At 32.0% G+C, this 122,037-nt stretch overlaps 17 protein-coding genes, 1 long non-coding RNA gene, 2 other non-coding genes and 1 pseudogene across 24 annotated transcripts; 7 read left to right on the forward strand and 14 right to left on the reverse strand.

Annotated features, from left to right (window-relative positions):
- Positions 1–3,687: 3,687 nt before the first annotated feature.
- Positions 3,688–4,282, reverse strand: LOC126664414 (calcium-binding protein CML38-like). The gene has a single exon (XM_050356787.2). It carries the CDS (start codon positions 4,176–4,178, stop codon positions 3,903–3,905), a length of 276 nt encoding a protein of 91 aa, XP_050212744.1. The 5' UTR covers positions 4,179–4,282; the 3' UTR covers positions 3,688–3,902.
- Positions 4,283–6,126: 1,844 nt separating this feature from the next.
- Positions 6,127–9,673, forward strand: LOC126656222 (probable disease resistance protein At1g58602). Its single transcript, XM_056104378.1, has 2 exons — positions 6,127–9,272; positions 9,376–9,673. Exons 1-2 carry the CDS (start codon positions 6,303–6,305, stop codon positions 9,382–9,384), a joined length of 2,979 nt encoding a protein of 992 aa, XP_055960353.1. The 5' UTR covers positions 6,127–6,302; the 3' UTR covers positions 9,385–9,673.
- Positions 8,251–14,327, reverse strand: LOC126656239 (uncharacterized). Its single transcript, XR_007633184.2, has 3 exons — positions 13,919–14,327; positions 10,625–10,865; positions 8,251–9,296 (listed from the first exon to the last, which is right to left on the reverse strand). It is a non-coding gene; the product is annotated as an uncharacterized LOC126656239 (long non-coding RNA).
- A 6,154-nt stretch (positions 14,328–20,481) lies between these two features.
- LOC126665357 (protein TIC 22, chloroplastic) lies at positions 20,482–24,233 on the forward strand. 3 transcript variants are annotated; one of them, XM_050358133.2, is made up of 10 exons: positions 20,485–20,932; positions 21,030–21,092; positions 21,416–21,490; positions 22,397–22,447; positions 22,606–22,665; positions 22,774–22,845; positions 23,363–23,398; positions 23,485–23,665; positions 23,755–23,847; positions 24,055–24,189. In XM_050358133.2, the coding sequence occupies exons 1-8, from the start codon at positions 20,543–20,545 to the stop codon at positions 23,575–23,577; spliced, it is 840 nt and encodes a 279-aa protein (XP_050214090.1). In that variant the 5' UTR covers positions 20,485–20,542; the 3' UTR covers positions 23,578–23,665; positions 23,755–23,847; positions 24,055–24,189. The 3 variants fall into 3 exon arrangements, with proteins under 3 accessions (XP_050214091.1, XP_050214090.1, XP_050214089.1); XM_050358132.2 differs by having other exon boundaries at positions 23,755–24,189; XM_050358134.2 differs by lacking the exon at positions 21,416–21,490 and having other exon boundaries at positions 20,482–20,932; positions 23,755–24,233.
- Positions 24,234–26,521: 2,288 nt separating this feature from the next.
- Positions 26,522–29,816, forward strand: LOC126665046 (UDP-glucuronate:xylan alpha-glucuronosyltransferase 2). Of its 2 annotated transcripts, none has more exons than XM_050357727.2 (3): positions 26,522–26,845; positions 27,158–27,800; positions 28,724–29,816. In XM_050357727.2, the coding sequence occupies exons 1-3, from the start codon at positions 26,648–26,650 to the stop codon at positions 29,665–29,667; spliced, it is 1,785 nt and encodes a 594-aa protein (XP_050213684.1). In that variant the 5' UTR covers positions 26,522–26,647; the 3' UTR covers positions 29,668–29,816. The 2 variants fall into 2 exon arrangements, with proteins under 2 accessions (XP_050213684.1, XP_050213692.1); XM_050357735.2 differs by having other exon boundaries at positions 26,760–26,850.
- TRNAR-CCU (transfer RNA arginine (anticodon CCU)) lies at positions 27,996–28,068 on the reverse strand. The gene has a single exon. It is a non-coding gene; the product is annotated as a tRNA-Arg (tRNA).
- Positions 29,817–31,239: 1,423 nt separating the features above from the next.
- LOC126675724 (extensin-like) lies at positions 31,240–32,986 on the reverse strand. The gene is made up of 3 exons (XM_050370231.2): positions 32,562–32,986; positions 32,104–32,487; positions 31,240–32,012 (listed from the first exon to the last, which is right to left on the reverse strand). The coding sequence occupies exons 1-3, from the start codon at positions 32,907–32,909 to the stop codon at positions 31,344–31,346; spliced, it is 1,401 nt and encodes a 466-aa protein (XP_050226188.2). The 5' UTR covers positions 32,910–32,986; the 3' UTR covers positions 31,240–31,343.
- A 206-nt stretch (positions 32,987–33,192) lies between these two features.
- LOC130015248 (uncharacterized) lies at positions 33,193–34,380 on the reverse strand. The gene has a single exon (XM_056105016.1). The coding sequence runs from the start codon at positions 34,378–34,380 to the stop codon at positions 33,193–33,195; it is 1,188 nt and encodes a 395-aa protein (XP_055960991.1).
- Positions 34,381–47,977: 13,597 nt separating this feature from the next.
- On the forward strand, positions 47,978–52,832 carry LOC126655008 (protein WEAK CHLOROPLAST MOVEMENT UNDER BLUE LIGHT 1-like). Its single transcript, XM_050349017.2, has 3 exons — positions 47,978–48,169; positions 49,031–49,767; positions 50,686–52,832. The coding sequence occupies exons 2-3, from the start codon at positions 49,069–49,071 to the stop codon at positions 52,555–52,557; spliced, it is 2,571 nt and encodes an 856-aa protein (XP_050204974.1). The 5' UTR covers positions 47,978–48,169; positions 49,031–49,068; the 3' UTR covers positions 52,558–52,832.
- Positions 52,833–53,194: 362 nt separating this feature from the next.
- On the forward strand, positions 53,195–53,278 carry TRNAY-GUA (transfer RNA tyrosine (anticodon GUA)). The gene is given in 2 exon segments: positions 53,195–53,231; positions 53,243–53,278. It is a non-coding gene; the product is annotated as a tRNA-Tyr (tRNA).
- Positions 53,279–56,367: 3,089 nt separating this feature from the next.
- LOC126659790 (photosystem I chlorophyll a/b-binding protein 5, chloroplastic) lies at positions 56,368–57,825 on the reverse strand. Its single transcript, XM_050353123.1, has 6 exons — positions 57,503–57,825; positions 57,272–57,404; positions 57,049–57,161; positions 56,826–56,930; positions 56,661–56,749; positions 56,368–56,580 (listed from the first exon to the last, which is right to left on the reverse strand). The coding sequence occupies exons 1-6, from the start codon at positions 57,718–57,720 to the stop codon at positions 56,447–56,449; spliced, it is 792 nt and encodes a 263-aa protein (XP_050209080.1). The 5' UTR covers positions 57,721–57,825; the 3' UTR covers positions 56,368–56,446.
- Positions 57,826–58,266: 441 nt separating this feature from the next.
- On the reverse strand, positions 58,267–62,090 carry LOC126659780 (protein CYPRO4). Its single transcript, XM_050353117.2, has 2 exons — positions 60,235–62,090; positions 58,267–58,793 (listed from the first exon to the last, which is right to left on the reverse strand). The coding sequence occupies exons 1-2, from the start codon at positions 61,903–61,905 to the stop codon at positions 58,512–58,514; spliced, it is 1,953 nt and encodes a 650-aa protein (XP_050209074.1). The 5' UTR covers positions 61,906–62,090; the 3' UTR covers positions 58,267–58,511.
- Positions 62,091–63,290: 1,200 nt separating this feature from the next.
- LOC126675740 (pentatricopeptide repeat-containing protein At2g04860-like) lies at positions 63,291–64,458 on the reverse strand (annotated as a pseudogene).
- Positions 64,392–66,519, reverse strand: LOC126661684 (alpha-amylase). Of its 2 annotated transcripts, none has more exons than XM_050355551.2 (4): positions 65,962–66,519; positions 65,741–65,873; positions 64,855–65,660; positions 64,392–64,775 (listed from the first exon to the last, which is right to left on the reverse strand). In XM_050355551.2, the coding sequence occupies exons 1-4, from the start codon at positions 66,031–66,033 to the stop codon at positions 64,518–64,520; spliced, it is 1,269 nt and encodes a 422-aa protein (XP_050211508.1). In that variant the 5' UTR covers positions 66,034–66,519; the 3' UTR covers positions 64,392–64,517. The 2 variants fall into 2 exon arrangements, with proteins under 2 accessions (XP_050211508.1, XP_050211502.1); XM_050355545.2 differs by having other exon boundaries at positions 65,741–65,882.
- A 126-nt stretch (positions 66,520–66,645) lies between these two features.
- On the reverse strand, positions 66,646–67,798 carry LOC126661693 (sterol carrier protein 2). Its single transcript, XM_050355556.2, has 4 exons — positions 67,494–67,798; positions 67,342–67,402; positions 67,013–67,112; positions 66,646–66,930 (listed from the first exon to the last, which is right to left on the reverse strand). The coding sequence occupies exons 1-4, from the start codon at positions 67,614–67,616 to the stop codon at positions 66,849–66,851; spliced, it is 366 nt and encodes a 121-aa protein (XP_050211513.1). The 5' UTR covers positions 67,617–67,798; the 3' UTR covers positions 66,646–66,848.
- Positions 67,799–71,270: 3,472 nt separating this feature from the next.
- LOC126666146 (thioredoxin-like 4, chloroplastic) lies at positions 71,271–73,039 on the forward strand. The gene is given in 5 exon segments (XM_050359137.2): positions 71,271–71,405; positions 71,595–71,749; positions 71,751–72,192; positions 72,326–72,379; positions 72,748–73,039. Coding segments are annotated over 4 exon segments (651 nt in total). The 5' UTR covers positions 71,271–71,405; positions 71,595–71,717; the 3' UTR covers positions 72,871–73,039.
- Positions 73,040–74,832: 1,793 nt separating this feature from the next.
- Positions 74,833–78,514, reverse strand: LOC126676805 (abscisic acid 8'-hydroxylase CYP707A1-like). Its single transcript, XM_050371099.2, has 9 exons — positions 78,212–78,514; positions 77,688–78,009; positions 77,426–77,575; positions 77,078–77,326; positions 76,661–76,750; positions 76,436–76,514; positions 75,576–75,682; positions 75,355–75,473; positions 74,833–75,199 (listed from the first exon to the last, which is right to left on the reverse strand). The coding sequence occupies exons 1-9, from the start codon at positions 78,412–78,414 to the stop codon at positions 75,061–75,063; spliced, it is 1,458 nt and encodes a 485-aa protein (XP_050227056.1). The 5' UTR covers positions 78,415–78,514; the 3' UTR covers positions 74,833–75,060.
- A 17,188-nt stretch (positions 78,515–95,702) lies between these two features.
- Positions 95,703–98,356, reverse strand: LOC126666157 (uncharacterized). Its single transcript, XM_050359147.2, has 5 exons — positions 98,143–98,356; positions 97,700–98,052; positions 97,411–97,606; positions 96,815–96,946; positions 95,703–96,074 (listed from the first exon to the last, which is right to left on the reverse strand). Exons 2-5 carry the CDS (start codon positions 98,020–98,022, stop codon positions 95,952–95,954), a joined length of 774 nt encoding a protein of 257 aa, XP_050215104.1. The 5' UTR covers positions 98,023–98,052; positions 98,143–98,356; the 3' UTR covers positions 95,703–95,951.
- Positions 98,357–99,455: 1,099 nt separating this feature from the next.
- On the reverse strand, positions 99,456–102,340 carry LOC126666052 (cold-regulated protein 27). The gene is made up of 5 exons (XM_050359009.2): positions 102,175–102,340; positions 101,210–101,395; positions 100,832–101,105; positions 100,015–100,127; positions 99,456–99,928 (listed from the first exon to the last, which is right to left on the reverse strand). The coding sequence occupies exons 1-5, from the start codon at positions 102,241–102,243 to the stop codon at positions 99,857–99,859; spliced, it is 714 nt and encodes a 237-aa protein (XP_050214966.1). The 5' UTR covers positions 102,244–102,340; the 3' UTR covers positions 99,456–99,856.
- Positions 102,341–106,651: 4,311 nt separating this feature from the next.
- LOC126663262 (uncharacterized) lies at positions 106,652–111,211 on the reverse strand. The gene is made up of 12 exons (XM_050356411.2): positions 110,828–111,211; positions 110,385–110,559; positions 110,196–110,279; positions 109,427–109,668; positions 108,776–109,004; positions 108,412–108,576; positions 108,194–108,325; positions 107,974–108,087; positions 107,800–107,847; positions 107,334–107,409; positions 107,143–107,199; positions 106,652–107,058 (listed from the first exon to the last, which is right to left on the reverse strand). The coding sequence occupies exons 1-12, from the start codon at positions 111,013–111,015 to the stop codon at positions 107,000–107,002; spliced, it is 1,569 nt and encodes a 522-aa protein (XP_050212368.1). The 5' UTR covers positions 111,016–111,211; the 3' UTR covers positions 106,652–106,999.
- Positions 111,212–114,258: 3,047 nt separating this feature from the next.
- LOC126666068 (protein DCL homolog, chloroplastic) lies at positions 114,259–117,137 on the forward strand. The gene is made up of 3 exons (XM_050359024.1): positions 114,259–114,849; positions 114,945–115,059; positions 116,736–117,137. The coding sequence occupies exons 1-3, from the start codon at positions 114,467–114,469 to the stop codon at positions 116,907–116,909; spliced, it is 672 nt and encodes a 223-aa protein (XP_050214981.1). The 5' UTR covers positions 114,259–114,466; the 3' UTR covers positions 116,910–117,137.
- Positions 117,138–122,037: the final 4,900 nt, after the last annotated feature.

The raw sequence follows: 122,037 nt of genomic DNA on the forward strand, positions 1-122,037 counted from the left end.
GCACATGTAGACAATACAAAATTGCGTCATATCAGCTCAAAACGAGTTATTGGTATGTTGGACCAAACAGTTAAGATTTAAAGATCGTGATATATTTGGCAAAATACTAAAATTGTGGGTATATAAGTTCATTTTTCCTAATTTCAATAACTAAAAAGAAACAAAATAAAATACATTGTTCATTTTGTAATTAAGTATAAATTCAAATTCAATTTACTATGAGGCTCTCCACATATGTTATAATTCACACTTTTGTTTTTTCTCTTTCAAAATCAAATAATATAGTCCCTCATTTTTGTTTCCATCAACGATTTAGTCCTTCTCACAGTCAACCGAGTCAAAGGATTAAATTAAAAAAATTCAAAAAGAATATGATCATTTTTATTTCTGTAAACGATTTTGTCCGTCATGTTTAAAAATGAATTTACTCCTAGGTCTTTTAACCCAGTTGACTAACAATAAAAATAGATAGAAAGATTAGACTACTAAATGAAATAAAAGTGACGAAGTATATCGTTTAATTTTTAAATAAGAGATATTAAAGTATGAATTATGACGGGTGATTCAAATCAATTTGCTCAAAAGTTAATAATTTATTTTATAACAAACTCGGGTATTACATATTTAACTCTAAAAGTAACGATTAGGCAACTTCCACATTGGAATGAAAATATACATTATGTTATATACAACATGAACTAAGATTCGTGTATATCTACTTCAACAATATATATTGATAATACCATATCCTATAAAAAGAAAAATAAAAAGCATCTAATAAAGTAAAGGAAAAAAAAGAAGAGGAGAACATGCATGTTGATTCTTAATACCTTTCCTTTTTTCCCCAAAAAAACAGAAAAGAATCTAATTCTAAACATGAGGACGTGTTGAAAAATATAAAAAGAGCTTCAACTAGGTAATAAAAATGGCAGTCACAACCTATCAATCATGTTCAAGAATCTTAAGTGTGTAACTACTATTCAATGGACCTGTTATTACGGCTTTATTTGTTTTTTCTAACCACATTTGTATATTATAAAAAAGCTTAATCATTAAAAATATTCTATTTTATCGACTTTTTTTGTTTATTATTTAAACTTTTAAATTTTTATTCAATTTTTAATTTCAATTATAGTCATTTTTCTAAATTAGAATGGAAAAAAATTTAAATATACCCTCACATTGTTTGATGTTTGAAAATTTTTATGGTACAAAAATAAATTGGAATAATATAAAACAATATGAACTATGAAGAGTATGTTTGAGACTTTTCACTCCAATTTGAATAAAAAGACTATAATTGAAACTGAAAACTAAAAATATATTAAAATGACGATTTTAAAAGTTTAGGTTAAACTTTATATTTACTTAAATTTCATTATCATATTAGTAAAACAAAAAAGAGAAAATAATTGTATATATTCATATGTTTGACTAAAATAAAATAAAATATTTTTAATAAAATCTATGATAATCTAATCCGTCAATTTTATAATTTGCAGCAATTATGCTTACACTTTCAATTTATACCTATTCTTGAAAGATGATTTAGTCTTTGATTTAATAAAAAGTTATATACAATTGATGTTTTATTTCACGTTATGAAGAGTTATGGAGTTTTGATGGGTTTAAATTGAGTGTCACGTGTCTAAAAATAGATTTAGATTAAAGGTTATATATTTAATAGTTATAAATCACAAAATCGATTGATTTGTTACGAATACTTTTAAATATATTTTTTATTTTGATCAAAAATATAAATATATAAAATTATTTTGTTTAAAATTGATGATAATTTGTGCAATTGATAAAATTATCTTAGTAAAATTAAAATGTCAAATTATAAAAGCATATTAAAATTTACTTTTTGGCTCTATTAATAATCCGTTGATGGAAAAAAATGATTAAAAACATTTATTTTGATATATTTCTAGAAGTTGAAATACTAATTAAAAAAAAAAGATCAAACATTAAAATAACATATTTATTAAAGTTGAGACAACATTGTATAGGTCCATGTTAAATGACTAGTTTCGCATACACACGGGACTGGTAACGTGACTTGTCAATTTACATATTAATTAAATTTATTTATTTTACTTAAAACAATAATAAATTAGTTAGAATTTTCATTTGAAACATATATAATGCTTCTATTTATTAATTTTTAAAATTAATTTACCTCAATAATATTTATTTATAACTTATTATAATTATACCAATGTATACTTTATGTTTAATTAATGTTAAATTAGTAAGAATTTTATTATATTATTTAGGCCTAATTATGTAAAAACCACTCACCTTGTAACTTTTTTTCATTTATACCACGACCTAGGAAAATTTTCAATTGTACCCTATTTTCGATTTTTATATTTCGTTTGTACCCCAAGAGTATTTTTTTTTATAATTTAATTAATTTAAAGATGAAAATATTAAAAACAAGATACATAAATGATTAACATTAACGTTTTATTAGAATATAGGTTAAAAATGAAGGACTAATTGAAACTTTTTTCACAAGAAAATAGGTCAATTCAACTCATCAGGGTAGAGATAAAACATAAAAATCAAAAATAGGGTACAATTGAAAATTTTCCTAGGTCATGGTATAAATGAAAAAAAGTTACAAGGTTGGTGGTTTTTAAGTAATTAAGCCTATTATTTATTATAAAACTAAAAAGTAATATCAAAATAAACTTTTTTATTTATTTTTACACGTAGCTCGTAATTTGATTCATTAATGTGTATTTTACTAATTTATTGTTTATTACAAAAATAAAAATAAAAGTAATATCAAAATAAACTTTATTTTAATTAATTATTTGGAGTCGAGAAATAAGGAAACGCACGAGCATGAATGATACTACCGCTTAAATAAAATAGTAATGCCAATAATATTTTGAATTGTCATTGATTTATAAAATTAAGAAAGTAATTGTTTTTTAATTAATATTTAAAAAATCAAATTTCAATTCCATCTAAATGCATTTTATCTGTTTATCAAGATCCTATTAATTTTAAAGATGTGGAATCACAAGCCGATTTCATAAATGAAATATTCTTAATTTATATTTTTAATTTAATGATATATATATATATATATATATAATATCCTTTTATTTTAAATTTGGGCCTCCCTGGAAAAAAAGTTTGCATCCGTCGCTAGATATGAACCTAGATGAAAGTTTTGAATGGTGTTCGTGCTAGAGGAGACGGCAATGCTAGGACATAGAGGTGGCAGTGGCACTGGAAGGTGAAGGTAGGAGGCGACGGCGGCGCTGAGCTATAGGGTTCTTTTTGTTATGAAGAAAAAGAAGATGACGTGGCAAACTGACGTAGAAAATTTTAAAAGAGAAAAATGACATGGCAAATAAGGAATGGAGTGAGTACCTTCCAGTCCACGTAGGATTATTTTAGTTGGAATTCATTTATAGACCACCGGAAGTTCATTAATTATAAGTACATAACCATTTTGTAACGTTTTAAAATTGAGTGACCATTTTGCAACTTGAGCAAAGTTGGGTGATTCCCAAAATCTATTAGACAGAGAAGAAAATAACTTGATCAAGTTGACATGCAGGCACAGCATTTACTACAAAATATGCATCTCTTCATTAAACTCATATCAGATCCTCGAAGCAAAACACAGATCTTCAAGAACTAGCTAATATATTGTACTCAATCTCAGTAAATTAGCTGATGCTATTTCCATGTATTTATAGGATCAAACGGCCAGAGTAGGATATTCATATTTAATCAAAAGAAGCTTGTATAGCTTACAGGCTGAACAAAGCACACACGTACATATAAATTAAAACTGATAGAAAGAGCAATTACAGATTTACAGTACAAGTACTTACTCCTTTTTTTTTAAGCATAGATAATCAAGAATCAGATAACTAGGCAAGAGTATATCCCAGTTTACCAGCATACTTAACAAGCTCACTCAACTCCTGCATACTGATATTACCATCACCATCCGCATCAGCGCGGCGAAGCGCGCGTTTAACTCTCCAGTCGGGGAGGCGAGAACCGAGCAGTTGAAACGTTTTCTTTACCTCTTCTTTGCTAAGGAGACCGTCTCCGTTGGAATCGTTATCTTTGAACATAGCTTTGAGCTGTTCTTCTGTTAGACAGAAGCTTCCTTTTGCAGACTTGGGCACAGAAAGTGGCATCGTGTGTGAGCTTGCTATGTGATCAATGCAAGTGCGAGATTTGTGTTTGCCTAATTCTTTGCTTATATAGAGTACTGGAGATGCTCTTTAGTTCTCTTAATGAAATAAAACTAGTAGCATCATTTCTCTTCAATTCTTTTAGATTACTCATTTATTTATTCTCTTGTTTAGATTCTGATCAATTTCCACTAAACACCATGCTGCGGGCTAACTGCTAAGGCTTCATGAAATGGGCTTTCTAAAGGCTTCTCTAGAGTTACATCATTTCTAATCAATCTCCATTTTAAAGTAATTTTAGTTTTTGTCCAAACATAGATTTTATTTTTATTTTTTTAAAATATTATCACCATACTACTTTTTCGACTTCTATTATTAATACTAAATTATTTTAATAATTAATACTCAACTTTTTTTTACATATTTATCCAAGAATTAAAATAACTAATGTTTATTAGTACTAAAATAATAATTTAAATAAATGTATTTTACTATATAACAATGTAAAGTAACTAACTTTTTCTTATTCAAATCAAATAAATATTATTTGTAATAAATAAAAAATAAATATTTAAATAAATACACATATTAAAAGAATATTACATGAAAAGAGTGAAAAATCTAAATAAATGATAAAGTGAATTATCGTTATTTGTCTAATTTAAATTAGTATTATTATCATTGTTATTTATAATATTTAATATTACTAGTGAATTAATTTATTAAAGTACTATTGTTTGTCTAATATTCAGTGTTAATAATTTATAATATATGTGAATTCCGTATTTTGTATTATCTAATATTATTATAAATCATATTTAAAAAATTTAATAATAAACTTTAAAATTATAAATTAGTAACATTTATATATATATATATATATATTCTATTGAAGCTTGTAATTGTATACGTTAATGTTAACAAGTTAAATAAGTATTATAAAACCAACACATTATAAAATAATTTTTATACATATGTGAATAGTGAAACTTTACATGTAGAGTAAAAATTTCAAAATTGTTTTTATATCTAGATTTTTGTTTTTTGTTTTTTAAAAATTAATACTTAATATTTCTAGAATATTAAATAAATAATTATATCTATATTCGATTAGTGTAAGCATGTGAACAATCCAACATGTGGTGATAATAAATGTAATAACCATGAATATTATATTAATTGATATCCATTAATTGAATATTACAATTATTATCGTCTCATATCATATAGTAAGTGGATGGTTCACGATTAGTGAATTAGATTCATATAAATATTTTTTTACATACCAGGTATTAGGAAAAAATGAATAGAGCCACTCAAAATATGTTAATGACCTCAGTTCTGATTATCAAAATATATATTGAAATTTTCATTTTAATTTTTCTAAAAGAATTACTATACAGAAATTCTAAAAAATGAAATAAATTCATGGAATGCAACTGGTGGTGATACAATTTATAACAAATGATTGAATAATGAAATGTGTAGTATATAACATTAAGTTAGCTTTTAATTGAAGTGAAATTTAAATTAAAAGATAATATTTTATCTAAATAAATTTTAGATAGTTTGTAGAGTTCAGCCTAAATAAATATTAGATGTATTAAGATTTCGAATTTATTTTAAAAGAAATTTGTATATTCAGTAAAGACAAAATCTTTAATAAATTCATTAAAAAATTGAAAATAATTCTTAAATAAAATTCAACTAAATATTATATAAATAAATATTTATGACTTCTAAATTTCACTTTATTACGGTAATATTATATTGAATTTCACTAGGCCATAAAAAAAAAAGTTAAAAGTGTTCAGTTGTACATTTTTGAAAGATACTAAAGGTGCTAAAATTCCTAACCTGGAAACAAGATGGAAGTATAAATATGCACAATGAGCAGAAGATTAAGCATCTTGTACCCATTTGAATCTGAAGCAAACCCTTTTAAGTTGCTATTGTCATAAGAAAAGTATAAGATTATACCTTAATTTCCAAAGAAACTACATTATTATGTACAGACACGAAAATTTTCTTTCTTGATGTTACACTTGTCTGAAAACAATGCCAAAACCTTGAGCATGTTGTGAAATTGTCATTTTTGACAAAAACAAGAAAAAGTAGCAGAGATTGATGGCATTGGCAGGAGCAGTGTTAGTTTTGATAAATAAGATACAAGTCATTCTTGATGATAAAGAACTCAACAATCCGAGCTTGAGGAAACAAATTGTAAGTGCTAAGGAGAAACTAATACATGTCAGTACTCTCTTAGCAGAAGCAGAGGCAAAGCAAACCGCTAAACCGGCAATCAATGCTGACAAATTGGAGACTATGCTTCTTCCATGTGTTTACTCATCGGATGACATCATTGATTCTTTTCGTATCAAAACGCAACTGCGGAGAAGGAAGTTCTATTCTCGAGTTCGCCCTTTCACCCAGTTTCTGCTGCTGCAGAGTCAATCTTTTAATCGCTTTATGAAGGATTTTGTACAAGAGATTGATACCGCATGTGCTCAATGTGAAAAATCGAGCGAAGGATCTATTGGAGATGTCAGGGATGGAGATTTTGATCAATCAAAGATAAATGGTGGTGAGCTAGATTTGGTTGACTTGAGCATTCCAAAGGAAGATACTAGGCAAGCTGCTGCAGATGAACATCGAATCGATCCTCATGTTGAGCCACCTGCAAAAGCTACTGAATCGAACTCGGAGCAACCTGAGGGTGCACCAGGCTTAAAACAACCTGCAACTGAACCGAGCACACAACAACCTATAGCTGAGCCTGCTGCTGAACTAAGCGCTGCAGAACAACAAGCACCGGAACAGTTGCCATCAATTTCAGATCGTTTAGATGATGATTTAGACTTCATTGGTCGAAAGGTTCAAGCAGATGAGTTAGCTCAAGCAGTCTGTAACCGTCACAGACTACGTTTTCTTATCTCAGTGGTGGGTGCTGCTGGCTCTGGAAAGACAACTTTTGTCAGGAATATTTACAACAAAACAGATGTTATGCAGCATTTTCAATTACGAGTTTGGGTAAATGTTTCTGAAGAGTTTCCGGAAATGGTTAACCCTGAGGATATTGAGCAGAAAACCAAAAATCTTTTAATTGATATATTGAGAGCAGTTACAACAATCAAAGACGAGGAAAAGCTGACTCTAAACAAATTGGAAGAGAAGGTTCGCGATTTCTTTATTAGCAAGCGGTTTCTACTAGTATTAGACGACGCCAAAACTTCTGCTATGTTCGAAAGCATCAAGCGGAGCTTTCCGAATTCGTTAAATGGCAGCAGAATTGTTCTCATCTCTCGTGATGACGAATTAGCTCTGGAGATGAACGATCAAGGGTTACTTTCGTTTCATCTGCAGAATCTAGACACTAATGAAAGTTGGGCATTGTTCTTAAAGAAAGTAGGCCAAACAGAAGGAGACGGAATCAACGATGAGTCATTGAAACAGTTAATCTATGACAAATGCAAAGGTCTACCTCTTGCAATTGTTGTGCTAGGAGGTCTCCTATCCACCAAAGAGCCAAGCAGTTGGTTGAAAATGGTAGAGCGTTTAAGCTTCGGTGATGATCCTTCCAAATCAATCTTAGCTTTAGCCTATCAGGATCTTGCATCTGAGTTAAAGCCTTGTCTTCTATATTTAGGCCTTTTCCCAAAAGATTATGAGATTCCCGTACGGAGGTTATTTCGATTATGGGCTGCAGAAGGATTGGCTAATCCAACATTAGAAGGCGAAACCCCTGAAGTTCTCGTTGAGAAATATCTGCAGAATTTGATCAGAAGGAACATGATAGATGTTTCAAAGTGGAGACCAGATGGAAGCCCCAAAAGATGTCGAGTGCCTGGTGTTCTATACGACAATGTCTTTCCAAATGCCGCAGAGATCGGATTCTTTCACGTGATTCGTAGGCCACATTATGATCAGAATCGATACATCAGAAGAGTTGCTGCATATTTCGATATCAGCAATCCTGTTTTCGATCACTATGTTGATAATTTACGTTCTTATATATCTTTCAATACACGGAAAGGAGATACACCTGCATATGAAATCGATCTGTTTATCAACAAGATCACAGGAAAACGAGGGTTTGGATTGCTCACTGTGCTTGATCTAGAAAATGTGTACAAACCAGTCTTATCAGAGACTATTGGGAAGCTGATCCACCTAAGTTACCTAGGGTTAAGATGGACATTTCTTGATTCAATCCCAAATTCTGTAGGTGACTTGCCTAACTTAGAAACTCTAGATGTGAAGCACACAAATATCACTTCCTTGCCAATATCCATTTGGAGCTCAAAGAAGCTCAGACATCTTTATATGAATGAGATTTATTTAGATGTGTCTCTGCAGAAGCCGTTAGCCGGCAGATCTCTGGCAAATCTTCTGACACTATGGGGATTAGTAATTGGAAAAAAAGGCCTCGGCGAAGATTGGTTCAAGAGGCTGATTCGTCTGACGAAACTCGGACTCACATGCCATTTTGAATCACTTGACCAGGTAACTAACTGGATTTCTGAGTCAACGAATCTTCGAGCTCTCAAGTTAAGATCCATCGACGAATTTAGTCGACCTGCAGATTTAAAATTGTGTTCCATGAAGAAGCACAGCGTTCTATCAGAATTGTATTTGTTAGGAAAAGTTTCACATCCTGTCGATGAGTTGCAGCTTCCATTAAGCCTCAAGATGGTTACTTTATCGGTGTCACAGCTAGAGAACGATCCGATGAAGTACTTAGGAGAACTGCCACGACTGAAAATTCTGAGACTTTTTGGTCGTTCTTACTTGGGGAAAGAGATGACTTGTCATGCAAAAGGGTTTCCAGAACTTCGAGTTTTGAAACTGTGGACGCTTGAGAAACTTGAGAATTGGAGTGTTGAACAAGGTTCTATGCCTTTGCTTAAGGAATTGGAGATTAGACGCTGTGAGAATATGAAGATCACTACAGGCTTGCAGAAACTCACCAACTTGAAGGAACTCACTCTCACAAATATGCCAAACGATGTCGTGGCAGAGATTGACAAAATCATGACGGCAACTCCAGGGAAGAAAGTGGCAGTAATTGTCAATAATTTCCAGTTTGCTCCTTTGCCAGTGAGTTCTTTTCTTTCTCCATACCTTAAACAAAAAACTGAAACTGTGTCATAATTTTGGTAATGCACCACTTATTTGCAATCTCAATTTTGGTTTAATGCAGAAGAACTAGTAGTGCTTGAGGCAGCTGTGTAGAGCCCAAAATGGCTGGAGAAACTATAGTTGATGGGAATGGACTCTTTCTTTAAGATAATCAATCATACATAAGCTTATGCAATGTAAACATAATATATTGTGCTACTGTGTTTCATTGTTTCTTGTTTTCTCCATCTCTTTAGGCACCCAAAGGAAAATAAGATAAAATATAATGGGTAATTTTCTTCCACATTCTGTCAACTCTCATCTCTTTTCCACTAAAATCATTTCGTTTCAATTTATAACCGTAAAATTCTTCACTCTTATATAGTATAATATTCTTTTCATTCATTTTGCAGCTTCTTTGTCAAAAAAATGTTAACTTGAATGCTTAAAGCAGCTGATCTGGCAAATAGAAGCTATAAATATTAAAAAAATGCACAACGCATCAACGATATACATCAAGATTATTTGTAATTATCGCTTGCATGATGCTAAGTTGCACCTTTTCTCATTTACCAGAAGAGCTATATTGTAGATGTCAATGGAAGACAATAACATTTTCTTGTTAAAGGAGTATATCATTTAAAAATCAAGGATTTTACGGTTACAAATTGAAATAAAAGAATTTTGGTGGAAAAATATACAAAAATGCAAGGATTATGAGTGAAAATTACCCCTTTTGGTATGAAACAAATTTACAAGTACAAAATATGATATTATTAGTAAAATAACATATTTGTGTAAAACATGGAGAATGAACAAGTGCAACACAATGTTTCAAGCATAAAAGATGAATAAACTCTTTGAGCTGATGGTGTAAAAATCCGAGTTAAACAAAATTCTCTTTGTACTCTACTTGAATAGATGATATAAGGAGTTCATGAATAAACCAGTACTTACTCCAGAATACACAAAATAAATACAACGGTCATCCTTGGATGAATTTGATCTAAATAGTTAGAAGGATGGTTTTGATCTAAAAAGTTAGGATAAGTTTTACCCCCGTTTTTGAATTTTCAGTTTCTTTCCTGCCAAAGTCACTTTATTTCAGTTTCTAATGACAGAATCCTTAATTTTTAAATGATATAACGAAAAAACCACTATCATCCATTTTGCCACTACTTTATAAAAAATATTGATATGAACATCTACAATAAAACTCATACTGTAAATGAAAGCCACAAATATAAAAAATGTGCACATCAACATAACGTTAACATCAGGTTAACAAAATTTACTAATAAGATTCTTATGATGCAGCTGGGTATTCGAACCTGTTAGCAGCCATTCAGGGTCTTCTGAAGCAAGATTGGGAGGTTATTATATCTCATGTCTATAGAGAGGCTAATACAGCGGCTGACCATCTGGCTGCTCTGCTGCCCGATGACGTTCAGGGGATCTCCTGGCATGACTCTCCTCCAACCAGCCTTATCCCTTGGCTAAATCACGACCTGCATGGTGTTTCTTCTGATCGTAGTGTTCTTCGTTATGTTTTTTTTGGGCTTATGCCTCCTCCTTTGTACCCAAAAAAAAATATACAAATAAGATTCTTTTTTATCAAATATTATTTACATGTGTAATTGTTTTATATTTGAAGTTTTCATTTGCAAGACCAGCTGCTTTATAGGCTTTTAATTTTTTTAAAAGAAAAGCTGTAAAATGTACGGTAAGAATTATGCACCATTTAAAAGTCGGGAATTTTATGGTTACAAATTGAAACAAATGACCTGTGTCAAAAAAACGGAAGTTTAAGAACAGTAAATGAAAATTACCCATTTAAATGATATGCTAAAAGGTACATATTACTGTTGCCTCTTCTATGCACACTCTTCTTTTAGCAATAAATATGAACTGATTCACTTGTGCACTTTTCACAAAACATTCAGACATGAAGATTTATCTTTCAAATAAAAAACTTGGATACCTTGCTTTTATTTTCAGACATCTCCATGGCTCCAGCTGGTATGCAGTCTCGTCTCTTTAGTTTGTGGGTTTCAAATTTCAATTGATCAAGCGTATAACAATTTGTATGTTAATTACATCAACTCAAGAAAGCCATGGAGATATTTTCTCCGACAATGAGGAAACTATGGAAGGACTGGGAGCTACGTATCCTGATCCTGCTTAGCCTTGCGTTACAGATTATATTAATATTTTTCGGAAAGCGCAGGAAGTATACGAGCCATGTCCGGGTTCGATTTCTTTTATGGTCTGCCTATTTGATCGCAGACTGGGTAGCAACAGTTGCCCTTGGTGTTCTTCTAAATAACATGGGAGACATCTACGAAAATGGCAGTAAAGCTGCCAATCTTGATGCCGGCACTCAGCTTACTGCATTTTGGGCGCCATTTCTGCTATTGCACCTGGGCGGTCCTGATACCATCACCGCGTATTCTCTAGAGGACAATGAGCTCTGGTTGAGACACTTTCTTGGGCTAGGAGTTCAAACCGGAGTGGCGGTCTACATCTTCCTTCTGGCTTGGACCGCTTCTCGCTTCTCCATTCTGACAGTGCCAATGCTTTTGGCCGGAATTGTTAAATACGGAGAGAGAACATGGGCCCTCAGATCAGCAAGCAACGAGGAATTGAGAGATTCCATGCTCACTGCTCCTGATGCTGGCCCTAATTATTCCAAGTTCATGGAGGAATTCACTTTGAAACAGCAGGAAGGATTTTACACAGTGGCAGAAGAAGTGCTCGAGTCACAAGGGCAGCTAATGGATGTTTCTTCGATGGAAAACGATAATATAAAAGGTGCGCCAGAACTGCGTAAAGCTCATTACTTATTTAAGACTTTCAACCGTCTTTTTGTCGATCTCATCCTCAGCTTTCAAGATCGCGACGATAGCCAAATGTTGTTCAAGGATATCACCTCTGAAAATGCTTTTAGAGTGATTGAAATTGAACTCGGGTTCATGTATGACATGCTGTACACCAAGGGAAAAGTAATCTACTCACGAACCGGCTGTTATCTCCGATCAATCAGTCTCGCAAGCACCTGCATTGTGTTGGTCTTCTTCTCGTTATACAAAACACACGGTTGCCCTAAGGTAGATATAGCCATAACCTTGTCGTTGCTGGTTATAGCCATATTCCTCGAGCTCTATGCACTACTCCTGGTGCTCTCCTCAGATTGGACAGATCTTTATCTGTCTACGCACAAAGGAGTTCTCCGCCGAGTCATTACTCATCTACAGCTGCCTAAACGTCCAAGATGGTCAAAATCATTGGCGCAGTACAGCTTATTGAGCTATAGCATCAAAAGTAAGCCAGTGGTCAACAGCAAAATCCAAAAGCTATTTAGTATAGACAATATACTAGAACACCTGCACAGGAGATTTGTAAAAGTTGATGACGATCTGCAAAATTTCATATTCAATCATCTCAAAAAGAAATTTGAAGAGCTCAAGGCTCAACCAGATGACCTCTACACGAAAGAGCTTAAAGATCTATGCATGTGCAGGGGAGCTCGTACAATTAAAGGAACTACTTTTGAAGAGGAATTACGTTGGAGTGTAGAAGTAGAGTTCGATCAGAGCATTCTTATCTGGCACATTGCTACAGATCTCTGCTACCACTCTGATCCTGAAGTGGAAAAGGATAAAAATAGTATAATAAGCAACTCGATATCAAAATACATGCTGTATCTCCTTGTTATGCGTGCTGCCATGTTGCCTATGGGAATTGGAAAGATCAGATATCAAGATACTTGTGCTGAGGTCGAGAAATTCTTTCAGAAGCATGATTCCTTATCAGGTACTGTCCCGAGCTCACAAAATCTCTGCATTTGGGTAATGAATTTATTCAAAAAGGGAAGCTCTGAGCTAGAAGAAACACAAAGAGCCTGTGATGTGTTGCTTAAGGTAAACACTGTAGTTCCGCCGGTTAAAGTAAAAGGGGATAGAAGCAAGTCAGTGTTATTCGACGCTTGCAGGCTAGCGTCGCAACTACAAAACGTATCAAACAAGTGGGAAGTTATGAGCAATGTCTGGGTGGAAATGCTAGCTTATGGTGCTAGCCATTGTAGAGGAACTTATCATGCTCAGCAATTGGGGCGAGGTGGAGAACTTTTGACTCATGTCTGGCTCCTGATGGCCCATTTTGGGTTAACAGAGCAGTTCCAGATATCCCATGGTCATGCAAGAGCCAAGCTCACTGTTCAATAACATGTTCTTCTTCCCTGTGGATTTTCATAGTTAAAAAGTTCAAATTTATTTTTATCTGATTAATTGAATGTTTTCACAGAAATGTAATAATAATTCTAGACTGTGTTCTTCCTTTCTGCTTAATTCTTCTCAGATGACAGTATTGTGGCTAATGCTAACAAACAAAAAGAGAAAATTTCCCTTCTTTGTCTCTACTAAACTTTAATCTCTAGGCTTTTCTTAACTGTGGGTAAACTAATCAACTAACTCCTGCTAGACAATTCTACAAACAGCTTATAGGCATCCCGAAAACGACCCGAGGATAACAGCTCTAGATAAGTTTCATGTCTCAAACGACGCGAATAACATGACAATTTGTATGATAAAGTAATGCTCGAAAGGAAAAAAAAAAAGGAAACATACCAGGATGCGGATGCTTTATGAGAGTTAGATACTGATAGGGGAATTTATTTTCTGCTTATTATTCCATGGTTAGTGGAGTTGGAAGTTCCACAAATTTGGGCAAAGTATAGGTATCTACCGAAAGAATTGCGCCAACGAGCAAACTGGACTACACATTACCGACGGGCTTCCAAAATATTCGATTAGTATTACTGTCTTGGTAAATTTAGACTACAGCACTAAGGGGTGTAAACGAACCGAGCCGTTCGCGAGCAGCTCGGTGTTCGGCTCGATAAGAGCTCGGTTCATGTTCGTTCGTGTTTTAAACGAAGCGAGTTCGAGCTTGATTTTATGTTCGTTAATATAAACGAGCCGAACATGAACATAGTGGTGTTCGGCTCGTTTGCGTTCACAAGCTCGTGAACAAGCTCGATTAAGAGTTCGTGAACACGTATATAGTTCACGAACAAACTCGTTTAGAAACTCGATTAGGTGTTTGCATATTTAAATTAATTTATATAATTATGTTTCTAATTTATTTAACTCATATTCGTGAACGACCTCGATTAGATTGTTTTTAATTTATTCAGCTCATATTCGTGTTTGTTCGTTTAACAACTCGTGTTCGTTTGTTTATTCGCTAAACGAGCGGGCTCGCAAACGAGCTCGTTTAGTACTTATCGAGCTCGCTCGCGAGCTTGTTCATGAACGAGCTCGTTTAGTACTTATCGAACTTGTTCGTGAGCTCGTTCGCGAGCTTGTTCGTTTAGCGGCTAAACGAACGAATACGAGCTGAACATAAACAGAACATGAACACTATAAAATCTAAACGAACCGAACATGAACACCGTTCAAAACTTGATTGAACATGAACCAAACATGAACACCTTGTTCGCTAAACGAGCCGAACATAAACACTCCAAATCTCGGCTCGGCTCGGTTCATTTACACCCCTATACAGCAGCATCACTCAAAAAAGAAAAATAAAGGTGGAATATATATCATCTCAATCTCAATCCATATATGGTATATATGCATGTCTAGCTTTATCTTGGTCATTTAAATACCGATTATTGAGAAATGATTAATTGGCTTTTCATCCATGTTAAGGGTTGAGGGTTCAATAGGAAATTTAATGAAATTGAACCGTAATTTAAAATAATATACATTCTGAATGTAAATTACTCCCTCCGTTACATTTTAAAAATCTCATATTTCATTTTGAGATGTCTCATTTTAACAGTTATATATCTATTTTTATAAAAAACTTTTACATGAAATTTTTATTTTTATCCTTTTTAAAATCACATTGGAAGAACTAATATAAAAAATGCCACTATCATTAATAAAAACAACACACACAAAAATATGAAAAGACAAAGATGATAAATATTCTGTTAATTTTTGTGTAAAAACAAATGAGACGGAGTATAGTATTAACAATATTTTTAAAAACTCACCACTTTATAAAGTATTAAATTACTGTGCTAAATAATTTTTTATGGTTGATTTTTATTAGCTAATAGATTGAAAAATATCGACTTTCTATTTTTTTTCAATAGCACCATAACTTTATAATTTCATCACTTTTACCCTATTTTATATTTTTAACTTTTAATAGCGCCTAAATTTGAAAAAGTAGACAATTTTATTAATATAAGGATAAAAATATTCAAAATAACTAAAGGGTTATATCATATTTTCTCCTACTTGGACAAATTCAAATAGGTCTTTTATCTTTAAAAAATTCAAATAAATCCTAAATAAATATTTAGTTAGATATATAATTAAATATTTTTTTAAGTTTTATTAAAAATTAAATAAATTAAAAACTGACATGTGTCAACACCTCCGACTCCGAATCCATCACCTTCTTCGTTGGACCCGCCACACCCGCCGCCGCTCGTCCTCCCATGGAAGAGGACTAGAACTTGACGAGCGGACTTTGCTCGTCCTCCCATAGAGGACGGCGGCAGGTCCGAGGGCAGGCCGACAGTGGTCGAGGGAGACAGTAACGGAGTTGGAAATATTTTTAATTAATTTATATTAAATAATTGAAAGTTTTATTATTTTTTTAAAATTGTGGAGAAGATGGTTTATTTGTGGTATATCATTAAATGTTTTTTTAGAATATATGCTGAATATGAAGGATTTATTTTAAATGCTATCCAAGTGAAAATAGTTCAATTTGATGATTTAGGGTGCAATTGAAAGTCAAAAATACGAAATATAAATTGATCGTTTTTAATGTTAAAGTGCTATTGAAAAAAAGTAGTCAATAATTTTTTAATCTATTAACCTTTTTATTATTGTCGCCTTTTATCTTTCAAATTTGAAAGAGAATTATATTTAAAACTATTATTTGCACCATTAAGATCCATTTCTTGAAAAGGAGAAGACATTAATGTTAAAAGTAAAACTGTTGCTTTCAGCCTTTCACCCATAAAAATTCTAGGATATTGATATACAAAATTATTCATTTCCAAAAAAAAATAACATCCTCGTCCCTTGAATAATGTTTCCTTCCATCATTTTAGGCAAAATCGGTTAAACACTTAAACCTGTATATTTGGACTACATTGGAATCAAGCACTTTCAGTTTAGATATTCATATCCTATGAACTAGAAAATATTCATGTTGTGTAATACATATGTGATTAAAGAATAAGTAAAAGAGAGTCATCAAAATGCTAAAAGCCTAAAAGGGATTATTTTCCTCAGATTCATTTACAAGAAGTAGCTATATAAACATCTATATATATAGTATATACTATCAGGCCCGGCCTTAGGCCTAGGCCACTAAGGCCTAGGCGTAGGGCCTCAGAATTTTGATAGTACGAAGTTATTTATACTATTACTGCATATAAATATTTAATAGTACGAAGTCAAAGATATTATAACAATTCTTAATTCTTAAATATACACAACGGTAATTATATCACTTAAATCAGTTTGGTTAGCTATTATCTTAAACTTTATTAAATCTGTGCAACGACATTATTTAAAAACTCAAATAAAAATTACCTTAACAACTTTCAAATATTTTCTATTAATTTTATTTATTTTATTTATTCCCAATGCTTCTCTTGAAAACTTTAAAATCTCATAATTTTTATTTAGTTTCATTTTTTTTCCAAACCAATATTTCTAATTAATCATTATGTTTTTCCTTTTTAATTATTCATTCAGCTTATTTTGTTATTTTTGTTTATTTTAAAGAGTTTTAATTTTCTATTATTATAATTATGTTTTGAAATTTTTATATATTAATCTTAATGTTTGAAAAAATTTAATATTTAATGTGTATATATTTTACCGCCTAGGGCCTCATCCTGTTTAAGGCCGGCCCTGAATACTATGAATGCTAAGAAGAAGAAAAAGCCAAAATATATACACGATGTCCTATGAACGTAAAACTTATAACTTATAATGTTTAATCATTCAAGAATATTATTTTTATGGCTATTTCGTTTATGGCCTACATTTTTAAATTTGTCAATTTTAAGCGATTTTTCAATTTTTAATTTCAATTATAATAATTTGTTTATATTGAAGTGGAAAAAAATTCAAATTAACCTTCATATTGTTCAAATTTGTTTTTTTATCACTACAAAGTACAAATTTCAAACATAAAGCAAAATGAATGGAATATAAACATTTTTTCACTCTAACTGTAACGAATAGTTATAACTGAAACTGAAAATTGAAAAATGGACTAAAATTAAACCATAAACTAAAACAGTTAAAAAAATAGAATATTTTTGAACGATTAAGCCAACTTATAATCACATTTGTTCAAAATATACCTAACAATGTCAGAATACTCTTCCCGGCTTATATAACCATCTCCGTTTGCATCAGCATGATGAAGTGATCGCCAGACTCGCCAGCCTGAAAAACGAGAGCCAAGCTTGTTGAATAGGTCCTTGAGCTCTTGCTTGCTGAGACGGCCATCGTGGTTAGTGTCGTGGTTCGTAAACATATTCAGTAATTGATCTTCTTTGTAAGGCACACCGAAACCTTTGTTCTTCTGTGTAAAAGCCCTAGGGCACTCTTTACTTATTCCTCTGTGTGGTACTGGTAACAAATCCATGTCTTTTGATTTTGATTCTCTGGTGCTTCTAATGTAGTGTTTGCTAGAGAAGGTTTTTATAGACCTTCTTCGTTTTAACCTAATTTCTTTGACCATGCGATTAGATTATTGAGAATTCTTTTGTTTTTTTTAGAGAAAATGATTTTATATATCTATAATTTTAACTTTTTTTTTGACAAATATGTTCCTAAAAAATCTTGGACAGTTTGATTCGTTAATAGACGAATTGAAACTGTTATATCTAAACTCTAATTTAGTCAAAATTGTGGAGTTTTTTTTTTTCACAACTTGACTAATCAAGTAAATTTACATAAGCAAATAAAGTCAGATATTTTCATTTTTATTTACAAAATTAACTGATTAAATTGTCATTTTTTAATGAATTTATATGTCAAGACGGTTAAAGTTGTAAATATATATAAAATTATTTTGACCTTTTTAACGGCTTAGTGGGTAAAAGAAGTCAAATATTTATAATTTTTTAGAAATTTTTCCAATTCAATTTTATAAATCTATCCAATTTTTGTTTCAAATCAATTTAATCATCCCTATTAGTGGGGGTCTCCCATTTTTATTCTTCATTCACGTGGATAAGAAGGGGATGGAGAATATAGTTCATTCACGTGGATAAGAAGGGGATGGAGAATATAGTCTCCATATCATGGGGATCCCCATTTATGTTTTTATGAAGACTCGATGTATATACATCTAACAAATGATAGTTAAATGACTTAATATCTAAAATATCCTCACCTTTTCGATTTTATTTATTTATATTTGCAGCTTTTAAAAATCGTCTATTTTATACTATATTTTCATATTGGAGTTTTTCTACTTGAAAAAGAATTCAAATGTTCTTCACGTCATTTTTCCAATTAATGCGTTTGCAATATTAAAATATCTAATGATAAAAAATAATTACAAATCTCAAACATTCGTTTACTTGTTATTTACTTGTTGTAAAATAAAATGGCCTAACTATGCGTTAGTTTGTTTTAGATTTTACATTTGAGTTATTTGAAAATATGAAAAATTTATTATCAAGATCCGATTCATAGTGATCACTCTCATATGAGTGAACTCCGCAATCTAAAAACACTAAAATATAAAAGCCAGTTATTGCCTATTGAGAGGCCCAAAATTAAATATTTGTATGGTACGATTCATGATTTATTATATTTGATAACCTATTTTTTTTACCTTTCCAACAATAGAAGGGCACCCGATCAAATTCGGCCAATAATCACCTTGTGGCCGATGATCGGATAATGTGGTAAAATTGGATATCCAGTAATCTGTCGACTATATAAATTATTGTTGTCCGGAATTAATTGGATTACTTCATAGTGAGAAAAACAAAAGTTCGATTATAAAAATGCAACAAACGGAATGTTGGTAATTATTTTATGAAAAATATATAATTCATGAGCCGTAAAAACTATTTAACCAAAGAAGTCCATTTTCATCGCTGCGTTAGTTCTCTTCCTTCTCTCGACTTTCTTGACCTCTCTTCTTGTTATCTCTCAGCTACTTCTCTTTTCTAATTCTTGATGTTTCATTCATGGTTAAGGTGACCCACAACACAACAAGTAACTTAACAAATAAATTGGCATTTTATTTGGAAGAATACGTGTGGAGAAGTTTTCAAGTAATTATGGACCAGACATATGTTTCTTTAGTAGAGTAGAATAAAGTAGTAACATAAGAAAAAGTAAAGCTAATCTGTCCCCATTTGTTAACTGCCATTCATTTGCTTCTACTGACTTTTCTTGTTTGATGCTAATTATCAAGAACTATAAGAGATTATGAGCAGTTTAAGTTTGTTTTAGGATTGCTTCAAAGAGAAGCTATATTGATTTGCTTGAGCTGCAGATTCAAATTCATGGTGCTACATGCATGCTCACTGATACTCTGCCTAATATTCACCAAACCACTAATTCAAGTCATTTAAGTTTAATCCAAAAGTAGTATATATACCAATTCATGCTCTTTCATAGAAAAGTAGAATTTTTCGTTACTTCAAAAATTCATATATGTATATATGTATACACATATATTTCTAAATATAATATAATTGTACGTGCAGTACTCATGCGACGATTCAATAAATAGATTAAAATTTTATGCACAATACAAGATAAAATGCAATAACCTACTCTTCTAATTCATCATGCTATCATTTTGTTTATTAAGACCAACATCCAAGATAAAACTTAAAAACATCAGTCTTCAAATTCAAACACTTCACAATTTTAAGAGTTCTGGAAAATCTTATGTTGAACACTACAAATAGCAGATAGTGGATCATTTCATCGTCTACCAGCATTTTTATGGGCTCAAACTGAATAGAGGCCCGGCCCATATATAACTTAAGCTACTAGAGAGTTACAGTCACGCGTTTTGTTTTCAATTAGATTAGCACGCTCTAACTTATTGGATGTTACTAATTTATCCTCACTAGCCAGTATTATTATCATTTCTCAACACGCGCATAAATCGAACTCTCCGTCCGGTTCGATTCTAATCTCTTTTCTTTCTCAAAACTCAAAACCATGGAACCGTCTAAACCCACAAACCCTCTCTTATCTCTTTCCACATTTATTCACCAGAATTGTCTCCGGCTCGGCGCCGATTTTTCTACTCGGCTCGATGAGACCACTCGAGCCATAGCCAGCAATCTTTCGCCGGTTCTAGGAGCCAGAAGGCTTCATGCAACGCCGTTTTTTGCTTCTGTTTCACAGCAGCCGAAACAAGGCGCTGCTGCAGCAGCTGCAGCTGCAACTCTGAGCTCAGAGCACGTGGCGAAAACGCTGTCCGGTACTTGTGTTTATACGGTGAGCAATTCGAATAACGAGTTCGTGCTAATTTCTGATCCTGATGGAGCCAAGTCTATTAGCTTGCTCTGCTTTCGCCATGAAGACGCCGAAGCTTTTCTCGCTCAAGTTAGTTATAATATACATTGCTATTTTTTTTCTCCTTCAGATTAGTTTATTGTGATAATTAGTTTTGCTTGTTACTGTTTTTGTAACTGAGTAATAGGTTCGGTTGAGAAGAAGGGAATTGCGGAGTCAGGCTAAGATTGTGCCTATTACTCTTGATCAGGTAACTAATTTCAGCTTGATTTTTATTAAAACAATTATTCTTATAGTTTTTTTTTTATGTTTATTATTTTTCAAATTTAAGCTATAGAAAGATTTCATTTTATAAGGCATTGGCTTCTAATTTTTCTATATACATGATTTTCTTTAAAAAATTTAATCAGGTACTGTGCAAAATTATTCTTTGTTTTTGTAGTTTAGAAGAGCTTGTTCTATGCTCTTCAATTCGTGCAAAATTAATCTATTCCGTTCGTATTTTCTTGAGTTGTTTTAGTATTAATGTGTGACCTTAATTCTTGTATTTAGACTCAGTTTTTCTTTTCCTAGGTGTATATGTTGAAGGTTGAGGGAATTGCATTTCGGTTTCTACCTGATCCAGTTCAAATAAAGAATGCCTTAGAGGTCAGTTGTCACGCCTCAGTCAGATATGCGTTAAGTTTAAGACATTCCTCATTGTATAAAGTGGTTATAGTAGGTACCTGTACAAGTTTCGATTTAAGTTTCTTACTTAGTTGCTTCCTCATCCTATAACGGTCTTGATTTTCTAGGCCTTGTTTGGAACGAATCCTATGCACTGATTTTAGCAAAATGGTATCAAGACGGGCATACTTTCATTTCTTTTAATATTCCTTGCTTTTTATAAGCTAAACAAATTGAAATTTAGCAGCTAAGAACTTTTGAGACATGATTTTCATTTCATCTGAATTCATGCATTTTATACTTTTCTAAAAAGCTAGAGTTTGTCAATTATAGGTGTCCCTTATAAATTTTGATGGATTCTTAAACATTCACTGCCCTAAGAGTTCTTATATCCATATAATTTGCACAACAAATGGACACAATTAGGACTTAGGAGGGTATTTGTTATGTAGGAATAAGATAATACCTCATAAGGTTTGCTTGTCATTTGCATTGTGGTAGGAAGAACCTCTAACGTAAATATAGCTATGCCGTTCTGCTAGGATTTATTAAATGGTGCTACTAAAGCAATTCATTTATGTTCATATTGTTCACGCCGTGTCCCTTAAAACTTTGCATTGTGTTATGTGTACAACTTATGGACACAAATCGGAGGATATTGATGAAGGAACAAGATAATACCTCATGAGGTTTGCATGTCATTTGCATTATTATAGGAAGAACCTCTGACCAAAAGATACTAATGTCTTTCTGCTAGAATTTATTAAATTGTTCTAGTAAGCAATTCATTTATGTTGATTTTTTGCATGAAATATTCGCATTTGTTTTTTTGTTTTTTACTCTGAACTGAAATAGAGCAATTTTATGATTCTATTTCATGTTTATCAGCTGAAAGCTACTGCCACTAAGGGTGGGTTTGATGGAGTTCCTGTATTTCAGGTATGATTTGCAACCAAGTAATGACCTTATTGTTAGAGTTGGATCAGATTCCTCGTGTATATGCTCATTCATAGAAATTTGTACAAGGACATTCATAATGTAGTTTGAAACTAATGTTGTGCCAAATTAATTGTGTAACATGTACTCTCTGCCGGCAGTCAGACCTGCTAGTTGTGAAGAAGAAAAACAAGCGTTACTGCCCAATATATTTCCAGAAGGTGTGTTTTAGTCATCAAGCTTCTGTTGATGCTACTGTGTATTCTCAAGGCACATAAGTATTAACTATGAATATATTAATTACTGGCTGTCTGCTTTGTGCTACACAGGAAGATATAGAAAAGGAACTGTCAAAAGTTTCAAAGGCATCAAGAGGGCCTGGTGTTTCCCAACATATAATGGTATTACATGGCTTCAGGGTTACACTGACATAAATACATGCTTGCCCACATAAATGTACACTCACAAATAGCTGCATGTTAGCTTGCATGATGTTTTTGCATCTCATGCATGATATTGAAAATTTAGCTGCGGTTTCCTGTTCTTGGGAAGTGAATGAGAAACAAAAACGAAAAGAATTTCTATTCAAGCACCGATGAACTAAAAAAAAAAACAGAAAACCGTATTCTGGAATTGATGGCCAACAATTCAGTTTGAGTATTTTTTTGTTTTTCGAGCTGAACTTTCCTCCTTAAATTGAAAGAGTTTTTTTTTTCCTGTATGCCTCGTTGGGCTCGAATAACTTGCCTGCTCATTTCTTGCATTTCTAAGAGAGCAATCGACAAAATAAAGAGATATTTTAGCTTGATGTAAAGCCCATTATGTTGATAGCCCATCCATGTTATCGTAAAATGTGTCTTCAAGAATTAGTCTATGAATTTGCAGAAATACGCCTTTTAATTCAGTTTATTTGATCAGGTGGGAAGTTTGGAGGATGTTCTGAGGAAAATGGAGGTAATAATCTATTTAGACCCTCTATTGTCCATTAGTAAAATGATAATAAAACTGAAAATTGATTTTGCTTTTCCCCATTGATGTAGATCAGTGAGAAGAACTCAGGATGGGAAGATATGATATTCATTCCACCAGGCAAAAGCCACTCGCAGCACATTCAAGAGGTGGCTAATGTATAATTATTGCCAGCGTTACTCCAGCATACTCAAATCAAACGATCATAGAGCAGAAACGTTACATGCTTCCAGACTCATAAATTAAGCACAGGTTTGTCGTTATAACTAAACTAATTGCTTGTTTTTCCATTGTTATTTTCTGTGTGCATATAAAAATATCACAGTTAGAAATTATTTCAGGATGTAGTTTGGAGTAGCCCGGAGATATAAAGAAGAGATTCAACGTCAATTTGGAATAAGAGAATGGACTGGCATGCAATTCAGTTAAAAGAGGTATTGACTTGCAGGCATTAAATGCTAGGCTTATAGAAGCTTAGTGCACTGCTTGCACAGTGTCTGACTTTTGATGCTATGAATTTTAAAAATGCTATGATGGTTGTCTCACTTAGTTTTGTCACTTAATGAAATGGCAATGTAATTTTTACTTCCAAACTGAAAAAAAGGGGGGAAATTAACATATGGTGATCCATCTAATGGCAGCTTCAATACCACCCTGATTTATGTCACCTATTCGGGCTGTTCAAATTCAGTTGGTGATGGATTACTACTTTGAACAAGGATGGTCGTTTGAGTTTCATATCGGAAGAATATTGATAACTTGAACTTTTTGTTGTACGTTGGACCATTAAGTATTACGTCGTTAAAATTTTATAATCCAACTCAAACTGAATTTGAATTTGAGTAGTCCTAAAATTATAGATTCGAGCATAACATTATCTTGGATTTTAATAAATATTAGAAATAAAAAAGATGATTGTTTCATTTATCTAATCGATTCTACAAATGTAAATTACATAACATCAGAGTATAGTTTCAGACAGATCCAAAGATAAATCTTAACGGTATGATATGGTTGGTTGATAATTGGGGATCATACAACACCTTCCGTCTGTCAACGGGGTTAGCAATGTCAATGATTTAATGTGCAATCAAACTTGAGAAACCATTGCCTAGTTCTGTTGTTCATGTTAATGTAAATCCAAAATTTACATAATGAATTCCATATTCTCAGAATAGAAGCAGATTACCTCATTTTCACGAATATGGACATGATACTTCAAAGTCCTTTTCCGTTACACTAATATGATCAGTTAAGTATTTATGATTCTGGCAATGTGTCTATCGACGTGTATAATGCTTGCTTTGTGGTCATTTTTACAGTCACTGCATAGTGAAGCCTATTTTCAGAAATACTTATATGAACTCAATTCACCATTATGAGAATCATTCATTTATTATTTGTATATGATGATGTAATTAACTCGTCAATAAATATCATATCGATTAATGATATATTAATTAATTTGAATATTTTTTATTAATTGATTATTATATTTAATAATATTATGTGTCGTTTTATTAATGAAAGCAACAATATGATTATGGGTACAGAGAACTGTAATTTTTTTAAAAAAAATAGGACGTGGGTATGATGGAGACACATCAATTTTTTAAAAAATATATTTATTTACTCGTATGAAAGTGAATAAAACTTTTAATTTTGAATTATAGTATACAAATAGAAGAACTAGAAGAAATGAGTAAACAAATGATGATTTGAAGAGTTTATAGACTGCTACTGTGTTGTAGCATGTTTGATTGTTACCACTGATTTGTATTGTAGGCATGTTTTTTTATTCTAATTAGAATTAGGGTTGCTATAGTCTATTGTCTTATTGGGTACCGGTCTTGAGCCTATTTACATGCGGTTCTTATAAAAAAATATATACTGAAAATAGATTTCAAATTAACAAAAATAAGTCTGAAGTGTCCATTCTCTTTGAAGAGTCAAAAGTGTCGGGACATGGAATTTTCTATACCGGGTGTGTACCCCGGAGTTTCCCCCTAGATACAGACACGGGATTTACCGAGTCGGTGTGTCATAGAAAATTCATAATTTTACTTGATAAATTAGGTTCATATTAGATTTTCTCTCATTTCTCTCATCATCAATAAAATTTGATATGTTTGGAAACATTATGATAGTTTACCATACTAAAGACTTTGAGTCGTGTAAAACATGATTAAAAATCATTTTTAATGAGTTGTGAAATACTGATACCTGACCTAAACCCCTTTTTTTAACATCATCAGTCCAGATTCTTTTAGGGCTAAAAAACTGTATCAGATTATGATTAAAAATTAGAAATAAGAAAAATAATTTCCAAACGGACAAAAGGGACATTTTATTGCATGTAAGAAGTTGATGGCCCAACCAAATAGTTGTTGGCTGGCCTGCTTGGCTGCTAATTCTAAAGATTCTTAGCGTACATACCAAAGCTTGCTTCATCAAATACTGTAATTACATCTCTGTCCTTAATACTTTATTTATTTGTTTTTCTTTTAGGCACCCATAAAAATGCTTATTAATTTTCTTTCTACTACCACTCTCAATTTTTGTCAAATTTATAGCAATCTATGAACCAATCTCAAACACCTAGCTTGGTTTAAAATAGCCCTAATCTGTCTTAATAGGAATGAAGTAATTTAGCAAATTAACATGTAGGTTGAGATGTTGATGATACATTAATCCATGTTTTAATTATTTTTACCTATAGACAGTAATCCTTTTTAGGTTTAAAGTTAAGAAGTCAAAAGTTAGGAACCACATTTTTATTAGTGGGGCATATTTTTTAGATCAACCAAAACTAAACTACATATAATTAAGTGGTCCAATTAAATTTTAATCTCTAAAAAAGGAACTTAAAGAAGGGTAGATTAGGAATTTTGAATAGATAATCTAGAATTATTTTGCACCAACATGATGGCAAAGAAGCAAAGCTTTATTTCTTCTGGCCCTTTTGTGTTCAATGCAAGTAAATCAAAAAACCACTATATGAATGCCACATGGAACTTGCTAAATGGTCTCAAATCATTTGAAAATTGAAATTCACTCTAATTTTTTTTTTTTGCTCTCTTAATCCTCTAACCACTATATATGTATACTCCTAATCCCTTGAAAAATAGTCTAATCTTCATGATTAATTACTACAATTAAATTAAAAATCAAAGGAAGTGGTTAATATATATATGTAAAGCAAAGTCCCTTTTTAAGGTATCATTATTTCAAAATATGGGTGAAGGACTCATGAGTCTTCAAAAGATAGTAAAAAACCCTCCTTCAAAAGCATTAGTCATTAGAATCAATTTGGTTTTTCTTGCTTTTTTTCTTGTTGTCTATGCTTCTCTTCTTCTCCGGCCATCTTCTTCAGTATATTTTGATAATGCAGCCTCACTTGTTCGGTGCTCATTGCGCGAGTGCCATCACAAGGTAAGGTGAGCCTCATCACATTTTTTTCAGAAAATAAATCATTTATAGCTTAAATGCAACTAAAATGATTATAAATTATAGCTATTTTGTTAGTTTTACAATTCGAGACATGAACTTTTTTTTTTGCAATTAGAATCATGTGCATTGAAACACTGATCAATAAGGTGAGTTTTGACGTTCACGTAAATACAAATTGATCGGATTTTCAATTGTGATTTGAATTATAGAAAATGAAAGTTTGTGTTTCTAATTTTAAAAATTTTAAATTTTGCTTTTGTTGACTATCCATTTGGTTAATCTTGAATTTTGTAGATGGAAAATGGTGTTAAGATGAAAGCAGTATTGGAAGAGACTCCATCCCACACACTAAAGCCAAGAGGATTAAACATTACCAAGATTGAAGTACCAAGTTTCGTAAATGAAATAATAGGCAAAGGAATCAGAATGAAGAAGATTGGAATGATCAATATGGAAGAAAATGATGTGAGTGATTGGAGAAATATCAAAGGACAGACAATTATACCAATTCATTTTGAAAAAGTATCAGAAAATTTCAAATGGGAAGATTTATTTCCTGAATGGATTGATGAAGAAGAAGAACTTGAAGGTACATCTTGTCCTGAAATACCAATGCCAGATTTTAGGGTTTATGATGATATGGACATAATAGTGGCTAACTTGCCATGCAAGTATCCTCAAAAATTGTGGAACAGAGAGGTGTTTAGGCTTCAAGTTCATCTTGCAGCAGCAAATTTGGCGGTGAAAAGAGGGAGGAAGAATATTAAATTAGTGTTTTGGAGTAAATGCAGGCCAATGCTTGAGCTATTTAGATGTGATGACTTGAAAAAACAAGAAGGTGATTGGTGGTTCTATGAGCCAGAAATGTCAAGGCTTCAACAAAAACTTTCATTGCCTGTTGGTTCTTGCAAGCTTTCTTTGCCTTTATGGGCACAAGGTATGTCTTACCGTTGGTTATTATTAGTACCAATTTATAATTTATATATACACATAATCAATTTATATTTTGATTTTGGTGATGAAAAATCATTATTTCTAAAATAAATTATTATTTAGTAGTCAAAATCAAATAATTTAAACTACGAAAATGAAATAAATAGACCTAAAAAAACTATGTTCCAAAAATGAGAAGCGCGCCAGGTAGGGGTCGAACCTACGACTTTCTGCTTAGGAAACAGACGCTCTATCCACTGAGCTACAGGCGCTTTTGTGTCAATCGGATGACTATGTAATAAGATATAATAAATAGGGAAAAAATGAGAAAGATGGGACAACTAACTTTTGAGAGTAGGTGATAGAGCTATGTGGACTCATCAACAACTTGAAGAAAATTGTTTGCTTGATATTGAAGGGATGTGGTAGTTTTACCTTTTAATTTTTTATGGCTGTCTTTTCTAAATGTTTATAATTAAAATGATGATATCCTTATGTACTTTTTTAAGTTGCAATTAGCAATTGCTATATAGTATTTTAAAAATCAAATCGGTCTGATCTTCACCATTTAACTAGTTCGATCATTTAAGAACAAAAATATATTTAAAATTGGATACATATATAAAATTTCAACTTAGAGATTAAATGAAAGTTGAAAAATTAATCACATTGTAACTAGTAAATAAAGAAACAAACTATTTTTACAGTTTAATTTGCTCAATAACTTTTTATTTTTGCAGATTATTTTTATTCAAAGAAATAGAACCGTATTTCTACTTTTAGTGATGAATTGAACTGAAAATTAAGGTCGAACCGGCTAGTCCAGTTCGATTCTTAAAATACTGATTTAGACAGTAGTGTACTAAATCACTAATTACATTCTTGGTATGCGTTAATTAAATCCTTACATTTATCATTGATTTACAGGAATTGACAAAATCTTTGATGTGTCAAAGATTCAATCTACAACAAAGACAACCAAACGACAAGCTTATGTCACCGTCTTACATTCCTCAGAATCGTACGTTTGCGGAGCCATAGGTCTGGCCCAAAGTCTTCGTCAAACAGACACTAAACGCGACCTAATCATTCTACTAGACAGCTCAATCTCCGAACACAAACAGCAAGCTCTCGCTCAAGCCGGATGGCAAATTCGAATCATCAAGCGAATCCGAAACCCTAGAGCCGAAAAAGATTCATATAACGAATATAACTACAGCAAATTCAGACTATGGCAGCTCACAGATTACGACAAACTCATATTCATCGATTCCGACATTATAGTTTTACGTAATCTCGACATATTATTTCACTTTCCTCAAATGTCCGCCACAGGAAATGATATATGGATCTTCAATTCGGGTATTATGGTAATCGAGCCGTCAAAATGTACATTTAAATATTTAATGGACCGTCGTAAAGATATTATTTCTTATAACGGAGGTGATCAAGGTTTTCTTAATGAAGTATTCGTATGGTGGCATAGACTACCAAGAAGAGTGAATTTTTTGAAGAATTTTTGGTCTAATACGACGCTCGAGGCTAGCGTGAAGAACGAGCTATTCGGAGCGGACCCGCCGAAGGTGTATTCAATACATTACTTGGGGTTGAAGCCATGGAATTGCTACAGAGATTATGATTGTAATTGGAATATTGGGGATCAAAGGGTTTATGCGAGTGACGTGGCACATAAAAGGTGGTGGAAATTTCATGATGGGATGGATGAGAAGTTGCAGAAATTTTGTGGGTTAAATGAGCAGAGGAAAATAGAATTGGATTGGGATAGAAGAATGGCTAGATTGGCTGGTTTTGGTGATGAACATTGGAAGATTAATATTACAGATCCTAGACGAAAACATTTGATTCACTAGAAGAATGTTGTTTCAGATTACTTAATTAGAATTTGTTTTTGTATCTATCTTTTGTGTTTCTGTAGAAAGTTATATGGAATGCTTCTCCATATAAGTTATTTTAAGTAATGGTATTTTTATGAGAGCTACATGATTTTTTTTCTTCCCAATTTCAATGTTCTTGAGAAATAATGAAATCTACTATTTTGTAAGGGGCCAAAGTTAAATTGTTCATCATTTTAAAGAGGAAGAATTACATCATTGGTGTCTGAATTTTTCATAATATGTTATTTTCGAGTCTAAATCTTTATTTTATAAAAATTATAATTTTTAAATTTGATGATATTACTTGTCGTTTTAATTTTATATATACAACTTACAAGCGTATCATCAATGACCGAGGGAGGGGTGGCATGGGATGACCATGGCCCCTCCAACATTCTAAATATTGCAAAAGCAGTCCTTAATTTCTTTTAATTTACAATTTGGCCCCTCTATTTTAAACTGTCTCCTTCATATAATATATATTGTAATTTGGCCTCAGTGATTCTCATTTTATTCATTGAAGTGATCAGTGTTGGAATAATTCTCCTATGTCCTGCCCCAAGCTTAATTTTGAAGAACATCAAAAAGGATTAAAAGTTAGAGAAGACTAAAAGTTATTTTTTGAAGACAAAGTACTATAGAAAGGTGAAATATCACAAGTAGTTTACCACTAAAGAGAACTTATCTATTAGTTATGATTCTATTCTTTTGGAAACTTGGTACCAACAAAAAAAAATGATAAGATAATTGCTACAACTTTGAAATTAAGCTATGGAGCTATGTGTATATATATATGTGAACTATAATGTAAATTGAGCATTAAGAAAATGAAATCATCCCTTCATTTACAAAATTTCTACAAAAATTATGCTTTAGCCAATGCCTAATTTAAGCTACACTTTTTATTTAACATAGAGTTCAAGGCAGCAAATAGCCAAATTATGCAAAAATTGCTGACTTTAATTTAATTATCTCTTGAATAATGAGCATCATAGCTTAATATTTCTGATGTTTGGTCGGGTTTTTGATATTTGGGTGCCTCAAAGGCACCCAAAAATCCAGTATAGTGCCTCTTCTGGAATTAATTCCAGAAGAGTGCCTGGGACCACCGGTTCCGCATTCTAGGAATGCGGAACAGGTGGTGTTCCGCATTCCTAGAATGCGGAACGCTTTAATCAGCTGATTAATTAATAATCAGCTGATTAAAGCGTGTTCCGCATTCTAGGAATGCGGAACACGCTTCCCCAATGATTGGGGAGACAGTTTTGTCTCCCCAATCATTGGGGCAGCAATGATTGGGCACTAAAATGCCCAATCATTGCTGATTATTAAATTTTTAAAAATAAAAAATTGTTTAAATAATTATAAACTAAAAATTAATATAAAATAATTTTATTTTATTTAACTAATGATTTTAACACAGACGATATTAACTAATGATTTTAACAGACGATACTGAATTTAACAAACGCTTATAAATAAACGACAAAATTTAACAGACGATATAAATATTTATTTTATTTAACTAATGATTATAACAGACACTGATAACAAAATAACAATTATAACACACGAATATAATATACATAATATAGTAAACATACAACATATACTAAAATACAAAAATCGATAAATAAAGAAAAATATGAAATCTAATCCTCATATCTACGAGTCCTCGGTCTCTGTACCCTCAAACCGTGAGTCTCTTGTCGGTGCCGCGAGCTGTCTGTGATCGAGTGAAACTGTCTGGGTACCGGAGGGCTCTCGCCGCTGTCGGAGGCGTCCTCGTCCTGAGCTGAATGCTGAACGTCTGCTGCTGGTGGTGCAGTACCGGTCTCCTCCTGTGTGGGCGGTAGAAGTCTAAAAGATGGAGGTGTGAGATCCGGTCGTGATAAAAGCTCCTCGTACGCCTCTGAACCGATCTCCGGACCGAATAACCATGACTCTGATAGTGTAAAATGTAGCTGTGATGGATCCTGGGCCTGGTGAGAAGAAGATGGCCGCGAATGTGACGTCGACGGCTGATCATCCGAAGGCATCGTGGGACGGTAACACTGATCGAAAGACGTGAACGGTTGAGCATCTGTATATGGCGCTGGACGGTAATACTGATCTGATGCAGCAAACGGCGGTGGTGTGGTCTGCTGAAACGGAGACGCCGGTGGTGTGGTCTGCCGGAACTGAGACGCCGGTGGTGTGGCCTGCTGGAACTGAGACGCCGGTGGTGTGCCCAGAGAAGTGGTATATGCTGTCTGTCCGTACGACGGCTCAAAAAACGGCATCGACGAAGGCGGGACCTGATACGATGATACCTGGGGTCCCTGAAATACAAAGTTAAAAACACAACATTTAAAATATATATTTAACTACGAGTTAAAAAAGCAATAAATTAAATTAGAAATGACATGAAACCTGTGGGAAATAGGTCTGATGCCACGGAGGCTGTGATGCTGAAGTGGAACCGTAGTACTGAGTCGGGCCATAGTACTCCCCCCGTCTGTCTGTAGTGGCTGTAGGATCGAAGTGGAAGTAGACCGGTGGGGGGATAGGGTCTGCCGGGCGCTCGCGAGGCGGGGCGGCTCTAGGCTGCCGTCTACGCGCTCCCCTGATGTGAGCCAGATCGATGGTCAGGGGAGGAAGAGGAGGTAGTACGTAAGCCGGAACTGCTGGCTCTGGTGGGGGCAGTGTGACGTCACGGCGCTCCTCTCCGTAAGCTAATTGAGAACTGCGTGCAGCAGTCCCAATCCTAGACGCACGCGCCTCTCTCTGAAGGGCGATCATCTCGAAAGTGTCGCGCTGTTTACATCAAAGAAACAAATTGTCAGTGTATACAATAATAAGAGAAATTTAATAATAAAATAAATACGTACACTCTGTCCGGCCGCTGCGCCCTCATGGGTAATCCAACGCCGGCTGCGGCTCCGAAACCACTCCATATACGCTGAATGGTAGTGAGGTGGACGCTGGAGCTGGTAACCCTGAACAACGTAAGCCGCTCTGTTGTTCCAAATCTGAATGTAATCTGAGAGCAGTTCATCAAAGTTGTAGCTCCCCTGATACTGGATGTTATGAAGGCGCCGATCTTGCATAGCAGGCAGGGGAATGGGCTGCTGTAAGCCGAACTGCTGCAGAACCCTATCCGGCTGGTGCCACTCCACGATGTGATAGTAGATCATTGGCACTCGGGCACGCCAAATATGTCGCCCTGTCAGGTACATCTGTGGGATGGACTGGAGAACGTCGTCGGAGTATGGCTGCCAAACGATCTGCGCACGTAAATTAAAAATTTAGTTAACATTTGTCAGGACGTTAGTTAAATTCAAAAAAAAAATTAAAACTTACATCGTTGTAACGCAGCCCGTCCAATAACAGTCTGAAGTGAGAAACTGAGTGTCTGGGAACTCGTGGTGTCCCCCGCTCCCGCTGTCTGGGACCCCCCCATCTGCACAAATTATTAAATTATATTTTAAGCGTACTGAAACACGTACAATTAAGATAACTTTATACGAAAAATGTACCTATCACCCAAAGGCAATCCCCCGGTGACGGTAAAGTCGGCCAAACGGGGTCGCAATGGCCTAAGTCGCTCGTAAGCCCAGAGCTGTAGAATCCAGGGTTGACATGCATCATCTCGTTCATGAACTTGTGAACCATACCAAATGATTCATACCAGCCACCGTAAACATCAGCTATTGCCTTTTCCTTTGCATTCCAGGTTCGTTTATACGGAGGCCTAACTCCAAGTTGTTGCCAAATTCCAGCTCTGAGGGTATCGATCCGTATATCACGTTGCAGCTTTACTTGACCCTTGATATAGTCTGCGATTGCAACAGACCCAAAATTCCGATGGTTTGGATCAGGTAACAGCTGATTGCACGTGTGCGGGCCAATATATTTTGTCAACGTCCACGTCTGAGTTGCTTGCAGAAGTGTAGCGCGCAGCCACCATTTACATACAGGGTTCTGCCTGCAAGCCAACACTATTGTCGAGTTGGTAGTCCGGCGACCCTTGAACTCTCTTCCCACCCCGACCGAATAAGTAGTCGCACAAGCTCGGACGGCATCGCGATTTGGGAATACCATCCCTACTCGGAATTCCATCCCAGGATCCCACATAATCTTTTCATCATCCTCCGGGGCGACGTCAAAGTCGCAAAGATCCGCCGTTCTTACATGCTCAGGAAGTTGCGACTCATATTGTGAATCTGCTCCTAAGTCTTCCTCGACATCCTCTTCGTTGCTGTCGTAGAAATCCTCTTCTTCCTCTTCTTCCTCTTCACCACTACCCCTCTCAGACCCGCTTGAATCACCTAAGACCAACTGATCTAGTAAAGTCTTGTTGCGAACCACGGCCTCGTATTCCACGTACAATTCCAAAATCTCGAGTTGCGGATACCGCACGACCTCGTTCAGAATTCCAAACACATGCTCGTTATTCTCCACAGAAAACAACGAGTACGACCGTATCGCACCCTCAACTATTCTTGGAAGCCGGAAGTAGATTTTTGAAATTTCTACTTCCCCGTCGGTAGAAACTGCTCTTCTACAAATATTTTGTAATTCCTCGAAACTCATTCTCTCGCTAAGCGCCATATTAACCGGACGACCCCCGTGGTATTCTATTCCACACGGAGAACTCACAATACGGCCATCACACCATATCAACAAAGATATATTTGGACTCGTCATTTCTAATTAATAAACAGCAAATTTTGACACCGTTATATTTAATATGCGAATTTCAAATTAATAGCGTTAACATATCAATTGTAATTACTGTTACTTTATGTCTAATATTTTTTTTATATATTATAAAATTAAATTAAACATATCCTAATATAATTTTATGCAATAACAATTTACAATTAATTTTTTTAACAATTAACAATATTTTAATAAACTATAATAATTTTTTTATATTATACATACATTTCTAAATAACTATTAGGCTAAGATAATATTTTTCTACATTATAAACTTTTTTATACATGTATTTCTAAATTATAATTAAAATTTAATATTTTTCTATTATAATTAAATTTATACATGCATTTCTAATATTTACAAATACTAAAATTATTTAAAGCAATAAATAAAATAATTAAACGTACTAACCTCTTGTAGTTCTCCAAAATAATTAGTATTAAATAATATAACTCCTTAGCTCCAAAATATAGATTCGAAATAAAAGCACCTCGGTTCAAGATTTTTCCGCTCAAAATAATAACCGTCTCTCTCGAACTTTTATGTTTTAAGTATTTTTGTGGTTCAAATTGTGAATGAAACACCTGCTGGAGAAGGCTTTTATAGCCTTCGGAATTTAATGTGTTCCGCATTTGTCAAATGCGGAACACATTAATTACCGTTGGGAGCTGTCAGCTCCCAACGGTAAAGTCAGAGTGTTCCGCATTCTAGGAATGCGGAACACTCTTTAATCAGCTGATTACACATTAATCAGCTGATTAATGTGTTCCGCATTCCTAGAATGCGGAACACCACGTGGTCCGCATTCCTAGAATGCGGACCACGTGGTCCCAGGCACTCTTCTGGAATTAATTCCAGAAGAGGCACTATACTGGATTTTTGGGTGCCTTTGAGGCACCCAAATATCAAAAACCCTGTTTGGTCACTGTCACCAAATTACGAAAGATATAGAAAGAAAGGCCTTAAGAAAATAATGAGTTTCAAATCAAAAATTAGATATATAGAAAATAGAGAAATTAATCTTGGAGGTAATTAACTTGGTTGGAAAAAAAGCCATATAGGTGTACCTACTTGATTATGTTTAAAAATTTTGAATTGGAATTTTAATACCCAAAAAGTGATATACCAAGTCATGCAACACTCAAACATTTTCTCCACTTTTTGCAAATCTAACCATAATTTCAATTATTTTATCTTTAAAAATTAATAGTAATATTAGCCAATTGTATTAATTGTATATTTTGACATGTATTTTTAGTGTGCAACTATTGAATTAAACAAGACATGAGCAAAATTATTTCTAATTTTAGCCAATTTCAAAAATCGTATAACTCTCATCCTAAAATATGATAATCCAGAATCAATTAAAACTTTTTAGATCTATTATCTCATACAAAATAATGTCTAAACTAATAGCTAATCGGCTTAAAAAATAGCATCGATCATTATTGCCCTAACTGAAACTAGTTTTATGGGTAGGAGGCATACTACAGATAACATAATTATGGCTCAAGAGGTTCATTTTATGAGCAAAAAGAAAGGCAATAGGTTTTATGGCTATTGAGATTTATCTCGAAAAAAAGTTTATGACAGGTTATCGAGAACTTTTATCTGATACTTTGAACGATATTGGGATTCCAACTATTTTGGCTGATGTCATATTAATTAGTGTACACTACGCCAACTATGAGAAGTTTATGGAATGTGTGTCTCTTATGTCTCAAGCGTTTATTCCTTCCTGTGGTGTAAGACAAGAAGACTATGTTTCTCTTTATTTTTTGGGCTTTTTATATAAAATACAGGAAATCCGCCACTATTTTCTTTTATACGGCCCAACCCAAATCTTTACTTTACCTACCTCATTTTCTTACTTTGATAACTTGTACTTCAAATTCCTTTCTTTTATACGATTTTTCTTATTTCTCTCAATCATTCTTCTTCTCCACGATTTCTTTTGAGCTGTGAAAGAAAATTTTCACGATTTCTGCTCCTTCGCTTCCGCCGTTCCGCCTCCTCCGTTCCGCCGTTCTGCCTTCGTCGTTCCGCCTTCGCCGTTTCGCCTCCATCGTTCCGCCTTTGTCTCGCTGCGCCATCTTTCTTTTATCTTTTTAGTTTTAGATCTGAAATTTTTTGTTCTTTTTTTTTATTTTCAGATCTGTAATTTGTTTATCTTTTACTGTTGATTCACCATTAAACATGTATAAAGAGTATTTTTAAAGAATCCAATACTTATTTCATGTTCTATAGAATAATTTTGTGATTTTATATAATAAAATTCTGTTATTTCTGCATTTTTTTGTGTTTTGTTGTATTTCTGCGTTTTTTTTATTCTGCAGAACGATTTGTTGATGATGATTGATTGCTGAATTATTGTAATGTTACAGTGTTGTTGATTTTATGTTGACTTTATGTTGATATTATGTTGATATCTACTGATTCTTTTTATTTTAACATTGACAAATAAGATAATATTGTCTGTGAAATAAACTTTCGTTGGATGAAATGAAACTGTATCATAATCGTCTTTGTCGAAATTTAGTTAGGTATGAGAGGTGGAACGCAAAACAATTATACAAGCGATTTTGAAGAAACTGTGCAGCTGCAAAGAGAATTGAGAAAAAAAATATTTTAAAATAGATATTTTTAATTTGTGAACTGTTGTGTTGGTGTATATTTAATATATTTTTATTTTTATATGTAAGAATAATTTTATTTTTTCATTTGAATTATTGTTGTTGTTTTTTCATATTGTTTTGATTACTTACTCTGCTAATATCTTTATCTGATTCATTTATTTTAAACATTTTGTACATTTGTTGTTCTTTAGTAGAATTACTACTATCATATTAACAAGTTATCAACATAATGTCAACATGATATCAACAATTAATGCTAATTTAGTCAAGATGTTTGTAAAATAAGAACATCGATTGATTTAAGCCAAAAACAATCAACATATTATCAAAAACATGTCAATAACTCATCAATACAGTAATTTAAGACTAACTTTATTTTTCTTTTAATGATTGAAAAATCAACATGTTATCAACAGTATATCAACAACATGTCAACATAAAATTGAAAATCAAAAAAAGTTAAAATAGTTATCAACATAATGTCAACAATAAATCAACAAAGAATCAACAATTAATGCTAATTTAGTCAAGATGTTTGTAAAATTAGAACATTGATTGATTTAAGTCAAAAACAATCAACATATTATCAAAAACATATCAATAGCTCATTAATACATCAATTTAAGACTAAGTTTATTTTTCTTTCAATGATTGAAAAATCAACATATTATCAACAGTATATCAACAACATGTCAACATAAAATTAAAAATCAAAAAAAGTTGAAATACATATGAACATAATGTCAACAATAAATCAACAACGAATCAACATAAGGAATAAAATAAAACATAATTTTTTGAAAAATTGTGACAATCGATAAAATATCAACAAGAAGTCAACAACATGTCAACATGATAATGCTAACATATCCTTATTTAATCTCATTTAGATTTTGTTTTTTTTAGTTATTTCACGCACAAAATTATCTAATTTGCTAATGTTTTTTTAGAATAAATTTTTTCAATGTTAAAATTAAGGAAATACCAACTAATTATCAACACAAAATCAACATAAAATCAACAATACTGTAATATTATAATATTTCAGCAATCAACCATCATCAATAAATCGAACTGCAGAATAAAAAACACAGAAATACAACCAAACACAAAAAATGCAGAAATAACAAAAATTTATTCCATATAACCATAAATTTATATTACATAACATGAAATTAGTATAATATTCTTAAAATATAATCTCTATACATGTTTAATGGTGAAAAAACAGTAAAAAAATTGTAGATCTGAAAATAAAAAAGAAGAAGAAGAAGAAAAATTAATAAATTATAGATCTGAAATCAAATAGATGACGACGATGAGCCGAGGAGATGATGGCGTTGACGAAGATGACAACGGAGACGGTGATGAGAACGATGACGGAGGAGCGGAGGAACAGAGGACGACTCAGCGGAAGACGGCGAACGGTAAAAAAGAGAGAGGAAGAACTGAGAGGAAGAGAGAATTGAATGATGAGGAGAGAGAAAATAAATGAAATTATGATTTGTATGCTGTTAGGGTTTGATATATAGAGTCCGTATAAAAGTTATAATTCAGTCCGCACATGGTAGTTTAGAAAACTCAAACTTGCACCCGTATAAAAGTTATAAAGTGGGCAAAGTAGGTTGTTTGTGTAAAAAGCCCTTATTTTTTTGCGCTCTGTATTAAGTTGTTGGCCCACCTTATTAGACTTGAGTGTAAAATTGGACTTTTTGAATTTAAACCATACATTTTAGGTCTAATCACTCAAAAACCCCTCACCTTTAAACTTTTTTTCAATTCCACCCCGACGTTGAAAATTTGTCAATTTTACCCACTTTTAAATTTTCCGTTTTCAATTGTACCCCAATATTTTAATTTTTGTTAATTTTTCTACTTAAATGATGAAATCATTCAATTAATTAAGTCTAAACATGAAATTAAATTCTTTTTTATTCAAAAAAGTACAAATAAGTCCTTTATTTTTAAAAACTAACTAAAAACCATAATCAAATTAACACTAATTTAAATTCTTAATTAATTTAACTAAATTTAAATAAATTTTAAAAATATACAATCAATATATGCGAGACATGGAGAATGTTTTAAACAAATTTCCAAACGCAAAAGACGTTAATTTAATTTTTCAGGGTACAATTGAAACACAATAATGCAAAATAGGGTAAAATTGACAAATTTTCAACGTCAGGGTATGATTGAAAAGGGGCTAAAAGGTTGGGGGTTTTTAAGACATTAGGCCTACATTTTATAATGAATGGTGAAATTTTTTAAACATGATCCGTCAAATTCATTTGAACTTGAGGGAATCCCAATCCCAGTAGATATATTGTCTACTTCAAGACTTAATTTCGAGACACGAAAGTTTCACACTAAATTCAACCCTTGCAAAACTCCCCGGAATTCAATAGCTAGAACAGAATTGTCTCCAATCGAACTGTCCATCCATAAATCAAACTCATTTTGCACAAGATCCAAAACTCTATTGACCATATTGACTTGAACCTCAGAAACTTCACTAAAAAACATGAGATCCTCAGAGATAAATAAATAGGATGGATTCGGACAATTTTTTCCCGTTCTCAACAACTTCCATTCCTTTTTTGACATTTAAGTCTGATAAGGTGAGCCAACCACTCAATACAGAGCACAAAAAGATAAGGAGAAACAAAGTCTCCTTGTCTTACACCACAGGAAGGAATAAACGCTCGAGGCTTGAGAGACGCCCATTCCATAAATTTACATAGTTGGAGTAGTAACACACTAATTAATGACATCTGCCAACATAGTCGGCATTCCAATATCGTTCAAGGTATCCGATAAAAGTTTCTCGATAATCTGTCATAAATTTTTTCGAGATAAATATCAATAGCCATAAAAGCTTTTTGCCTTTCCTTTTGCTCATAGAATGAACCTCATGAACCAAAATTATATTATCTGTAATATACTTTCTACCCATAAAGCTAGTTTGAGTTATGCCAATAAAGATCGACGTTATTTTTTTTAAGCCGATTAGCTATTAGTTTAGAAATTATTTTGAGTTAGGAAGTATGGCACACATCACTCGAACATTTTAACAACAATTCGTTTTTTAATTGCCAGAGGTTTGACAGTTGTTGAAGTGAGAATCCCACACTGGTATCAGAGTCTTGTCCATTCACACAATTTAAATTTATCCCGGCTCACGTGAGATGCGTGAGGGAGGATTGGTTGCTCGGTCCGGACACACTACGCGTGAGGGGGAGTGTTAAAGTGGAAGTATTCCACATTGATTTTGTGTGAATGGACTTATGTTTATATATTGTTGGGTACCTCCACTTAAAACCAATTAGTTTTAAGATGAAATCTAACATGATATCAGAGTCTTATCCATTCACACAATTTGAATTTGGCCCGATCCACGCAAAGTGTGAGAAGGATTTGTTACTCGGTCCGGACATAATACGCGTGAGGGGGAGTGTTGAAGTGGAAATCCCACATTGATTGTGCGTCTGAATGGACATATGTTTAAATATTGGTTAGAGACTTGCACTTAACAACAGATAGTTTTAAGATGGAATCTAACAAAAGTACCGCTGATCATATATAGAAAAGCAAATCTTGTCGCGGACCATTTGACTTCTATTAGTCACAGTGATCAAATAAGTGTGTCTACTATGAGAGACCTCCGGCTTCGACAGTTCCGTAGATTATGCATGACTTGCATAGGATGACTTATAATAGGAATGTGTTGATGTAATTATTTAGTCTTTGCCCTAAGGAAATGTGTATTTTTTTTAAAGTTTATTTGTTTTTGATATTACACATATTACTTCTGAAAGTTGACATTTTAATGCATTAATTTTACATATCAACAAAGTAACTATTGAAATTGGAAAAAATTCTTAAATAGACTTAGTCTACCACATCATTTGTGGAATAAAGCTATCACATTATGACTCGTCATTAAAATAATAATATTATTATAATATTATTATTTAAAAATGTAAAAAAAAAACAATAAACAAAATTACGATAATGCCACTATTTTAATGACGTGTTATAATATGATAGGCTAATCTACAAATGACGTGGTAAACTGAATCTATCTAATAATTTCTCTGGAATTGGACTAAAATTGTTGAAACTTAACTTTCGTTATATTTGTAAAAAGTTTGAAAAGATTTAATATTTTTTTGAATTATAAGGTCTATAAAATAAGAATATCAATGAGACTAGAATCTGATTGTCAGGTTTGCTAGTCTCTAATTAGTTACTTCTTCCGGTTTATAATATTTGTCGCATTTAGTTTTGACACAAAAACTAAGAAAACAATTAATATGTCTTAATTTGTAAACATTTTTACTAAGTTAACCCAAAATTGAAACTTGTTTACATTTATGATTAGCATTTTTATTTATTTATTGTATTTTTTCAATAAATTAATGGGGGCAAACATGAAAAATAGCAATTAATGCTCTCTTGTTATTATAACATGACAAATATTATGGACCAATTTTTTTTTTCAAATACGACAAATATTATGAACCGGAAGGAGTAAAGAAAACGGTTATCTTATTGAAATGGATTGAAATTAAAATTTATTAAAATACTATAGTTATTATTGTCATGGATGATTTGTTTTCAACTATGTTTCTTACATGAGTGACACTCATTTTGTCAAACGGCCAATTGAAATCATATTATTCTTGCACGACATAGGAAAGGAAAAGGTTATGGATGATTCATTATATTAACTTGCTTGTTTGTCATCATGTTAACAACTTATCAAGCAAACATAATTCTTGGGTAATTGATATTGGGATATCTAAATTATCATTATTCTATAAGTTGATCACTAAATTTAAAATTTTATGCCTTTTAATTTTATTATTATATTTTAATTTTATTTCAACAAATTGTTTTTGACAATATTTATATGCATGTCCTCAGTTTTTGAATTATTATTGCCACGTCAAATGTTGAGAATTGACTAAAACACATAATTAACCCCTATCAACTAATCCTCTCCCTTTGGCAAAAAAAAAAACTAATCCTCTCCCATAAAAGACATGAACCGATCTCACTCATTAAAATTTACCCCTTTCTTATTAATTCAGAATGAAAAGAATAATAAATAGAGATGGGAAATCGAAATAGTGAATTAAACTTCATAACTATATTTAATATCAGTTGGATGTATCTCCATTAATACTGAATCTAACTTTAAATTCCGTCTCTAGCACTGCGGAAATTCGAATTCAAATCTCAATGGTACCTGATTAATTAAATAATACCCTTGTACTTGCAGTAGTACGGGATTATTATAACTTCTTTATTTGTTTATAAACCGTAACTTAAATTAAATTAATGTAAAAAATATTAATATTAATAAATTATAAGTTATATATACTAATTCTTATTGATAATTATTATAATAAAACAAATCAAAAAATACTTTATTCAAACACAAAACTCATGATGATTGATATAAACAATTATTTTTAAAGTTAAATACTTTTAAAATAAATAAATTATAGAATGCTAGATATATTAAATAAATTAAATTATAAAATAAAGACTCATCAAATACGCTATTTGTAATAAATTTTAATAAAAAAATAAAATAAAATAAAAATTATATATATTAAAATATTTATGAGAAAGCTTTAATAATACAAAAAATTAAAATTGAAAATTACATAAAAAGAAATTCCTATATAAATTAATTTTTTTAAAAAGTATGTAAATTAAACTTTATGAGAGTATATCAACTGGGAATATGATAATACTTAACTAAGAATAATATTTATAATGAAATTAAAATATAAAATAAATTATTTATAGGAAATTAAAAAAATTATTGTTTTGATCCTTTTAACTATTATATAAATATAAACATTGATTATTTGTATAAAAGAAAAACATATATGCCATTCTGGGCAATTAGGCAAGCTTGCAAGCATGGACCCATCTTGGGCTTTTGTTAAAGTGGACCCGAAAGAATAAAACAACATTTTCATAAGTACACAACAATAATTAATTCTAAAAATGACTGAATTATTTTTTTATTTTGAATATCAAACTTTACTTTACTTTAGGTTAATGAAATTCTATTTGTTTTAAATATATTTTCCGGTAAAAAAAACTTATGTGACAATCAGATTTTTAACATTTAGTAACCAAATTTTACTAGTTTATCTTAAGCCTAATTACTTGAAAAAAAACCTCATCTTATAACTATTTTATATTTATACCCTATTTTTTTTTATTATATCCTATTTGAATTTTCATATCCAACATCTTTGTTCTTTTGAAGAACGAATTTGTTAGATATGTTCTTCCCTTGGCCAAGTAAGAATATATATGTTCTTCTCCGTCCATGGAGAAGAACAACTTCGATGTCCTTCCTTTGGTCAGGGAAGGACAAATATGTTCTTCCTTTAGCCGGGGAAGAGCAAATCTGTTCTTCCCTGGCCAAAGGATGAACAGATCTGTTGTTCTTCTCCGATCATGGAGAAGAACAAAACCATGGCCGGAGAAGATGGACGGAGAAGAACAAAGTCATGGCCGGAGAAGAACAGCTCTTTTTCGGCCTTCATAGCCGAAGAATAAAATAATTTTAAAAATTAATATTAATTTTTTTATTAATTATTAGGATATATTTGAAAATTTTTAAAGTTGAAGGACCTGTTTGTATTTTATAAATAGAAAAAAAATAACATATAATCCTTATATTTAGTTATTTTTAATATTTTCATCTTTATATTAATTAAATTGTCAAAACTTAAAAATTTGGGTTAGAGGTGAAACTTGAAAACTCAAAATAGGATATGATTGAACATTTTTCTAGGTGGATTTAAGTTACACGGTGAGTTTATTTAAGTAATTGGGTCTTTATCCTAAAAACTTATCACACATACATTTTTTTTTTTAAAAAAAACTACTTATCACACATACATAATTTCATTTCGTAAGAGAGTTTTTGGGTCAAATTATGCATGCATGCCAAATTTTTAGATAGTAAAAAATATTTAGCTGCCACCTAAATATTGTTGGTCTGAAAAAATCAAAATAAAAACAAATTAAAATCCAGTGACCAAAAAGAAAACAATTAAAATTTGGTAGATAAAACAAATACAATATAAAAATTCAATGACTTTTAGGACTAATTATCCAAAAAAAAAAATAATGTTTCTCTAGATTTGATTTAACCCAAGAGCATAGATGAAAATTATTGATGGTGGAAACCGGAATTAGGCTATATAGTGTAAAAGTGCGAAATACTGAAATTTTATTTGCAATATTTATAAATTTTGGTATTTAATATGCCAATACATGTATCTGACGTGGCATTGTAACATGTGATACTGAATATGTGAGGTAAGAATATTCTGGCAGCCACATATGCAAAAAATGTCCGGAAATCAAAAATGAACAATATAATGTAAAAAACAGAAAAATTGAGATTTATTTTGTAATATTTTAAACAATGGAGTTAAGTCGTTACAAAATTAAAACGTTAGCATTTGTTTTACCAATATTTATTGTTTAATTGAATTTTATTTACATCCTTCTGAATGTATTTCATGTAGTTATCGATAAGTTATAATTCTATTTTTTATTGATTAAATATTCATACTAAATTGTTGTCAAACTCAAATGCAATTCAAATAATAATTCAAGCTCAATCAAATTATATTTATACATATTAACATCAAAATTGACAAAATAATTTAAAAGTAAATTTTAGACTCGACTCCACTATATTCATTCAATTTTTAAAAAATTAGAAGTAAATTTCACGATAAACAAAATTATTAAAAAAGTTGAATTCGATCTGTTGACATTTAATAAACCAATAAACTATAATTCAAATATTATAAACGCCGAGTATTATTTTCTCATAGACATTTTATCTGTTTCAATAAAGAGAGAGAAAAAGACAAAGAAATGATTTTTTTTAGGTAAATTGATTTTTTTTAATTTGACTGAAGTCTTTAGCTTGACTTAAAGCTTAGCAATGTATAATAAAAAGGTAAAAGATTATACTCCAAAACGTAGATGAGTTATTATGTTGCTCTTTTTAATTTAAATGAGGTTGCTGGTTCGAACCGTACTCATATATTAAGCTGTTTAAAATTTAGGGTTAGAGTTTACCTTTCATAAGGGACCTACATGGCTCAAGTGGGATTAGTTTGAATGTGGAAGGTTTAAAGGTGCTGTTTTATAGTTAAGACTTGTTCAACAAAATTTATAGACCATGTACTAAAAAAAATAAAAAGTTAAAAAGTTAATAATTTGTCAATAAAATATTAATGGAGTCACTTCTAACAGAACTGTAAAAAATTAATTACTTCTGTCATGATTATGGCTGCTTGTCTGATTTACTCGTCAAGTTTGTTATTACGACATTGCCCCCTCACATTATCCATGAGGTGGTGTTGAGTCACGGTGGACGGCGCTTAACTTTACTTCATATTCTTTTAATAACTAGTTTTGCATTACGTGCTATGCACGTGGCTCGTAACGTAACTCGTCAATAAACATATTAGTAAATTTAATATAATTATATTAATTTTTTATTTGTAATTAATATTAAATTAGTTAAGAATTATTGTAAAAGTAAATATAATATATTCGGTTATAAAATATTTTTCCATACTGAATAATAAGATAGAAATTTAAATAATAATATATTGATTAAATAAGTATTTTTAATTTTGTAGTTCAATCAAACTAAAAGATAGGTATTCCTACTAATTTGTAGATAATTTAGTTATTTTTTACATACTAAAAATTAAATTGGAGATAATTTAGCTACCTATTCTAATTAGGACTTTAATTACAATAGTGATTAATTAAATAACTAATTAGTTAATGACTATAAAACTTTTATTTAGTAATAAACTGAAAAGGATTATTCAATAAATTTGTCCTTCCCCCATCCGTGCTTTTATATATAGTATAGATTAGTGTCGCTTTACGTGTTTCACACGTGACTCGTAGTGTGACTCGTCAGATTATTAAATAATAGTTAATTAAATATATTTAATTATCTTATTTAATACTTTAGATGATTATTTTAATAGTTTAACATTTTTAATTAATACTTAAATTTTATAATTATAAATTTTATGATTATAGTAGTAATTAGTACTCTAATTATTTTAAATTTATCCTTATTTATAACTCTAATTAATCTATATCTATACTATATATTATTTATACTATTATTACTACTATTATTTTTCAATTGTTAATAGTAGTAATAATAGTTTGTAGCAAGTAATAATTTTAAATATTAATTTTATTATGTTTTAATATTTAATCTGTTATATATAATGTAGTTTTCCAATCCATGTTAAACTCTTTATTTTCTTTATTAAATCCATATTAAGATTTTCGTTTTCTTTATTTTCTTAATAAGTAGAATTTAACTTTGTAACAGTAAAATATGATACAAAAACCAAAACAAAATTAACGTTGTTTGTTTTGCCATTACTATTTTTTTTTAGTGAAATGGAGTAGCAATTTTCACTTCTATAAATTAGTTCCTTAAAGCATTTGGATTGAAAAAATTCCAAACAATTGGATTTATTCGTGGCTGATCTTGATAGCAGTATGGACGTAGGAGCTATGCATAAGAATTAATTTTCTTTATTTTGTCCTTGCCGTGCAAGGCTTTTGTTTATCTATAAAAAATAATATAATTCTATTCTAATTAGAACTCTAATTCTAATTAGAACTCTAATTCTTATTAGGATTCTAATTATAATATATTTTTAATAATAAATTAAATAAACAATTAGTTAATGACCATAAAACCGTTATTTAATAATATATTAAAAGGGGTTATTCGGTATATTTGCCTGTCCCCCCCCATCCGTGCTTTTATATATAGTATAGATTTAGTGGAGGCGTCTTTCTGTCGTGCACGGCCTTAATAGGCTTTTACTTTTTAATAAAAATGTGTTAAATAATTTTCTATTCATGATTTTTCCTTCTCCTTGAAGCTTGATACTACTTTATATTCATTAGTTAAATCTTTTATTATAAATAGGGTTAATTCCTAAAAAATCACAAACTTTACACGAAGTTTCATTTTAATCATGACATTTAAAAGTTGTCATTTAAAGGCACGAACTTTCAGTTTGTTTCAAATCTATCACCAAAGTAAAATTTGGTGTATTTTATCCGAACAAAAATTTCTAATCCTACATAATCCAAATGAAAGATAATAAGATTTAATGTCGATTTATAATTTGCGTCTTTTATTATTGGTTTAATGAAGAATTTAGTCAATAAAAATACACTTAAATGATAGATTTAAAACAAACTGAAAGTTCGTGCTTTTAAATGACAACTTTTAAAGTTTATGATTAAAATGAAATTTCATGTAAAGTTCTTGATTTTTTATGGAATTAACCCTTATAAATATACAAGTTAAAGAAGATTACTCCGTTTTGTTCCCTTGTTTACAGGTTATGTTTCTTAATTATTATTGACTACTTAGTTGAAAAATATAAATAGGTTAAATCAGATTTTTTAACAAACAGTAGAAGTAATTTGCATGAAATATTGCGCTATGTAATTTTGTTCGATTGATTGACTAACAAAACATGAATTTGTTAATAGTTTGAACTGATTGAAAATTATTTCAAGCAAAGAAAAAAGTAAAAATTAGAAACAGAAATTTGGCGGAGGAAAAGCAAAACACAGACCCGAAATTCCAGGTAAAAGTTTGAGGTTTTTAAGCTTTGCATCCACTGATGGTGGTCAAATTATTAGTGTCTGTTAATTTATTTTTTAAACAGAATTCAAATAATATTAATTTTATTTGTATTTTTCATGGAAACCTACTACCAGTAGTAGTTTTAGCATATTATCACCGTAGACAGTCTAAACCATATAAATAACTTTTATAATAAATAAATAAATAAAAAAGACAGCGAACAGATGGATCTCCCGTCATGGCACGTGTGTTTTCTCCGTTATTTTCTGTCTAAATTTAGCTAGTTGCTAATTTTTACTCTGTTTTTTTGCGATTTATATTTATATATTTTCCTCTCCATTCAATAATTTAAACAGAGAGAAAGAGATTATTGATTGGTAATCCTTTTGTTAATTCCCTTCTTCTCTCCTTTTCCGTTTTTCTCCAGGTACGCTTCTCCTTCTTGATTTTTCAATTATTATTTTGTTTTTAGTTTCATGTAATTCAGCTTTTAGATTTTGTGTTTGGACTTTATTATTTCGTTTGTAAATCTTTTTGGTTTATGTTCGGGAGTTCTAGGACTTTTGAATTTTTGAATATCTCTGCAAGGTTGACTTTTATTTAAAAAGTGAGTTCATGTGTCTGGTTTTTTAAAAACATAGTACTACATGAAGTTTAGTTCTGTAATTGTCGCTTGAATTTCTTGTGATGGCTGTTTTTAATTTTTTATTTAATCTTCACCAGAACAAACTTCTTGATTTTGAATCAGGTGTTTTGTAATTTATCTATGTAAATTAGATGGGAGATTATTTTTCTTGCTGAATCAACAATCGTTGCATTCCATTCTTGTTTTTGATTTAAATCTCGCATATTAGTATTCATGATTTCATATTGAATCATTCTTAATGATGTTTAGGATTTAGATTATCTTAAGTTCATTTAACACAACTTGTGTTTAATGAATGTACACCTTAGATTTATATTAGTTTAACTTAATTAAACCTTTTAATCTACACCTTTCGTTTTGTAATTAAGAAATTGTAAAGATTCATTAAACATTACCTGTCATGTTGAATGAACATGGGAGAATTCTATTCCTGATGTTTAACATAGTCAAATTTCAATTTGACATAGTTTTGATATGATGTGCTAATTATTGTATTAAAATTGTTTCTAACAATTTTCGGCTCAAAATTTCGTTTGACATAGTTTTGATATGTTGTGCTAATTCTTGAATCGAAACGTTTTTCTCTGAGAATTTTCGCCGCGACTTTTTGTTGATTATGTTCTACATTTTATTGGATTTCAGACGCCCTTGTGGGACTCCTTTCTGCATCTATTACTCTGATGGAGGATGTACAAGTTGCTCAAGTTAAGCCTCCTCCAGAGTCTTCCCCGTCTTCTCAAAATAACAATTCAATGATCACCATTGTTAATGGAAAGGTTGTATCTGACCATAATCAACTTCTTCCAACAGAAAATGTTGTGCCAACATCAACATTGGATTTTATGAATATCGACGAGCAATATAAAGTCAAGGGTTGGTCAAAAATTGAAGCAGAGACGGATCACTCTAATAGTCAAACACCTATCGAAAATACTGGAGCGACTGATATTTCCTCAAATGGACACAAGTATCTAGAAAAAGTCGAAGTATTTCATGGTTCTGCTGATGTAATGAAAAATATGTCGGATATTCTGGTGTCTCCAGATGCTTATACTATTGAAAGACCCCGAGTTCGTATTGATGACATTGAACCGGCTGATCCCTCACCTATGATAAGCTCACAACACAGTGAGATTGATCTGCCCCAAGTAAAGGTCAGAGTGCAATCAGGAGAACCTGCCTCAGCCTCACCACGAGCAAATATTTTCAGTCCTGATCTCGGAACTCCACTCTCTTCCGCTTCGAGCAAAGATTCTAAGCAGGCCGACATAAGTAGAGGTCTCATTGATACTACAGCACCTTTTGAATCTGTTAAAGAAGCTGTTTCCAAGTTTGGAGGAATTGTAGATTGGAAAGCCCACAAAAACCAAACAGTTGAGGTACATATGCTCCACAATTGTTGTTAATGTCACTGCATGTTAAATTTTTGTTCACAGTAATTTCAAAAAGGCACCATTCATCAAACACTAGTTAAAGTTTCCAGTTATTAATTAGGAAAAGCTATATTTATTTGTTCTTACCTTCTAGTTGACATTTTCTTTTTCCATATTATTATTTGACATAAGCTGGAATTCTTGCACTGCTTAATAGATGTCGAAATCAGGAGTGCCTTTTTGATGTGTTTATAGTTATGAATATATCGGATCTAGTTGTAACATAGATAAAACAAAAATGACGTTAGCTGTAGGTACCTTTACAAGGAGAATCCTGGGGAAAATTTGTTCTCCGGTCAATCTTGTGCTGATTTTCCATCTTTCCTTAAATGAAAAAGAGAAGGAATAACAATAAAAATCAGATGCGTAACACTGATTAGTACCTGAAAATAATGAAGTGCGTGAAGCGTAAATGCCTAGAAATGTCTGAAAGAATGTAAAAAATGGGAACCATGTTTGTTGTCTTAAATAGAGTGGTTGTGGATATACTGCTAATTGCATTGTGGTGTAGACTATAGTGAGGGAGTGAAGCACCGACCATGTCATGCAGCTATAGCACTAACGCGTCTGCATCATTTTGGTACTGGCCCAGTGGCTGTTTGTGTGTGATAATTGTGGAAATTAATTAGTGCACTAGTGATGGAGGTGGTATTCAATTTTTGACCTTAGAAGTTGGAATATTTCTTCTTCGAGTATTCCTTGTATTTATTTATGTATCTGAAGAGTGCCGCCTCAATTGATGTGCTACAACCCATTTTTTTTCTTTTTGCCTTCAACCAATTCAGCCATTTTCATTGTTTATTTTGACAAGAACTCTATTCAAATATATTGCTCAATATTTAAGTTTCTTCTCTCATTTTGTAGAGGCGCAAACTCGTGGAACAAGAGCTAGAGAAGATACACGAGGAGATGCCCGAGTACAGGAGACAGTCGGAGGAAGCTGAATATGCAAAATTTCAAATTCTAAAGGAGCTGGACAGCACGAAAAGACTCATTGAAGAGCTGAAGCTCAATCTGGAGAGGGCGCTAACAGAAGAGCATCAAGCAAAACAAGATTCTGAACTCGCTAGGCTCAGGGTTGAAGAACTGGAACAGGGGATTGCTGACGAGGCCAGTGTTGCTGCCAAGCAACAGCTTGAGGTTGCTAAACAAAGGCATACTTCTGCAGTTTCGGAACTGAAATCCGTTAATGATGAGTTGGAAACTCTGCGAATGGAATATGCTTCCTTGATTGCTGAGAAATACGAAGCTGTGAAAAAAGCCGAAGAGGCTGTTGCTGCGTCAAAAGAAGTTGAGAAGACGGTGGAGGAACTTACAATTGAGTTGATTGCTACAAAGGAATCCCTAGAGTCTGCACATGCTGCCCATCTGGAGGCAGAGGAACAAAGAATCGGAGCAGCTCTCGCGAGAGAGCAAGATTCTCTCTATTGGGAAAAAGAATTAAAGCAGGCAGAAGAGGAGCTCCAGAGACTTAACCAGCAAGTTCTTTCAGCGAAAGATCTCAAATCAAAACTTGACGTAGCCTCGTCTTTGCTACTCGATTTAAAAGCTGAATTAGCAGCTTATATGGAATCTAAATTACACGAGGACAGCAGTGAAGGAAGCACAACCACTGAGCAAAATGAACTGGAGAACAAAAGTCATACCGACGTACAAGTAGCAGTGGCTTCGGCGAAGAAGGAACTTGAAGAAGTGAAGGTTAACATACAAAAGGCAACCGACGAAGTGAATTGTTTGAAGGTGGCTGCCTCATCTCTGCAGTGGGAGCTTGAAAAAGAAAAATCATCACTCGCAACAATGAGGCAGCGAGAAGGAATGGCGTCCGTAGCAGTTGCTTCTCTTGAAGCGGAGCTCGATAGTACTCGGTCAGGAATGGCCTTGGTCCATATGAAAGAGAAAGAAGTAAAGGATAAGATGATGGAGTTACCCAAGCAACTGCAACAAGCAGGACAATCGGCTGATGAGGCCAAGCAATTGGCCCTAATGGCTCGTGAAGAGCTGCGCAAGTCGAGGGAAGAAGCAGAACAAGCAAAGGCGACAGCAAGTACAATGGAGAGCCGGTTACTGGCCGCTCAGAAGGAGATAGAAGCTGCTAAGGCTTCCGAAAAACTGGCTCTTGCAGCTATCAAAGCATTACAGGAGAGTGAATCTGCCGTAAGCACAAAGGACTCGGATTCAGGCGCGGGTATAACTCTTTCTTTAGAGGAATACTACGAGCTGAGCAAACGCGCTCACGATGCCGAAGAGCAGGCCAACACGAGGGTGACAGCCGCTCTTTCTCAAATTGAGTTGGCTAAAGAGTCCGAGTTGAAAACTACAGAGAAGCTAGAGGATGTGAACCGAGAGATGGGAACGAGACGGGAAGCACTAAAATCTGCAATGGAAAAGGCTGAGAAGGCAAAGGAAGGGAAGTTAGGTGTGGAACAAGAGTTGAGGACGTGGAGAGCCGACCACGAGCAGCTACGAAAGGCGGGCGAACCTGTTCAAGGAGGCGGTAGAGCAAGCTTCGAGGGTCAAAAAGAAGCGGCAAAGTTTGAACGGGTCGAAGATGCATCTTTACGATACAGCGCAAATGCAAAACCATTGGGACGTGAAACAAGCATTGAAACTGAATCATCCCCAGATGTAAAGGATGTAAAGGTTCAGAAGAAGAAAAAGAAATCATATTTCCCAAGGTTTTTAATGTTCTTGGCAAAGAAAAGGACTCATCATGCATCAAGGCAAGCTTCTGCATAGTTCGTGAGATTTTTACATATCTTTACTGGGGATTTACACTCACATTCATCAAAACAAGAATGTATATGTTGGTGTGTTGGCTGCATTATATATTTTGGTTATAGATTAAAAAAAAGAATTGCTGATTAGCTTTGCGGAGATAATTTGTTTTCTACCCTTTGTTGGCTGGTTGAAGACATAATAAGTTGTTTCTATAATGTATAGGTTTAAGAAATTCAAACATTGTAAAGGTGTGAGATTGGTTCAATCAAAGATTTTCCTTTTTAGTTTTTTCATCTATTGTTTTGCTTCTGTATCTTGGTCCTCAAACTCTGTACTGGTAGCATTTTATTTCTAGTTAAAATTCAAGAAAAATAGCATCTTATTTCTTCTAGTCTCTTATTAATTTGGAGATTCAAAATCAAAAGAATGTCATTTTGATTTTATAAATTTATCTCCTAGAATTAAATTGATCTAATTTAATCAATTAAGACCAAGTAGAATTAAAACAAATAAAATAAAGTCAAATAGTATGAATTTGATTTGTTTTATCTGAAATTACAAACCTTTGGATCTATTTGACCTTATTAAAAGAACATTCATCGAATTGATCCTGCCCCACAACTTTAATATATTTATTTCAGGAGTAAACTAAAGTCCGACCTTAGCTCAGTTGGTAGAGCGGAGGACTGTAGTATGAGCTGAAATCCTTAGGTCGCTGGTTCGATTCCGGCAGGTCGGATATTTTTTTCAACCTTTTAAATTCAAGTTCTCGATCGGATCCAGGCTCATTACTAACAGAAAGACCCAGTCCAAACCGGCCAGATAGGGCCTTATTCTTTTGGGCTTTTTACACAAACAACCTACTTTGTCAAATTTTTAACTTTTATACGGATGCAGGTTTGGGTTTTCTAAACTACCATGTGCGGGCTGAATTATAACTTTTATACGGACTCTATATATTAAACCCTAACAGCATACAAATCATAATTTCATTTATTTTCTCTCTCCTCATCATTCAATTCTCTCTTCCTCTCAGTTCATCTTTCTCTCTCTTTTTTTACCGTTCGCCGTCTTCCGCTGAGCCGTCCTCTGTTTCTCCGCTCCTCCGTCATCGTTCTCATCATCGTCTCCGTTGTCATCTTCGTCAACGCCATCATCTCCTCTACTCATCGTCGTCATCTATTTGATTTCAGATCTATAATTTACTCATTGTTCTTCTTCTTCTTCTTCTTCTTTTTTATTTTCAGATCTACAATTTTTTTACTGTTTTTTCACCATTAAACATGTATAGAGATTATATTTTAAGAATACAATGCTAATTTCATGTTATTTAATATAAATTTATGGTTATATGGAATAAATTTTTGTTATTTCTGCATTTTTTTGTGTTTTTTTACTCTGCAATTCGATTTATTGATGATGGTTGATTGCTGAAATATTATAATATTACAGTGTTGTTGATTTTATGTTGATTTTGTGTTGATAATCAGTTCGTATTTCCTTAATTTTAACATTGAAAAAATTTATTCTAAAAAAAAATATTAACAAATTAGATAATTTTGTGCGTGAAATAAACTAAAAAAAACAAAATTATAATGAGATTAGATAAGGATATGTTAGCATTATCATGTTGACATGTTGTTGATTTCTTGTTGATATTTTATCGATTATCACAATTTTTTAAAAAAATTATGTTTTATTTTATTCCTTATGTTTATTCGTTGTTGATTTATTGTTGACATTATGTTGATATGTATTTCAACTTTTTTTGATTTTCAATTTTATGTTGACATGTTGTTGATATACTGTTGATAACATGTTGATTTTTCAGTCATTGAAAGAAAAATAAAGTTAGTCTTAAATTGATGTATTAATGAACTATTGATATGTTTTTGATAATATGTTGATTGTTTTTAACTTAAATCAATCAATGTTTTCATTTTACAAACATCTTGACTAAATTAGCATTAATTGTTGATTCACTGTTGATTTATTGTTGACATTATGTTGATAAATATTTTAACTTTTTTTGATTTTCAATTTTATGTTGATATGTTGTTGATATGCTGTTGATAACATGTTGATTTTTCAATCATTAAAAGAAAAGTAAAGTTAGTCTTAAATTGTTGTATTGATGAGCTATTGACATGTTTTTGATAATATGTTGATTGTTTTTGGCTTAAATCAATCGATGTTCTCATTTTACAAACATCTTGACTAAATTAGCATTTATTGTTGATATCATGTTGACATTATGTTGATAACTTGTTAATATGATAGTAGTAATTCTACTAAAGAACAACAAAGGTACAAAATGTTTAAAATAAATGAATCAGATAAAAATATTAGCAGAGTAAGTAATCAAAACAATATGAAAAAACAACAACAATAATTCAAATAAAAAAATAAAATTATTCTTACATATAAAAATAAAATTATATTAAATATACACCAACACAACAGTTCACAAATTAAAGAAATCTATTTCAAAATATTATTTTTTCTCAATTCTCTTTGCAGCTGCTCACTTTCTTCAAAATCACTTGTATAATTGTTTTGCATTCCACCTCTCATACCTAACTAAATTTCGACAAAGACAGTTACGATACAGTTTAATTTCATCCAACGAAAGTTTATTTCACAGACAATATTATCTTATTTGTCAATGTTCAAATAAAAAGAATCAGTAGATATCAACATAATATCAACATAAAGTCAACATAAAATCAACAACACTGTAATATTACAATAATTCAGCAATCAATCATCATCAACAAATCGTTCTGCAGAATAAAAAAAACGCAGAAATACAACAAAACACAAAAAAATATAGAAATAACAGAATTTTATTATATAAAATCACAAAATTATTTTATATAACATGAAATAAGTATTAGTTTGTTTAAAGATACTCTTTATACATGTTTAATGGTGAATCAACAGTAAAAGATAAACATATTATAGATCTGAAAATAAAAAAAAGAACAAGAAATTTCAGATCTAAAATTAAAAAGATAAAAGAAAGATGGCGCGGCGTGACAAAGGCGGAACGATGGAGGCAAAACGGCGGAGGCGGAACGGCGGAACGGCGGAAGCGAAGGAGTAGAAATCGTGAATTTTTTTTTCACAGCTCAAAAGAATTTACTGTTATATAAGCAAGAACGGTTGAGATAATGATGAAAATGAGAGAAACAAGAGGAGTCGTGCAATAATGGAGATAACGCACAGTAAAATCGTGGAGAAGAGAAGCGAAAATGGCGGAAAAGAATGGAGAAACCGCCAATTGAGAAGGAAAATAAGAAAACGGTAAAAAAGAAAGAAATCCAAAAGAAAAGGTTAGGTTTTATAAAATTGATGGTGTGAAAAGTAAAGATATAGATTGGGCCGTATAAAAGTAAAGTTTAGCCCAAATCCTGTATTTTATATAAAAAGCTCTATTCTTTTAACACCATCCGGTTATCTGTCAAATGTACTTTTCTAACCCCAATTATGGTAACTTTGCTGCTGATCATTTGGCCTCAATTATGGAACAGTGTATGTAGTGCTAACTGGTTAGAAAAGTACTTTTTTTTTTGGTACAAGAAAGGAGGTAAAACGCCTGAACACAACCATGAATAACTACGAACATTATGTCCCTCCTTTGAGCTTACACCAATGGCTTCAGCATGATGTCCATGGAGTTTCTTATGAGCGTAATGTTCGTAGTTAGTCATGGCTGTGTTCAGGCGTTTTGCCTCCTTTCTTGTACCAAAAAAAAATGTACTTTTCTAACCAGTTAGCACTATATACACTGTTCCATAATTGAAGCTAATTCATAGGTGATCATAGTTCCAATTAAATTGCAATGACATTCACATTTCAAAAAAATTACATATGAGATAAAAATGCAACAACTGCATTTACATAATCAACCAGACAAGGTTTGAATGATAGTTTTATGCCAAGGGCTAGACAAGTGTTCCACAAGATTATCAATAGGACCAGCATGAGTCACAGCAGCTTGCACAAAAAACCCCACCATTGCTACCATTGCAAGCCGCCCTGCAACAAACACATTATTTTAAAATCAAACAATACCGTAAATCAAAAACTGTAGAAATATCAGAAGCAAAAAGTATTACCATTTTTAATCTCTTTAAGCTTCCAGTCATTTGCATTTTTAATATCTTTAGCTAGCCCAAGCGGGTTCAGTAGAGGACCGCCAGGGTAACTGTATCATGACTTACAAAACGTCAATACCAAATCAATATTCAATATGAATGCAAGCCACAGGGCATAGATTTTACCCGGGCTCCAAGCCTTGTAGTGAATCTTCCATTCCGAAAAAAGACCCTTCTTCAGTCTGAGATCCAGGATTAACAAAATCCATATACCTTCTTGTCTCCGCATATCTTCACCAAGAAAATTGATTATACTTTTTAAAAATCAGACATCTTAAAGTTATTAGTTGAAATAAAAAATTATAGCAAAAACTATTCCTATTTATCGACAATGAAAAATCAAATTTACCCCATCCAAAGTATCTGAACAACTATCAAAGTCTGTGTGCTTGCAAAATCATACTTTACTGCGCCTGCTTCGTACCACACTGGCAATGGGCGAATTCCTGTTACCCGTAGCAACTGAAACACAGCAACTATATCACTAACAGATAAAATTCTAATGGTTTATAGTCAAAACCAGCAAATGCAGATTATGTAGCCATATGAATTAAACGAAAGCGGTTGCTTACATCTGTGAAAAGAATTCCGGCAACTCCAAGCATGGCAAAACGAGCATGAACCAGCTCTGCCTGCACATACCACTTCAAGCTTTCCGGATCTTCTCCAAGCCCGAGTGGGTCAAATCCATAATCACCAGCCAAACTTAAGAGAGAATACAAACTTCAGCAAAAATAAGCACAGAACAACTAAAAGTATTGGCATTTCTTATCGAAAACTACATAAGAAAAAATGAGACTCACGTCCCGTCAAGATATGAAGGGGGGTCGAGACCCGGAAGCCATGTGGGGCGCTGCTGGGCAGAAACCAGAGTTCGGGTGTAGCATCGTTTGCTTCCTGTTTCAGCAGGCCAAAAAGTATCCACTGCACCTGAGGACTTGTTTGTGCTCTTATATGCAAAGCGCAATGATGAGGACGAACATGGCTGAAAAACTAAGGCTCTTACCGTTGCTATGGCCATTTTTAGCTTTGTATTGTGAAGCTAATAGCTCCTAACTCAAAAACCACACATACAACTACCATCCAAACAAACAACTTATCTTTACCCACATCCAATGTTTTAAAAACCCATGGTTCAACCGTTTCCAGGGGTTAAATAATATATATATATTCTCTAGACTAAATCTATAAATTTAAACAAATAAAAAATTCTAATTGGTAAGATTCAGCAATTAATCACAGTCTAACTAGTCAAAAATTCGAACCGACCGATATTGACAGTTTAACTGGTCAAACAAATTTGATTTTGAGATTTCTTTTCTGTTTATAGAACCTGAACTGGTTTTCTAAATTTTTAAAAAATCATTGAACCCGACTGACATACTCCGGTCAAACCGACTAAACCGGCCAGTCCAATCATAATAAGATGATGACATGGATCCACCACATACTAATTGGCTCTTGTGTTTATACCGAACTTTTGAAGGCGAATGGGATATGAAGAAATGTGGGGGTTGAGAGACATCTTTATATTTATGAGCAATGAAGAAAAACAAGAACATGAAAAGAAGAAACCAATCAAAGTAGCTGTTCACCATACCATAGATAGCAGCAGAGTAGTAATGGAATTACAGGAAGCTTCTTATACAAATGGACTAATTCACTATCTGAAGATAATTCTAGGTTATCTCAGCTAAACAACAATAAAAAGATACAATTAGTTTTTATGACAGACCATGATGAGCTACCCGACAATGGCGACGCCGAGAAGTGGTCAAGTAAAGGGTATCATCCTCAGTTCTTCGCAGCTTGTCATCGCCTGCTTGAAATGCTAAAAGAGCTAACTTTCATAGGAGTTGCAATTACCAGTGGAGCCTCTGGAGAGTCAGTCACTGCAAACTTGTCGTGCATAAAACAACTGTCGACGATTGAGTCATCCTTTAGGACTATCTTGTAGCAATAACAACTCTTCAGTCCCTCCTGATTTCTGTAGCATTCATGTGACCCGTTCTTCACTTGCTGGAAATTCCATATCACACTGAACTTGCCCACTGTTGCGACCAAATGGCGCTCCTGCTTTCCATTTTCAGTCACCTAAATCATTTTGTAACACCATATGTTAATATTTTTAAGCCTAATTGAAGCACATAAAAAAACAAATACCAGAAGAAAACAATTCAGATGATCAAAATCATCAACATCTAAAATGGAACTGTATGCAGGCATATTATAATGCAATTAGGGCACATACAATTTAATCAAACAAATTTATGATTAACATGTAGAGACGCAGCATCCAGTTAAACATAGTTAAACAACTGGTTGAACTCGTACTATAAATCATTATTTCAGGAGTTGAGATCCATGTAAGGATCTGAGAGTGCAAGGAGCTGGTTTCCATTTCATCTGCTTATTTACAATTCTAGAAAAAGTCTCAAACATGGTGAGAAGGAGCAACCAGGAAATCAAATGCATTTACAGCAATAATTGTGCATATAGAACACTTAATGAACCTTAAGTTATCAAGTCTCTCAGTCAGACACTGCTACAGACGACAACTTCAGCATGTGCTTTTCAAACAAACTTTCCAGTACTCGAACCATCAATTGAAGGTCTATTGTAATTGTACTGTAAATTAGACATATAATATAGGTTCTAGAAAATATGATTTTGTGATTCAAAAAAAAAAAGAAAATATGATTTTGCATTCAAGTAAAATTAATCAAGCAATCAGGAGCTATCTGAAAAAATAACAATATGTTATGCCCTATGAAGTATGAACAGAAGAAAACCTTTGGCCATGAAAAACATAAACCAAGCACTAACAGAATAACTACTTACTTAAGCTGAAGAACCAAGTACTTATATAATAATGAGGAGAAGAAAAGCATTTTATCTACTTTGCTCAAAAAGCAAATTCAAGACACAACTAATTCAAAAATAGGCCATGCACGTGTTTTACATCAAATTCCAAGCACAAGTCCTAGAACATGTAAATAGAATCCAACCACATAGGCCAATCATTCACATAAAAAGTTGTGATAAAACAAATATTTATCAGTGGAGAATAATAACTGTTATTTCACAAGAATAGGCAAAATTAAATACAGTATGTATTTGAATGGAACTCACTCAGCATCTATTACGAGTTCGCATACAAAACTAGTTGGATCCTCTACAACCTGCTAAGTAAGACCATTCTTTCCACAGATAAAAGCACATATCATACTAACAAGTGAATTAAAGTTTCTGCTACGTCTCAATTCTCATGTGTTATAGGACAATCACACCAAAAAAACATTCAATAGAAAAACGATAAAGCAATAATAAAGTAACAAAAAGCATGAAAAACTTAGTTTGTATCCAGAAAATTGCACACAGGTCTAAGCTTGATGAAAATGCCGCAAGAAATTTTTTTATCACCAAAGCTTTTACATTATGGAAGGAGAATGAACACAGTAAATTCCTTAAACAGAAAAATAACAGCTAAACAAAGAAGCAAACAAAAAACTAGAAGGAAACATGTGAAACTTACCCACGAAAATTGAGCATTACGGAACTTGTTACTAACTCCAGCTAAATGTGAATCCAAAGGACTCAGCTTCAACAATCTGGGTGCAGCAATCTTATTTCCCATACGACCACTAAAACCTGTCTTCATCTTACCATCCTTGTCTGTAAACAGAGTACAGATGAGGATCAAATACGTATCAGTAGTACCCAATATCCACTTCCCATCAAAGGTGACATCAACATGATTAATAGGTGATCCCAAGCCAGGAAAAGCTGTTTTTGCCTGCCTCATAGAATTGCTTGAATACAGTCTAATTTTCCCATCAAGAGACCCAACAACAATCGATCCATCACCAGTACTAGCAAAACAATGAAAGTTTGTCCCTCTTGAGAACTGATGCCCTTGTGTCCAATTTAGAACAGGGGCGTTAGCATCTACAAGTTCCTGAACAATCCCATTACGGTCGCGCATATCCCACCTACAAAGCCTATTATCATCCAATCCCAAAAATGTCGACCCCGATGGATCCAACTGAGCTCCCTTGCTATCATTAGCAATGTCTCTCATAGTAATATCAGTTCCATCTTTCTCAAATTTCCACTGTGTAACAATCTTCCCAGTCTCAATATCAAGCTGATGTAAACCAGTAGAATGTGGGTTCCCATCCTTTTTTGGATTCATAAGCAACATATTAGTTTCCGCACGCATAAGCAATGCTTTCTTAGGAGTCGAATGGGCCAAACTCAAGCCACTCCTTTGAGCCCCACTGTCGCCAAAATTGACATAAACACCTTTACCATGAATCCCATGGGCAGAATTCCTAACAACCTGAATACCTGAATCACCAACCAAGAAGCTATTATCCAATGCACCCAATGCCAAGCTCTGTATCCCTCCGTTTGCTGCCTCCTCAAACTCCTCTCTCAAATGTTGATTATCCCTAACCGGAGTAACTGCTGAGCCCGGACTTTTCGAGAAACTATCATCTGCATCCTCCCACATAGAATCGTCAGCCTTCTCAGGATTCGCCCACCCAAGAAAATCTTTTCCGTAAACTTTAACCTTATTAGCTTCATTATTTTCAAATCCATAATTGTTTTCGAACAAACAATCATTATACTTATCAACAAACATACGGTAATCCTCATGATTAAAAAATTTCAAGGCCCAGACACCACTAGCAACAAAATCAACACGATGTTGGTCTTTAAAAGTCTTTAATTGAGTTTCAGCACAAACTTTAACCCTAATTTTACTACTAACCTTCAACGCCCAAAAACCGGCCTCTTCGCATTCAGATTCCGACTCAGACTCACTGTCATTGTGGAGTTTGGAGGTTTTAATGAAGGAGTAAGAAGTGAGTCTCTCTGATAGAACCCATTTGGCTTTAGGGGTATTGCTGCCAATATGAAGATAGAGTTTGAGTTTGTTTTTCAAATTGGGGTTTAGGGTATTACTCTGAGGAGAAGAAGAAGGGTACTTGAGCTTCAGGGCTTTGAGTTTGGCGTCCACATCATCCAAAGAAGAAGGAGTTTTCGGTCTTTTGGAATCAGAGGCTGATTTCTCTGGGGTGTCGTACCTTTCTTCTTCGGTTTCTGTTTCGGTTTCGGTTTCTTCTTGTTGGTATTCTGAGTCTGAGTCTGAGTCTGAGTCTGAGAGATTCAGATCTTCGCGGCTATGTTGGGCTCCCATTGTTTTTGGTAAGTGTATGGAGAGAGCAATACTGAGAAAGGAAAGGAAATGGAGCGTCAGATTTGGTGAGGAAGTGAAGAGAGCGCCAAAGTTCAAATTTTGAAATTGGATCGTTGCAACTTGCAGTGGTTAGGGTTTCGAATTGAATGAACCAATAACTTACCGGTTATTACCGACGACATATTGGGTTTAATTGTTTACGGGCATGGATAATACCCAGATTTTAACTAGACCCATACCAACAATTACTGGGCCTCTCGTTTCGGATACTGCCAGTTGACCTCATAAATATGTAAAATGCTTCAATTTCAATTGTCAAAAAGAAAAATGCTTCAATTTCTGTGGAGGTTATATCAGACTTGTCAGTTAAAAACTAAAAATGAACTGTGTATTTAAAACAAAATCAACATCCAATAATAAAATTTACTAATATGACACGTTTTCAATAATATTTTTATTGATAAATAAGCGTGTATAACACTTAAAAATAAATTTTTGAAGTATTTTGTACTTTTTTTATAATTAGAGATAGGGGAGCGTCTATAGAAATATTTGAACTTATAATTTAACAGTTTGCTATCCAATACTTATATCATTTGAGTTATATCTCTTTGGTGAAATATTTTGTACTCACTATAGATTTTTAAAGCTTCGCACATAAAGTAAAAATATTCTAACTAATCAATATTTTTTTTTCTAATTTTCTGAGATTTTTTTTACATAGATAGATAAAATGGTAGACAAATTCAAATAACAAAAACAACAAAACACAATTAACTTCCTCGCATTGAACGCTTGATAAATTGAGCCCAATTTTGTGTGTACGTTCTCCGGTCGCAGAATATAACGAAACATCAAATATTGAAAAACTTGTTTAAAACGCCAAATATCATCATAGATACATTGCACCGAAGAAAGATTGCAAATTCCAAAATTAATGGTAGAGGATAATCGAAGAACGCCAACCTTCAAATATGACGTCGTTCCATCCTTTACAAATCGCCCAATTGTCATTATAGATAATAATAATTACTAAAAACCTCCTCATACTATATTGTAATTATTAAATTTTTCAATTTGTCACTATTTTTTATATTTATTTAGATTTTAAAAAAAAATGGAGTTATTTAAGATAAAACAAGTTCAAAGATAAAATTTTATTTTATTTTCAAGAGTTAGATACTTTGACTAAATCAATTAACATAGTTAGCTGAAAAAAGAAAAAGATTGAATTTAATCAATTGTAGGACTAGGATGTATGATAGTTGATTTTTGAAATATGAGAAGAACTAATAAGCTTAATGTCAAGGAGTTTTAGTTGGGAAAAAAAAAAGTTTTAGTTGATAACCCCCATATATAATATATATGGTGTTAGCGAGTCATAGTTTAGTAATTGTAATGCGATTATGCGAGAGGGCTCCAGAAATGAGCCAGAACTAAGCAAAAAACAAAAAAACTTTTATCAATGTGCAAGCAAAAGCTGCCTAGAATTTGTATTACCAATAAATGAAGTGTTGAATCCCTTTCCCATGAAGTAACCTCAATATGGCCAACTCCAGAAACGCCATCTCCTCCATCATTTTTCATCATCTCCCTCACCCTTGCCACATCATCCCATCTCTCTACAACTGCATACAGATTACAGATTGACATCAACACGTAAAGCCCGCCATTTCTGTTATCCAATTAATATAATTTCTTGGCAAATATTCTCCAAGCTCGACCTCATGGTGCATGCAACAATCGCTTAGCAAAGCACCCCGAATAGCAAAATCAGGTTCAATCTCCATATCTTTTATCTCTTACAAATGAAAATGTCTCATCAAGCAAACCCGCCCGAGCCAAGAGACTAACCATGCACGCACAGTGTTGCAAAGTTGGCACCAATCTAAACTCTTTCGTCATTATCTGGAAGTAGCTCCTCCCTCCGTGAACAAGACCGCCATGGATGCAGGCCGCTAAAATTCATAAAAATGTGATGTTATCAGGTTCTACCCCCTGGTCCCGCATTTTCATAATAACAAGTTGGAGCCTTATGTTCAAGGCCACACCAACTATAACCTGAGATTATTGTATTCCATGTAGCTAGACATGGTTCATTGATGCTATTGAAGACCCTTGCCGCTACCTCAATGCTTCCGCACTTAGTATTCATGTCTAGTTCCGACAAAGTCTTCTAATTCTAATTTGTTCCTGATAATGTAACTGTGAATTCTCTCCCCAAATTGCATGTATCCAAGCTGCGAAACAACCAAACAGTAAACTCGCAATAGTAATGCCATCCCCCATCTGATTTACATCCGCACATCTTCATTTGACGGAAGAACTCTATAGCATTCACTAGCCCTTCCGGCCTGTGCACATCCAGATATAACTGAATTCCAACTGATTAACAGTTTTTCACGCAATTCAGAAAACAAAGAGAATAGAGCTTCCACGTTGTTATGCTTATAAGCTTATTTTTGTAACATGTGTGAAACGACTGCTAAAAGAAAACACGCAGCTCTTCACCTTTAATTTTTCTTTAAACATAATAATTGTGATACATAACATGTCTTGAACAAATGCAATATTATTCACTTAATCTTGAAGAAACTAATTTTCTTAGCATTTCACGAATTTTTGACCCACACGGCATAGCTTTCTCCAGATGTAGCAACCTGAAATTCATCGGAAGGTAGTAGTTTCCCAAGATCCATCTTTGGCCCAATCTTCATTATAACATTATCATTGATTGCTGCCATATACAGATCAGTTTCAGCCGCCAGAATATTTATCTTAGTAGTTGAGTGAATCCCAGAACTCTTTCTGATTGAGGCCAATTTACTAATTTCTTCCTTCATCCCCCAATCAAAGAAATGGTCATAAAACTGCAATACAACATAAAAAACTTCAATTAGTAGAATTATACAAAACTGAAAATGAATAAGATTGAGAGAAAGAAAGTACAATGGATGGTGTTCCGGGGTGAGTGAGAATATAAGCATATCCTTGCATGATTTTATCTGAGGGGAACGGCCAAAGCTGTTGAGTAGAGCCTGTATCATGATTGTCAATAAAAGTCACTGCCTTTTCAGGTATTATGCCGATCAGACCTGGCGGATTTCCGTTCGAGTCCCTCAACCTCCATAATTCTCCTTGTACAGCTGCTTGTAAAATCCCTTTTGTTGTAAAATCAAATGCTGTGACGGAACCACCGGCAGCTTGAATCCAATGTTTTAGCGCGTTACGGTGCATATCCTGATTATAGTCAGGTTTTCCATCTTGTTCATAAGAAAGTGAATCCCATTTCTCAGCAACTGCAAAATCAGGCGCAGTTTGCTCCATGTAAGTTTTAGTAATACTTGGAGCATAGCCTTTTACAAAATCGAATCGAAACCCATTGAATCCGATATCAGATTTTAACCAGTTCATCCAATCTGATAGCTCCTTCTGAACCCTTGGATTGAGATGGTCAATGTCAGGTGCAGGTTGAAAATCTTCTCCTGTGTCGGGATTCCCATTGCCGTCAGAATAGGCAGTATCGTCTTTACAAATGAAAGACGGTCCCCAATCGAGGCGATCATCGGAAGTTCCGCCTTCAAAGATGCACCAAATTCCTCTATCATCTTGTTTCTCAGCAGTTCTATGATTTATCACTATGTCAGCCAAGCACTTAATTCCATTCTGATGGAAAGTCTGAATTAATGATTTCAAATCATCTTGGTTTCCATATTTTGATGCACTCAGATCATACAATCTTCCCGGCATGTATCCTAATTTAACAATTAATTGAAGTCTAATTAAGGAATTAAACAAAAACACAAATTCGCAAATTCCGGTGAATAAGATGTACCTTGAGGTGCAACAGACTGAGAAGGTGGAGGAAGCCATACATGAGAAACTCCTGCATTAGCCATGTCAGGAATGAGATTCTTTAGCGAGTTATACCATCCTCCTGCTTTATTACATGATTCCCAATTGAATCCCTGGGAAATCTTAATCATCAAAATCTCCAAAATTTAATATTAAACTTAACATGCAAAAATCTCATATACTAGTGTTTGTATTGCATACCTGAAACAGTAACGTTGCCGATGTGAACGAAGAAAACACAGAGAGAAAATGAAGCCAAATAAGGAAGTTCATCCTGTTTCATTTGTTTCTCCCAGAAGTGGACTTTTTATAGTAGCATTGTTGGCAGGTATGTCTCCGTTTTATACGCGTCTAAGTCTTTAATAATTGGAGTTACCAATACACTAAAGAAACGTAAAGAAATAATTGTACATAGTTTGTACTTTAGGAAGCTTCTCTTGCTGATAAATTAGTCCTTTTCCTTCGAATCCATTTCCTGTCCACTACTCTATTTTATTGTTTTGTCCTGTTCTTAGACTTGGTCAATCTACAAGTTCCACAATTATCCATCATCATCCGTAAGAATTTATTGAGGAATAAAGAATAGCGTGCAAGGTAATCCTATAATTTGATTTTTCTATTTGCTGGAAAGGAAAAAAAATATTAATCTAAGGTTATAGTACTATAAAAATATAGTAACAACCATCCTGCTGAAAAACAAAATTGCAGCAACAACAATCAAGAATTCAGCCTATTTATTACAGAGGACACTAGGTTCCGAGGTTCGTCATGACTAGAGGGGCCATCATTCAATACCCTCTGAACTGAATATTAATGAACCGGGCCAACAACATAAACACCGCCCAACCACAAAAACACAAGAAAAAGAGATCCGAGGCACATGTATTTCATAAAGATAATTATGCAAACTTGTAATTGAAGATTGAATTCAAGAACAGAACCATTCAAGTACCATATTACAGGAATAAATTATGAACCTATTAGCAATAGGTATTGATAAACAAGAAGAGCGTTTCTATTAAACCTGATACAGATTATAAATTTGATCAAATTTCCAATCCAACAAAATTGGAGCAGTTGAATAAAGCTCAGAGCTTCGCCGGCTTGGGGAAGATATCAGGAGTGAATTTTTGCGCAGCACTTAAACTTCCTTTGATCTTCAGAGCACCTCTGTATTCACCAAACTTCATAGATCAGCCACAAACAGAAATGAAGAATAAAATATGATTCAAGCACAGGAAAATGAGTGCACCTCATGAAAGCAATCTGGGGATTCAATTTTCCCTCAGCAAGCTTGACAAAATCTTCATCCTTAAGGGAAAATGTAGCATCAGGCTTGCCTTCATATGCACCTGCATATGTCCAAAGATATTTTAATCAGACAGTTGCTTCTTTTAGTAAAGAAACAAACAAATCACCGGAAAACATTCACATGAAAAGTGTGTATCCCATACATCTGCTGGGCCACGTTATTTTTATAACGTGCAAATGGACAATTAAAAAGCTAAAACACTATTGGTTTGTTAGGCGCAACCTTGTGTTATATAATTTTCCTCACATGAACTAGACAAAAGAACACACCTGGAGAAACCTTTCCTTCCTTGAGATCAACAGTAAAAATCACCTCGTCGATCCCAATTTTCTAAAACCACACAGACAAAAATCGAAAATCAAAAACGCATAAAAACATAAAAAATTCGGAAATTAGAATGACGGGATTAAAGTAGACTAACCTTGGGGGCAAGATGGAACTGATAAACAAGGTTAATCTTCTTGCGAAGTTTAATACCCTCGTCTGTCTCGAAGAAGCGACTCAAGAGATCAAGAATTGCTTGGGACTTGAGCTCAGTGGCCATTGCTGAGATGTTTCTTCTAAATTGATGATTTGGAAATTGGAGGAAGTGAAGGAGAGGATTGGGTTAATAAAGAAGGAAGTTGAAGGAGATTGGGGGGGGTGAAGCAATTAATTGCAGATTAGGTGACGAAAGGACACGCATCCCAATGTTATTACCTGTTTCCAAGCGTTTTATAAATGACTGACGTTTTCCATTTACGTGTTCTCACCTAAGCTCTTTTCTTAATCACTTAATCCCCCTTTTATGCCACTCCTTCATTATTTATTAAGGGTAAATTTCATCCACAGTCCTTGATTTTTCTTTTCTTTCTCACCAAGAAACTTAAACTTCAATTCTTAATCATAAATCTTCTAATATTTCATTAAATTTTCATATAGTTCCTTTCGTCCATGTTTTTTTCATACCTTCAAAGGTTAATGATCCCATGCATCTCTAATTTTAAATTATTTTCAAAATATAAAAAATTATCTATTTAATTATATTACAAATGCACTTATTAAGGTATTTGGCAAAAATATTTTATTTATTTTTATTATTGTTTATACTAAAAATAAAATTCCCCAAAGCCCAAGAGTCTAAAGGAATTATGGAGATGCTGAAGTTACAAAAGTTTATAACCCATAATTTTAGCCCATAATTTTAACTCCGAGTTTCCAATTTTAACATGTGTCGTGACAGTTTAATAAAATGACAGTTTTTTTTATAAAAGCGGAGAATGTAGTCGCCTGAGAAAGAATGAACATCTAACAATTTTCAGAAGAAACACTATAAAAGTAGAAGAGCACATAAGCTTATAACTCAGGATCCCCAATTTTAGCAGGTAATGATAGTTTATCAAGGTGGCAGTTTTTAAGAAAGTGGAGAATGTGGACAGTTGAGAAGAAGAAAGCATCTGACGGTTTTTGAAAAACGGTGTAAAAGTATAAAAAGACAACAATTACAACCCCAATAAAATCAACAAAAAATTTAAACTATCGAAAAAAATCAATATCAACATTTATTTTTATGAATTCATTTGTACTACAACTTCTATTTTTCAATTTTATTTCAGTCACAATTTCGTCCAGTTTTAGTTTTTCAATTACAAAATTTTCTTTTAAATTTTAAACGCTTTTTAGAAGATTTGTTTAAAAACTTTTAAGGTCTTTTATGTCCTTTAAAAACTGATCACAATCGTTTGATTAAATTTCAAAATCTTGATTTTGAGGTATAAGCTTTGGCACGCTCACACACAAAGACATCAACCGTCTTCTAAAAAACACAGAAAACAATTTGGCACGCCAAGTGAGACTATTAGAAAGATGGCTCCAAGGGCATGTAGTATTTTTAAAAAAGATGTAGCCGACTTCCAGGATGAGGATAGTGTGCCTGCAACAGCAAGGTCAGAAGAATTTGTTCACCAAGCGGTTGAACAATTTGAAAAATCGCTCGCGCCTCTTGACCGTAAAAATTCAGAGGCGACACAGAATGTTATTTTTACAATAGGACTTGTTATTACAAATAAGGAAAATGTTATAATATAACAAATAAAATGAAAGGCCCTAACGGCCTTAAAAAAGCCGAAACCATGACTAAAAAAATTAACACATAAAATCTAAAAAAATATAAATTTGCAAAATGAGAGAAAATTTCAGATTCTATAGAAATTGGCCAAATTATGGCTTGTTTTTTTTATTATTATTTTATTATATTTTAAATATTTCTATCGTATGATTGAATTCTATAATGTAAAAAAGATAGGCATGTTAGCCACCTTTTCTCACTGTTTGTTGGAATTTCTGCAGTAGTTGGAGTATCTGAAACAAGTTGGAGCATATGAAATTGTCAGCTACAAGAGTGTTTAATGCTAGAGCGTTTGGAACTGCTAGAGCGCCTGAAACTGTTAAAGCGCCTGGAACTTAGAGCGTTTGAAACTACTAGAGTATTTGGTATCAAAAGCATATAGAACTACTAGAGCATATGAAGCATTTGAAATTGATAGCGCGTCTGAAGCTTTTGAAACTATTGGAGCGTGCATAACTGCTAGAACCGTTGAAGCGTCTATAGTAGCTGAAGCACCTATTATAGCTATGGAACTTCATGAGCGTTTGAAAATGATAGAGCACCTCAAAGGTCTAGAATGGTTGAAGTGTCTTGAGCTGTTGGAGATATTGGGACATTTGAAGTTGCTGGAGCGATTGAAATTGCTAATGCGATTAGAGCATCTGAAATTGCTAATTGAAGCAAAAACTTATAAAACAACACGTCGTATTTGTGAGTTGAGTTTAATTTTGGTTAAGAAAGTTATATATAAATGACTTTACGTCTAAAGCCATTTATATATAAGGGGCATTTTTTATACCAAAATTAAAATTGTCTAATAATCCAAAAGAATTAAGGAGATGCTGAAGTCACAGAAGTCTATAACTCAGGATCTTAACTCAAGATCTCCAATTTGCCTATAGCTCACGATCTCCAATTTTAACACGTGACGTGACAATTTAGTAAAATGACGGTTTTTCTATGAAAGTGGAGAAAGTGAAAAGTGAAGAATGTGGTTAGTTAAGAAGAAATGAGCTGAGACTCGAGGAGTCGTTTTTTCATAATAGCTGAAATCTTATCTTTTGGCAAAAAGAAAAAAAATTGAGCATCTGACGGTTTTTAAAAGAAACGTTGTAAAGGCATAAAACACAGAAGCTTACAACCCAGGATCCCCAATTTTAGCAGGTAGTGGTAGTTTTAGAAAAGTGGAGAATATGTGCAGTTGAGAAAAAGTAAACATATGACAGTTTTTTAAAAGTAAAAGAAGACAACGATTACAAACACTAGTAAAATTCAACAAAAATTCAGAAACTCTCAAGAGAAATCAATATTAATATTAATATCAACATCATCATCATTTTGAATTCATTTGTACTGCAACTTATATTTTTTTTTGTTTTTCAACATTATTTTGATTGCAATTTCAATTACAATACCGGTTTTAGTTTTTCAATTACAGAAAACATTTTTTTAATTTTTAAACGCTTTCAAAAAAATTGTCTAAAAACTTTAAAAAAAAATTATGCCCTTTAAAACCGATCACAATTGCTTTATTAAATTTCAAAATCTTAAATTTGGAATATAAACTCTAACACTCTCACACATACAAAGGCATTGTTTTCTAAATAACACAGAAAACAATTATTAGTGACATATATTTTTGATTAGGTTCAGTTTTAAATTCCGATCGGTACCCACCCTAGTCTCAAGTAGGTTCCGTATATAAATGCAATTATGGATGCATTCAACTATGTCAACTTACCGTTAGGGCCACTATAGGCGCTAGCCATACCCAACAAAACACTTAAAAATCTTGCTTCAAGTCGAGGTACTCATTAACAGGCTGTACATTAGAATTCTATAAGATCATTAAATAAAGGAGTGGACGAGTAGTCGGGTTGCAGTATTAGTAGTAATAAAGATATTCGTACTTAGATAGTATAGTAGTATTTATTAAATATTCATTTTAAATGAGTGCGATTTACAGAATGTTTTCTTTGAAAATTTAGTTTGAACATGCGATGGACGCATTATTGGGCCATCAAAATCTGAAGCCCATTTGTTTTATCATTTTTGATAAATACGACCCAACACGAAAGTAGCCCATTTTAAATGAAAATTAGGGAAAATTTCATAATAGTTTTGGATAAAAAATGGAAGGGCAAAAGCAAATGGATATGGAGTTATCGTGGCAACTCCTTATTCGAAATTTCGAAGCTTCCTTCAGATATGGCAAAAGCGCGAACATCACTCCCTCAATTTCTACAGGTACTTTCTGAATTCACATACTATAACTTCTTTTGATCATTCTCCTGTTCGCTACTTCTCATTTTACTCCAAATTCATTGCGTATCTTAGGTTAATTTGTTGGTTTTATAATCTGCAATAAAATATCATTTATATGATCTTTGATTCAATGAATATCTCACATTTTCTGGTTTCAATTTCTTGTACAAGTGGTGATTATTGATGAAAGTAAAGAATAAAGGTTTGGGTTATCAATGCCATTGTTTTTTTCCACTTTAAAAGCAGAATCTGTAGTGTGCTATTATTATATTTGGAGGTTCGCTATATGTTGTCATGCAAAAGCAGAATATTCTATATGCCAAGGCCTTTCGGTTTTGGAAAGAATTCTGACAGACAAATTAGGTCAAGAATTCCACATGTAGCTCCAAGGATCTCAAAATCGCATCTCGTACCGGCCAAAATTGTATCCATTACTCGAACTGTAAGCTTGGACTACCTGAAAAACAGTGACACTTCCTTCTTGCAACCTGGAAGATTAATCAAATTAAGTGTGGCTGATGGAAATAATCTCGGCGAGTTATCTGATGAAGACGACGAGGATCTTTGTCCTGTGGAATGTGTTAAAGAGTTTAAGACTGATGAGGAATTCTTCAAGATTCTTGAAAAGGCCAAACAGGCTGATTCTTTAGTGGTGGTAGATTTTTATCGCCGTTCTTGTGGAAGCTGTAAGTATATTGAGCAGGGGTTTGCTAAAATATGTAGAGGTGCTGGTGAGGATGAGGCTTCTGTGATTTTCTTGAAGCATAATGTGAGTACTTTATTTCTTTCTTATGCTGAGTTTGAGTAGATTCTATAAGTTGCATTACAGAATCGAATATGAAAGCAGGAATTAATGACCTGTCTACTTGAACTCTTTCGTTAATTAAGTTCGTATACTGCAGGTAATCGATGAGTATGATGAGCAATCTGAGGTTGCTGAACGGCTTAGAATCAAGGTAGTTCGTAGTTTATAATTCTATTAACGTGCAATTGTCATTATCTTTTTGCACCGGCTTGAGTCGGTCTTGTGTAGTTCAATTTAGTATTTATTCTTTCTGCCATGGTTCTAATAGATTTGGTTAGAGGTTTCTAGTACTTACTATATGTTATGTTGCATGGAAATGAAACCTTAAAACACAAAATGCTGAACTGGAAAAACTATGAAACCAGATTTCTTACGAGTGTTAGCTTCAGAAGTGTTTCTGAAACCGAAAATGAAATGCTAAAACATAAGGCCGCCAAATTTCTGTGCAACGTAACTTGATGTATAAGGATAAATATATGTATTTGTTTACCACTTGTAACTTGATAATGTCTGATGCAGACAGTGCCCCTTTTCCACTTCTACAAAGGTGGAGTTCTGTTGGAAGCATTCCCTACAAGAGACAAAGAGCGGATTACTGCAGCAATTCTTAAATATTCATCTCCTGCGTCTCAAGCCGCATGAACTATGTATATTCTGGCTATTTTTCAAACTTTTATCTGATAGAAGAATAATTGAAATTCTTGGGGTTGAGATAAACATGATCAAGTTATATGGAATATGTGTATCTGTAATAATACCAAAAAAAGTATTGTCTTTGAGTGTGAAAAGTTAAAATCTTTTATCTTGTTTATATTCCGCTGTTCCAAAGAGAAAAAAAGGCTTTATCTTTATACTTCTGTTCTGTTGGCTTTCTGTTTGACTAACACTATTTCATACTAGATTCATTCATGTCATACATGAACTGATGAACTGTCTTGCTGTCAAAGCGGCGAATCGTTTGTATAGGATGAGTAGAGTTGACAAAACTTGATTCCTGAAATAATTTAGTTGACAAAACTTGATTCTTGAAATAATTTAGTTGACAAAACTTGATTCTTGAAAAAGTTTGGTTGACAAATCTTGATTTCTTGAAAATGTTTAGTTCATTTCTTGAATATGTTTAGTAGACAAAACTTGATGCTTGAACAAGTTTAGTTGACAAAATTTGATTTCTTGAAAATGTTTAGTTCACAAAACTTACATTTCTTGAAACTATTTAGTAGACAAAACTTGATTTCTTTAGCATCGGACTAGGAGCGCAGGACTAGAATTTGAAACGAGAATTACCATGATCTTAATTGAAAAGTGTCAGAGGCATTTTGTTATGAAGATTAAATTGAAGTTTGGTAAATTGGGCTCGAGACTTGGAAATTTTAAATGTTTTCTAACAAGCAACATGTCAACTTGCTATATAGTAAAAACATAGAAAACACACTGATGAAGTTCACTTCATCTAACAAGAGTAAAGAACTATATAGAGTCAGAGAAATGTAATGTGGCCATCTTTAAATAAAAAAGGTCTAAATTCCACATTCTGAACATGTTTAGAAAAATGTGCTGTGACAAATAATTAGAGATTGAGCGGGTAGTAAAGATGTCTAATACGATTAAAGGGTACACTTTGCTCGACTAATTAATATCAATTACTCTGATAGATAATACTTTCATCGATCGGATGAAGGTGCGGATGTGCTCTGTTATTCTTGATCGTGTGGATTTTTAGGATTTTATTGTTAGTACCAGGATGAATAATTTACAAGTTAGTGAATAAGATTAGAGCTATAAGAATCTTAAGGTGTTATATAAGCCATTGATCTTTGGAAAATACACAATAGTCGCTATCAGCAGGAAGAAAAAAGTATAGCAAGAGAGACTGGACCATTTGCAGGGTGCCTCAGAAAGATGTAATCTTTGAGTAAAGAGCATATTAAGTTCAATTCTATTAGCACCATCAACCTCTAGTAGCCACATTTTATTAAGTAGGGTCCATGCGAATAGCAGCATAATTTTACAATTTAGCAGGGTACCCTCCAGCCAAAAGACAATCATTTTCGCAAGCTCCTCCATATATGATATATAGTGGCGGAGTGCGGTTTTTTCAAACAATTCCTACCTCTTTTTCTATCTCTGATACGACTGGCATTATTAGTATTATATAGTGGTGGAATCAATTTTTTTTTTTCATATATGATATATAGTGGCAGAGTGCGGTTTTTCAAGAAATTCCTACCTCTTTATTTATCTCTGATACGACTGGCATTATTAGTAATATATATATATGGGTGGAATCAAAATTGTTTTTCAGTCTGAAATAAATTTCATCTAATTATTGCATTTATTTGATCTACCAAAAGTCCGTGTTAAATTCTATCTCATTTTAAAATAAAAAAAATAAAAAAAAATTGATGGCGGCTAGAGCCTAGCACAGGCTCTATGACCTATGTGTACCACCCCTGGCCCAATCACAATGCACCAATTGGCTTTCTTGCAGCCTCTTCCCTATAAGCGGGTGGGCATTGAAGGTCGCTCTCTTGAGACACATCATCATTACCAACAAAAAATGATGCTATTACATGCCTATTTATTTATGTGGGGTCAAAAAAGTAACAATACTAACTGTAATGGTTATTATATTATTGGTCAATAAAAAAGTTTCGAAAATTATAGATACATTACCGGTAAATTGAAAGAAAGATACAAATAATAAATATAAAGAGGATTGAATTGCACTTAAGATAAAAATGAAGGGGGAAAAACTTTGATATTCCCAGATAAGATTTTGACTGGGAAATGGAGTCTAGATCCTAATTAAGGAAGAAAAATGAGAATCTATTACAAAGAAGGTGGTGATGATGATGAAATTGGCATGGCAATCTCAGTCTCAGCTTTCCAAAATCTGGCTGGAAGTCCATGCTCAGGCACTGGAAATGGGCCATAATGAATCTTATTTTGAGATCCTTCTATTTCCCATCTGCAATCAAAACTTTTGTCAGACAGTAAACAATTAAAAAAAATTAAAATTTAAGAGAAAATAGTCTTTTTAACCTAATTTTAGGGGTGATTTTTGAAATAGGCCCATTCAAGCTAATATTTTTAAAATTAAGGATTAAGTTTAGCAATTAATACCTGAATTTGGTTGCTAAATGATGGGTAATAATAAGCATCTCCAGCTTGGCAAGCTCATTTCCTGGGCAAGCATGAACTCCACTTCCAAATGGCAAAAATGTATTGGGTTTTGGTGCCACCTGTTCAAGTCAGATAGTTTTAAAAGGAAAAATTAGCATCTTATTAATTCTTAATCAAAATTAGTATAATAGGGCAAGAAAAAAAGTTGGTGATTTATTTACCTCAAATCTTGAAGGATCAAAATTTTGAGGATCAGTGTAATATTGTGGATTGTGATGAATGTTCCTGAACAAAGGCATTACCTTCCAACCTTTGGGAATTAGATACCCTGTAATAAATTTCAGCGTCAATCATTTTCTTTTATTAAATGTCAATTTTATTATATACTTTTAACAATAAAAAAGAAATTGAATCATGGCAAGGTCCAAAAGAGTTTAATTTGCCACAATTTCATATATGATAATACTCCATTTGTTCTTGAGAAAATCTTATGATCTGAATGGTATTTCTTATTATTGTCAATGAAAATAGTATACACAATATGTATTCCAATGATCAATTTAGTTTTCTTTAAGATATTGCTAAAAGATGGATAAAACCTTAAGACAATAATTTTACTACGATGTTTTATCATAGGGTCAATTACTATTTACCTCCCTCAGTTTAGGTCTGAACTACCATATTCACATGACCTTTAAAAGCCAATTATTTTTGACGTTTGATTGAATTTATTATTTTTTCCATTTCGTCAGTTAAGTTTGTCGGTTGATTTACTCAAAAGGTTTGATTGTTAAAAATTAATTTCAATTTACCCCTTAAATTTATTTGTGTTTCAACTATTATTCCTTGACTATTGACCAAGTCAACTATTTTTTTTAGAGTTGATAAGTCTATTATTTACTCATCCTTTCAGTTAAGTTCGTTAGCTGGTTAAAGAGTCCAATTACAAAAAAATTAAGTTAATTTATTTTAAGAAAATCCATTAAAAATATCCAAATAAATATTAAAATAATTTATAATTATAAACTATAATATATCTGTAACTGTATGTATAAAACTGAAATAAGTCTAATTATCTTACCTTTATATTCCACATCGGCCACTGCTTCTCTAAAGGTAAAAGAGATAATACTTGCCATTCTCAAACTCTCTAACACAACCTGAAAATCCATATAAATTGTCACACATTGGTCAAAAATATTAGATGGCAATTACATGAAATTGAAACTAATTATAAATCTTTGACAAAAAATAAACTAATTATATATAGATAACATTTTAGTAATTATATACAAAAATAAGATACCTTGTAAGTAAATGGCATATTTCTAGTTTGATTCCAGTTCAATGCCTGATTCCCTTCATCATTCATCTTGTAAATTGCCTTCTGTTCAGCCTATACAAACATATGTCCCCAATAATTAATAATTATAATCATAATCGTAATCGTTTCTTCAAAATTATTTAATTAAACTAATTAATAATTTAATTTTTTTATATATTCAAGTGGAGATTCAAATTAAAAACTTTCATAAATTTTAAAAGAGTGAGATACCCTATAAATTATCAAAGAGTGAGAATACCAAACAGACCACTCTTTGATTAAAATTAGCAACATAGTTATGAAAATAATTAAATTTTATAATAAATAACATTAAGTTGAATGTGATTTAGTTAAGATTAGATTTATATAATTGAGTTTATTTAGCAAAATCAAATTTACCTTAACAGCTTCAAGAAGTTTGGGATTATCATGAAGGTACTTGACAATCCAAGTCATGGCACTAGCGGTAGTATCTTGAGCAGCAAACAGCACTCCGATAATGTTATCGGCGACCTGATCATCGGTCAACACTTGGCCCTGTTCATCTTTTGAGTTCAACAGACAACCCAAAAGATCATTGTCCAGCAATTTCTTCTCCTTTCTTTCACTTATAATCTCACCCAGAATCTTGCTCAGTCTCTTTCTTGCCTGCACATATATTAAAAATGGATCACCAAGAAAATTATATAAGCTCTGAAAATCTTGTTTAGTGAAAGAATTTCGAGATGTCACCGACTAATAGCTTACCATGAGAGCCTTTCTGTAAGGAGTTCCCGGCAGGCCTGTGGGAAAGGAATTATAGCCTTTGTCGACTCTACTATAATTCTTTTTCAGTTCTTCTCTATAACGACTCTCCAAATTTCCAAAAATGGCCAGTATACCAACTTCAAAAGAAAACTGCAACCAAATTCAAACATATTAAGAAATAATATTAGCGCTAGACAGTAAAGTGCTAGGTCAATTATAAAAAAAGAATACATAAAATAAACATACAGAATCTTATAATAACCTTTTTTAATTCTTGAAAGGTATTGATGACGTGTCCGCCATCCCAAGAATCTAAAGCGGAAGCTGCTAAATCAGAAATGTCAGAAACTAAGTTACGGAGTGCAAAGACAGAGAAGGAGCGTTGAACCAGCTTTCTCAATCGGAAATGATAATCTCCATGGTGAAAAAATAGAGCTGACGGCCCTATTAACTGTTCTTTGCTTTTGGGATACGTTGGGTTGAACAGGTGAGCTTGAGTCACCAGCACAAACCGAGCCGCTTCAGGACTAGCCAGCATCACACACGGACACCCAAGAATATGCGTCTTGAATATTTCTCCATATCTGTATATATGCACAAAAAGAAAATAAAACCTGATACGCGCGAATTTTGTATACATCTTTTTAATTAGTTTAAGCTTGAAAATGTATTGTTTTTTAGGTTAATCGTGTATGAAGTGTGTCGGATCAATGATCTAGCGATTTGGCGATAGAACGAAGCAAAACAGAAAAATAAATTATATGCTATAGGGATTACGAACCGAACCTTTTTTGTTTGTGAGCAAAGAATTGATTTGGGTCTTGAGAGTAGAGTTGAAGTGTGTCTCCAATGTAAGGCCAACCCATTGAACCGGGAGGTAGCTTAACTCCTTGATCAACTTCTAATTTCTTGCTTCTTCTTCTTCTTTTAGTGATGTACCATAATAAACTAGCTACAAAAATTAAAAAATAAACAACAATTCCTACCATCTCTCTATGAATATTTGTTCTTGTTTATGAAAATGTGTATGGAGTAGCGTCTTTGTAGTAAACTCACTGAATTTTTGCTCTACTGATTCTTGTCAATGACCAAAGGGATCAAGTCCATTTATAGGTGCACAAAGGATAAAGACAAAACGCACGCACAAAAACAAAAATAATAAGTAAGATAATTAAATTTTTAGGAAAAAAAGGTATACTAATAGCATGACATGTTATATATGGTAAATAATATTTGTACGCTTGCAACCGCTCAATATCAGAATTTTTTTTAGTTAATTTTGTAGATAAGGTATTTTTCCTTTTTTACTATCAAACCATTAATTACAAACTTATCTAAAATCTTGTATAATCTGTATTTGCAAACGTGTATCGTATATATTCATCCTTGCTTTTGATTTAGATATATATAACTTGAATTCCATTCAATTGCAGCGTCCAAAAAAGGAAGCATGGATTCACTACATAGTATATACACAAATATATGCTCCATATTTTGACAAGATTCCATCTATATCTAATATTTAAAAAATATCTTTTTATAACATTAAATATTTATTACTCTTCATATTTTATTAAAATATTCTATCTCAAAAGATAATTACTAAAGAGTGAAAAAAGAAAGAATCAAAGTAGTATATAGAGATAGACAGTAGAACTTGAACACCCCTTCTCTAAAATTACAATATCATTTTTAAAATGAACAAAGGGTCAACGCGCCCTCTGAACTTGTGACACGGGATCATCTAATTCAATTTATATTTTTTTGATCAACTAACCTCAAAACTCTTCATTTTTGGGTCAAATAACCCAATAATTTATATTTTTATTTCAAAAAATGAATTTAGGATAATTATATCGCAACAATTAAGGAAATATCTAATTACATTTTTGCATCTCTCACATCCGATTTGTATTTTACGCATTTTAAAAATACAATTATGGGGTTATTTGACCCAATAATGAAAAATTTTGGGATTAGTTGCTCAAAAAAGTATAAATTGGGTTAGATGACCCCTTGTTACAAGTTCAAGGGGCGTGTTGACCCTTTGTTCTTTTTAAAATTATCATTTATGCTAATTATTTATTTTTACACTTTCACATAATCAATAACATACTTATATAATTGAAAGAATTAACAAGACTTCTCATGAATTTTCGAATTGATTAAATTACCAATTTATTTATTTTTTATAATTAAAATTATTATTAAAAAATAATTCTCTTACATATTTAATTTATAAACTACCTAAACCACCTATTTGTTTATTTTTAATCATTAAAATTATAATTAATATATTATTTTCTTAATTTTTAATTTTAAATAAACTATCTACAATAGCTCTCATTTAATGTCACAAATTTTCGAGTTTAATAAAACTATCTATTTATTTATTTATCATAATAAAAATTATTATTAATCAATTATTTGAAAATTCCAATTCCAATTAATTATCTATAATATCTATCATGTATTCTCAAGAGTTTTTATGTTGAAATAAATCACATAGTTATTTATTTTTATAATAAAAATATAATAAACAAATAATTTTTGTAATTGTTTAATTTGAATAACTACATATAATATCTCTCATTTAAACTTAAATAAACTACTTATTAAATTTTTATTTTTAACTTTTGTATTCTAATATTAAATCAAAATTTACTGGAAACTCAAATGAGAGATATTATATATAGTTTATTCAAATTAAACAGCTACAAAAATTATATAAAAATAGTATAAAAAAATAGTTGATTTATTTCAACTTGAAAACTCATGAGAATACATGAGGGATATATAGAATTATAGATAGTTTATTTGAATGAGATTTTAAAAGAATTATCTATTAATACTAATTTTTATTATAAACATAAATAAATAGGTAATATATTCAACTTGAAAACTTATGTGAGATATTATAGGAGGTTATTAAATTGAAATTTTAGGAGAATTATCTATTAATAGTAATTTTTATTATAAAAATAAATAAATATGTGGTTTATTTAACTTGAAAACTCATGAAAAGTCTATTTTGGTTCTCTAACTATATAACTATATAAATTTAAAAATAAATTAAAAATTATTTTGTTATACAGTAGACCCTCTGATAATTAATATACATGGTGGATTAAAAATTTATTAATTATTAGAATTATTAATTTATTGAATACTTTATAAGACGTAATATTTAAATTGGTTTCCTAAAATTTTATTAATTATTAGAATTATTAATTTATAAAGTATTAATTATCAGAGGGTTTACTGTACAGTAAAAATAAAATAAATTTATTCTAAACAAAATAATTGTTAATTTTTTTTGAAGATTTAGGAGGTTGAAAAAAATTAGTTTTTTAGAAATCTTTGTTTAGGTAAATGAATTAGTAACACATGAGCGATCCTTAAAATTTGAAAAATCGAATGCTAATTTATTAGAACATCTCCACTGATTTTTTATAATAAAAATATTTTTTTTAAATAAAGAGTATCTTTTATATAGAGAATATATTTTTAGATTTTATTCAATAGAGTCTCTAATTTATAACTATTTTTCTTTATCTAAAAATATTAAATAATATAAATTAATTAATCAATTAATTTATTCTCTTTTTTCAATTTTATTTTTCATATTAGATAAATAAAAAATCATATTATCAAAAATTAACTAACCATATCATTTTAGATTTGAAATAATACTTAAGAGATACAAATTAGAGAGTGCAATTTGACTCTTCACATTTAGAGAATCAAATACACTCTCTACTCTAAATTTATAATATGTAGAGTCATTGAAATTTTAATTTGTCTTCAAATTTTTTATCTTTTAAAGAATTTACTGAAGATACTCTTATTAAAATAAAAGTGAAAGATATATACTTTAACTCTCGATTATCCCATGCAAATAAAATCAAATTATTTTTTTACTATCAATTGTGTAATATATATTTTACTATTTTTTGAATATTCTATTTTTATAAACAATTACTTTATACTCGTGCATCATTTGCATGAATGTACTTTTGAAACAATTTTTTATGGTATAAAATCTTAGTATAATTTAAAACACACAAAGTGAAGATGATCAAATTATAGAATGAAGTTTAAAATCTTGGAATTTATTAATTAACCCTCTAGTGCACCTTCTAGATGACAAGTATTAAACCGTTACATTTCTAATTGGATCACTACTCCCATTTTAAAAATTAAAAGCAAACATAAAATCTCTCTTCATACAACTTAAAAGGAAAATTTAATTACTTGTTACTCCATTGCATATTTGTGTTATTTTATCATTTATTTATAGTATTATATGCCATTACAAGTTAACAATTCAATGTTTTGTTTTAAGAGTAGTCTAGACTTTTTCTTGATTTTACTAGAAAATGTACGTGAACTTATTTAAAGATCATTCGATTAGTAAATGTCATGGTGTAGCTGAAAGATTTGATTATATCAAACACAATAAAATGTAGGTGACAATGGAGTTTTCTAGCTACGATTAGTTAAAAATGGAAATTATTTGGTGATCACTATCATTTTCTAGTTGGTAGCTTCGGCAGGTAATCAAAATAATGCCACCGCCCAATGAGTATCTCATAAGAAATTACTAGGCTTTTCTTCTTGATTATGACCCCGAAATTTTTTAAGATAGACTCGGTCACATTATCTATGGACTAAATCTATTATATGACACGTCACTAAAATAATTACAATTTTATAGTATTATTATTTAAATGTGTAAATAAGTAATAAATAAATTGAGAAATTCTTAGGTATACTCAGTTTATCACGTCATCTATGGATTAACCTATCATATTATGACACGTCATTAAAAAATGGCACTATCGTAATTTTTTTTATTACTTATTTACACTTTTAAATAGTAAATTACGATAGTGCCATTATATTATTTTAATGACGTGTCATAATGCGATAGGTTTAGTTCACGGATGACGTGATGGATTGAGTTTACTTAAGAATTTCTCAAACAAATTTATAAAATTTCTATTATTTTAATGACGTGTCATTATGTGATAAGTTTAGTTCATGGATAATGTGGTGGACCGAGTCTATTTAAAAAAATTTCAATAAATCTTAATAGCAATATAGTAGTATTAGCTTTACTTCATGTATGATACACGTGACCATCAATATTTTAGAAAAATACTATATGAGTTTAATCTTTTTTAAAAGTTTATTTATAAAAATATTTTAAATTTTAAGAAATTATGCCAGTTGCTTTATTCTTCTTATTAGTTGTATTGGTGATATATAGGGCTGTATAAAAATAAAATAAAAAAATCAAACTAAGTACATTTGACTATATTTAATATTTTTTTGATAATTATTATATATTTGTATACTGATCTATTATTTGAATGATGATTTAATTTTAAAATAAATAATCAAAACAAAGCAAACCAAATTTGTTATTTTGCTTATCTATTTGATTTGATTTTGGTTTGACAAATTAACATAAAAATATGATTGATTTGAATTAAAATATTAAAATTAAATTAGCCAAATCAAACCAAGCACACCACTAATTTGTGATAATTTAGGGCAGTTAAAATTAGTCTACTATATCTTTTAGTTTCTTCATTAACAACTGATAGGTTTATATTATTTCTGGAACAATAAAATGTTTATTTTATAATACCAACTTGGACTTAAAGATAAAAAAAAAATAGTTTCATGATTTTAAATAGAAGCATTATAATTTTTCAATTTTAAGTTATTTTATACTTTTAAATTTAAAAAATGAGATCAAGCCGACATAATTTTAGAGTGTAAAATGATCCAAATTCGACAAGTAGTAGGGTTTTTTTAATCCAAAAGTACGACATTTTTTAATTTCAAATTATAAAGATGAAATGAAGTTTTATTGATTTTGTAAAACTTAATTTCTAAGAACAAAACTACCAAGATAAATCTTTAAGTTTGTTCAAATGAATTAAGAGCTGTAAATGGGTGATTTTTTTGTAGAAATTTTTTAAAGTCCTGAAATTTAGTAAAATCAATCACAAATTAAGTCAGCCAATATATTTAAAAATTTGGAGGGAGTCATTTCCGGCTTATATATAAGGGAGGTCTTTCTCACATGGATTTGGGACTTAAAAAGTATCCAATTTTGTAAATGGATTAAAAGTCAAATCCTTTTTGATTTATCACATATGCATCATCCGTTCGACCGATTTAAGTTGGTTGGTTTGATTCAAGCACTAATTTAATATTTTTTTATTTATCAAATGTTTTTTTAATTCATAACGGTCAACAATTAAAATATTCTTTGATTTACGTTTTGTGTGTTGTCAACAGATTCATTGTCACGATTTTAATTCCTAAAAACATTTTTGTAATTTATTCTATTACCTTTTGAGCTACTCTATAAATAATGGTCCTCCTCATTTGCAATTCACATCGAAAAACAGAGCTCTCTCTCCGAATTAAAGACACAACAAATTCTTTGTGTTATACAAACTGTTCTTGAGCAATTATGACCGAGTGTAAAAGGTGTTATATCACTGCACAGTAATAATAATAATTTTGGTTGTTTTATTCTAAAAACAACGTTGTTGATCATGAGATTTGCACTTCCAAACTGAATCACAAAACGTCTAAAAGAAAGTAACATACTCCACGACTCAGTTTTTATTTTTCTTCTATAAGCGTAGTAAAATTTCGTGACACAGGCATGCACTAAAGTCTTAAGATTTAAAGATGTGGACCCTTCATTTCTAACGCATTGATTAATTAGTTACCTTTTTATATATAAATAAGTAATTGGTTACTTTTTTCTGTTTTTTTAAGAATAATTGGTTACTTCTTAAATCTATAAAAATCGTCCGACTCTAATTTCAATTCTGTTTCTTGCAATTTTTTATTAATAAATCTTTTTGTGTTAAATTAATCAAAATCTAAAAATAAATCTTTTTGTGTTAAATCAATCAAAATCTAAAAATAAATTTCTCTCTTTTGCTCGGTTTCAAGTAAGTTTTTATGATTAAGTTGACATTTAAAAAATTGGATAAATAACACCAATGATGTATGCATTTTTTCAAAATTTTCTATTTTAATATCTAAACTTTTTTTCCATATAACTGTTTTACCTTTATAAAAATGTATCAATGAGTATTTTCATTCATTTTATAATCACTGGACTATTAACAAGTCCAAAAATTATTTTAAATTTACTGATATAATTTATCATTTTAATTAAATATATATATAAGTGTATAACTGCCCACACAAGCATTACTTTTTATTAATATGTGAGATAATTTTAAATAAAAATAGGAATTATTTTTATCTTTTAATACATCAGTGATCGAAAATAGCTAAACACACTTCTTTGATATATTTTTAAAATATTAAAACACCGATATGCAAGAAATTAAAAAATCAGATTTCAAAATAAAAACTTTGAAAAATTTCAGACATTACTTATATATTTTTTCCTTAGAAATTTAAGGTAGAAAACATTTAAGTTCATTTTGTATGTTAAAAAAAAAGATTGTTTATTTTTATTCATAAATTTTATATTTTAGTTGTTCATATTTTCAACTTATAAATAGTTTGTCAACTCATAAATAATTATTGATTTGTCTAAATTTATATATTTATTATGTTTAAACACATTTAGAATCTGTGATAGGCCCTCATCTGCATTTAGAAATTATAGCTTCATAACTTCTAAATGAAGAACCAAATTCAAGATTTTCCCATTTTTCAGTCTGTAGATATTAACACTAGATTTTATTGGTGTATATAAAAAAAAGAATTTATAAAAATGGGAAAATCTTGTTATCAGGAGAGAGTGAATATGTGGGGCCGGCGGACCCCCCAGAAGTGGCATCCAGCTCAATTGTCGGAAATTCTTAAGATCTCCGACCTGCTATCCGATTCATTCCTTACTGGTCCACCGTCTTTTTTTATATTGTAGGCCCCATCCCATTTCTTGTCAGCTTGTACGGAAAAATATGTGTAGACCTAAGACCGACGTGGAAGTCTCTCGAGCATGGGACCCAGGCTCTTACCGTGCACCCTATTGCATACACTCATTTACTACTATTGCTTCTCCCAGTCACCGTCAAAAGGCTTAGCTGGATATTGTCTCTTGCTGTAGTCCTGGTGATCCATTTCGAGAAACTTCTAATACCGTATAACTACCCATTTCTATTTCTCTTAGCCATACGTGTGTGTGTCGATTTCATTTTGATACGTACGTTTGTGAATGTATGGTAGTTCTTTTAACACAATATTTTATTGCATTGCGCACAAACATTAGATAGTGATAGATGTAGAAGATGTGTTTGTCCCGTCTAAATTTTTTTAGGTGGATTTAATCTAAAACATCATTCGTAAAATGAACCAATTATTTTGAGCACGTTATTAAAATGATAGTATTATATGTGGATCTTTTTACGTTTTTAGTGATGTGTTTTAAGATGTTAATTTAACTCGGTGTTATCTAAAAATTTATCTTAAGTTGTCAGTTTGTTGTAGTATATATAAATAGATTAAACACCATTTTCTCTCGAACTAGCTAGCTTTTGAAAATTAAATATATCAAAGTCTATTGAATATGGTATCATAGTTGAGGTTGGAAATTAATATTATTAAAGTTGTTTTTGTCCTGTATTGTTTAGTTATCGGTTAATTGTTGTGCATGTAAGTGGATTAGTCTCTTTTTTCTCTTAAACTAGCTTTTCGAACATTAGTTTTATCACCAATAGAGACATTGTAATTCGATATTAGAGTCTGAAGTTCAATTCTCCCGCACATTATGTTTTAAAAAAAGTTTTAGTTAGTACTTAATTTGTTCCATAATTATCATCTGAATCTTTCTCGTGATGACCTATGCATGGTGATGCATATTATGCTTTTGTTTACTATCTCAAGGTTATAATTTCACATTCTCTCATGGTAAGATTTTCAATTTTCTCATAGTACTCTATTTTGATGTGTTTTATGGCTTTTCCCATATTATCAGCTTCAAGCTATGTTATGCTTGTTTGCTTGGATTATACTATGGCTTCCTATGTGCATATTATCCTATGTGCATATTCAACATGGCATTACTTATTATCATTAATTTTCAAGAAAAAATTCAGTATCTCGTGTTATTTTTATTATAAGTGAGTCCATATTTGTGTAAAACAAATTACTGTAATTTTTTGATAAATCTATAGAAAATTATTAAAAAATGAATAACTAGCATAAACATTTCATAGACAATTTCATTAAATGTTTTGTGATTTTTCTTTAATCTAATTTATCATACAATTAAATTAAAAGACTAAACAAATTTAACCAATTGGTTAAAACTTATTATAATCTGAACCCAAACCAAGCCATAGATCTCCCAAAATATATCTACAGGTTTCCTCTGAAATTTTCCAATAAGAGATAAGGACATCACTTGCCCTCGATAAGAGGCGATATACGCCTCAGTTCCATTATGCACAAATATTGGACATCGTGGTAACTTCCCCACAAGCTGTAAGGCCTTTCGATACAATCAAATAGAAAGCCCCAAGGGCGCCAATTGTCTTGATCCTGAGATATCATTGAGAAATAGAAATCTGTGTTATCAAAAGATTTCCTGCGATTATTTCTAATATGGAATGAGTCAATCATGCACTTTGATATCTTATTTAACAAAAATGGTGATATTGTTCCTCCATTAATTAAAAATTTCGATTTTTGAGAATTAAGGCCTCGTTCTGACCAATAAGTCACATTCTTCCTCCACGACATGAATATAACCGTGCTTCCGAGGATTATAAACACCTCTCGGCTGATGTTAAGGAGGATAATATATTTTTTAGACCCAATCAATTATTTACATTCGTTATCTATACTAAAGAATCTGACCGTCTTAAGTATTGGAGCGGGTATCATACATCACCAGCGTGAGACTCTTTGAACTTTTATGTAACTTGTGCTGGAAATTATCTGAGCGACCTCGCGGATTTTCTACTTGTCTCAACAAGCATAAAATTCATCTTTTTTATTACTGTGTTGATATAATTGTCACATAACATGAAATTGTTAGAATAAACTTACAACCTTTTTTATTCGTGATATAGTTATTAATTTGGTAAAAATTTTAAATATGTTAATTTGTTTTGCTTTATAGTACATTGAAAATAGATTTGTATAAAGTCTGAAGTGCACTCCAGAGCAATTTGTCATTTCGAGAATAAAACATGCATATAATGTTGAGCTTGGTCAGTACAATTGTTTATTCTAATGACTAAACACTAACCATTCCTAAAAAAATTGTTCGGTCTTTTACAGATTGTTGGCCATAGCAATTCAACCTAAATAATCATGCATTGGTTGGATGTAGATGTCGTGCACGTAGGCCACTATAACACGTGTCAACTTTAATCCCAGTCTTAATTTCTTCATGATGCTGCCCAGCTAGTGCTTCATACTCATTCCCGACTTTCACCTTCCATTTATGACAGCCAAAATCCCTCCAAGATTTATGGTTCAGCAATTATAAGGAAGGTGTCGGGGCAGGTGTCCTCTTCTTATTTGCCCTAAAACGTACGAGAAATCTGTAATGCGGCAATTTTTTCCTGTTTTAGAGATGGTTCGGTTGTATGAATGTGCAGAGTTTCTGCAATGTATATTTGATGAGGTGGGTTTTGATTGGACTAGTAGAAACTATGGCTAACCAGGGAAGTTTCGACACGATACAGATTTTTTTCCCACTGTCTGTGATTCTATATTGTGCTTTCCTAAAAGCCAAGAATGTTTACCAACAGCGACTGGTCCAAGTAATAAGCGGTTTGATATCGCTTAATTAAAGTCTCGAGTTCGAGTCTTATGAATGCTGGAAATCCCCGCTGGCAGATTCATTCAGTATGCCAGGTGCGCGATGCGGGTCGGATCCGATTAGTCAGGGTAAAACTCTGGAAACCGGATGAGCAACCATAAAAAAGGCCAAGAACGTTTGAATATATATATTATGATGACATGTTTATGTAAATGCATGCATTATTGTTTGGTACTAAATAAGTACGTTTCTTTCTCCTGACAGTTAATGATTTTGGCTTTGAACTTTTTAAGTTTACAATTAATGAATTGATAATTATGTATAATTGACTGGTAAGTCCAAATTAGCGTAAGATTTTAATGCATGAAATGGGTAGGGCATCATAAGATTCATACCTTGAAGATGAGCAAATTCAATATTACGTGCATGAATCAAATTGAACAAGCTACATCTGCAAAAGTTACAGCTCAATTGCTAGCTAGGCTACATATGATGCATTCTGTTTAAATTTTCAATTGAAATAAGTCATAATAATACAAAAAGCCAAAAAATTCTAACTTTTGAAAATCTATACAAATATTTTAATATCCTAATTTGATAAATTCGCTGTAAATCTATATAAATTTCCAAAATTTATTTAATTATATCTACAAGACAACTTGAATGTATAATTAAAAAAAAAATCGTTATTTGGGTCCTCGTCGGTTGTCACATGATTCAGATAAATTAATTTAAAAAAAATACTATATCGATTTTGGAATTGGATAAATCTTCAGCAAATTAGCCAAATCGGGATAAATTTACAACTTTTAAAAAAATTGAATTTTTTTTTTCAAAAAATTAAAAACTTTGCGTTTTTAATACCATGTGACCTTTAAATAGTTTCCCATTAACTATTTCTTTTCAAATTTTTTTAATTAACTTGAACTACAACAAAATCAACCGATTACAAATAAAATTTTCATAAAACCGATCAATAAAAACCCGAGGCTGCGAGGCATATGCTTAACAATTCTTCATCTTAAAAAACATAGACTCTTAATTAAGAGATTGATGGAGAAGATCATATATATATACATACTTAATATCACTAACTAAAATTCATGGCCTACAATTGCATACCTATTATTTGGTTATTGGATTTTGATATTTTGATATTTTGTTGATTCATATTCTTTGCAGTCAAGTTTTTCAACTTAAAAACAAAAGATACCGTTGGATTAAAGTGAGAGGCAAAAGATAAAAAAATGGGTTCTTCTTTTTGACAATTTCCAAACTTGTAGTATTTTTCTTTCCTTTTTCTTTTCCAATATGCTCATCTTCTCATAATATCGACTCATTTCATTGTACACCCTCCTTTTACCACCAATTTTCATTTACCTAGAATGCAAAAGTGATGAAGAAAGTAGTGGCCAGTAACCAAAAAATTGCCTTTTCAAAAATCTTACTTAATTGGAATATCTAGCTTAATTAATCACTCAAAAGATTATTAGTAACTATATTATAGTGAATCTTGTTTAATTAAAAATTGCTTGAATGTGGGTCTTGGTTCGGCACTTAGGGTTTTATTATTCGCCGCCCTTAATTACTTGACACCGCCCATAAAAAAATATAATTTTGCCCTTCTTAAAAAATAAACTTTCAATCACATTCGAATACGTCGATTAAAATTACGGATAACGATTACAATTCGTCGGGTAACGAATATCGACTTTCCGCAACAAGTTTTTCCGGCTTTTTCAACGCAAAATCAGTTTTTTTTTGTTTTTTTATTAACTCCCCACCTGGGCCGACGGCACATGGGGGCGTCGGCCCAGATGGGGAGACGTCCCTGAAGGACGTCTCTCCATTTTGACGTCTTTTTTCCGGGCTGACATCCCCGGTCGGCGTCAGCCCGGAGGACGGACGCCGCCCGACGACGTCAGCCCGGAGCCGCCGGCGACGTCCGACCTCCGCGCTGACGCGATCTGGGGACGTCCGCCCGAATTATTTTTTTAAACAAAAATAAAAAACATCAATACGATAAAAAAAATTAAAATCGAATGTTCACCGGCGGATAATCGAGACGATTGAATTAATAAAAAAAATAAAAAAAAATTATCAAATTGAAACGAATTTGTAAATTTCAAAAAGTTTAGATTTTTTAAAGGCTAATCCCCTGAAAAACCCCCCACCTTTCAACCCCCTTCGTTTGCACCCTCAACTTTCAAAATCTCCAATTTTACCCAAATTCTCACCTTCCATTTTCAATTGCACCCTAAAAGTATTAAATTAGCCCTTTTGTACTATAAAAAAGTTCAAATTGATAATTTATATTTTAATTCATATTCTAAATAGTCCTCAATGTTTAAATTTCAACAATAAAACCATATTTCTTAAATTTTTAAAAGTTAATTTTTTTATATAAAATAAAAATCAATTAAAAATATCATTAAATATGGTTTTGTTGTTGAAATTTAAACATTAGGGACTATTTAGAACATGAATTAAAATATAAAGTATCGATTTTAAATTTTTTTTAGTGACAAAAGCCCAATTTAATACTTTTAGGGTGCAATTGAAAATGGAAGGTGATAATTTAGGTAAAATTGGAGATTTTAAAAGGTGAGGGTGCAAAAGAAGGGGATCGAAAGGTGTGAGGTTTTTCGGGGGTTAAGTCTTTTTTAAAACAGACCTTATATTTCTGACACCACTAAACCAAAAAGAAAGGAAAATATTTTATATGGTTGAGGTCCAATCTTGAATTAACATAGCTATGCAATCATCTCACTGTGTCCCCAAAGAAGATCAAGTTAGGACCTACATTGAACATTATATCCCCAAAAAAGTCCATTAAAAAAATGTCCAGCTGGAGAGTATCAGGTAAAGCGAGTGAATTATTGAGTTATAGTGATGAGAGGTAAATGAAATGGGAATCTAACTTCATTATTCATTGTTTCATCATTTCTCCCATGTTCCAGACCACCACTTCTCTTACCCTTTTCCCACTATTTTATACCTACCATTCACTGCTGTGGCCTCATCCTCAAAGTTCCATTTTTCTTTTCTTATCAATAATTTTCTCTGCGATTAATGGCGGAATCAGAAAATAATTAATAAATCAAGCGATTATTGGATATATAGGTTTCTAAATCCGTTTAAATCAACAATTCTCTTATTTAGCTTTTGATAATGTCACACAGGAGAACAATCCCAACCACCTGAAAAGCCATTAAGTTCACAATATTCAGGTCGGTTTAAACATGTCTAACTAAGCAAGTCCAACAAAAAAAAAAGCTTAATGTCTTAAAAAAATCCGACCTTCTAACCCTTTTTCGATCCTACTCTGGCGTTGAAAACTTGTCAATTTTATCCTATTTCGCATTTTATCGTTTCAATTGTACCCCAATTTTTTAATTTTTGCTAATTTTTTTATTTAAATGATGAAATCATTCAATTAACCATGTTTAAAGATAAAATTAAATTTATTTTCATTCAAAAAATTACAAATAAGTCCTTTATTTTTAAAAACTAACTAAAACCATAATCAAATTAAAACTAATTTAATTTTTTAATTAATTTAACTAAATCTAAATAAATTTTAAACATGTACAATTAATATATGCTATACATGGAGAACATTTTTAAATTTTTTCCAAATAACGTCAATTTAATATTTCGGGGTACAATTGAAACGATAAAATACAAAATAGGGTAAAATTGACAAGTTTTCAGCGTCAGGGTAGGATTGAAAATGGACTAAAAGGTTGGTTTTTTTTTCTCAAGATATTAGGCATAAAAAAATGGGTACTTATGCTGAATTGAGCATCAGAATGAACGGCCGGAAACTCTTTTTGGCGTTCTTTCTGGCCTCATCTCATATTCTTTTTGTTTCAGACTATTTAACGTCAGCATAGAATTTCGGGACCTTGGTGATTTGTCGGAATTTTTTTTGACAAATAAATTCAGATTTTGACATATTTGAAATTCTATTAAATAATTTTATGTTTTTCCAATTTTGTTTCTTTTTCTGTAATTAAGGGCTAATAATCACCCATGGCCCCTTAACTTTGGGGGTACGGGCGCTAAACCCCCTGATGTTTAAAAACGGGCGCTAAACCCCCTGATCTTTGTGGCAGCGCTCACAAAAACCCTTTTGGAAAAAATACCCCTGGAGCCGTCTTTTGTTTGGCGGCTGTCTTTTAAAACAGAAAAGAAAAATTGACAACACCAAGTGTCAGATGACATGTCATCAAAAGACAAAAAAATTAAAAATACCCAAAACACCCCTAAATACCCCTAAACCCAACCCAAAAAAAACCCAACCTAACTCAATTTAATTCAAACCATTTGGTCAATCCTCCACCAGTGACCCGACCACAGCCACCACCACCGCCGCCGCCGGAAAATTTTCCGGTCATCTTCTCCGATTCGAAGATGACCGGAAAATTTTCCGGTCATCACCGGATCTGTTCCTCACTGAGGAACAGATCCGTCGGCGTCTGTTCCTCACTGAGGAATAGACGACGAGGAACAGATGAGGAACAGATCTGTTCCTCACTGAGGAACAAATCCGGTGATGACCGGAATATTTTCCGGTCATCTTCGAATCGGAGAAGATGGCCGGAAAATTTTCCGGCAGTGATCGGATGGCCGGGTAGGGATATTGGTCGGGTTAGTTGCTGGGTTAATTCATTAGATTAGATTTAGTTGATTTATTTTTTTTGTCTTTTTCTAAATTAAATTAGGGGTATTTTGGGTGTTTGAAATTTTTAAGGTATATTTCTGACGTGTCAGATGATATGATAGTGTCAATTTTTTTTTTTAAGAATGACAATTGACTGAAAAAACGGCGCCAGAGGTATTTTCGTCATATTTGGAGCAAAATGGCTTTTATGAGCGCCGCCACAAAAATCAGGGGGTTTAGCGCCCGTTTTTAAACATCAGGGGATTTAGCGCCCGTACCCCCAAAGTTAAGGGGCCATGAGTGATTATTACCCGTAATTAAGGGATTTGGATATTCGTATTTATGGTCATTTTTTTATTCTACTTATTACAGAAGACTACGGCCTCACTTGGTTGGGGGTAAGTTCATCAAGGAAGTCTAACTTTCCGAGAAATAACATTTTTTTCTCACTTGGTTCATTTTTACCAATCTATTTCCCGGAAAGTTAAGGGGTTGACTTCCCTTTAACTAGAGAAATAACTTCCCTAGCAAAATCTAGGTAAGTTCTACTTTCCTAATTAAATTAATTAAAATATTATTATATCCCTACATTTAATTAGCTAATTTAGTTATTGAGTGTAATATTGTCTTTAAATTTTAATTAATTAAAATTAAAATACAACTTCCCAGGAAGTTATTAAATGAAGCAAGTAATGAAAATATTAATTTCCTCCACACTAACTTCTTCAATAAGAATTGTATATTTTTGAACCAAGTAAGGCCTCCAATCGGCAATCGTGAACGATTCAATAATTTATCGATATTTATCCTTTTTACTTTAATCTCCGTTGTGTAAAAACACAAAATAAAAAGAAAGAAAATAGCTAGTGGTTGGAGAAAAGCGAAATGAGATAATTATGTCAGCTCCAACGCTTTCAATATGTAATACTGTCATAATTTCTAATAATAAATTTTATCCGTCAGAGTCTTTTGGCAAAATATTTATCTGAACCTAGATTGCAATGTAAAATTTTATTTATTAAATGAGTGTCATGTGGCATTATGGAGTGAAATTAACCAATCAATAAATATAATATTAATTGACGAAAAATTATACAACACAACACAATCGTTGCGCCATATTATTTGTATAATAAACTAATAGTGCGTTAACCATATAGAAAATTGAATGATAAAAAAAATAAGTAATAATTAAAAATTTCACTATCGCAAATGCTTATTGGTTTGTTGTAAAAATAGCATGGCACAGCAGTTGCATCATGCATGAAATAAACACTCTAATTAATAATATTTTTACTTAGAATCATATGCTCTTCAATGACCGGTTATAATATGGAATAACACCACATGTCGCACATTATATGGATGGTTCATAGTTTTGCTTAGCAAGTTAGGTTCACGTAAGAATTTCTCGTGTTAAAATTGCAAATTACTATAAATTTGATTTAACTTCATACTCATCTCTCAATTATAGGATTACCAATTCAAATTTGAGTTAAAACTTTAGGAATTCTATACATTGACTTTGGGTGAAATAATGCATATGCTATGCAGATTGATCATTGGTGATGATAGAAGAAGGTGCATACATATGGGGACAATTGAGGATTTGGATTTGAAACCCCCTCAAAACATTTGGCCACCACCACCCCCACCCTTTTTCTGTTCTAGTCAATTTCATCAATCTTTATAATTTGTCATTTTTTTAGCAATATTATAGTCTGGCATCCATTTACTCTATTTCTTTTTCCAGCCACGTCATTGTATTTTTGTTGACTTAAGATTAAATAAAGATGCAATATAAGAGATTCCTCTATAATTATTAAAGTTGTAAGATTTACAACATCCGTGATTATGTTGAAAACAATCGAGCCCTGCCTCAAAATATCTGTTCCTTCCTTTTCGGGCAGAATAAGTTGAGCAAGTAATTACCTTTACAACTGGGGTTGAAATCGAACCGGGCACTTCATGAGCGGTTTGATGTCAGCTTTAATAAGATTTTGTGTTTGTTTGGTCCGTTTAGATTTATAAAAAAATCAATTGTAAGCTAGCAAGTTCTCTCATCAAAATCCCACAAGCAAGCTTATTTATGAATAGGGTTTGCTTAGAACTCAAATGAATGACGTACGAGTTAAATTCGAGTCAAACTTGAATTTGATATATGTTTTAGGAGCAGATCTCAAGTTTCAGTCGTCAAATCTTGATCCCTCATCGAATTCAACCACCAAGGTGAAGCCGAACTTGAGCATTCTAAAACTCAACTGCGGTTCAATTACACTTATACATATCTTTTAAGCTCAATTAAACTCACATTCTTATAGTGGTAATATTAGAAACCAAGCACTGTTTTTAACCTTAGCCTAAATCTCCATTTGTCGAAGTTAACTTTTATATAATTTTGAGCCTTTAGTTTAACCTTCACCTTAGGTTTGCTTGATTTTAAAATGTGGAATTGCATGATGGCCCTTTGGGTTCCTCTCAACACCTTTGCTTGTATTATTTGAATCAAAATAGTTGGACTGTTCGAACAAAGGAACCACAGATTCTTTAACCCGGCTGTAACCAAACACGGACATCTAATAATACCTATAATTCTTGAGCTGGGCCAATCAATTCCAAAGCATAAGACTACGATAAACAGAATCAATGAATCCATTTGTGCAGATGAAATACAATCGTTGACCACATACACCCACACCACTCCACTACATGAAAACAAGATAATGAATATAATAGAAAGATATTATATTATTTATTAATCTTAAACTTAATGATAGAAGTACGGAATATATGGGATTAGAAAAGAAAAGAAACATGGAGCAATATATCATGGGCTAAATGAAATTTTTAATTTAGTCAACTAAGACTAATGTAAAACCCAAGGCAGTTTTCTGTAGCCATGGAAGCACAAGTTAGCATCATTTACTACTCCGAATCAAAAAAAAGCCCAAAAAAAGCAGGGGTCATAATTCTGCAGCCTTGCTAATTTTTCATCCAAAGTACCGTAAATAAAATTTGATCACATACAGTGTATACATATGGAGTATTGGAATTAAATAAAAAAAAAAAGAATTTTATGCCTTCTGTTCATATGAGTTCTCAAGGACTGGGACTCCTGGTCCATATATCAAGCGGCAGCGTTCGCTGAATGAACCAACCAGTCGAGAGACCACTTCCTTGAAGAACACAGATGCCACCTGTAACAAACCGTAATAAGAGAAATCAGGATGCTGACTGTCAATATAATTTTCAAATTCCAAATCTACCACACTTTTTTAGAGTCAAACAGTGAGCAGAAGCATAACTCTAAGCATGACAAGAAATGTATATGAAAACTTGTTGAAATCCAATCTGTGATTCTCAACAAGTTTCGAGAGTGCTTGTTTGCATGAACCATTTTGTTGTGACAGTTTCCATATGCCAACATTTTACAAAGACACAAGTCATCTGTTCTAAATCACATATTTTTAGTTTCATAAACACAAAATTTGTCATTCCAATAGATGATCTGACGAAGTTAAATAGAACTCAGCTCAGCACCAACTCAAATGTCAATAATATATACAGCTGAAAGGGTGCCTGGTATATCTGCTCATTCAGACAACTATGATAACCAACTAAGCAGAGTTCCCAGCATCAAAAGTGTTTCCTTACAAAAACCACAAGTCTATTGGTGTTGGATAAAGAGCTCTCAAAGGCCTTACACAAGTTTTGTTATGTATAATTTACTCGAAAGTAACGCGATTATGTAAGAAGTGCACGACATGCCCCCTAAATATGTTAACTGGATACTGGTAAATGTTATAAATGAATGAATGCAGTTTCAGAATAGTAGTATTATTTTGATTATTTTTAACATGTAAGACGTGTACACAAAAAGAGGTGTCTCTCAATATTTCACAGAAATAACTATGGGAGAAAAGGAAGTGACTGTCACCTGTCTGTAAAGTGGTGACTGGAACTTAAAATCCACCATAAAATGGAGGTCACAAGTTCCTGGGACGGGTCCCGGGTTGAACTCCCAAATGTTTATCAAATGATCAAAAAGAGTACTCTCTGATACTGTCGTCTGGAATCAATAAGCAACTTATTAACCAACAAGGAGGATAATATAAATTCAATAAACTTCAAATTATAACAGAAACACAACAATAATAGGTCCAGTATATTAGGAATTACATAAGTTGAAACTAAGCCAAGAGATTACGAAACTATAGCTGAAGGAAAGAGCCACAATTCATGTTAAAATAATCTAACTTTTTGGTTTGAACTCAAGTATCTCAAAAACAAGCTGTGAAAACATACATTATGGACTATTATTTGAATACATGCATCATTTAAAGTCAGACATTATGACTCATAAAAAGTACAGTGTTCTCCTATTCAATCAATTTAATTTGTCAGACAAGCATCCATAAAAGCTATCAAATACAAATGCTTCTTGATTACTCTACCAAAATGCTCATTTGATGAGATAATATTGTATCACACAACGCCTCATAATTGAACAATGAAGAACAAATGCATAGTTACCTTTACTGATTTAGGTCTCTGCAATTCAACATGAGAAACGTAACTCTCAACAAGAAATTTAAAACCGATCTCCAACTCAGCATCAAATGATCCATCAGGATAGTGTCTAATTATCTCAGAACGTTGACACCACGGAACAAATCCATGATAAAAATCAACAGCTGCAACCACATCATATAACTGCTCTGGAAAATAACTAAAATTTTAAAACATATTCATATCAGCTCCAGTTCTAAAAAATAATAAAAACAATAATAAATCATTATAATAAGGAATATAAAATAATTACCCTAGAACGAGTCTCTCTTCGTAAACTTTTGATAAAACACCGCCTTCTTCGCCATCTCCGCAACCGAGAAACTGTCTCCTCTGAGATTTATTATAATTACACAAGCCTCCTAATGTAGAGCTAAAATTGTGACTCCTAAAATCATTATCTCCATCAATCAATTCATGTACCGATGGTGTTGATATGTGAGCAATGCTACTGTAAGGTCGCATATGATTAAAATTAGAGGTCTGGTTCTTTGTCGATCTGATTAAACATTTAGCAGCGTTTCTATTCGTAATTAAGGAGCGGAGTGCTTTTGTGGTTGACATGAAAGGCGCCATTTTAGATTTTAAATTGAAGAATCAACAGCACTGTAAGCAGACAAACAAAATTAAAATTAAAAAACTGAAAATGAAACCCTAAAAAAATTGAAAAAGACGAGATGAAATTTAATAGTGTACCTTATTATTAACAAATAAACAAGGGAATCAGTGAAATTAGAGGTAAGGACGTAATTTGGAGAAATTGAATAGTATAAATTGTAGAGTCGAACTCGAAGATGTTTCGGAGATTTTACACTTTTCAATTTTTGTTTTTCTAGAATCGAAAGTGTAATACAAGAAGAAAAGAAAAGCGCGCTGAGGTTTCTGTTAATTTACGTCAGCGAACCACGTCGGTTTTTTCATTTGATGGGAGTCTTTTGAATTTTACCAGCTACTTTTGGCTGGACAATACAATTTTGAATTTTCATTCTTTTTTTTTGAGTTTTATTATAATTAAAACTTTTCTAATGACACTATTATTACTTGGCTAAGCTTGTCATTAAAAAAGTTTATTAATATATATTCCTAAGACTTTTTCTAATTTTATTTTTGTTGCAAATGGTTTAGCGGTATAATTTTCATTTATCAATTCCCAAATAATTGCAAGTGAGGGCCTAAGAGCATCCGTAGAATGTTTAAACTTTAAAGTTCAATAATTGATTAGAATTGGGCATTTTCCATTATGAGTCCTCAATACTTATTAAGTGGTTGGTGTGCACCAACCATTTTATAAGCCACTCACTCTTCTGTTTTATTTTTTATTAATAAAAATGTGGGATTTTTATTGGTTTATTTTTTAAGGTCTAACTATTGTGAAGATTGTATAATAAATCTGAATTTAATAAAAAACTGGCGTGGCATGGCTATCAAATTCAAAAACAGTCTAACGACTATGAATACTCTAAGCTAATGACTGCACCTTTCCGCACATTTCAGAGGTGTGAGACTTCTATATCCGTGACCTGTTATTTCGAGTAATTTAAAATTTTGTAGTCACTAATTTCTATTTCTTAAATAAAATCATAATTATCATTACCAAGCACTCCTTTCACGTTGTAATTTGCATCCTCGAATTGCTTTGGATATTTCATGTTGGACATGTTTACTTTCAAAATAGACGGCTGCTGCAAATCGCTTGCATTTAAAGTTAAGAATAATGTTATTGAATTAATAATTTTTATACTAATATTTTTATATCACGTGATATAATAAGTTTTCCTCAGAAAAAATTATCGAGAAATACATAATAAAGAAATTTGACATTTATCTAAATAATAGTATATTTTTTTAAAGAGATACTAACAATAAATCAATATCATATTAATTTAAATTAAATATTACTCCATAATACTAAAATAATCAAATAATTTTTTTCTCTACCACAATAATACTATCAAATAATTTTTTTCTCTTGGATGGCGGCCGATCACATAAAAATAAAACGGCCGGGATAAGTTCAAGAATTGTAAATCAAGATAAAAGATAAAGCAATGAGAATTACATGCTTCTGTTTCTATTTCTCAACTCTATTACTAGCTTAACTTCTTTGTTGTCGACCTACTACTAGATAATGCTTCATGGCCATCATAACTTTGTTACATACTGAATAAAATCAGCTCCACAAATAAAATATCTGATTTGCGACAAACATCTAAAAATAAAAGGAAAATATCTAATACAGCATACGACGGAACAATATTCCTAGTATTCCTAGTAGCAGCATCAAATAGATGGGAAGAATGTCTAATTTCGCAATCCTCCACATTCACCACAGTTTCTCCTCTCGAATTTCAATGAGCAAAGAAAGTTCACAGATTTGATTCTTGAGCGTCTTTCATAGGTAGCCAGATGGTCACGCGAGCGAGTCATCTCTTCCGACTTCAGTGTTTTTTTCAGCGGCGGGAGGCTTGCTATATGGGACCACCTGAATGAGTTACACACAACATATGAATTAACTGAGCAACATCGACAAATACGGACTGCTCCTACATATGTAGACTTGTAAATTACCTGATCATTAATTGAAGTACGAGATTTCTTAGTTTTTATTTTCTTTGAGTTCCATGTGCTGCTTGTCTTGCTACTGCTAATATTTTCATCCACAAAATTCTGATCTGAAACCTCTACAAGAACAAAATCAACGGTCATTTTCACATCAAAGTGAGGTAGCTTGAAACTCGCATTCAGACATTTTTACAGTTCGTCTAGAATCATATTACAAGTCCCTGGAGCATTTAAAAGAGCCCCTAATCATAGAACACTCACAGAAGTAAATGACCGCGATTACACCAAACTTGCATATCTCTTTAATGAAATTAATCAAAATATTCACACTTGCAAATCCAGAAACTCGGCAGCTTTTCATGCATATATTCTTTCAAGTCCCAATTGTTATAGAAATGGACCTACCATTCTCTCCTTATTTGCCTAAATTAACATCTTTCTCATTACAATGTTTATTAAATTTTCTTGGATAGCATATGAATACAATTACGCCTCTTAAAAATCATCCAGATAGATCAAATCAAATAATAAGAAAAGGAAAACAACTAACTTCGGATTTTGATTAGGTGACTATTCTTTTCTAAAATTTAATACAGCTAAAGTGAAATACTACAAAGGATATGATGAAAAACATAAGAAAAATATGATTAACAAAATTAAACATACACACATACGTGTATATATATATATATATATAAGAATTCAGTAATGAGAACTTGGTGAATAATAGCAGATTTGAGGGAGAAAAAAGAAGCACTGGTAACACATCAAAAAAAGTAGCAAGGGAAACATCAAACATATCAATGTTATTAACTAAGACTACCTGCAGTGCTGTCAACAGCGCCAGTTTGACAAGAATTGCGGCAACAGGTATAGGAGTGGTTTGAACAAGTTTCTATACCACTAGACACTGCCTTCTTCCCACTTGAATTGGTCGCTCGCTTATGCAATGTGCCCCTTTCTTGGACAGTGACATGGGGTTTTCTTGCAGACCTAAAGTGCTGAATCCACGGACTTCCTAGAATGTCTACATTTACTTGTGATTCAGGCTTTTGAAAGTTAACATTCTGCCAAGAACCACCTCGAAGAACCTTAAACTGGAAAAAATGAAATAAATAAGATAAACATAGACAGGAAATATGATCAAGATATACAAATTATATTTCTATATGCATGTACAACAAGAAGAAAAATTTCCAACCTGGCCGGATGGGGTACAAGTATTCGGGTGTACTTGCTGTTCTGGCATCTCCTTCTTCAATCGCAAATCAAGAAGATCCATAGAATTATATAACTGGTTAACAAATGACGCCTCCATGGATTTAAGGTACAGACGGTGCTTCTCATCTGTCCACTCTGTAGACAGAGACTCTGTGATCTGGGAATCCTGTATAGAGTTACAACTATGATCAGAATTAACATCATGGGGTAATCCAGTTCATAAATTTACAACTAGTGAAAGAAAACTATATACCATGGCTAGGCTATAAGCATTACTTACAATAACATAAATTCCACCAGGATTTTCACTCAACAGAAGAGGATTATGAACATTCAAAACAAGCTAGAAAGGGAAATTTAGTCGATAAGGTCACGAAAAAACTCGATCATCCAAAAGCTTCAATATGATCAAAAAAAGAACATGATCTTGTAATTTCTAGTTACATCACATAAACTGATCATCAGCTCAAGCAAATGGCATGTTTAGCTTCCTGTTGGTTCATATTTTTGAAAATTACTGTTTGATTTCAGTTTCCGAAACACTTTATCACTTTTTCTACAACTGATTCTTTAATTCTTTCTATGCATACCAAAACAAGTTGCGTAATCTTAATCCGAAGTTGTTAAACGGGAAATTAAGAACCGGTTACAATATTGTATCAAGTAACCCTAGATTAAGGCGGTTTAGTACGGGAAAACGACAAGTCGTTTCGTGAAACTCTTGAAGGAGTTAGAAAAACGCCATATGTGGATCATCAGGCAAAGCAAAATTAAAAAAAAAACGAAATTCGTGTTTCTATGTTACTCAGTACATTATATCTTCTAAAAAAAACTGTATGCAGCTGTTCTATTATCATCAATATTTCTCATAACATGAAAATAATAAAAAAAACTAAATATGTATATTCATAAAAATATCTAAAGAATCAGAAAAAAATATCTCACATGTTGAGCAGACTCGACTGAGTCGGCACCGCTTGAAATCGTCCGAGTTTCAGTTCTGCAACTATCCATTTTTCTATAATTTCACTATATAAAAAACTAAAAAGGTTAAGATGAGAATTTATATTGTTTAGAGAGAGAGAGAGAGAGAGAGAGAGAGAAAAGCGTTACTGAAAGGCAAGAAAAAGAAAATGATGATGTGAAGAAATAAAAGTGGTGTTTGGGGACAAAAGAGTTACAGTTGTCACCGCTTTTCGACGTGTCAAATGCCACGTCGTCAGATAAGAGGTGGAAGCCGAAATAAATATCTATTCGGTCTTTAGCAGATATTTTTCTGGAGTGCTCGAAAATATCTCTTGTCTTTGCTTGAAGTTCATGGCCGTGTAATTTTGTTAGCACCGAATAAAGGTCTATATTAACCCCTGCACTTGGAATCTAATATCAAAAAAGAAAATCTAAAAACCATTTACTAACAAATCCAAAGTTTTATAAATTTTAATTATTTAACATTATATTCTACTCGATAAAAACTAGGCTTTAGAATTTTTAATAATATAATGTTGAAATAATTTAAAAAAAAAAACAAATTTACCGAGTAAAATAAAGAAAAACAAATCACAAACTATATATGTTTTTTCATTTTAATCATGCAGTTTAAATTTAACAATTTGTTTAGCAGTCAATAAAAGATATACCATTCTCTCTATTTTATAATACTTGTTTGAAAAAAAAATTAGTTTATAATGCTTGTTGTTTTAAAATATCAAAAAAAAAATATTGCTATTTTTTCAAATTTAATCTCTATTAGTAGAACTAAAAATATAGTCAAATATAAAAATAGTAATATTTAATATGAATAATTTAGTAAACAAAATGCTTTATAATTCACCAGTTTGTACTACCTTCCATTTTTCTTTACTGAATTTGTTTGAGGACGAATCCAGTTGGGGTTCGTCCGATCTGATTTTATCTTCTCAAACAAATGTTTTAGTTCGTCTGAGAAGACGAACCCATATATGAGTTCGTCTTAACAAACATTCTCAATTTGTTTGAGAAGAGGCAGACGACGACGGGGGTGGTAGCAGCGGCGGCGGGAATTGGGGTGGCAGCGGTGGCCAGGGTTAATAAGTTTTAGGATTTATTTGTTTAGAATTTTAGGGGCATTTTTGGTATTTTATTTATTTAGAGCGTCTTAGTGACGTGTAAAATAATATGTAATGTATTTTTTATCCTTTTAGGTTCCATGTCATTGAATATTAACGACGTCAACCAAAAATTAGACGAAAGGAGTTTTTACTGATTGTCAACTAAAATTTAAGCTGTTTATAAGCAAAAAATAAAATTTAGGGACGCCAGTTGGGCGAAATTAAACGTATTCATTCTAGTTTTTTTTTGTTAATTTTAAATGAAACAAGAATGTACAGTTATAAATTTTATTGTTTGGTATCTGGTGATAAGCTTAGGGAGTAAAATGATTCTTTATTCCATCAGCATCGGTTGTTTTTACTATTTAAAAGGGGTTTGGTTCATCTTTTTGATAAAGTGTTTAGTTTTTGCTTTTTAAAAAGCTCTATTTAAGCGTTTGGTGAACTTTAAAAAAAACAGAATTTTTTGAACCTTCAATAGCTGATGTTGAAAAATCACCATTTTGAATTTTTTTAAAAACAGCTTATTGCTGTTTTAATATTTTTAATTATCTAGATAAAATTACCTCTACTAAAATATTTTTTTATAATATATAAAATTCTTTTCAATTACTTTGTCCATTTATATGTTATATAAAATAATTTTATTTATATTAGAGCATCTATAACTCAATAATTTTAAATAAATAATGTTATAAAAAATCACCAACTTTACACGTTTTCTCATTTTAATCACGTCGTTTAAAAATCGTCATTTTCATACACCAACTACCAATTTTTCTCAAATCCATACACCGTTCAAAAATCCGGTGAAAATTGCTCAATTGGCAACTGGATGATGACATGGCATAACAAATCGGATAGTGACACATTATCAATTTTCGTCGGATTTTGAGCGATGTATGAATCTGAGAAAAAATAGTTGTTGGTGTATGAAAATGATGATTTAAAACAGCGTGATTAAAATGAGAAAACGTGTAAAGTTGATGAATTTTTATGACATTAATTCTTTATTTAAAATTAGAAACACATTTAAATTAAATGTTGCTTTTTATAAAAAAAACATTTTTAGTAAATATAATATAATATAATATAATCTATTTATAATTTGATAAATAAAAATAAAAATTATACCTTTAAATTCATTTTATATAAAACAGTAAGTGCTAATTACATTTCAGCAAACACGCATACTCAATCAGTTACCAACTAACAATTATCAGCCATCAACAACAACTAACAACAAACAATTACTACAAAAAACAGCTGAACTAATTACATAGATAAATAATTAAGTGAGATTTGCTTCTTAGCTCTTCTTTCTCGCCTTTTTATTTCTAACTTTACATTGTTTTTGTCTTTCTTTTATTTTAGCCTCTAAGATATTTTTGTTAGTCAAAATCAATTAGACTTTAAATCGGATGAAGTCACAAAATAAAATTGTCATAATTTAATATTTTTCCATTTAAAAGAAAAAATAAAAAATTAAATCAATTATTATTTTCATAGAGATGATGAGACATGATCTATCATGTTCGATCAATTTACACCATTTATTAAACAATGTATAATTCAGATTAAAAGAGTGTAACATATATTAAGGTAATCTACATCATTTATCAAAAAATAAATTATACAGATTAAAAGAGTGTAAAATATATTAAGTTAATATTGATTAAACGTAATAGGTCATATTTAATCAACTTTAAAAGATACTAATCTGCTATTATCAGCTAGTTACTTAATTTTTTTTTTGATCCTAATATAAATTATTATTGAGAATATTGTCAATGGTGAGCCATATTAATTTTGTAATACACTCAGACAACGATGAAAAAAAATACTGAAATTGATAAAAGATAAATGAAGAAAAATAAATTATACTACTATACATCATAATTTGCAGATTAGTTAGCTACAATGTGGGGCAAAGACAATTGATTAGTTCAAAACATTTATCCTGTCCAAAATGAATCCAAAGTAATATGATTAGTTCAAAATGCAATATCATAGCCTAAATATGTTATGATAATCTAGCTGCCCAAAACTGTTCGGTGCTACCGAAATTTCTGATAAAGAGCAATATCAATACATCATGAATCGGGTAGGGATATTTACACTACCACTTATAATTATACTCCAATTTTAATTATAAATAATTATATTATTTTTTATTAAAAATTATTTATTTTTAAATATCGGCTTGATCATCTAAAAATATTGATCGAATCTTTTCGACTATATTCAAACTTTCAAAATCGTTAATTTAACCATAATTCTCTATTCATATTGGACTTTTTTCACTCGAAAAATATTCAAAAATGTTCTTCATACATGGCACGTAACTAAAAAAGTTCTTGATGTTTAAAAAAGGTACGAAAATACTAAAATAGTTTTAAATCTTACAAGTCAAATTTCATATTTCAAAATTCACAAATTTCAAATCTCTTTTTTGAATAAAAAAATTGAAATCTAAAACATAATATTTAAAAAATAATTATTTATAAATTTGTATCTTTTTAAAGAAAAAAAATAGATCTAAAAAATTGAAATATCATAAAACAAACTAAACTAATATATTTTATTTTTCAAACCGGAAGGACATATTGTATAAATAAATTTATATAATTTTCTAACATATATTAAAATTTTATATATAAATAAGTATTGAAATGTTTTTTAAAGTATTTAGATATTTTTAAATTTAAAGTTTGCATTTTATTTTATACGATGTTCATGCAAAACCTTTGAATTTGTAGAAGGGCTTTTTTTTTCTTATTTTAATTATCAAAAAGATATTTAGTTGTATAATGCATAAATGAGATAGATAATAAATTTTATTATTTTAATGCCAAACTTAATAAAAAAAACCATACAAATTGATATACGTATTTTTTATTAAAAATTTATGACCATATTATACTAGATTTGTGGATTTTAATAAATAAATATATAGGTAATATATTAACTAATCTCATAAATATAACACTACATTATTTATTAAATTTTATGATACAAAGTAATACAATATATAATATAATGTTAAATAGAAAGTATAAAAATAATGCTAAATATAAAGTATAAAAATGAAGGAATATCTTTTAATTTTCTTTTACTAAATTGAAAAACAAAAATTATTTGTATAAAATGAAAGAATTAAACAAATGAACAGTGTTAAACGAGAACAATTTTTGATTACCAAAAAGTGAAGGATAAGTGAAAATGGAGTCGATTATCAGTTTATGGAGTGCACAACTCCCCGCTCTAACTAAAACAGTAAGAAGATTTAGAAAAATAAAGTTTTGTCAAGTGAATAATTGATTTGGGAAGAAGGCTCAAAATCCCAATTTTCGTTTGGGCACAAATACAGTGAAAAAAACACAAAAATATATGTCTAAATGTACAAAAAATTGTATGAACAATATCCGACCTCGTCACCGATAAATAAATAAAAAAAGCTCTCAGAAAAATTACACTCCCATTTGAATCGGACTATTTACCGGATTTAAAGTGTGAAATCATATGTGATGCGAGTGAAAAATGAGTAGAAGACCACATCAACAGTTGAGTTGGTACTTGGTATGCATACTCATATCTACACTAGCAACTATTGGCAGTTGCGAATTTCTGTATTGTATAGTTGTCTTCATTGGGTGGTTTATACATATGGAACCAAGTGGAGATTAAGTATCCAGTGTATGCTCACCTTCTGATTCTGCAGTTTCTTGCAGGTCAATCCGACCTGGACGAAAGAAATCAGTTTATGCAAGTGTACAACAATCAAGTAACACTTCGGAAATGTTTAATTCTAATGTTTGCTTCTTACCTAACAAGGAGATTAAAGACGGGGCCTTTGAAGATGCATTTGGTCTCACATCTGTACCTGAAATACAGAACAACAGAAAATTACGCAATTTTATTTTTACAGGTACTCCATTATCAACGATTCAAAATTGCGATTTTCAGTAAGCAACATATGCCAAAGAAACACTGTCAAGCTTAATTCAAAGGAGCTACCTGAACTTTCCATTGATTTAATATCGGATTTCTTAAAAGTGAATCCGATGAAATTGGTATCTTTTGATGTCAACATCTGCAGCACGGGTCAAACAATTAGTATAGTATGTGTCACTTATAAGAATAGCAAAGTGATCCACTCATATGGAAAATATGAAGTATTCAAATTATCCGGCTTGGTAACTAACAATCAAGAGAAAGGGATGCTAAAGATGAGTGTACAAGAAGCCAGGCAATGTATCATATAGCAGCATAGTTTGCAGCCAGATCAAAAATTAGATAATGGATTATATACTACTATACTTATTTAAATAAACCGTAGAGGCAGGAAGAAGCTAATGTTTAATTGGCTGTCTTTGCTAGCTAGTTTACTCTCTATTTTTACTGTTCGTTATAGACAGATGACCGATAAGTTTTCTCAGAAATTTCCTGCTAAATAGCAAACAAGAGTTCATAGTGTCGTCACCTTTCTCCATGGCCCTACGCTTGGAATTGTGGATGGTATGCCTTCCAACTGTCGGAGAACAATGGCTTAGTCAGAATCATTTTTCGTACAGATAGAGAGAGAACAAGAGTGATGAACGGATGCATCGATCATTCAAATAAAAAGAACAATTCATAAAAACAAAAAAGAACTCACATCAGGGAACTTCTCAAAATTCTGAGTATCCAAATTCCCATTCACTACAGGCTTATATGCAGCTTCCATTTCATATAGCATATCCCACTGTGTGTCTCTGAACCATGGATGTGCCTGGAATAGAGTAGAATTTTAATCAGAACACTAACCAGCTTAAACCACACAGTATGACACGGTACTGGGGAACTTCTCAAAATTACTATTCTACCAAAGGGATTACCTTCAATTCATCTACTCCTCTGGTCCCCAGCCTTGTTTCAACATCACATAGCAAACGGCAAATAAGATCTTTAGCTTCGTTTGAGATCTTTGGCTCATCAGGGAACTTGAGGCATGTTTTCCAATTGATTATCTGATAGAAGACAGAAATATTGCATATTTAGCAAATACTACAAGGATGTTAACTAAGAGCCTACTTTTAGACAGTAGCTGCATTACCTTGCGGCATGTCATTCTGGGATCATCAGAACAGAAGGGTGGATAGCCTAAAAGCATTTCATATGTGATTGCACCCAGAGACCACCAGTCACACTCCATTCCATATCCCTTCTTCAGCAACACTTCAGGTGCCATGTAGTCAAGAGTTCCAACAGTTGAATAAGCCTAGCAAACATTAAGAAAATTGGCAATGAAGAAAATATTTTCCAAGAAGAAAAGCAGCTGGGAAATGAGGGAATCAAAGAATTTTTACGAAAAGGAAAGTTTCATCTGGATATGCTGACAGGTTGCACTTTGAATTTTTTAAAAAGTATATTTTTTAACCAAAAGAGACTTTGGTAGAAGATTAATATAAACATAATACCAGTGCACGACGATTACGTTTCCATTGCTGTAACACTTCTTTCGGCATTGACCAAGGAGCTTCACTGCCAGAATGTCCCTTAACTTCATTAATACCTTCTTCAGTAGAAATGCCTTCATTTTCAAGTAAAATTGATGAGTACTTCTCAGCTAGAGGCTTGCACAAGCCAAAATCCGAAAGCTTCAAATGACCATTTTTGTCCAGAATCAGGTTATCTGGTTTTATGTCCCTGAGCACAGAACATTATCTTATTAAAGACGGGCGGCTAAAATTTGAAGATTACAAAATGTTATTGGTATGCTTCTATCACATAATCAACGAAAACTATATAGCCGTCAAATAATTGCAGATAAACTCGTGTGCATACGGGGTCATTATGAGCTTCAAGGGCACAGACATACCCTTCTGGAGTATCTTTTTCTTGTCCTTACTATAATGAGAACTACACTGCTTACACATAAAAATGTGTAGCAGAACTATGTAGTTTGGCCTGGCATGAAATAAAAAACATGATCGCTGGCCAAAATTTACTAGTTCAGCAGGTTATATGAGCTCGGCCTGCAGAGTCGCCTTCCTAATGTGGACATAGATGAGGGTAAACTCCATAAATGTCACAAGATTTTTGCTTGGGAAATCTGATAAAGAGTATACCTATGGACATAGTTATGCTGATGAATTGAGTGTATAGCTAGGATACTCTCTGCTATGTAAAAGCGTGCAACATCTTCAGAAAGAATATCTTCTCTCATCAATAATGTCATTATGTCTCCACCAGGCAAATACTCCATGATAAGGTATAAAAATTCAGAATCTTGAAAAGAATAGAAAAGTTTTACTATGCATCGACTGTCAACCTCAGCAAGTAAGTTCCTCTCAGATCGGACATGCTCAACCTAAAAACAGATTAGAAAAGGAAAAAGAAAAAACAAATTATTCTTTATGAGGCACAAAAATAAGCATACATTGATTTCAAAAGGTCAGACAAGCCAAAATGTCTTTATCTTGACCCAGAATTCCTATTAGCAAATATATTAGTGTTTCTTAAGATAAATTTACGTTTATATGCTGCAAATGCATCTTGTTATTCAAATCATGTATTGATCAAGCAACTATATTGAAAAGCTAAAGCTGAATTTTCTGCAAAGCATTAGTTATTTTCTAATGCAATGGCATAATGACAGGCTAAAAACGTGTTTGATGAGACTAGTTCAATGATAATGCATCGAGGCACAACAGTTCTTTTATTGGATTTATGATCCAAAGTTAAAAAAACTTCATGCATTAGTCTGGTGTATTCAGCTGAAACAGAGTGTACAGACCAGTCTGATCACATATCAATGCATTGAACTATCCACATACAGTAACAGCACAAGGAAATCTAATTTTGAGCATTATTGAAACTTTAACATTAGCAACTCACCTGTCCACGGCTAAGCATCTCAGACTTCTTCAGTTTCTTCATGGCAAATATCTCTCCAGTACTTTTAGCTCGGCATAACCTGACCTACAATTATTGAACACATTAGCAAAATAGCCACACTGTATTAATTATGGTAAGAATTCCCTAATATTCTGTTTGATACAAAAGGCTAAATCAAATGATGCTCACCTCACCGAATGCGCCTTTTCCGATGACAGTTAACTGTTCAAAATCATCCATTCCAATTTTACGACGCTGCATTCTCATATACTCAGTTTCCCGCCGTGCCAAATTCTTCAACATCAGCTCTTCTTCCTCACTTGACACCCTTGCTTCTTGTGCATTTCTTTGCAGTGCTTGTCGTCTAAACACAGAGTAACCAACAAATTTGCTTCATTAAATTCAGTTTCCTAATTGAATTGCAAGAGATAAAAACAGAAAAACGAACTAAAATTTCTAAATCTAACTAAAAATGTAAGTAACAGACAGCTATATGTCCACCGACCACATGCATCAGAACAGTTTGACCTACTATTGACTTGAAGTAAAAGAGCAATAAATTTCACAGAAATGAAGATAAATCTAAAAAAGAAGAAGATCAAAGTAAGTATCAATATTCAAAAACTGTATACCTATCTTTACGATCTTGTAATCCTTGTAAGTAGTTCTTGTAATGATTCTCTATAAACTGTTTAGCGGCAGCAGATTTCTGTCTGGTCACCGGAGATGAAACAGACACGTCAGGACCGGAATCTAATCCACTCCTGTCTTGCCTCATGTCCAATGCCCCAAGCCTCACGGTGCCATCGCCGCCGTCCATTTTGATCGATCAAACAATAAACGGAAGGAGATAATTCAGAAATCAAAGAGACATTTTAGAAGCTTCAGAGTTACAATTTCGAGGAGAGATCTAGGGAAGGTGCAGAGACGATGTGTCAGTTTTATGCGAAGGTGAAATGAACTGGCATGTCTTCTGCTCTCTCTCTCTATTTATAACACTTGCAAAAACTGTCTTATCTGCCATTTTTCTTTTTTTCTGTTGTGTGATTAGATCTTTAATTTAATTTTACTTTTTTAGAAATTAAAAAAGAAAATATCTCTCTCAATTGGAGTGTGATGAACGTCATCGTTTAGCTTGGATGAACTGGAACCTTTGAAGCATATTTTAGTAATTTTTGACTTTCTAAACAGTGAAAAAAGAAAATTTGAGTAATTTTGATTCTGGGCCTGCCTTTTGGCAACATTCTATAGTGTCGGCGGAGATCTGTAGAAAGAGGAAATGGGAGGCGGTGGAATACACAGGGTTGATGATTGGGGGATTAAGGGTTGTTGACTATAGGGTGAAATTTACGTGCTGAGAAGGCAAGTGGGTAGTCTAGAATTTTAAAGAGTGGAATAATGCGAGTGTTATGGTAGTGCGTGCCGGTCTGAATATCTACGAGTCGTCTTGTGGGATCTGGTTGGTCCTTGCTTGGTCTACTGTAAACGTGAAATTCACGACCTGAGATTTGGGTTCAAGACGGACGGATCCATTCTATGTCATTTTAAGCCCTTTATTTAGCTGGGCTTGTCCAATCATGTTGCGCGTTATTAGAGCATCTCCAATGGTACTCTTTATTTTAAAGAGCATCTTTCAATAAATAAAGAACATCTATACTAATAAAGAGCACAAAAATTAGTTGTCTTCAATAGACTCTCTATTTTTTTATTCATTATAATTTTTTGACTTTTATTTTTTACTTTTCCTCTTTTTTTTAAGAGAAATATGTGGTCATAGATTTATTTTCTTCTCATATCTCGTCATCATCCAATTTTTGAGATCTTCAAATAAAATCAGATCAAATACTTTAAGAGTTTCAAATAAATATGAGAGCTCAAAAAACACAAAAGCCATGAAGGAAACCAGCAAACTGTTCATACAATTTTCTTTAATGAAGAGTTAAATTGGCAAAATTCTTTGGGGTCTGTTTAAAAATTTAGAATGGCATATATATTAACACTCAGTTTAATACAGTTGGTCAACTTTCAACAAGAAACGAATGCTGACAAACTTTATCCAACATGAGAAGATGAATTTAATTGGTGAAGCACTGTCAAATAGTAGTCATAAAATCAATAATACTAAATTATGATCAGTACCACCTAAACAAATCATACAATATCATATAAATTTGCAGAAATTTCTAATAATTTCATAATTTATGGTCAAATTGATATCATAATTAAATATTAAGGTAATCGTCAATATACTCAAATCTTCAAATAAGAACTGGCACAAGTCCCTTTCATAGATTGGCTGGAAACCCACCGTCTATTAGAAATTAGTTAGTCATGATCTTATTACTAAATAAACAGGCAATAATTTAACAGCAGATTTCCATCTCTGATAGATGAAGTTCAAGTTAATTAATGCTAATGAGGAAAGAAACAGAAAGAGTAGAATATGAAGATTGTATTTTGAAGACGATGGGAAAAATAGAAAATACAAGAGAATCTTTTATATCGAAAATTAAGGAGGTAGTGGAGATAATTGCCACGTTGAATTTTTGAAAAATAGAGAGTTTGTTTGGCTCTCTACATGTGGAGAGCCAAATTGACTCTTTATTTTTATATTCCAAAATAAAGAGCCCATTAGAGTAGTATTTTATAGTTCTGCTCTTTATAATGAAGAGTTTTAAACAAATAGAGAGTCCATTGTGGATGCTCTTAGGCTTTTATATTTATTGGATTGTCTATGGTAAGGAGAAAATTCTTACATTTGAGATTAATTGACTTAAGTGGCAATTTGCCCCTTCAATTTGTAAATAAAAAGGTAATTAATATATAAATTAATTTTGTTGGTAAATTAGTCACAAATTTACTAATTATGGGCGGTTAATCTCATTTTGACAATTTGTCCTCTTAACTTATAAGTTAATTGTTTTCTAAATTGGCAACGGCTAAAAGTGCTTACTATTGATACTTTTAAAAAACTCAAAGTATTAGTATAAAAAATAAAATTTAAACATCAAAATAATAAATTTAAAAAAGTTCGGATACGACCAATATTATTATATTTTTAAACGAAATTTACTATTTGTATTATTATATATATAATCCGGTTAAACGCTCACATTATTTGAGGTAAAATGTCATTTACTCAGACTAAAAGGTTGTTGATCAAATTAAAACATCCACGTATGATGTTATATTTGATTTAGTGAATTTTTGTTCATCAAAAGAAATTTAGTGGATATTTTTGGATTTTGTGTAATGTGGTGTAATTATCAATTGAAGAAAATGCATTGACAGGCAACCATTAATAAAGTAGAGTAATGCACGTATACAGAATGTGTTATATGCTAGTTCAACAAACCTCAAAGCCAAAGGTTGTTTTATTTTGGAAATTGGAATGATTCAATTTTGTATGCATAATTGGATACTTAAATTTTATTTTATTTTTGAAAGGAGGATACTTAAATTAAACTTCTCCAAAATGTTCTTTTAGTCAACGTTATCGGAATCCAGCTCAATATTTGCAGATTCACTATAAGACGCACAATGGCAACTAGGAAACCAACTGCTGCAGTTGTACCGTAGGAATGGTAATTTCTAATCAGACTCATTTACACAACGCGAGAAGGTAATGAAAATAATGGATTAAAATGTTGAATAGTATTTATTCATTTAAGACTCGAAACCGAAACTTCAAAAATGCATTTGGAGAGCCTGAACTATTTAAATTGGACTTTACTTGTAATTTAAATTGAGGTTCGACATTGAATTATGCTATTAAATCGATTCGACTGCATCGGCCCGCTTCTTTATAGGTGAATTAATTTTTAATTAGAGATCCATATAATATTTCTAAAAAATGATTCCAACAATTTTATGAATAAAATGAATATAAGAATCACAAATAAAATTTAGTCCAAACTTAAAAAAAGAGTCCCGATCTGATTGGTCTGATTAAAATGCGTTCAAGTCCGGCCCATAATCTAGTCCTATCAATCAGTCTTTAACATGTGAGGCCCGGAACCAATATTCAATCAGTTTCTGAACCCAAAAAAGGTTTTTGTATGATTTTCCACTTGCACAAACAGCTACTCAGTGAGTCAGTGATAGAGTGAGCGGGTGATGATAAGTTATAAGACACGACCGTTAAGTTAAACCTCTTCAATTCTTCTTCTTCTACCTTGCAAAAGACAGTACCCCAATGATACCTAACAACAACCGAACCAACTGAATTTTATCATAGCACTTAGTAATCTTAGTAGTAAGAGAGATAGGCCATGACCATGGCTTTATTATCTAAACCACCACCACTACCCCTGTCACCGTCTCTTCACTGCCGATACTCCGCCAACCCTATCGCTAAATTTTTCTCTCCTATCAATTTATCTTTTCCATTGAACCTTACGACGTCGTTTAATTCTCGCGTGTTTGCATCAAAGGCTGGATCGGACGGGTCGGATTTAGTGAGGAGGAGACCGACTGTACGTTCTGAGAAGGAGGAGGTGGGTAGAATTGTTGAAGATGTTGAGGGCATTAATGGAAATAGAAATAATTATAAGGATGATAATGATGACGGAGAATTGGTAGATTGGGAGGACCAAATTTTGGAGGACACTGTTCCTCTTGTTGGGTTTGTTAGAATGATTCTTCACTCTGGCAAGTGAGTTTTTTCTTTTTGCTCCTCTGTAATGTAAAATGTTTTGTTTTTCACTTCTTGATTTGGTTATGAATGTGAGATGCATTTAATTGTTGCAGATATGAAAATGGTGATAGATTAAGTCCAGAGCACGAGAGAACTATTTTGGAGAGGCTGCTTCCATTTCATCCGGAGTATGAAAAGAAGATTGGGTGTGGAATTGATTATATTACGGTATTGCATACTTATCCATTTTCTCTCCTTTTTTTCCTCTCATGTTTAGTTGTTATAAACAAGTTAAAGCTTTTATGCACATTGTGTTTTATGGATCAATTATAACAGTAAAGCTTCCTGATTTAAGTAATTAAAGTAGCAGTGAGGAAAAAATGTACGCACTTTCGGGTCCATTAGCACTGATAATTGACCTATGATGAAGACTCGCTTTTGCTACTGCTCCCGTTGTTCCCTTAACCAAGCCACTGCTTGTGAGTCGCCGGCTCATTCTTCAATAGCACGCTGTCAAAGCCCCAGACTCCTCCCATTGCTCGGGAGCTTACAGTTTCATGCTCTATTTCACTCCCCAATGGGGTTCTTTTCACCCTTCCCTCACAGTATTACTCTGCTATCCGTTGCTATCCGTCACCCCAGAAGTATTTAGCCTTGCAAGGCGTTCCTTACTAATTCTCACAGGATTCCACATGCCTCATGCCACTCGGGTCAACGTGTAAGCTAGTGATGCTTTTGGAACATTTCTAGGAGCAGGAGAGATTGATGGATATTGCTCCTGTCAAGTATCCCCTTGATAAGGTTTCTTAGTTTAGGGTATTGATTATAGAAGGAGCCAAATAGCCCTTCATACGCATCCTGAAGTCCTAAACTAGAGGCTCAGCATATATCTATTGTTCCATTTAGCCTTCCCAAACGATTACTAGTTACTTTCTTCACCTCAAACTGCTTGGTGTTTTTTAAGGAAAATAGGAGTGCTGCTGTGACTGTGAGGATAGCGCCATAATTGTGGTGTTGAAGCATTCGATCTACTTTCCACAAGGCATTGCTTCTTAACAGTTTTTAAAGGCGGAACCTAAATTGTTGCCCGGTGGATCTTTATTACCTTTTTGCATAACCTTCTCAAGCTTTAAATCTTGCTCTTTACTTTTAGTGGAATTATTAGTGAGTTGCCATATTTGTTTTCTTAGAATCAAAACACATTTAATGATTAATCTCCATAATCATCAGGCATTAGGGTTTTCTTTATATAAGAATCTTTATGTACAAGTAGTCGAAATGACAAAGGATAAATACAAGAAATATTAGTCATGAATCATGATATATACAACTATCATGATAAATATTATTAGTAAACTGTAGAAGTAATTGCAAAAAAAAAAGTTTTATCTTTCACTTTTGTAGCGATTTAAGCCACTTTTTAATATATATGGTACAAAAAGCTCAATTTTTCATTTCTTGACTTTTCTGGCCCAAAAGCTTTTTGGTGATTTTTAGTGGCTGAAACGACTCCGGATTATGCTTTTGGTTCAAAAATGTCAAGAAATGAAAGGTTGGTTCTGTTTTTATCCCACGTTTTAAAAGGCATGCTTAAATTGCTACAAAAGTGACAGGAGGCTTTTTTTTTTGGCAAACAACCGTAAGTTGTAACATTTCCCCTCAAGCTGAATGGGAGATTGTTGCTGCATAATGTTCTTCTTTGAAGAAGATAATGATCTTATGTTAACACATGTGTAACAATCTTTAATTTCTCCATTGCAACTTTCTCACAAGCAAAGTAGCAATCAATTTCCTAATGCTTTGTGCATCCATGATACAGTATATTGGCTGTGAAATAATATTATTTGCAACATGATGACATGGATTTCTTATTTGTAAATGAATATTTTGCTTGTGTATTACAGGTTGGTCATCATCCTGAGTTTGAATCGTCGAGATGCATGTTCATAGTAAGGAAAGATGGACAGCTGGTCGACTTTTCGTATTGGAAATGCATTAAGGGCTTGATCAGGAAGAACTATCCGTTATATGCAGACAGTTTTATCCTCAGACATTTCCACAGGCGTAGGCAGAGTTGATGAAGGTAGTACACCCAACTAGTTGACCATAATTAATATAAACGTACGCTGAACAATTTAGTTCATTTCTTATTGTTGAAATGATGTCATATGTACAATATTTATGGTAATTAGAAGTAAAGCTGTTCAAGAGGAATTGATAATTTTGAATCTTCTCAACTGTTTCTCACATTCTATGGTGTTATCTGAAGATAGAAGAAGAAATAAATGAATCATCTTCATCGCCCACTTCTCTTTGTTTGGTTTTATTTTGGGGAATTAGATCAATCAAAATCGAGGTTGAGTAGGATCATATCTTCCGAACCAGAAATTCTTATATGAATCTAGTCCATCGCATAAGATTATAAACCATCTACTAATGAAGTGCCACATAGCATAATCGTTATATATAATCCAATCATTTAGAAGTACATCATTTTATATTGTGATTATGTCACGTGGAACTTCGTTAGTGGATGAATAAATTTTTTTCGGAAGAGAAACACGTACGTGTTGAAAGATTGGACTAATGAACAGATGTCAACAATGTTTTGGGTAGTGCTAATTAGAGAGAGTCCATGCCATGCCAACATCACTTCTGTTATATGGATTTCTGTGGATTTGTTGTTTTCAACTTCTTATTCATTTATGGTATGACATGTTTCCTCAATTTCCACATATACGTTGTTGTCCCCATATTCTGCAAGGAAATCTCTAATTCTTTTCACACCTCTAAAATTTAAAATTTTATATTTTTATAAAAACTATCATTTCACCATTTTTATCAGGATTATTTGCAAAAAAAATAATCTAACCTTTCGCGGTTATAGTAATTTAAACACATATTTTAAAATTTGACATTAAAAGGCTTAACCTTTCATTTGTTGGCGTTTTATAGCCTAACGTCATTATGCGATGTTGATTTATTCATTAAAAAGGCCAAAAACGACATCTTGTAGTGAAGGAAAAATATGCTTGTGCTATAAAATGCTAAAAAAAAAGTTGGAATAATTTATTTAAAATTTTAAATGTTGTGTTTAAATCCCTATAAATGTGAAAGTCGGGACTTTTTCATTTTGCAGATACCCTTTTTAGTATCATTTTGATGTTTTTATTTTCAATTCTCTTTTTCTCCATTGCCGGACAATACTAGTACTCCTACCTGCACACAAAATTGCAGAACCCCTTTTTCCCTATTTGAGTGAAATTGCAGGATCTAGACCTTGCTTTATTGATAGTTTAGTCAATATGGATTGCCAAAAAGGCCAAACGAAATTGTTTAATTAGGTTTTTATATCAAAACCTTGATCAGACTGAGACTTTTTTTTTATTTATTTTTTATCAAAGATGGTAATCGACACTTTCGAGCCTCATTTGATCTAGACCTTGCTTTGTTATAATCGAATTGAACCCCATGCTTCATAACAAACGACCAGTCAAGTGACTTTTGAGTATCAGTAACAACATTAATACTTAATAAATAGGTTTCCCAAAGGGTGGACACCAAATAACAGAAGGATCACAGCAGCATGAATGCTGATGCTATGTGTAGTCTGTTTGAAGTAGCACTAATTAGTAGTGGACAAAAATTATTTTTATGAAAATATTTTTTTTTTTCAATAAACCAAAAGAGCATAATATTACCAGATGAGGTTTATAGGTTTAATCATCCAAAAATATCTTACCATTTCAATTTTTTTTTATTTATGGACAAACTTTTTGAAATCATTGATTTTAATTTATTTTTTAATTATTAATTTCACACCATTTGTTTAAATTAGAGTGGAAAAAAAAATTCAGATTTTGCATTATATTGTTTCACTTTGTCTTTTTACCATTAAAAATTTTAAACATGAAAATTGTATTTGATTTTTTTTTCTATTTTAAACAAATAATTATAATTAAGATTAAAAATTGAAAAATAGATCACAAGAGACAGTATTAAAAGCTTAGGCTATAAAAGTATTTTGGAGGGATGAATAGCATAAATTTAACACAGCTTAGGGGGGGAGGACATGTGTCATCTTTTACTTAGCTTCTAATTATAGCAATAACAATTAACAACCATTAATTATTTTTGGGTGAATAATTGGATAACAGGTGTTGTTCTGCAGAGACATCATGGTGACCTCATGTAGTGGACCTTTTCGTTTTCGCCCATTTTAGTAAGAGTAGTGCTATATAACTCTTCTTTTTAATCCACTTTTTTTAACCCCACCTGACGTGGCAACAAACTAATGGATGCATTAAAATTATTTTTGAGATATACATTTTTGAAGGAGAATTGAACGAATTAAATACTGAAGGACAATGAAAAAAGTATGAAATGATAGGTTATATAGCATTTTCATTTTAGTAAATGAAAAAGTTTATTATTCCTTATTTTTAAATGTGAAGTTGAAATGGTGTTGTCTTTTTGTGAAGATGGAGGTTTAGGGTAGGAGCATTTTCTAAGCATGCCCCATCTCCCAACCCTTTCAATCTCTTTTAATTTGGATAATATTAGTTCAGTTATCCACCCTCCAATATTGGTCTGTGGCCTTTACAACTTTTTCACTTTTTTGGGCATTTTATTGCTGAGAAGGACTCGGCTCAATAATAGATTATATAATAATTATATGGATTTCTTTTCATCAAAACACTCAGATTTTAGAGGGGCACCATATTCATGATATTGACAACTTTTTAACTTAATAAACCAATTTATCCCTCCAACTTAAAATATTCTAATTTGTTTTATCATCTAAGCTGAGATGGAAACAAACTATTAGAGTATCATAACTGAATTGGAGTTAATGTGACTGAGAATTATTAGATAATTTAGAGCTGAATAGGTAAAACGTGTAAAAATATTAAGATATTTTTGTCGAAAACCACAAATTTAATCTTATTTGATATTTGTGTCAAGTTTAAGGAGAAAATAAACCTTTATTGATTAATAAAAATATCATACTTATGTATAATTTAATGATAGAAATATAAATTTAAAAAATTCTATTTATATTTTTCTTCTTTTTGAATAAGTAGTATATTTTTATAAATTTTCAACTGATCTTTTATCTGTGATCTGCGAGCAAATATTAGTGAAAACATATATTTATGAAAAATATTTGAACCTAAAACACTATTATAAGGTATGTGAGGAAACAATCACCATTTCAATTCAAACCCATATTTATAAAATGTTGCGTGTGCTATAAGGAGCAATCAAATCAAAATCCAAAAAAATTGGAAGCATACATTGCCTTTGTGTATTCAGAAACGTTTTATCCATTAAATTGCTATTTTACTTTAATCTAATTCTGAAGTTCTTTATATTTGTCCATAGAAAATGTAACACATAAACTAAGGAAGTGCATTTTCTGTCTAAAATTATAAAAATAAAGACTAATTTAATTCTATTAATTCATCAATACCTTAATTTATTACAATATGAATATATAATCGTGAGTTGGTACAAATTTGAAAGATAATGGTAAAAATTATCTTAAAATACTGAATAAATAATAATTATACATAAATGAATTCATTTAGATGGGTCAATTTTACATTAAAAAAGCGCTCTCTCTCAAAACTTTCTTCTCCCTCCTTGATAACAACTTATTCTCTATTTCATCTCTTTAAGAGAGAAGGTGATTTTCCGATCTCAATCGGAAATCACCTCCTCTCCGTTCATGGATATTTAATATTTTATAGTTTTAGTTTTAATTTTAATAAAATTTATCCGTTTGATAATTTATCCGATATGAATTTTTGTGTTTTTTCTTGAATGGAAGTTTATGATTTTATGTTTTTTGTGGTTTGTTTTCTTAGATCTCTTAAAAAATCTTTAGTGATCGTTCAAGCTTCATAATCAATTTCTTGTAGACCTAAATTTTTTGGAAGGTTATCGTTCTAACTTCTTAAAATCTCATTGAAGATGAAGATCGGAAATACTAGATTTCAACGAATCGAGCGGATTGATGATCAAATCGGAAGGACAAATCAAAGTAACAGTTCCAATGGAACTTCGCTCTCAAATTCTCGTTCAGTCCTTTTATGCGGAATTGATGTCTAGATTTGTCTTATTTCGATTTATTTTTTGCTTGTAAGTATTTTAGATCAAACATTGAAAAATCATATCTTACTCTTACTTTCTATTTGTAAGTTACTCTTCATCAATGAATTCTATCTATGAAATTTTTTTTTATCTAGATGGACAAATAAAAAAGACGGAAAAAAATTGGTTGTAAGAAGCACGGAAACTTCGATAAAGTTGCGTTTCCCGTTTCGAAAACGTTTCGGAAACCGGAAACTCTTGGACACCCGTACGAAACGTTTCGAGCCGTTTCTGTAAATAATAAAAATTAAAATTTGTAAAAAAATTAAAATTATTACCCACAAATAAAAAAACCTAACTAGTTACCCATAAATTTTACATTCGCATTGCCCACAATACAACAAATATACTTATTTGTGTTGAATTGTATTATATTTTTTATATATTTATAAAATTTTAAATATTTAGTACATTAAATTGAATTATTTTGTTAATTATCATAAATATTTAAATAATATTTTTATAAATATATCCCTAAATTTTTGTTATTTACACGTTTCCCCCACGTTTCGTGTCCTTCATTTTGAAAAACTTTCGTTTCCCCGTGTCCGTTTCGTATCGTTTCCGTTTCCCGTTTCCGTTTCCGTGCTACTTACTTGTAACCTTAATTAGAAATGAAGTCGTTGTAGTATAGTGGTAAGTATTTTTACCTGTCACGGGGGTGACCCGGGTTCGATCCCCGACAACGGCGTTATAGGTTTTAATTTTTTCATCAAAAAAAAATAAACAAAATTACTTACAAAAAGAAAAATTACGTGCTAATAAAATTACTTACAAAAAGAAAAATTGCTTTACTTACAGCTATTTGACGGCATTGACAAAGTGTACTATAAAAAAAAATTAAGGGAGACTTTTTTTTCTAGAAGTAGATCGTTATCCTCTTCTTTACTGGTAGAAAGTAGGTGGAATATTATCCTCAATAAGCTTTCAATCCAATTCAATTTAGAAACAATTTCAAGAAATAAATAAAAATAATTTGCTAACCCCAACACCCACAAGTCAAAATTATCCTAAATGAGGAAAGGGCAATATATGTTAGTACTAAATTAA

The sequence above is a fragment of the Mercurialis annua genome, linkage group LG1-X, assembly GCF_937616625.2.
Source record: "Mercurialis annua linkage group LG1-X, ddMerAnnu1.2, whole genome shotgun sequence".
Taxonomy (NCBI): Eukaryota; Viridiplantae; Streptophyta; class Magnoliopsida; order Malpighiales; family Euphorbiaceae; genus Mercurialis; species Mercurialis annua.

Excerpts from the sequence above, each read along its gene's own strand:
- LOC126655008 (XM_050349017.2), top strand. The coding sequence starts at position 49,069 with ATGGAGGATGTACAAGTTGCTCAAGTTAAGCCTCCTCCAGAGTCTTCC. Across the intron at positions 49,768-50,685 it reads ACAAAAACCAAACAGTTGAG|AGGCGCAAACTCGTGGAACA; the intron begins GTACATATGCTC and ends CTCATTTTGTAG.
- LOC126676805 (XM_050371099.2), bottom strand. The coding sequence starts at position 78,414 with ATGGTAGGAATTGTTGTTTATTTTTTAATTTTTGTAGCTAGTTTATTA. Across the intron at positions 78,010-78,211 it reads TTTGCTCACAAACAAAAAAG|ATATGGAGAAATATTCAAGA; the intron begins GTTCGGTTCGTA and ends GCATATATACAG. Across the intron at positions 77,576-77,687 it reads CCTTTCAAGAATTAAAAAAG|TTTTCTTTTGAAGTTGGTAT; the intron begins GTTATTATAAGA and ends ATTTGGTTGCAG.
- LOC126659780 (XM_050353117.2), bottom strand. The coding sequence starts at position 61,905 with ATGGGAGCCCAACATAGCCGCGAAGATCTGAATCTCTCAGACTCAGAC. Across the intron at positions 58,794-60,234 it reads GTAATGCTCAATTTTCGTGG|GTGACTGAAAATGGAAAGCA; the intron begins GTAAGTTTCACA and ends AAAATGATTTAG.
- LOC126665357 (XM_050358132.2), top strand. The coding sequence starts at position 20,543 with ATGGAACCGTCTAAACCCACAAACCCTCTCTTATCTCTTTCCACATTT. Across the intron at positions 22,666-22,773 it reads GCCCAATATATTTCCAGAAG|GAAGATATAGAAAAGGAACT; the intron begins GTGTGTTTTAGT and ends TGTGCTACACAG. Across the intron at positions 23,399-23,484 it reads ATGTTCTGAGGAAAATGGAG|ATCAGTGAGAAGAACTCAGG; the intron begins GTAATAATCTAT and ends CCATTGATGTAG.
- LOC126661684 (XM_050355545.2), bottom strand. The coding sequence starts at position 66,033 with ATGAACTTCCTTATTTGGCTTCATTTTCTCTCTGTGTTTTCTTCGTTC. Across the intron at positions 65,883-65,961 it reads CGGCAACGTTACTGTTTCAG|ATTTCCCAGGGATTCAATTG; the intron begins GTATGCAATACA and ends TTGATGATTAAG. Across the intron at positions 64,776-64,854 it reads ACCCCGGAACACCATCCATT|TTTTATGACCATTTCTTTGA; the intron begins GTACTTTCTTTC and ends GTTGTATTGCAG.
- LOC126666068 (XM_050359024.1), top strand. The coding sequence starts at position 114,467 with ATGACCATGGCTTTATTATCTAAACCACCACCACTACCCCTGTCACCG. Across the intron at positions 114,850-114,944 it reads ATGATTCTTCACTCTGGCAA|ATATGAAAATGGTGATAGAT; the intron begins GTGAGTTTTTTC and ends TAATTGTTGCAG. Across the intron at positions 115,060-116,735 it reads GTGGAATTGATTATATTACG|GTTGGTCATCATCCTGAGTT; the intron begins GTATTGCATACT and ends TGTGTATTACAG.
- LOC126663262 (XM_050356411.2), bottom strand. The coding sequence starts at position 111,015 with ATGGACGGCGGCGATGGCACCGTGAGGCTTGGGGCATTGGACATGAGG. Across the intron at positions 108,577-108,775 it reads AACGTAATCGTCGTGCACTG|GCTTATTCAACTGTTGGAAC; the intron begins GTATTATGTTTA and ends AATGTTTGCTAG. Across the intron at positions 107,848-107,973 it reads ATTTTGAGAAGTTCCCTGAT|TTGGAAGGCATACCATCCAC; the intron begins GTGAGTTCTTTT and ends GTTCTCCGACAG.
- LOC126664414 (XM_050356787.2), bottom strand. The coding sequence starts at position 4,178 with ATGCCACTTTCTGTGCCCAAGTCTGCAAAAGGAAGCTTCTGTCTAACA.
- LOC130015248 (XM_056105016.1), bottom strand. The coding sequence starts at position 34,380 with ATGACGAGTCCAAATATATCTTTGTTGATATGGTGTGATGGCCGTATT.
- LOC126659790 (XM_050353123.1), bottom strand. The coding sequence starts at position 57,720 with ATGGCCATAGCAACGGTAAGAGCCTTAGTTTTTCAGCCATGTTCGTCC. Across the intron at positions 57,405-57,502 it reads CCTTCATATCTTGACGGGAC|TTTGGCTGGTGATTATGGAT; the intron begins GTGAGTCTCATT and ends TTCTCTCTTAAG. Across the intron at positions 56,750-56,825 it reads CTACAAGGCTTGGAGCCCGG|TTACCCTGGCGGTCCTCTAC; the intron begins GTAAAATCTATG and ends GTCATGATACAG.
- LOC126661693 (XM_050355556.2), bottom strand. The coding sequence starts at position 67,616 with ATGGCCACTGAGCTCAAGTCCCAAGCAATTCTTGATCTCTTGAGTCGC. Across the intron at positions 67,403-67,493 it reads AGTTCCATCTTGCCCCCAAG|AAAATTGGGATCGACGAGGT; the intron begins GTTAGTCTACTT and ends GTGTGGTTTTAG. Across the intron at positions 66,931-67,012 it reads CCCCAGATTGCTTTCATGAG|AGGTGCTCTGAAGATCAAAG; the intron begins GTGCACTCATTT and ends TGGTGAATACAG.
- LOC126666052 (XM_050359009.2), bottom strand. The coding sequence starts at position 102,243 with ATGGATAGTTGCAGAACTGAAACTCGGACGATTTCAAGCGGTGCCGAC. Across the intron at positions 101,396-102,174 it reads CAGTCGAGTCTGCTCAACAT|GATTCCCAGATCACAGAGTC; the intron begins GTGAGATATTTT and ends AACTCTATACAG. Across the intron at positions 99,929-100,014 it reads GTACTTCAATTAATGATCAG|GTGGTCCCATATAGCAAGCC; the intron begins GTAATTTACAAG and ends TAACTCATTCAG.
- LOC126665046 (XM_050357727.2), top strand. The coding sequence starts at position 26,648 with ATGGGTGAAGGACTCATGAGTCTTCAAAAGATAGTAAAAAACCCTCCT. Across the intron at positions 26,846-27,157 it reads TGCGCGAGTGCCATCACAAG|ATGGAAAATGGTGTTAAGAT; the intron begins GTAAGGTGAGCC and ends TGAATTTTGTAG. Across the intron at positions 27,801-28,723 it reads TTTGCCTTTATGGGCACAAG|GAATTGACAAAATCTTTGAT; the intron begins GTATGTCTTACC and ends ATTGATTTACAG.
- LOC126675724 (XM_050370231.2), bottom strand. The coding sequence starts at position 32,909 with ATGTACCTGACAGGGCGACATATTTGGCGTGCCCGAGTGCCAATGATC. Across the intron at positions 32,488-32,561 it reads GCGCAGCGGCCGGACAGAGT|CGCGACACTTTCGAGATGAT; the intron begins GTACGTATTTAT and ends TGATGTAAACAG. Across the intron at positions 32,013-32,103 it reads ATCAGACCTATTTCCCACAG|GGACCCCAGGTATCATCGTA; the intron begins GTTTCATGTCAT and ends TTTGTATTTCAG.
- LOC126656222 (XM_056104378.1), top strand. The coding sequence starts at position 6,303 with ATGGCATTGGCAGGAGCAGTGTTAGTTTTGATAAATAAGATACAAGTC.
- LOC126666157 (XM_050359147.2), bottom strand. The coding sequence starts at position 98,022 with ATGGCGCCTTTCATGTCAACCACAAAAGCACTCCGCTCCTTAATTACG. Across the intron at positions 97,607-97,699 it reads GAAGAGAGACTCGTTCTAGG|TTATTTTCCAGAGCAGTTAT; the intron begins GTAATTATTTTA and ends TTAAAATTTTAG. Across the intron at positions 96,947-97,410 it reads AGAGACCTAAATCAGTAAAG|ACGACAGTATCAGAGAGTAC; the intron begins GTAACTATGCAT and ends TATTGATTCCAG.